At 40.8% G+C, this 120,088-nt stretch overlaps 4 protein-coding genes across 16 annotated transcripts; 3 read left to right on the top strand and 1 right to left on the bottom strand.

Annotated features, from left to right (window-relative positions):
• Window positions 1-3,109: 3,109 nt before the first annotated feature.
• On the top strand, window positions 3,110-8,085 carry LOC140545866 (uncharacterized). The gene is made up of 2 exons (XM_072668895.1): window positions 3,110-3,387; window positions 5,358-8,085. The coding sequence occupies exons 1-2, from the start codon at window positions 3,223-3,225 to the stop codon at window positions 6,504-6,506; spliced, it is 1,314 nt and encodes a 437-aa protein (XP_072524996.1). The 5' UTR covers window positions 3,110-3,222; the 3' UTR covers window positions 6,507-8,085.
• Window positions 8,086-19,330: 11,245 nt separating this feature from the next.
• Window positions 19,331-21,030, top strand: LOC140546215 (uncharacterized). The gene is made up of 2 exons (XM_072669447.1): window positions 19,331-19,538; window positions 20,795-21,030. The coding sequence occupies exons 1-2, from the start codon at window positions 19,331-19,333 to the stop codon at window positions 21,028-21,030; spliced, it is 444 nt and encodes a 147-aa protein (XP_072525548.1).
• Window positions 21,031-22,811: 1,781 nt separating this feature from the next.
• LOC140545966 (myomegalin-like) lies at window positions 22,812-109,131 on the top strand. 10 transcript variants are annotated; one of them, XM_072669058.1, is made up of 47 exons: window positions 22,812-23,068; window positions 29,560-29,615; window positions 30,272-30,339; window positions 36,738-36,848; window positions 51,106-51,182; window positions 55,349-55,472; window positions 55,585-55,739; window positions 57,752-57,905; window positions 59,061-59,114; window positions 69,317-69,454; window positions 70,494-70,613; window positions 70,893-70,985; window positions 71,091-71,312; window positions 71,935-72,093; window positions 72,302-72,406; window positions 73,075-73,212; window positions 73,321-73,500; window positions 74,254-74,448; window positions 75,116-75,316; window positions 75,406-75,466; window positions 75,555-75,640; window positions 75,730-75,798; window positions 75,885-75,991; window positions 76,906-77,048; window positions 82,478-82,629; window positions 84,558-84,724; window positions 85,321-85,690; window positions 86,115-86,358; window positions 87,169-87,285; window positions 87,393-87,643; window positions 87,840-88,051; window positions 90,227-90,462; window positions 91,097-91,151; window positions 91,263-91,501; window positions 91,664-91,741; window positions 92,756-92,977; window positions 93,067-93,198; window positions 94,205-94,321; window positions 95,013-95,202; window positions 95,320-95,444; window positions 96,354-96,599; window positions 98,081-98,182; window positions 99,162-99,367; window positions 99,993-100,136; window positions 100,302-100,440; window positions 101,972-102,018; window positions 102,242-104,522. In XM_072669058.1, the coding sequence occupies exons 1-47, from the start codon at window positions 23,019-23,021 to the stop codon at window positions 102,449-102,451; spliced, it is 6,867 nt and encodes a 2,288-aa protein (XP_072525159.1). In that variant the 5' UTR covers window positions 22,812-23,018; the 3' UTR covers window positions 102,452-104,522. The 10 variants fall into 10 exon arrangements, with proteins under 10 accessions (XP_072525159.1, XP_072525157.1, XP_072525155.1 ...); XM_072669056.1 differs by lacking the exons at window positions 22,812-23,068; window positions 29,560-29,615; window positions 30,272-30,339; ... (5 more) ...; window positions 59,061-59,114; window positions 102,242-104,522 and adding exons at window positions 64,157-66,602; window positions 104,534-109,131; XM_072669054.1 differs by lacking the exons at window positions 22,812-23,068; window positions 29,560-29,615; window positions 30,272-30,339; ... (4 more) ...; window positions 57,752-57,905; window positions 59,061-59,114 and adding an exon at window positions 64,157-66,602 and having other exon boundaries at window positions 75,561-75,640.
• A 2,774-nt stretch (window positions 109,132-111,905) lies between these two features.
• Window positions 111,906-118,354, bottom strand: prkab2 (protein kinase, AMP-activated, beta 2 non-catalytic subunit). Of its 4 annotated transcripts, none has more exons than XM_072668539.1 (8): window positions 118,266-118,354; window positions 115,903-116,109; window positions 115,468-115,625; window positions 115,230-115,323; window positions 114,980-115,094; window positions 114,371-114,504; window positions 113,176-113,244; window positions 111,906-113,057 (listed from the first exon to the last, which is right to left on the bottom strand). In XM_072668539.1, the coding sequence occupies exons 2-8, from the start codon at window positions 116,056-116,058 to the stop codon at window positions 112,980-112,982; spliced, it is 804 nt and encodes a 267-aa protein (XP_072524640.1). In that variant the 5' UTR covers window positions 116,059-116,109; window positions 118,266-118,354; the 3' UTR covers window positions 111,906-112,979. The 4 variants fall into 4 exon arrangements, with proteins under 4 accessions (XP_072524640.1, XP_072524639.1, XP_072524641.1 ...); XM_072668538.1 differs by having other exon boundaries at window positions 118,260-118,349; XM_072668540.1 differs by having other exon boundaries at window positions 115,903-116,081; window positions 118,266-118,336.
• Between the last annotated feature and the right edge of the window lie 1,734 nt (window positions 118,355-120,088).

Raw genomic sequence — 120,088 nt, 5'->3', positions numbered from 1 at the left:
GCACCTCGTAAGGTAGTCTATCGCGGTCCATTTTGAGGTGTGTTTAGGTTCATTATCCTTCTGTAGAAGCCATGCTCTTTTCACCCCTGTGCCACTGGGGTCCGACACATGATCGATCCTGCTTAACAGCTGGAGAGGAGTCCTACTCATAAAAGTCTACACCCTTTTTTTCTCCAGGAAGAATCATTGTATTTTTTATACATGAACAAAAATATAATTCTTACATGTAAAAGTGAACAAATATTATTAACAATTGTTCCCTGTATTAAAATAAACTGAGGAAATCCATGAATTATGTAAAGGAAGAGCTGAAACATACTTTTTACTGCTAAAAGCTGGCATAGTTATCATTTGATCCCATTTATAAACAGAATTGATCATTTCAGGGCACTCTGGATTAGAAGCTAAAATGAAGTTCTTATGTACTCAACTGAAGACTGTCGAATTATAAAAACCCATGTTGACCAAGTTTGGCACTACTATTATATTATATTATTACATGAAGGCATATTCTGTGTGAGTTTGCAATGTATCACAATGGAGTTCAATAAATATATGTTCAGTGAAACATATTACCAAAAAAAAACCCAGAACTGATCACAGACTGATCCTTTCAGTGCATTTCAGGTGCAGTATACTAACTGTATAATACAGCTGAGAACACACATATTCCTGGATCCCACTGTTTTTTTTTTTTTATTAAATGAGAAATCGATTGCTGAGAGCTTTTATGACAACATAATATTTTGGATGACAGTAATATCCCATCCTAAAATTACAGGTTGTTATGATGAAAGGAAAAGGACTAAAATGGAGAGGGAAAGAAAAAAGGGGGAGGGGGCAGCATTCACAGAGATGGAGATGGTGACTGGAGACTGCTTGGATATAGGACATTTTCATCCCCGCACATCAGAAATCCAGAGAGAATTCACAGTGCTTTCAGTGTGACAAAGTGTGAGAAAGCTTTTCCTCACTATCTGTTCAAATCCATCAAATAATACACTGTAGCACCATACCTGAGAAAGACGGTGGCACTCTTATCCTCTCAAACTAGGTGTCTTAAGTGGAAAACGGTTCCTTTTCATCTCCATGCCTTAAGTATAGAAAAACAGAGAGCAGCCAGTGCTAAAATGAGAGCATTAGGACTTCTTCTCTTAAAGAACTCGAGCGATGACTCTAGGCCAGGGTGTCTCTCACTTCAGAGGTGATTTTAGAATAAACAGTTCTTCACATCAGCTTCTCTCTTCTGTTCCATATGAAAGTAATAGTACATACACCAAACAGGTCTGAAACATCTGGAACACCAGATTATTCATAACAGACAAAAGTCTTTTCATTACAGATTCAGGTCTTTAGACATGAAATGACCAAATTAAAAGATATATTTGGATTTATAAGAGACAATTTATGATAAACACAATAAATATATTTATATTTATGAAAGCACAAGAAAATATTTTTCTTAAAAAAGAAAGAAAGAAAGAAAGAAATACACTTTAACACTCATTTAGCAACGAAACGGGATTTAGCTCAGCACAGCATCCAGCAGTCCGCTAATCATACAGCTGGTGATTTTTTTTACCTTCAAGCTTAGAGAATATTTACTGCTTATATGCATAATTTACACTGTAAAATGATACTACTTTACTTTTAAAAAATTACAGCACCCCATGGAAGGTAAGCTTAGGGTTCTACACCAGGGGGCGCTGGTACACTCAACCAGCTCTGTGTGAGTCCTTATCAATGAATAAAAAAGTCACGACCAGGGCCGGCCCAAGCCCCCCATACCACCACCTCAGCACCAGATGCTTCATCATTTCATAGGGAGAGAGATATTGTGCAATAGGCTGAAGCACCCGGGCCTTTATCGACCACCCAAGCGGGGCATATCTGCGCTTGCCCAACAGTAGCAGCAGCCGACAGCAGGAATTGATTAACCTAGTATTGGGGTGCCAACTATGAAAGTAAAATTCATATAAAATCACCTTTATCGGTGTAATATCATTCCGTTTCAAGTTTCATTGTAATATTTAAAAGATTCGTTTTGGTTTCGATACATTTTGGTGCTCTTGGGGGCCCACTGGTTGCTTTGGGGCCCTAAGCAGATGCATAATTCGAGTAATTCGAGGGCCTCACGACGAACACAATCCTGCAGGTAATCACTCTGTAGTCCACTGTAGTCCAATTTCTTACCTTTTCGCTGTTACTGTAACGGATTACAGTCAGCTTTTGGACACTGATTACGCACAGATCTAAGCTAAGACACTAGTAATGGCATCGTTTTGGACGCAGAGGACTTACTTATTGCCAAAAACCTCAAAGTACACCTCGAAGATGCAGTCCTATTAGTATTTTGCCATCTTGTGTTAGGTAAAGATAACCATTTTAAAACATTAGTGGTGCTATTTGTCTTCATTTCCCAGTTTTTCTTTAGCGATCAGGACAGTTTTTCATATCCACTGGAGGAGGTCTGATACGGGGCGGAGACTAAATATGGTGCGCAGCAGCGGGCAGACCCCTTTTTCCAACATGAGAGGACTGATCGCGGAGTGTAGTGAAAAACAGCAGGTAATTCAGGCTGTACGTACATTTCAGCCCCACGCACATTTATTGTGTTACTAAAAAAATACAGACCTTTCAGCAGACCTTTCCAGATCTCTCCAGCAGTCAGTGACCCAATAGGTCATGATATTAATAATACACTGTTTGTACTGAAGATAAAATGAATAAAATTAGGCAGATATCATTTATAGTAGATAGATTAAATTAGGAAAAAATATAAAAATGAATAAATTAATCTTGCTATTGTATGAAGCAAGTTTTGCATGATGTTTATTATTTAACCTACCATTGCCTTTAATGTGTGGGTCTTGCGCATGCGCACACTGTGTTGTGCAGCGCTAGTTAGAACTAGCTATTTGACAGAACAACAACTAGAGGAAAGTATTTTCTAAGAGTGACATTACATCCCTATAATTCAGTCTCTTTTAGTGCCAACAAGCACTTCATGGTGGCCTTATGCTACATTACTGTACTGAGGGCCAGTTGGTGGCGATATGAGCCTCTGTTGGGGCGCCATCGCTCCTTACTGCAGAAGAAGAAACGATTACTGGCCTCCAGGCCAGTCTGCAAACACAACACCAGTAAACCTATAAATCCTCTACATTGTTCTGATATCTGGACTTGTTTCCGTGAGTCCATGATCCGATAAACTCCCCCAAAATGGACAACGACGAAAAACTGAAGTCTCTGATGTTCACGGTTACTTACATGCTAATGAAGCGCCGGAGGGACTTAACTAACGCAGAAGCTCGGAGACGGAATGAGGCTCAGCAGAGAATCAGACAGAGGCAGTATTTCCTCCAGAGACAGAAGAGGATGCTCATGGTAATGCTTATGAACCTGGGGTTATAGCTAGCTAGCTCTACATTTCGCTGGACATGTAGCTATTTCTGCTAACAGGGTCCATTCTAGCACAGCAGCGCCTGTTAGCTGGCGCTCCCCCAACCTGGTTTCTGACAGCCTGGTCCACCTGAGATGGATCCACTGATTAATGCTGTGTAATAAAACCTCCTAATGCACATCTGGTTGCTAGTATTTTCCCTGGTCAGTAATGTTAAAATAAGAGAACACAGGAACCAAAGCCATGTCCTTTACTGTAAGGAACCCAGTCAGCTCTTTCTGACCCTCTCATCTGATGGGATCATAAATAAGGGGTCATGGGCTCCCTTTAGGTGAAGTGGTCATCTCAATAAACCAGCATTATTAAAAAAAACAATGGGTACTCATTAAACTTAGGACCTTACATTTGTTAAATTAGTAGCTGCATCATTTACATTTAGCGAGTAACTTAAAAAAATAGATTGAGGGGTATCAAATAGGTGCTGCAGTGTTAGTGAAAGACCAGCACGTCTTCCACGGTAGATCTAGGCATGTTCAAGTCATTACTGGTACTGGTATGAAGCACAGGCTGAGGTGTATGCAGTAGTACAGTTGGAGGTAAGCTGTAGTACTCGCTGTATTAGAGCCTGGGATTTATTGTTTGGGGTTGTTTGGCATGGATAAAAACGTACCTTCAGACAAATGATTATCATCTAGGAATTTATTGCACTAAACAATATTATTATGATTAAAATGTGATAGAGTCTTACCCTAAAGCGTTCGTTTTCCACATTTATCCCACCTGTTGTAGTGTACACCCACACTAAGTGTACTAGGGGCAGTGAGCGCACACACACACACACACACACACCCGGAGCTGTCATAGATAGATCGATCGATAGATACTGTATCGATCCCGAAATTTTGCAGCCAGTAGCAATTGCACAATGCTGCAATACAGCACAGTGATGCAATACAATAATTACCACAAATAACAATACATAGAATACATGTAAAAAATATGCGTTTGAAACCAACCGGAGATGAAAGGCAGTGCAGTTGTAAAGAATAAGGAATAAAGCAGACAGATGACAATACTGAAAAAAGATGTGCATATATTGTTATTAAAGTAAAGTGTCAGTAGTGTCCAGGCGTGCAGATGTACAGGATGTACAGTAAAGTGTTAATAGTGCAGATTAAACATGAGAGACTCCGTCCTCATCCTTTTCCCTCCCTCTTCCGGCCCCACTGGGAAGAGTAGAAGAGCCTGATGGCTTTCGAAACAAAGGATCTCCTGAGTCTGTCTGCAGAGCAGCTATTTGTGCGGTGTCCTCCTCTCTGCCACCTTAACTACTGTGGGCAGCAGTTGGAGTTGGATGCCTTGCTCGAACACTCTGCAACCTTCTGGTCTCAAGCCCACTCCTCTAACCATTTGGCCATGGCTTACTATGTAGTTATTACTGTATAATTACCAATATAACAATCATCTTGGCTTTTATTACTTAATAATTTACAGTGATAACTAAATTCTGCACAGAAAACATGTAACACTGTTAACCAGCCACTGTTTTTTTTTTGTATGTGTTTGATCGGAAATCAAAATGTGTCCCTTCTTCGGTAAAAGTCCATCCATTTGTCTTTCTACCAGGGACTGTAGAAACGGAGTAGTTAATTAAAACCTATGGCAAAGAACAAAAAAAGTATAATTTGCGTAATATCACTTATTTATACATACAATTATCAGCTAAAGTCTAGTTGGTTTAATGGACATTACATATCGTTGCTGTTCAATGAAAACCATGGTGACTTTACAGGAGACGGTAAAAATGCTTTTAACTTTGAATGGAAGTCAATATAAAATTAGAGTTTATTCTAAATAGTGTTCAGAGCAGCTACAGGGTTCAAACTATGGATAAAAATGAACAAAAATGGAGATGCATGTTTTTGGAAGTCAACTTGTGTTTTCGTATCTGCAGATGCTGATCGCTCAGAGCACCCGCTCAGTCAGTGTTGCACGCACTCGCGCTTGGACCAACATAGAGAGTACCGACTGGTGGGAGCGGGTGGTCATGACCGAGTTCCAGCCCTCTGATTGGCTGGAGCGCTTTCGAATGAGTAGAGAGACCTTCTTTCTCCTATGTGGGAAGCTGAAGCAGCGCCTCACCCGGCAAGACACCTGCCTGCGGCCGGCGCTGCCCCTGGAGAAGCGTGTGGCTGTGGCCCTGTGGCGCCTGGCTTCTAATGTAGAGTACCGCACTATCAGCACGCTGTTCGGCGTGGGGCGCTCCACTGTGTGCAAGTGCGTGCGTGAGGTGTGCCATGCTATCGCTGTCATGCTCCGCCCCCTTTACCTCCGCACTCCCAGCCAGCAGGAGCTGGAGGATGCCGCCCGTCTCTTCAGCACTCGCTGGGGCTTCCCGCACTGCGTGGGTGTGCTGGGAAGCCTCCATGTGCCAATTATTGCACCAACCAGCAACGCTGACTGCTACTGGAACAGCCGTGGCTGGCTCTCTGTGGTCACTCAAGGTGTGGTTGATGGTCTAGGTCAGTTCTGGGACGTATGCGCTGGCTTTCCCGGCGGCACAGAACATGCCGCCATCCTGCAGAACTCTACGCTGTGGGCCATGGGGTGTGAGGGCAGCCTCTCGCCCCATGACCCACCGCCTCGGAACTTCATGGGCAAGCCCTTGGGTTACCTGATGTTGGGGGACGCTGGGTATCCTTTACAAAGCTGGCTGCTCAAGGGCTACCCAGAATCGGAGGGGCTGACCCTTGGACAGCGGGCTTTCAACCGGCGTCTGGAGAGGGCCCGCAGCGTGGTGGACGATGCCTTCCTCAGGCTCAGGGCACGTTGGCAGTGCCTGCTAAAAAGGAATGACTGCCATATGGACGTGGTGCCGACCATGATTTTGGCCTGCTGCATCCTCCATAATGTGTGCGAAGTGCATGGGGACACCTTCGTGGACGAGTGGGTTGATGCTGTGAGGCAGGAGGACAACCCGCAGCCTGCTGACGAGGCGTCGGCTTCAGGCGACAACCCTGCCGGAGAGGAAGTGCGAGCACTGTACTGCGAGTACTTCCTGCAGCAGGAAAATCAGCAGCACCAGCAGGAGCAACAGAACTGAGTGCAACAATAGGATGGACAGTAATGCATGTTGCATTTCAGTTCTTATTGCAGTGAAGACATGCAAGTAGAGCTGGAGGATATGACGATATTTTTCACAGTCATGAAAAATTGACACTGTAATGCTATCTGAACATATCATGGATATCGTCAGTATTTATAGAACACCAACATCTTGTTTCAGTACAGTGAGAGTGTAGTTAATCCTGCAGGCCTTTTTATACAGCTTTAAACAAGCCCTCGTCCAGCTGGCCTTTGGGGAATCCCTGATGCCAACTTAGGGACTGAGGGATCAAATGAACACAAGTGTCAGCTTTGGCATCAGACCTTGAAATCTGGATTGTGACTGCAGATAGAGCTTTGTTACTCTGCTAACTCACTAGTTGGCAGGCTGAAGACTACACCTACACTCTTAGTAAGGGTTTCACTGACTTGTAACAATAGTAGAACCCTTTTTACTGCTATACAACAATTTTAAAGGGCCATCCTCAAAATATGTTCCTGTATATAACTATTTAATTAAGGAACCCTTTAAACTCTTTCAGAAGAGTTTTCATATTAAACTGGCCCCCATAACTGCCCACGTTTTTGCTCTATCCCTATGGATGAACTGATTTTAAGGGAAAATCTGAATTGTCCAGATTGCAGCTGAACTCTGTAGCACTCTCTGGTGGCCTGTTAAGTGAAATTCAAGCAGTCAAGTCAATCTTTATCATTTTTATAAATCTATTTAAACAAAACTATGAACTAAACAACATCAACTAAATAATATTTGAACATTTTAATATTACCTAGACATAAAACAGACAAAAACCATAAGCCTGAAAACAAAGAGAGGTTTTCAGATTTTATCTAAATGCATCAACTGTAGGTGACATCCTTATATAGGGTGATAGACAATTCCACATTTTATGGCAGCTACAGAAAAAAGCTCTGGCACCTTTAGATTTCAATTAAAACTGGCTTAAAAAACAAGACACGAGGAGATCTTAAGACATGTGAGGTTAAATATGGCCTCAAAAGGTCAGAGCTTTTAGGGCTTTTTTAAATGTTTTAATTTAGGGCTTTGAAAACCACCAATATGAAACCTTAAAATCAATTCTCGATTTTACCATTAACCAGTAAAAGCCTAGCTGCCACATTTTGGACCTACTGTAAGCATGGCAAAGCTGACTAAGTAATTCCCATATATAGAGAATTGCAATATGCCAAGCTATGATGTGAAGCATGGATGACTGTTACCAGGTCCTTAAATGATAGAATGGATTTTAACTTAACTTTAACTTGGGGACTGAGGGATCAAATGAACTCAAGTGTCAGCTTTGGCATTCGGACCTGCCCATATTTTTGCTCTTTCCCTAATGGGTTGGTTTATTTCAGGAAAAATCTTGATATAGTAAATTGCAATAGCCAAGGCAGGTGTGATAAATGCACGGATGGCTGTATCCAGGTCCTTAAATGATAGAACTGATTTTAACTTTGTAATTATTGTAAGATGATAAAAGCTGGAGCTGAATACCTCAGTATTGTTCCCAATTCTTCCCAATACCACTGTTTTCTTGCCTCTTTTTTCCCTTGTAAAGTTCTTTTATGTCCTTACAAGTGTTTGTATTAAAACAGAACTATGTATTTACAGTATATTAATGTAGCTCGTATTGTTTTTGACATTTGTACAGAACCTTTAATTCACCTTTAAAAAGTTTGACACAACCTGCAGACCTCTTATAGAGAAGACTCTTTGGGAAACCTAATGTGGTTCTTCCATGATATCACTCAGTACCCTTTGTAGCGCCTTTATTATTTTTCTATCAGACCGTACGCAATCTGTCAACCCACGTTTCTTAATTTTATTGAGGTGACCCAGAAGTCTTATGTACCCTTATGTACCCTTCCCAGAAACTCAACTGACACAGATCTCTCGCCAGACTAACACACTTTTCTTGTCTGTTGTGTGCGCCATGTTGTGTCGTGGCAGCGGCAGCTGTGCTCGTGGAGATTTAGATTAAGGATGGCTCTGAGGTATAGTCTGGGTTAAGATTATGTTGAGGATTATATTGTGTATATATAGACCTGTCCTGTTGTTGTTTCGAGGGGAACGCACTGGAATCTGAGCAGACAAACCCATTTGGTGTCAGAAGATTTTAGATGACACATCTTTGTGGTGTTTTTTTTAAGGGATGTTATGGGCTTTATAAGTCTAAAGAACCTTCATTTGATGTGAGGTGCCCTAACAAACTCAAACCTGGTTCTTTATGCAACCAAATGTAGCTCTTCTGGTTCACAAAATCATTTTATGTTATTATATATTTAAATACTTGACTTACTTAATCATATCTGACTCATTTCCGCCACCACAAAATACGTAAATGACACATTACGGTTCAATATTAGTGCCACGTTAGCTGGGTATGGAAAATCTGCAAAGGCTGGGCCATTGCTCTGGACTACCGGCCTCTTATGCTGGCTCACACAAATTGTGACATCCAAAATAGGCAGTGACTTGCCATTCAGGCGAGGACCCAGAGCAGTCTCAGTAGAACAAAGCCTCATCACTCATGCCTGCCATAAAGTACTGGTTCCTGCAGGTAGAGGGTGAATTGTTCTTGAGCTTTGATCCAAATCGTGTTTAGCCTTGACTTGCAAACAACATTTCAGGTGTACGAGAAGCTTAGGATGCCCTTCCTGAAGTAACAGTTGTAGAACAGTTGATTCTCTGGAAAACATGGAAAGTGCAAAGATTGCAGCTTGATTGCACACTTGATGACTACAGTTGGACTGCAGTGGATCTAAACTAGATAAAATCTGATCCTGGAATGCCTGGAGTTCCACTAACGAACTGGGAGAAGAAACTGTACAGGGGTCTGCCCCTCCAGGACCAGGGGGAATGTATTATCCCTATTCTAAGCCACCTTGCCTTGTTTGTTCCCTGACCTGCCCCCAAAGGACCTGAGTTTCTGGAAGGTTCAGCTGGCGCATGAAGCTCTTCAAAACTGCAATGTCAAAGATCTTTGAATCTCCCTGTTGACTAAGAATTTCATCCATTGAAAGATCATGATTAATTGATTAGTGCATTGTCACCAACTGGTGCTATCTGATGGACCTGTAGATCTTGTTCTAGGTGCCACAACATCTGTGGGAAAGTCAGGGAAAGGAAGGTCAAATAGCTTTAATTCTCACTGCTGTGGACATATTTGTGTCCACTCTACTTATCCTGATTTAAATTTGAGTGAACTCAGGAAAATGCTGTACACAGTCTTATCTGCCATATCACAAGCTTACACCCCATTAGCAGTAAAAACCGCAACCAAACACTTTTGGTAATTAGTTGTTAATAGCATCTCACAACACATCCCAGAACTGCACTTCCCAGATTTTAGTGACATTTATACATTTCAGGTTCAATAGGATTTAGGTTGGACCATTCAACAGTAAACATTTCTAAGTAAACTTTGTGCGGTAGACTTACCTGGGTTATTGTCTTGTTGCATGACCCAAGTGCACTCCAGCTTCAGCCTCTAAAATTGGTCCAGTGAGAAATCTTGGCTTTCTGGCATTCAGATCTTTTGCAATCCATGTCAAACACCAAATAACCAGAACAGTCTTTTATCGTCCTTACAATATAATTGAATCAAAACCTCATCTATGCTTTCATTTCCAAAAGGGTTGACTGGGCATCTTAACTGGACTTCTAATCAAGAGCATTAAATACTTCTCCAAGAGTTTAAAATTCACAATGAATGGTTTAGACCAGGAATACATCACTGATATGTTTAAATAACCCCAATATGGCTCTTAGATCCTTAGATACAGGTCAGTTAGTAGAGCCTAGAGTCTAAACTAAACACGGTGAAGCAGCCCCTTATGCTACATACAACTGGAACTGACTGCCAAAAAAAACTCAGGTGTCCTCCAAATGTAACAGTTTTTAAATCTAGAAAAATATTTATATTTATCCAAGCCTTTGGTTGTAGCACAGTGGCACTGTAGGTAGTGTGTATGTCACACAGTCCCAGAGGCCTAAGGGTTGTGGATCCTTGCACAAGTCACCACTTGTGAAGAGTTTGGTGAATTTTCTGTGTTCATGTGGGTTTCCTCACACTTCCCAGAAACACATGGCAGCTGAATTGGCTATGCCAATTTGCCCCTAGATATAAATGTGTGTAAGTGACCAGGTAGGTGTAGTACCCCATGAATTAAACGTGCTATATAAGTAAACTTCCCTTCCCTTTCCAATATGAGCTTTTGCTTCTGAGAGCATCTGGCAATCTAATGGTTACAGGCCTGACCTGTAGCACTGACCCTTCCACTGACCGTCATTCCAGTTATGATGCAGATAGTTGCCGGCTAGGCGGATTACCTTTCTGGAGCGAGGGAGAATTATAACAGCCAAGGAAATAAGAAGATGGGGGGGGGGGGGGGGGGGGTTAGGGTGGCCGGGATAGAGAGACTCACACACACGCACACATATACATACATACACACACAGGACTCTAACATTGGCATTCCTGCTCCAGCAGGCATCCAAAATGATCCATCCCTTAATGATCGGCATCGTCGTCGTCAACACGTCCATGTCCGTGCTCTTCTGGACGCTACTTCTGGCCAACTCCTTTTTCAAAGAATACGAGGACGAGCCCAGTAAACCCAAGTCCAACAAAGTGTCTTCTGCGTAGGACACAAGGCATCATGTAGCTTGATCTGGGTTCAATTTGGCAGTTTCTTTAGAGCTTCCTAGCGCTTGATTTTTTTTTTTTTTTTTTGTTCTTTCTTTTTTTGTTCTTTCGTTTTCCTCTGCAGTCATTTTTCACCTTTTAAAAAGTCATTTTTTGGGGGGGCATTCAAATTTCTTTTGAATCTACTATATCACATCTAAAGCCTTGGGGGATCTGGACTCAAGTACAGGTAATCGTTTTGATTTTGTTTATTAAAGCAACAGCAAAGCTGTTTTAATGTTAAGAGTTTACACCACTTATGATTTTACATTCTTATTACTTCAACAGTACTTTGTAGCTCGTATCTACAAAATAGCAACTTTGAATGATAAGCAAAATAACTTCATACCTGTTAATGTAAGTCAATGTAATCAGACATTTTTCCAAGTATTTTTGAACCATTTATGTTGGTCCATTGATCATTTAATTTAAACACAATGTAATGGACTGGAATTTGAATTGTGCCAAAAAATAGAAAATGCTGATGTAGTTGGTGCATCTTTAGCATTGAAACTATTCCGGATTTTAGAAAAGCTTCACCTCATTTCAGTACGTCTCTCATTTCACATTCACCATCTCTGCCATACGCAATCATCAGCCCATTGCCTCAAAAAGGATCATCCAGAAACAATCACACGCTCGTAATCCTGAACAGATTAAGATGGCATTCTACTTGTAGGTCTGAAGGTTCTCTTGGGTTTACGATGGGAAGCTTTGGGACACTACAAAATTTCACACAGCATCTTGTCAGAATCTTAGAACAGTTTGGCCTAAATATATCGAGTATTGAGTCTAAGGCTTGTTACTATGCACATAAATAAAGATCCCTTAATGCTTCTCGGCTTGGAGTTGTATAGTTCTAGGAAACAGTCTTTACCTTCTATGCAACATTATATGGCGATTCTTCAGACCCTCAGAAAGGTTCTTTACAGTCATTTTTACAGTCATCTCTTTCCCAAAAATGATACTTTCAATAACCGTCCATTAGAAGGTTCTTTAGTTCAGTTACAGCATGGCCTTTTAGGCTCAAGGGTGTATGAGCAACTTGTTTATGACACAGTTAATAAAGAGGTCAAGGCCTGTTTGTCATGAATTTGGTATTCAGAACTGCTATCGGTGCACTGTCAGCCCTTATGCAACGTAGATTAGTTGTCGAGTAGCTTATGACGAGGATGTTCAGGAGGCCCCCAGGATTATCGGCATAGATATATTGGAGAGTCCAAACAGAAATTCCTCACACATTGGACTTGGAAAGGTGTGAGAAACCTCTCTTGATTCCACCATTCTGCTACTCCAGCTCATCCGTCTACCAGGCAATCATGCTGCATCCGCTCATGATTGGCATTGTAACGGTCAACACTCTGATCACTGTGGTGGAGTGGACCTGGATGATGACCGAGGTTATGAAGGAAGAAGAATCTCCCGAGAATGCAGTTGCTCCGGCGTAATCGTGTGCTGCCAAGCAGCCTGTAATCAGAATGTGGAGGTGTTAGATCTCCTCATGGAGGAACATAGCTGTAGGAGAAATTCTCTTGTATCAACACTGCTGCTTGTAGATCAGCGCCATCTGCAAAATGAAGAAGCATGTAATGGCTTACGGTAAGAGCATTAACCGGACTGTTGCTATAACTATAATTCACTTTATGAATTTTGTGTCTTTTCTGGGGTAAGCAAGGTGTAGGCCAAAGCGGTAGGGGTGGGCGATATGGCAAAAGTATTGCGATAATTGGAGATTTCTTCATCAAGATATTAATCTTTAATAATCGTTATTATTTATTTGGTAGAACAAAAATGCACTGTGTCAGCAAATAATTCCTTTAAGAAGAATATCAACAGATACTTAGATTTGACTGATATTTCAAACTGATATTTCATGATTTCCAGTAGAGCAGAATGTCATTGGATTCGTATTTGCTTTTTATAAATATTATTATTTAATATTAATTTTTATAAATACCTTACAGAAATAGCTGTTATATTCCTCTGTAATGTTAATAAGGTAGATTTAATTTTAATATTACATATTTATGTATAGGCATCATCAGCTTTGTTTAATGAAAATTATAGATATCGGTATCAACTCACAATTCCAGTATTGGTGGATCCCTGTCCATTGTCATTCTACTAAGATGCTGAAAGAAACTATACAATGTGTAGCAATATTGTATTTAAAAACAGTGACTTTTATTTATATTAACTCCTTAAAAAGCCTATGGACCTCCAGCAGGTCGGAAGTGTTACTACAAACCTCTATTAGCAGAGAATAGCCCCACCAGTTTGTACAGAAGTCCCTGTAGTTCCTGAGTAATACACTGTAATGTGTAATAAGCCTGGAAGTGTTCAGGGGTTAAACACAATAATGCATGGCAAAAAAATCTAATAGTTGATAAAAAGACAATTATAGACTGGCATCATTGACAATAATGACATTATAGACTGGCATCCATTCAAGTAACTGTTACTGTGTTTTAATGTTATTGTGTAACAGCATAAGTTGTCGTTTGCGGGCTCTTTATACCTGTGTTCATTTTTATTCATTGTTTTAATATTTATCACATTAATGATACAATATTGTGCTATATATGATCTGATCATATCCATGCAGCCAAGCAAGCTGAACATACTGCAGTGTTTTGAAGGATGTCCCTTCCATCCACCATCCTTTCACCCATTTCTCCATTCTTCCTCGTTCCATAAGGACAAGCTGAGCATCTCCTCATGCTTATTCTTATCCATGAGAACATCCCGTCCTAGGAACCGTCTGCACCATTGGTTCTCCTATAGGGAGAATTAGGAAAGCAGGCAGAACAGGGATGAACTACATATAGTGAAATATGCAGGAGTTGATTAAAACAGGACTAAGCTTCTTTCCATGTTTCAATGTTTCACATATTTATCCTGCCTCTGTAATCCATCCTGAACTGAGGCCTATTTATCCATGTACCTCCAGCATTAGTGGAATTCTCTTGGTCTCAGTCTATCACCATCACCCCAGCTAATCACGCTTCAGAGGGCAGTTTGTTGGTCTTATTAGTGAATTGCAACCCAGAATTACAAACTGTATATGTTTATATAAATAAATGAATAAATAAATAATAAAACCATAATCTGTCACACTTATAGCATTCAATTACTATGGGTAATTTCTAGTAGACTGGTACAGGACAATTGTAGAGGTAACATTAAAAACCCATGGAGAAATTCACATATAATAATAAGCGTATTTCAGTCAATAATGCAACCATACACCATAATCATGCTGGACTTCTTTCTGTCCATACTAGCTCTGTGCATACCCACAAAGACAGCCAGAGTCCAGAACAATGGCTAGCAGTGGACAAGAGAGTGTGATATGGAATATCACAGGTCTGCACCCACCCGGCTCCCGAAACCTGCTTCAGGCCCAGAATGGAGACGCGGTTTACTTTGTGGACTACAAACCCCCAGCACGCGACACCATCATGCTGCCACGCAATGCTGTTTACGTGCTGGCTGGGGTGGCCTTGGTAGTGGTGGCCACCTACGCCATAGTGGGTCACCTCATTAATGACCTAATACACGACCTGGCAGGTAGCTTGGTGTCAAATGTGCCTGTGTTTTTGTGGAGTGGCATCCCCGTGTGACTTTTCCATGCCGTAAACCCAGTGTTTGAAGAAGAAACCTGTCCGTCTGCATCCGTCTGTGCTAATGACGCTGTCAAATAACACTGTTGAAGTCCAGATTTCCTTTTTTATGCTACGTGAGTTTCTCTGTTCTTTCTGAACGCCATTGTGTTGTGCCCCTTGGAAATAATTCCAAATGTTTTCATGCTAACTGACCTTCCCATGCTTTTTTTCATATCTAATGTAATGCGAGGCTGGATAATAGTAGTTGTAGTTGTCTTTGCTGGGTGATCAAGCTAATTAATTTGTTTCATTTCCAATGAGCTTGGTTTTGATTAGCTATAACACCATAATACAGTTCAGTAGCATAGCATTTGTAACATAAACGTAATGCTATGTGGCGATGTTACGCTAAATTTAGAAAGGTGGACCATGGCCAAAGCTACTGATACTTCTATTTCCTGTGACAAGGTTTTCAAATCCCTCCACCTGCCAATCTCCTTCTTTTTCCTTTGTTCATCTCTGTTCATCAGGCATTTAGAGGTTTGCTGGCCTTGTAGATTACCAGCCCAGGTTCTCAGAGTTCTCCTGCAGTCATACAGTCCCTGTACATAAAAGTTGTGGTCTTAACTCGCCAACAAAACCAAAGATTTCCACAATTCCTCTTTAGATTAAATTTGCTAACATTTTGTAAAGCTTGTCCGACGCCGCAACATTAGCCATGAAAGACCCGTGGATGTGTGGACATTGCTAATCGCTGCCTCTTTCTTCTTCTATGTTTCTACTTCTGTAATCCAGATTGGGTCCTTGGTCCTAAAGCTGAACTGGAGGATGCAGAAAGAGGCACTGGAGGAGGAGAAGATGATGAAGATGATGATAGTGACGATGACTGCGATGAGGAAGGGAGGAGGATGAGTGAAGTTTTGAAGACTCCAGGCCTCTCTCGGCAAGGAGCTGGGTTTCTGCCGGGGTTTAAGAGATGTTCTAGCATCTCCTACCCCTGCACTGACCATGCCGGCTGGGCTGGCTTCTCCAAACAACAGAGAGGGTCTTGTCCTTCTGAAATACCAATCTCTATACCACATGTTACTTCCCTATGAGTTTTAAACACTAAAGCCATTCTTTCTTTTTTATTTCTCATTTGAATACATTTCTATGTAAAAGGTACAATAAGCGGCATTTTCATAGTATTCTGTCGCTCCTGCTTAGATAGCTGGGCATTTTCTGACTGACCACTATATAAAAGAAAGGGATTTCTCAGTCAGCAGCCTGCCAGAGATTATTTGACTGTACGTTCTTGTACTACCATAATCCTAACCTAGAAAACCCTTCTTATTGTACCTTCACATTAATAGTCCTGCTCGACTTGTCGCTGTAGAAAAGCTAAGTATGTTTTCGGTGCTTGGGATTAGCATGAATAATAAGCTTTAACACAAGTACCAGTACATTTAAATCTTTCTGAATTATCTGTATTACACTGACATGTTGGTGTTAATATGCTACGTTCTGTGTCACGCGGCTCTATGGCTGTAGCTCTGCGTCACTCAGTGAAGTTTCAAAGATTTCCAGAGTTCTGTTTACAAAAGTACTTCTGCGGATGTTGGTTCTATGGTACAGAGTTCTAGAATTTCTTGGGTCAGAGTTCTAGCTCTTCATAGGCCAAAAGTCTGTGTAACTGAATCCACGTAACAAACGCGTTGTCCTGTGCAACAGTTCTGTGTAACAGGTGGTTGGTTAAGCTTCTCAATAAAGAAATACACTGACTTGTCTTGTTGTGTCTGAATCATCTCTTTATCCACAACTAATGCCTGGAACAGTACAGAAAGCTTAGAGTGTCAGGGTCAGGGTCAGGAAAACCAGGCAGAGGTAATTTGGGGTCATAACTAGCATGGATTCCATTGCTGTGCAAGATCTTATGAAGATGCATCATGTATAAGCATGCTAAGTAGGCTGAACATGTAAATCTTTTAATATTTAAAGGTGTACAATAACAACCTCCAAAATGTAGAAGGATACGATACTAGACTTATTTTCTTATATTGCTTATAAAATCAGAGCAACTACCTTAAATCTCCAAAGCTACAAAAGAAAAATCTCATATTAAATATGTTAATATTACATATATATATATTTTTTCGAAAAACTATATATATATATATACACACACACACACACACACACATATATATATATATATATATATATATATATATATATATATATATAATAGTAGACAAGATATAGAAAAAAACCCTTTGTGACACATTTTTATTTTGTATTCACATATTTTACAGTAAAGAACATATATTATATTGTATTATATTATATTATATAGGAGACTTCAGTTCAATATTTTGTCTGTTGCAACCATTTCTTACTATTATATGTGCTGTGAATGAAATACACACCCAATTCACATTACTTATTACTGCCCCCATCTCTATTTGTTGACTTTTTCATTTTCTACATCAATGGAACATGGAGTGTGAGCATTTCATGATGAATGAAATGAATAAAACTGCTCTAAAACAACTTAATTACAAATAAATTATTTATTTTATTTATTATTCATTCCTTCATTTTGAATGTTTTAGCCTTCGCCTTTAAGGTTGCAATTTTTTTTTTCTTTTTCTTTTTTTTTTTTCGTTTGTTTAACAGCGACAATATGTATTTTAAATGTGCACATTTTGTAAATTCTGGACAAAAAGTAACTAGTTGAGACAAAGATAATAAACCTAAATATATCAGAACTGTATGAAACATATGTTCTCCAAGGTTTTTGTTGCAATAGCAAATTACACTTGTGATGCAGATCATTAAAACTACAATTAACTACAATACATTTCCTTGTATTCCTAGACAATGTACAATCCACTAATATTTGTGCATATAATTCAATGACACACATTTAAACACAGAGACACATTTATCAGGCCAATTGCAAACATATTATATAACATTAGACATTTTGTTTTAAATTTAAAAAGTCCTTTTGGACAAATTCTAATGGACAATGTTAAAAAGACAATTATTCAGAAAAAAAATAGGTTTTGTCCTAACAGTGACGACAGTGGTATCAGAGCAAAATGTGATTTGAATATTTGATACTGCACAGAAGCAGGTTATGGAGAACTTAAAGGCTGAAAAAACAAGATGTCAACTGCTGTGAGGTCTTTACAATGGTACAACGGTTCAGTTTGCTAGTTGTGTCGGGTAATAGTCCTGGGTTGGCTAAGCCCCACCTGCTAAAGGATAATATCTGCAGCTAAGCCCTTTGACCTTGGGGTACTTAGCCAATCACAGCACCAGATCCATTGCCATGGTATAAGCAGTAAGCAAGGAGCACTGGACGATATCCGTCTCATTGATATACATAAAGATTACGCTAAATTAATGGAGAAAATGAGAAGAAAGCTGATCGGGAGGTTCTGAAGCTTGGGATTGTGCCACTTGTTGTAGAAGGATGGCAGACACGTTGTTACTGGAACCTTCATTCCATTCTTGAGGTATGTAACATACCAGTGGTTCTCTGAGCTATACTGTATATGCGCTATATATTGCAGTGGTACTACAGAACCAGGAGAACCACTGTTCTATACTAGTAGTTCCACTGTACTATACTATTATGATATGCACTATATGTCCAAAAGTTTGTAGACACCTGCTCATCCAATGTTTTTACAATTAATTCATTAAGTGAGTTTGTCCTCCCTTTGCTGTAGTAACAACCTCTACTGTGCTGGGAAGGCTTTACACTAACACTGTAACACTGCTGTAAGAATCTGATTGCAATCAGCCACGAGATAGGTTTGTTATGGCTCACAAACAACAATAAGATAAGATAAGATAAGATAAGATAGTCCTTTATTAGTCCCGCAGTGGGGAAATTCACAGTGTAACAGCAGAAATGGATAGCAGGACACTCAGTTACAAAAATTTGGATAAATAATTTACACTATATACACAATATAAATAAGAATTAAAAAAGCAATAAACAATATTATCGACAGCAAAAGACCCTTAATTGCACATGGGGGTGGGATATTGCACATAGTATTCCCTGAACATGAACATGTGTGTGTAGTTAAGTGTGTGTGTATGTGGTCCGCTGGGAGCAGTGTTGGTTGTGTAGTCTGACGGCAGCAGGAAGGAAGGACCTGTCTTGTCCTAAAGGTACTGGATTGAGCTCCATCACTCCAAAGAACTCAGTTCCACTGCTCCACAGCCCAATGCAGGGGCGCTTTATGCCCATCTAGCTAATGCTTGGGACTGGGCATGGTAATCTTAGGCTTGTGTGTCCAAAGGTTTGCAGACACCTGCTTCTCCAGCGTTTCTTCTGAAACTGAGGTTGTTAGCAATAAAGCTGTCCCTCTTTACTGCAATAACAACCTCTACTCTTCTGAGGTTCAATATCTCTGACAGGATACTGCAATGCTATAAAGGAGAACACTGTCCAGGTCAGTACAGGTCACCCTGACCTCCACCCCTCTCCTCACAGCTTGGCCATTACCATGGCAGGGCACAGTCCTCTCGAGCCTGCAGTTCTGCAGCCCCCAGTTGAAGATGAAGTGTTCTTTGAGAGCTACATCCCACCAGCTCGGGATGCCATTCACATGCCCATACATGTCCTCTACATGCTCCTCGCTACCATCGTCATTCTCATGACCCTCTACGCCATCATTGGTCACCTGATCAAAGACCTGATCCATGACCTAGCAGGTAACGTTATGAAGTTTATACACTTTTCTTAAAGAACAGTCTGTCAGATGGTATGAGTAGGCCTGTCATGATAATTACTTAATTGACTTATCGTTCAATAAATGGAGAAAAACTCAATAATTTTAGCTTGACGTTAGTGAGAAAAGGCCATTAACATGAATCAACCTGTGTTTTTTTTTTGTTTAATTATGATATTTATACACTTTTTCTTATTTCAACTCCAATTTCTGAATATTCTTAATAATTAGTTAATTGCTCTTTATAAGTTTTTCAAATGCTTATTATTAAGTATAATTACGTTATTATATTATTATGATTTCCTTGGCATATAGTAGTTATAAAATATTGTAAAAAAATAATTATATATATATATATATATATATATATATATATATATATATATATATATATATATATACATATTGTTTATCACAATATAAAAATTTAAAATTATTTCTGGGGCAATATATCATCTAAATAAATAATCCACTTTCACCCTTTTGTTTGTCAATGGTCAGGACTACCACAGAGCATGTATGATTTGGATGGTGAGTCATTCTCAGCACTGCAGACGTGGTGGTGGGGTGTTAGTGTGTTGTGCACTGGCACACAGCAGTGCTGCTGGAGGTTTTAAACACCTCAGTGTCACTGCTGTCCACCAACCGAAAATATCCAGCCAACAGTGTCCTGTGGGCAGCATCTGATTGAAAGACCAGAGGATGACCAACACAAACTGTGCAGCAACAGAGGAGCTTCTGTCTCTTCTGTGCCCGGGCAGCCATTGCTGCAGCGCCCAGGCACCCATCAGTGCCAGCTTGTCGAGCCCAGGTATCGAACCCACAATCCTGTTATCAAATGCCCGGTGCTCTAACCGCTGAGCCACCACTGCCCCACTACTAACTGCACTGCAGTGCTAAGAATGACCCACCACCCAAATAATACCTGCTCTGTGGTGATCATGTGAGGTCCTGACCATTGAAAACCAGGGTGAAAGGAGGCTAACTAAGTATGCAGAGAAACAGATGGACAACAGTCTGTAATTGTAGAACTACAGAGCTGATGTAAAGGACAATGAATGTAGAAACAAATGGTGCAAATGGTGACTCAGCACTTTTGCAGTATTATTGCACAGCACTGCATAGTAAGCTAATCTGACGGGAACATATTGTACCTGTTGTTGCCCTGTGATAGATTGTTTTCCACAACAAAGCCCAGCATGGCTGTGACAGTAACACCCCCCTCCCCATTTTTTCCAGATTTGATGTTTGGCGAGCAGCCGGAAGAGGTGCAGGTAAACTTTTTGGAGGCAAAGGATAAGTTCATGGCGGACTGGTGCCCGGAGACCACCCCGGAGCTAGAGGCTCTGGCCAGAGCTGAGGAGATCAAAGTGGTCATGGAGGGCAACACCCGGGGCCCAGCGATCTGGGTCATCTCAGATGAACCGCGGCCTCCTCGCACTGGACCACGCGTGGCATTCGGCAAAAACACATAAAAAGACATTGGCTGCTGTCAGTGCTTTCTTACTCTTTCAGTCTTTTAATACATATTCTAAGCCTCTGCCCACTCTTTTTTGTGAGCTTATTGGGATGTATTTTATTCCAGTTAAATTATGTGGATATGATAAAATATCAAACAAATATCTTTAATATTTCTTCCTTTTTGTATACTTAGTACACTGAATAGCACTGATAAAATTCTATCCAATGAAATACACTATATGTCCAAAAGTTTGTAGACACCTGCTTATCTAGTGTTTCTTCTGAAATCAAGGGTATTAAAAAGGCGTTTGAACTATACCATTATGATATGCACTATATGTCCAAAAGTTTGTAGACACCTGCTCATCCAATGTTTCTTCTGAAATGTAAGAGTATTAATTAGGAGTTTTCATCCCTTTGCTGTAGTAACAACCTCTACTCTGCTGGAAAGGCTTTACACTAACACACTGCTATAGGAATATGATTGCATTCAGCCACAAGATTACCAGGTACTGCTGTTACATGATTACATTTTCATTACATTTATTGCATTTAGCTGACACTCTTATCCAGAGCAACTTACAAGGTTACTCGTTTTTTACTGAAGTGGGCCAATGTAATATTAGGAGTCTTGCCCAAGGGCTCTTATTGGTGTAGAGCAGCATAGTCACCCAGACCAGGAATCGAACCCCAGTCTTCCACATGGTATGGTAGCTCACTGAGAGGTAGTGGTTTTATCTGTTGCGCCACACCAACCAGCCATGATGTTTGTCCTGGCTCACAAGCACCACTCCATCTCATCCTAAAGATACTAGATGGAAGAACCCAGTTCTACCGCGCCACAGCCCAATGCTTTATATCCATCTAGCTGATGCAGGATTCTGTGTCCAAAGGTTTTCAGACATCTGCTTCTCCGTGTTGCCCTTCTTTACTGCAATAACAGCTTCTACTTTTCCGAGAAGGTTGAGAAGATGTTGGAACATCACTGTGAGGATTTGGGGGTCAGGTACTGATGTTGGGGGATTAGTTCTGGATCACTAAGGCCACCGCATCCCAAAGATACTGTATGAAGCACCATCACTCCAGTTCTACCAAGGGACTCGTGAAGCAAGCCTTACAATCCAACACTGCTGATTCGGAATTGTATGGGCATGATGAAGATTATACAAGCTATGTGTGCACAGCTGATTGTCTATGTCAGCTGGGAACACCTGTATTTGAAGTCATTAATTAGATGGGGTCTTTTGGACATATTGTGTAGGTCAGGTACATCATTTTTAGACAATACTCAAATAAACAAATGAAACAATGGGTTGTGGATCCTTCCTTTGAATCTAAGTGTCTGAACAAACAGAGATAGAGGCAGGTGCGGCTCTCTTCACAGGACAATTGACCGATTCTATTGCTTCAGCTGTTTCCTATCATTAATAGATTTGTCCCATGAGCAGTGACTTAGCTAAAACTCATTAGAAATAAAGCTCATTAGGCATTATTTAAAGCAAGAAGAGGATAGGCCAGTTCAGTAAAAAGTCTCATTTAAAAAGCTAATGTAGTTTTGAAAAATATGGAAAAATATAATTCCCACTACTGCTGCCCAACTCTGTAGATAGACAACAGTCACTTGTCATAACTGGAGTATTAACCCTTCTTGTAAGCCTCGTGGACTTCCACTTTAGGGCCTACCGTACCGGATCTGATATGTTCTCTGTACGAGCCCCTGCAGAACCTAATTGAGGTCACATTTAACCCACATCCTCCGAGCAGAGAGCGCCACAGCTCGTCTCCATGTAGGACAAAGCGAGCCAGAGGGGGCGCGAGCAGCATCCGCGCGCACTCCCACTCTGCAGCGGCATCCCTCGAGCTCCTTCAGCTTAGACGGAGATGAGAAGAGGCACGAGCCGCGTCGCCCTCGCTGGTTTGAGTCTGAGGGGATAAGAGGACGCTTTTAGGCGGAGCGAGGATGTAGCAGAGCGGGGCACGACCACCCCGCGCTTTGGACAGAATGGAGTGGACGGACGATTCGGGAGAACCGAGCTGGCTGGAAACAGAGAGGTAGGAGAAGAGCTGACGAGGGAGGAGGAGGTTTGGGGTGGGGGTGGGGATGGGGGGTCTCTCTCTTAACCTCAGCAGGAGGGTTTAGGATGTGTGTGTAGGTTGAGGAGGGGTGTGAAGACAAAGGACTGGGTCAACAGCCTAGACTAACACGCGTGCTTCGTGTTCTAACGGGGTCCAGGACTAGGTCTAGTCCTCGTCTAGTCTTGCTGTAGGTCTCGGGTTTTCCCGTCATCATCAGACCGCTGGCTGTGAGAGACCTGAAGCAGGCCTCCAACCCGCTGCTTCTCTACAGCACACTGATCACCAGTCGTGAGAACTGGCCTGTCTGCCCCACATAATACAGGCCATCGTCCCGCATGATTGATCAATCGATTAACGTGATTGGTCTGTAGGACAGCTGCTCAACCGCGAGCGCACGTCACGTGAGTCGAGATGCGCGTGAAATATGGCGTCCTGCTGTGCTGGTGGTAAAGGCCCCATATACTTCATATTTTTATATATTCCATTTTTTTTATTGTGTTTTTGTTATATGTAAATGACCTCCACACTGATTGGCTGTCTCGATATGTCTAATTTTAAAAGCAGTATTTTTGTGATGGCCAGTTGTTACATTGAAATACATCAAAAACAAGTGGCAGGCAATAATTTAAAGGTCTATGACGGTCTATGATTTCCCTTTAAATTTACGTTTTAAATTTAAGGCATTTAGCAGACACTCTTATCCAGAGCGACTTTAAAGGTGCACGTATTTGTCACTGTACAGTGTACACTGTACAGCGAAATGTGTCCTCCGCATTTAACCCATCTGGTAGTGAACACACACTCACACACACACACACACATGTGTTAGGGGCAGTGAGTACACACACACACCCAGAGCGGTGGGCAGCCAACTCCAGCGCCCAGGGAGCAGAGAGGGTAAAGGGCCTTGCTCAAGGGCCCAACAGTGGCAGCTTGCCGAGGCCGGGAATCGAACCCACAACCCTGTTATCGATATCCCGGCGCTCTAACCGCTGAGCCACCACTGCCCCTCCAGCCACCACTGCCCCTCCAAAAGCACCTTACAAAAGTGGTTCACCGTTCACTCAGAAAATAGTCTTAGCTAGTTTGTAAAGGCTAGGATCCAACAGATCCTGTTCCCTCTAAGCTTAGATACTACTAAACCCAACAGTCAGTATGTAGCCCACAAAACTCAACACTACACTATGCCCAAGTGCTCTTGGAAGAGATGGGTCTAAAGTCTGGACGCTTGTCTTCTGTGGGTCTTAAGGGACGGCGGGTCAAGCTGAGCCATACCTGAGGCTCAAATGGCTCTTGTTACTGATTGGCTTTTGACCATTGCCATCAAGTGTGGAGGGGCCGATCCATTCTTGGCTTTGTAGGCCAGCGTCAGGGTTTTGAATCTGGTGCGGGCAGCTGCTACAGGAAGCCAGTGAAGAGAATGCAGCAGAGGAGTGACATGGCTAAAATAGAAGCGTTGGAAACCCGTGCCACTGCATTCTGGACCAATCGCAGGGGCCTGATGGTGTGCAAAGTGAGCTCAGCCAGAAGGGAGTTGCAGTAGTCAAGTCTTGAAGTGACAAGGAGACTGAACAAACACCTGGCTGGCCTCTCAAGAAAGGAAGGGTCAAATTCTCCGGGCTTTTGTAAATGGAGTGACCAGAGAGTTCTCTTTTGTGGCTCATGAAAAAATTGACCAGGGCTTCTCTGATTGGCTGGATTACTGTGAGCATGGTTTTCAGCATTATAGTGAGAACATGTATTATTGTTAAACACATATAGTCTTACCGGATAATGCTGAAAATATTGTCAGCCAGTTAGTCCGGCTAGCCGAATAGCCTCATCTGGACTGCTGTTAGGTTACGGTTAACTGTTAGCCTAAGCCCTTAAAAAAATAAAGGTGCTACAAATTCACCAATTTTTTATTTTTTATTTTGTGACAAACTTTGAATGGTCTTAAGAACCTTTAATTGTGGTTCTTTACACTCACACACATCTCTATTACAGACATTATTCTTTACAGAACCAAAATGGGGTTGAAGATGCAAGGAGGATCTTGCAGGATCTGATATCCTGTCTCCTGATCAAAAATTAAATATGTTTAGTTGTTCAAAGAAACATTGATCACTATTAACCAATGAAAACATTCAGGGAATGTATATGTATATAGGAGGCCTGGGCAATATGATGATATTTTATCATATTGTGATCAACCTTTCTAGGCATATCGAGGTTAATGTTAGTGCTTAATAAACACTGATCAGCTGCAGGTTTCATTACTAACAGTGCAATTAGACTGGTCTAACTAGATGAAGTTCAGCAGATGTTGTATTTAAAAAGCACTTATTAAGAATCTGTCACTACTGATGTATTTAGTCAAATCGTGAAAATATTTAAACTTTGTGATATAGTATTTTATAACCATATTGCCCAGTCCTGGTATGTAGTGTTTTAAATGGAATGTGGATAATGGTATAATAGTGGTAAATCTAAATAATAGGCTTTTTTAAAGGCTATTTTCCGTGCAACACACTGCATGTACCCCTACACTATGAATACTTACACTAAAATGACATTTTAGGCCGCTATCAAAACTGAAAACTATCCTAAAACAGTGTCTCAGGCGTCAGGCAGTGTTAAGTTTACCCATTTCATGTGATAGCTTGGAGCTTGAAGGCATTGATTCCTATCGCCAGCACTGTGAACCGTTCTGACTCAGTAAGTGTTCCTAGAATGCCGCAGTTCAAAAATCGTTTTTTGTGGAGGGGTGCTGGCTAACTCCGCTAGTTGTTTTTATATGAGTTACAAACAGTGTTCACTTCATCGTTGACTACTTCAGTAGGCTTCGTCAGACAGCTCACTGAAGCTTTATTGGAAGGGTGTGTCGTTTTAAAGTGACTGGCAAATGTGACCACTTGTTTCAACAGCTGTTAGGATGCAACTGTTTAAACATGTCAGGGTGTGTGAGCTTCACACGTAGAATCCCCACAAATATGGTCTGCGGCAGTGTTTCTCAACCCTGGTCCTCAAAGATCTACAGTCTAGCCCATTTTAGTGCTTTACCTGCTTTTTCACACCCACATGAACTCAATAATGGACTGTTAATCAGCTGTTAATCAGCTGATTAGTTGGTTGAGGTGAGTTGGGAGCAGGGGGATACTAAAAAGTGCAGGGCAGTGAGCCTCCAGGACCACAGTTGAGAAATATTGGTATATCTGTGAAATCGCCTTCAAATATATACACCAATTTAGAAAATGCTTGTTTTTGCTCGAGGATAACGCTGGCCGATGTCTGCCTAGTATCATAGACTAAGGACTCTCTATCTATGTCATGATCTCATCATTAAATGTAATTCTATTCAGGGTTGTACTTATATATGCATTCTTACTGAATAGGTTCCTAAATGTGGTTCATTGTCTTCCATCTGAGCTCTCAAACCAGTCCTGAATGGACTAGTGTGGTTGTTATTTCTATTTAGCTGAGGTGGAGAATGTCATTGGGTCATGCACTTCTGTTACGAACTTACAGACCAAGACCAGCACTGCAAATCATTTTGATAATAATGTAAATATAAAAGTTACACAGATATCAAAAACTGTAGCTGAAATGATCCTGGGGCTATGGGCTTCAGAAGAGCTAGAGAGCTAACACTGGCTTGTACAGTGCTGTATTTTATTGAGGACTACAACATGTTCGCTCTTTAGTGGATGGTGTTATTGTACAGTATAGTTAGTATAATATAGTAGAGAAATGGCTTTCATTGTCTCTGAACCCATTAATCAAACATCAGATAGACCAGCTAACATCTAGCGAACATCAGCTGGAGTGTTGGAGCTGGGACTGACGTAACACTCGAGTTAATGGCATTCCAGTTACACATTCCGATTTGGTTTGACAACAATCCTTTACCATTTCTTTATAGCAAAACTAACCACATTATGTCCCACTTTTTATGTCCCATTTTATCACTGTTAGCATTGTCCCACAGTAGTTTAGCATTATTAGTGATACTAGTCAATAATGACACATTAGACAGTATTTTGCATAAGTTCAGTTCGGCCTTATTGGATTTTAAACTCAGGAGCTACGTTCCAAAGGCCTTGGACTGTCCTAGGAAACCTTCTTTTTAGTAGCCTGTTGGCTACTAGGCTGCATGGTAGCATCACAGAATAGGTCCCACCTAAAATACATGCCTTTCATTTCGTTACTCTTTTAAATCCAGTGTCCAGTGGACATTTTCTCATTGGAACTCAGAAATTCAGAAACAGCCCAGTTTAAAAGGAATGCAGCATTCACATCAGCTAGCAAAGTTAACATCTAGCCAACATCAATTAGAATGGTCAATATCTAGCTAACTTTTGTAACTACTCTAGCTGATGTTAGCTAGATGTGAACTGTTCTTGTTGATGTTAGCTTGATATTAACTACTCTTAGTTAATGTTAGCCAGATGTTAACTGTTCTAGCTATTGTTAGCTAGGTGTTAACATCACCTACCTTCCTTTATTTATTTATACTCAAGTTAATCTAAAGTTAAGTCCAAACAATCTTGTTACCAAACTGATGAAATTTTTTAGGGTGTTTTTCTCTCTGTATTTTCATTCATGATGGTGTCACTTGAGTGTGGTCGATGAGACACTTACCTCCGCAAGAGTGTTCTTGACGTTTTTTGACTATTGACAATTTTTTCACCAGGAATAAATTCTGCATCTACATCCTCATCTGCTTGAGTTTCAAATGTATTAAACTGTTGGTTTGGCCACTCCTAAACGTTCAACTATCTGTCTGATAGGTTTTTTGTAGCCTAATAATGAGAATATGTGAAAATGTGTGAGAACATAATGAGAATTCCCATGAACAGCTACTAAATACAAAACGGACATTTGAACACTCCAGAACAATTACTTTTGAGCCTGTAATTGGAGGATCTTTAAAAAAATGGGTGTCATTTCTCAATGGTCAATGCTGATTTTTTGTTAAACCACATACATTACAACATATCTGCACTTATTTGTGTCACCACCAGTGCTGCATGTATCAGTTAAGTTCTGAGGAAGGACTGAGGACACTTCCCTGCATGATCTTAGTCACTTTTGTAAAAAGACTGTGAATATGTTTCTGTTGCAAATGGTTAATATGACATATAATATTTTTCAACAAACTGTACTTTCGAAATGAGTTAAAGGACAAAATCTGGCATTTTAAAATTAAGTGCTGACACCATGTCCCCAGTGCCTCCCAGAAGACGTTAGTCACAGTTAAGACAGTAAGAAGTGTTTCTAATGCAAATGCTGAGCTTAAGTTCTTTTCACATGGATGGGTCTATTATTCACAGTGGGTTGCTGAAATTACAGTCTATGGGTTTTAAGACCCCCTGATGTTGCAAGTCAACCCACCAAAGCATTTTTTGGTGTGCTTTCTAAAGTGGTCAAAGAGGGTGTCCAACTTATAGTGTCTGTCACAAGCCATTGTGGATTTTGAGTTGAGTTAATGGTCTTTATCCTGCTGTAGAAGCCATTCTCTTTTCATCCTAAGTTTTGTTTTACAGATGGTGAGATGTTTGCTTTCAGAATTTGCTGGTGTTTCATTGAATCCATTCTTCCATCTACCAGTGAAATGTTTCTCATGCCACTGGCTGCAAAGCCCAAAGCATGCTCGAACCACCCGCAACAGTAAATAAGTGTAAACAAACCAAAAGTTTTTCACTCCAAAATTGTACAAACGAAATCAAAATCACTAATCTTGCTTAAAACATCTGCCTAGTGCCTAGTGTGCATCTGTCAGATAAGTAAAAGCAAGTAAACAAGCCTAGTGTCCTCATAGCATTCCTTTTTTACCTTACAGCATGCATTTGCATGTGATTTTCCTGTTTACTCTGCTATTACATTGTTCTAACGCATGCAACAACAGACAGTGACTCCATATAAAAATGGAGATACATGGTTTTCATTGGACAGCAGCAAAATAAATATAATCTACAGCTGTGTCAGAAACTTTTGACTATTCACTATATAGTGCACTACTTTGGGGTGTCACTGTTTTGTAGTAGTGTCCAAAAACATGTGCAGAAATTTCAGTGCACTGTAACAAACCTACAGTGCATCATATTATATAGTGTACAAACGATGCAACCTATCAGACATAGGTCTAATCCACAGCATCGTTTCAGGCACAGCTTCTCTGAGGAAGGCCAACGTTCAAACCATTTTTAAGATTGTATGTTTTAAAAGGTTCTACTGTATATAAAACTATCCACAAAATATTTTCCATAACAATATCTGTCAAGCAACAATTCAAGCATTAATATATATATTTTTTGAGCTTTACTAAAGGACACCTTTCATTTATTAATGTACACTATATAGGACTTGATATAGGAAATGATTAATGGAACCTTTTTGTCTTGTTGCATATTTACTTGTATGCAACTTAATGCTTATGAGTGTTCGTTTTTTTATTTATGTATTTATGTATTGTTATTTCTTTACAGGACATGTGTTGTTGATCAAGAAGGCAACGTGTGCAGGAACACAGGTCACATGACTGGTAAGCCACACTTACTCATGTTGTCCTAAAGCAGCTATGAAGGACTATGCTTAGTAATACTACTAATCATTAGTAATAAGGCTTTTGCCTTCTTTGCTTGTGGATCATCCTTGTGTGTGTTGATTTTTTATAATAAAACAATGAGTATTTTTACTTTTAAAAAGCCAACTTAGAAACAAATAAATGTCACAATTTATGTCAATTTTAATATCTGCACCCTAATTATTAAGATCATATAATAATCAGTAATGCATTAATACGGGAATTGTGCGTTGATATTGTTAAAAATTATTTCAGATGTGTATTTCTGCCGATGCTGATGCATAAACACAGAGACCACTAGAAACAAGGAGTGGAGTGGAGTTACTGATATTAGAGTAATATTAAAGAGTGGCATGCGGATTTTCATTCCTGCTGGGAAACACTTGATACTACTTGTTTAACCAGTCTGTCTCAGTCTTCAGAAATCTGATTAACAGCTGTGTTTTTGGAATGAAAAATGTAGCCGCAACACTAAAGACCCCTGGTTTGATGGGAATGGTCATTGTAAGCCCTCTGTAGTTACAGCATTACAATGTGCTTTTATATTGCAGCAGCTTCTAATTGAGGTCTTAAAATGTTACCAGTTTATTTCATACCTATTTTTCTTTCTTCAGATTATTTGAGCAATGATGCAGATAAAGCACCACCACTTCAAGCTCACACGCTGAGGGAATTCGAACAGGTGAGATTCTCCAACTTACAAAAACAAATAAAATCCTATTTCATGTGTGCATTGCTCCAAATTCCTGTTTCTATAACCACTGTACTAGGAGGCAGTTTTCTGAAGACAGGTTACAGCTAGTCAAAACTGGAAAAAGTTACTGACAGTATAATTTAGTGTGAAGCTAGACCTAACAAACAGACTAAAAACTAGCTGATATTAAGCTGTTGCTTTGATACAGATGACATTTGAAAGCTGATGAAGTAGTAACATGCCATCTCTGTCACCACCCAGTGGAAGTTTGTGAGAAAGCGTTTACTTTTGTGCCTCAATAATGTATGGAACTTGTCCCCTTCATTTTAGTAGAGCTGACAGGTTAAAATTGTCCTAGACATATCCAAGGTCTGACCAACAGCTTCAGTTAATTGTACTGCTTTCATGGTCTGGAATATCAAAAACTTAATCTTAATCTTGATGGTGTTTCAACAATATGGAGTATTCAGCTTTCATACTACTAAACAGCTAAAAATGACTTGATCTACCAAAAAGACAATGCAAGACATCATGTGACATCACAACAACACAATTACCAGATTTGAAACCTATTGAGAATTTATGGGACTGTGTTGAGAAATGAGTAAAAATAAAAATACAACTACTGTAGGAGGTGTGAGGCAGTCAGGAAGGCCAGAAAAAGTACATACAGGATACTGACTGGCTTGAAAACAGCTTTCACACTCGAGCGAAACATTTAGAACTTTTAAGTAGTGCTGCCCAAGATGGACATAAAATGCTATGTTTGACAGGTCTATTTGATATCCCAATGACAGTATATTGCATATATATGTGTTTGATTATAATTATACAATTGTTTCTGATTGGATATGTGAAAAAATACAAAATAATAAGAGAAATATATATATATATATATATATATATATATATATATATATATATATATATTCAGTGTGTGCAGAAAGTTGTATTTGAGAGGATTTTTTTATTATTGAACAACAACTATGTTCTCAATCAACCCAAAAGACTCATAAATATCAAAGCTTAATATTTTTGGAAGTTGGAGTGGGTTTTTTTTTTAGATTTGGATCTTAGGAGGATATCTGTTTGTGCAGGTAACTATTACTGTGCAGAATTATTAGGCAACTTAATAAAAAACACATATATACCCATCTCACTTATTTATTTTCACCAGGTAAACCAATATAACAACACAAAATTTAGAAATAAACATTTCTGACATTCAAAAACAAAACCAAAACCAAATCAGTGACCGATAGAGCCACCTTTCTTTACGATGACACTCAAAAACCTTCCATCCATAGATTCTGTCAGTTGCTTGATCTGTTTACGATCAACATTGCGTGCAGCAGACACCACAGCCTCCCAGACACTGTTCAGAGAGGTGTACTGTTTTCCCTCCCTGTAGATCTCACATTTTATGAGAGACCACAGCTTCTCTATGGGGTTCAGATCAGGTGAACAAGGGGGCCATGTCATCATTTTTTCTTACTGATTTGGATGCATGTGATGGAGCATTGTCCTGCATGAAAATCATGTTTTTCTTGAACGATACCGACTTCTTTCTGTACCACTGCTTTAAGAAGGGGTCTTCCAGAAACTGGCAGTAGGTCTGGGAGTTGAGCTTCACTCCATCCTCAACCCGAAAAGGTCCCACAAGTTCATCTTTGATGATACCAGCCCATACCAGTACCCCACCTCCACCTTGCTGGCGTCTGAGTCGGAGTGGAGCTCTCTGCCCTTTACTGCCCTCGGGCCCATCCATCTGGCCCATCAAGAGTCACTCGCATTTCATTCAGTCCATAAACCTTAGAAAAATCAGTCTTAAGATATTTCTTGGCCCAGTCTTGTCGTTTTATCTTATGTTTCTTATGCTTCAAAAGTTTGGCAATTTCAAGACTGCTGCATCCCTCTGCAAGACATCTCACAATTTTTGACTTTTCAGAGTCCGTCAAATCTCTCTTCTGACCCATTTTGCCAAAGGAAAGGAAGTTGCCTAATAATTAAGCACACCTTATATAGGGTGTTGTCATTAGACTACACCCCTTCTCATTACAGAGATGCACATCACCTGATTTACTTGATTGGTAGTTGGCTTTCAAGCCTATAGAGCTTGGAGTAGGACATGTATAAAAAAGATGATGTGATCAAAATACTCATTTGCCTAATAATTCTGCACACAGTGTATATATATATATATATAATCCTAGCACTGAAAAGTCGAGGTGAGTGATATGATGGTTTCTTAGCATATTGGGGTTTTTTTTTATTACCAAATGACCAAACTCATTAGGCTCCCAGCTTTTTCGCTAATGTTAGCCAGCATCACACTGAAGTGATGTAGGGAGGGAGAGAGAGAGACATCTGCCCACCCGGAGAGAGCAAGGCCAATTGTGCTCTCTCTGGCTCTGACTGCTGATGGCAGGGCCAATGCATTTTTATTACATAAAAAATAATCAGCCCTGTTTAACTGGATTTTTGTACTAAGAGTTTCTGCTCTGACACTACTTATTTGTTTATGTTTTTCAGCAATTTGTATTAAAATATTGTTTTTTACATAATGTATCACAAAAATGCCTTTAAGTGCTATAAGTGCCATATTCACATGCTGCAATCCATTCCGTCACTCTTACCAATGTGTCTTTACGTATCACAGTAATCTGTAAAGTACAGTTTTGTTTCGCTCTAGCTTAAGTGCAAAAAAAGCCATTACTTTTACCTATTTTTTTTATTTGATTTTTGGGGTTTACAAAACCACATTGATTCTTTATACAAATAAACTTTCAGTATTGCAGTATCAGGATATCGATTAACAAGAGATATATTGTGCAACCCTTTTACAAGAGTTTGTAACTAAAAAACATTATCTGTACAGCTCAGATGACCCAGTCAGTCTGACAGGTGGCGCTCTGTTCCCTTCAGTTTTTAAAAAACCTTTCAGGGGTCTAGTTTTATATTTTAGAGGGGGGGGGGGGGTTTAAGTGCACACTAATGTTTCAGCAGATGCATGCTAGAGCAGATGATGTAATACTCCCTGGTGGTGGTTGGTGAGAGAGACCCGGTCTGGCCTTGATCAATTATTTAAACCTTGGAACATAAGAACAGAATGGATGATGTCAGATTGGAGAAAAGGTGGCCTCTTAGAGAGGAAGCTGAGAACAGAGAAGAGTAAATCACACTGATGTTGATAGGTTGCTAAGTTTACCAGATGCTTATTTCTGACCTTGCAATGGTGTGATTTCATGGTGGTTCTTTAGAGGCCAGTACAGTCCATCATGAAAACACACATTTTACCATCATTCAACCTGACTGCTTTAGTATGAAACTAAAGAAGATGGCCATGATTAAGATGGCAATTAAGACCTATGCTATTTTGCCTCAGAATAAAACTGATATTGCTACTTTTATTCCTTTTATGATAGGCTTGAGTAAAAATTATGAGCTTGGCTCAGATTATCTGTTTTATCTCACTGCAGTGGCTCAGAGGAGCCTAGCATAGGTTTGTTTTTACAACTGTACGAAGAACATTGTAATTATTTTTGCAGTTATTCACGAGTCCTCTTGCTATCTACTCTGTGTCGCCTTGGCATGGTGTACGGTTAGCTGAAGAGATTAGCTGAAGAGATTGTATATAGTCAGCTAGTGTTAGCTTTCAGCCTAGCACCCACCCTGCACCTGCTCACTTCCAAGTTCAGCTTCTTTGTATAGTTTGGCATGTTTGTCTTGCTTCTGTTGTGTGGTTAGCTCTAGTCTAGGTACTCAGGGGTAGTCCACTTTGTTTTTGAGCGAGCAAATGTTGGAGAAAAGAGATGGTAAAAGACAGTTGTCTAGGAGCACAGATACCTGCCCACTTTCCTAGTTTTAGCTTCCTCACTTGCCGAGTTTGAGCTACTCTTTAGCAGACACTGGCCCTGGAAACGCTGTGGTTATGAGGCAGGTTTGTGTGGCAACCTCTTTCCTTCTTAACTAACCCTAGTCTGTTCTCCTGAAGTGGTCATTACGGTTTACCCTGTTGCAGATTTAGTTGTTGAAAGTCCTTGTATGTAAATTAAAAAAAGAAATGTAAATATGAGTTAAAATTTTTATGTAACAGTTTTGGACTTTTAAAATTGGTCTATTTAATAGCTCAGTTTTGGTTATGAGAAAATGTTGTTTTCAGTTAAAAGACAACAGTGATGACAGTTCATGTTATGTCATTTCCATGTACCAAACCTTGCTTATCAATCTGGGCAAAAGTAAATAAAGCTTTCCATTCTAGCTTTAAAAGCAAGTCTGTGTCTTAAACTGGACATACCTGTGTGTTGAGTTACACAGAAATGAGACAAGATGTGTCGGACCATAAGTAGGCAGCAAAAAACACTGGTCAGGTCAAATACTGACGCCATAAAGACAGGGTAACCTCCTATGAACTGCATTCAGAATTGAAGGTTTAACGCAGTAAATGGTGTACACATCATAATGAGCTACAAGACCTGAGTGATGTACAGTGTGTACTGACCTGTTTCATGGAGGTTTGGGGGATTGACCTGTTTGGTGGAGGTTTGATCTGCTGAGGCCTCAGGTGCCAGGAGAAGCTTTTATCTCAATCGTAAGGGGGAGGTATGCTGGGGGAGTATCAGGTTACAGTACTGATGCTGTCTGAGAAAAGGGCTCCAGTAGTCTCTTAAAGGATGTTGGATACCATATACACATATACATACACACACACACACAAACACACACACACACAAGATACAAATGCTCCAGATATGAAGTATCAATGAAGATGAGGTGTTATGGATTGATCCAGCAGGATATTCTGGTTTTGCCATTCAGTCACAAGATGTAAAAAGAAACGCATACACACACACACACACACACACACACACACACACATGCGTAATGTTATTTCTGAATCCAGAGACCGGCTATTGTTGTATAGAGTTTCAGGTTCATTTGTAAGCTATGTGAATGTAGGGCCAGTGTCTATTTCTATGTAAAGTAATTAATAGTATCAGTCATCTGAAAGCCTGCATTCTGTCTATGTAAGCTTTACAAAATGGGCAGGGGTGACTCAGTGGTTAAAGCACTGGGTTATTGGTGTGTTGTGGGTTTGATACCTGGGTTTGCTAATACAAATTCTCACATGATGCTCATAAATATTAGTAACCAATAACAGTACACAATGGCCTTGTTAAGGCCAAGATACAGCCAATGTCAGGTGTGGTAATAAGTGAAGTCTGAAGATTGGTCCAAGATAGAAAAAATCATTTAATGTCTAGACACAAATCATACCCAAGATTACTTGTGTTTTAAGGAAGGATTTTCCCAAAGGTTAGTGATCCAACGTGTCATGATATTAACAATGCACTCTGTGTATCCAGTAGTCGAGTGTAGTAAATGCTTTTGGGCAGATAGAATAGATATAATTTGCCATTGCACATCCTGTGATGTGACTGTTGTGAACATTGGAATGGCTTTGCTGAAACAATATATTGTGCATCCCTAGCTGATATACATACCAATGCTAGCATGCAAGAGGGCCCAGGTTAAAATCCCGGACAAGCCCCCTCAACAATAAATTTCGGTTTTCACATTGCTTTACTTGGCCAAGATGTTTAAGTGGGCACTGGATGGTGCCAAAGCAAAGAAATAAACAAATCCACTCACCCACCTACCGGAACAAGAAATGTAATTCCATAAAACAGTGCTGGAATATTGCTGAATGGAATGATTAAGCTTGATCTCCTGAAGCACTGAAAGGAAGGTCAGGAGGAGGAGTGTAGTTTGGTGCTTTAGGACACTTTGGTTTGATGGGCTCTCAGCATGTATCCAACCCCCCATCCCCCATCTCTCTATTTCACTCTTTTTCACCATCTCTCTGTCTCTCTCTCTCTCTCTCTCTCTCTCTCTCTCTCTCTTTTTCTCTCTCTCTCTCTCTCTCCTGCTCTCTGGTGGGTGATCAGCTTACATATCGCTGGTGCCTGTGATGGCGTAGGCCATCTCCTGCCAGATACAGATTCCTGGGATACCTCCCTCAGAGTAAAAAAAGCCCCGGCCCTCTTCTCCCTGCCTCAGAGCACACCATGACCTTACAGTGGACGCAGCTCTGAGACCCCAGGGCCCACACCCTGGCCCTTTAGCAACCTTCGTTTGTGTGTGTTTGTGTTTGTGTGTGTGTTTTGTTAGAGTATGTGAGGGTGGATCCATTCACTATGGGGCTGTAAATACAGAAAGTAACGCTTTTTGGTTTTGTAAATAGCCAGTTCTTTTATTTTTATATATATTCTTTTATATCTGTGCTGCGATGTCGTCGAGCTGAGGGAGACAGAGGGGGTGCACAATGCCCCCCGAGGTGAACACACACTCCGGACATGTCTAACAGTTACCGCACTCTCTCGCAGCACCTCAACGACCTAAAGAAGGAGAACTTCAGCCTCAAGCTCCGCATCTACTTCCTGGAGGAGAGGATCCAGCAGAAGTACGAAGACAACAGCGACGATGTCTACAGAACGGTGAGTAGCCCCAGGGGGACATGGGAAATTAAGTTTTTTTGTGATTATCTGGATTGTCTGTGGTCACTGTGATGCTGACATTAGGCCTGCAGACTATTTGACTTTGTGTTGCACACAAAGACACATTAACACTTCTACACCCAGTTCTCGAACATCTCAACACGTTCCACAGATTTAAAAAGATTTAAAAACCAGTCACTAAGGATGCCTGCTCTGGTGTCGACTGGTAGACCAAAGTTCCTGTAGACCAAAGCGATTGTGTGGCAACAGCCAGCTACATTTAGTTTAAGCCAAGTCAGTAGACCAGCTGAAAGTGATTCAGAAGATGACCCTAGAGATTTTAAAAGAACATATGAATAATGGGCAATATTGAAGTGGTGTGATCTCTTTTTTTTGGCTAAGATACAGCCAATTGCAGTAATCATAAATGCTAAATTACCTTTTCCATGTCAGGTGTGGTAATAAGTAAAGTCTGGAGATTGTTCTAAGATAAAAACATTAATTTAATTTCTAGACACATCAACCCAAATGTTTTACATGTGTTTTAATGAAAGTTTTTTATTTTATGATTTCTAAACATAATTTGACCCAATATGTTGTTCTTGTGTTTTAAGGTTAGAAAGTTCAAATGTTTATTTTTTTTTATTTCTGGACAAAAAATAATTAAAAACGTTTTACTTGTGTTTAATGAAAACTAGTAGATTAAATTTTTGATTTCTAGACATAAATCAAGCCAAGATGTTTTACTGGTGTTTTAATGAGAGCTAGAATGATTTCATTTTAAATTTCTAGACAAAAATGACCTAAGATGTCACTGTGTTTTAATGAAAACACAAAAGTTTGGTTTTTAGTTTGTTTTGTTTTTTTACTTGTAAGAAAATGTTGGTCATCCAATTTGTAATTAGTTAATTTACTGTTTACTTGTGTTTTAATGAAGATAGAACATTTACTTAAAAGATACTAAAAGCTCCTGGAGGATTTGTTTTTTTAATTTCCAGACAAAAATAGACCAAGATGTGTTCGATAATAATTTCTGTTACATTTTTGTTTTTTGGTCATCCCATTTATAACATCTATGCATTATGTGTTTAGCTTTGTTTTTGCATGGTCATGTTCTGCTAGGAATTTGGAGTTGCAAAAAAAAATCAAGCTTTTGTATTGTTATCCTGTGGAAATTGTGAAAGTGAGTGATTATAGAATGCCTTATAGAATGCCTTTCATGGATAGTAGAGACACTTACTTCAACAAAAGCTGGATAAACTTTAGATAAAGTTTAGAATTAACTGAACTTTCAGCAGCCTTGATTTAAGAAGAAACAAAAAAATCCCAATACTTTTGTCCTTATAATGTATATCACTTATTTCAGGCTCTTGCCATGTGAGTTAAAGTGATTATATTGGTCAGTGCTGCATTGGACAATTCGTGTGAGTGCAGCTCTGACTCACATTCCAGAAATGACCATGTGTTTCTGGTGTCTCAGGTATTTCTCCAGCAACGCTGTTGGAATATTGTCCGCTATTTTAGGAATGCTATGGTTGTTGTTTACTAGTTCTCTGTTGTGAGGTTGGTTTACGTGAGTGTTTGTTGCTTTGTTTTTTCGTTGGTGAGTGGGAGATTTTCATTGTTTTGCTCATGTTATGTTTAAGTACAAAAATACAACAATAGGAAATTGGTTATATTCATACATGGCTCCTGTGTGTCTACTCTGATTGTAGTACTTCGCTACATGTTTAAGGTGCACCTATAATGTCCACAGAAATTGAACATTGCCAATAGAATAGGGTGCTCTGGAGGACCATGTCCAGTGCCAAGCATTGGCTAGAAGGGTACCATTTAAGCATTGAGCTGTGGAGCAGTGGAACTGCATTCTCTGGAGTGATGGAGCTCCATTCAGTACCTTTGGGATGTGTTGGAGTGGTGTTTGAGATCCAGAACTTAGAGTCTAACATCAGTACCCTCAAATCTTCCCCACGGAAACGTTTAATTACAGTTTTCTACTAGTCTTTTGTGCCTTAAGAGATTAGTGTATCCTTATTTTGATGATGACCTCCAACATTAAATGACATACAGTGGAGTTCACAACTTCATAAATACACATTTTACATATATAATTGTATACACACACACACACACACACACACACATATATATGTAAGAAAATAACATCGATTGTGTTATGCTGTATCAATTCTTACCTAAGTGTATGAATCTGTTTGTACCTAGTATATCTAAATTGGAATAAACTTTGTGCTGTGAGTCTCTGGGTTCTATTTAAAAGGACTTTACGATGCACGTGTGTGTGTGTGTGTGTGTGTGTGTGTGTGTGTGTGTGTGTGTGCGTGCAGGATGTACATTCTGTTTGTGCTCTTATGAACACTTTTTAAATGCTTCTGATATGTCAACCTCTGTGATATAGCAGTGTGCAGGGTGAGGTCAGAGGCTATTTAAACCAGCTGCACAGATTTAGCCTCCGTCCTAATGGCTTCACCGCCGGTCATTAAGCAGCAGTGACACCTCTCTCAGCCGCCTCACAGCTTTTTAACAGGCTTTGTTTGGTCGTTGTTCTTAAATAGTGAATTTGTGAGTAAACTGCAATAAAAAAGTATATACTATCTTGACAAATGGGGAATCTATTCAACGTACAGTGATATGAACAAATGTTGGCACTCCTGACCAAAATCTCTTAGTTAGGTGAGAGAATGATGACCTGATTTCCAAATGGCATCGAGTTTAAGATAAAGCATTTCTTTAATTTTATTTACATCAAAATGGAAAAAAGAGCCTGAATCAAAAGTTTCACATACTGTATTGTTAGGTAGTTAGTAACACCACCTTAGGTTGTGTTTTAAGTATCTCAGCTTGTAAACGTTTTTTTTTTTGTACCCAGCCTTTTCTACTTTTTTGCAGTACTCTTCTTTGCAGTTTTTGTTGCAGTTCTTCTTTGCTTCTAGTTCTGTGAGATTCTTGGGTCGCCTTGCATGCACTGCTCTTTTCAGGTCTATCCACAGATTTTTAATGAGATTTTTTTGTGAGATTCTTGGGTCGCCTTGCATGCACTGCTCTTTTCAGGTCTATCCACAGATTTTTAATGATGTTTAGGTCAGAGGATGTTAAGGGCCATGGCAAAATGTTTAGCTTGTGCCTCTTGAGGTAGTTGTGGATTTTGCCATTGTGGATTCTGAGGTGTGATTGGATCATTATCCTGCTGTAGAAGCTTTTCTGGCAGATGGTGTAATGTTTGCTTTCAGAATTTGCTTAATTTACCACTCTATCAGTGAAATGTTCCCGGTGCCACTGGCTGTAACACAAGCCCAAACCAAGATCAATCCACCCCTGTGTTTAACAGTTGGAAAGGGGTTCTTTTTATTACATTTTTATGACGTTCACTGGATTTACTTCCAAAGCACTATATTTACAAAAAGTATTGGGAGACCTGATCCTTTATTGTTTCTTCTGAAATCAAGGATATTAAAAAAGATTGTATGCTGATTTTGTTGGAGTAACTGTCTCTACTGTCCAGGGAAGGCTTTCCAGCAGCCTCAATAACAGCCTTAGTGAGGTCAGGATGATGTCCAGATGATCACCACCTCACCTCATCCCCAACTCCCCAACTCATTCCAGAAGTATTGGCTGGAGCACCACCATCATTCCAGAGAGTACAGTTCCACTGCTCCACAGCTCAGTACTGGGGGGCTTTATGCCCCTCTAGCCCACACCTGGCATTAGGCATGGTGCCAGGTGCCAGTTTCTTGTTTATCTGCTCCTATTCTATTCTATCCTTTTCTCTACAGGGACTAGATGAGCAGTGTGTGCATTTGCAACAGGTGCAACTTAAAGTAGCGGAATGCATTGTTAGAAGGGGATTCTACAAACATTTGAGCATACAGTTGAATGGCGAGGAGAATGGTCATGGTGAGGACATAGCAGAGGTCTCCTTCTGATGGTTCTTTCATGAAGGTCGTATTTTTCAGGTGTCGCCTGTAGTGCACTACACCTCTTTTTGTCTCTTGAAATCATTTTAGGATAGATGTTTTCTGATTGGGCTCTATTACCTCCGTCTGTCTGTTTATGTGTCCATTCAGTTGTCCATCAATCTAATTACTCAGTTTAATTAGTTCTCTGAAACCAATCAAATGATAACATATGAACCATTGGCACCATCACTGGCTGTAGCTTACAAACTTAATACTGCTCCAGGCAGAGCAAGGTGACACCAGTAAACAGCTGCTGTGTGTATGTCTGTGTGTCGTGTCATTTCTACATAAAAGGCCAACTCTGAGCTGCGTATCGATAGATGAGCCAGCTAACAGATAGAGCCAGCATGACAGGAATTGTCTCCACTCCACATCACCTCTAAGCCTCATCAAATCCCAGCACATCTCCCATAAGCCCACTTAAACGACACGGCCTGCTCTCAGCCATAAAGAGGCACGCTTGCTTTGCTTTGTCCTTTCAGGTGGAAGTTTCCTAATTACGAACTGGATGGAGATACTCATGGTTCTGTAGTTGTGCCATAACTAAGTGTATGATCTATATATATCTTCATATTTTAATAAATCTCTGATTTGCTCATTACCTTTACTGCAGAGCAGCTGTTTAAGGCCTAATCCCTGGACGCATGTACTGTCCTGACATGGGATCCATATGGGGTCTTTTTTACTTATTTAATTGATTGCAGTAGCTTTTAAAATCTGTATTAAATTCTGTATTAAATAACGAAAATTATTTCTGAATGAAACACGCTGTTGCGCTATTCAAATGAGGACTTGATTTGTCGATTTACAGTTTTAAAAAAATGTAGTTTAGTATAATTCAGTATAGAACCATTAAAAGGGTCAGTTTGCATTTATCTGTAAATAATCTGTAAATAATATAATTTTTTCTCAGAGTTTTTTTACTTACTATTATTGATATTGTGTATATTTATATATTGGTAATTTATCTACGTTTTGCACGTTTTGAGTGTCTTGCTATCCCTTTGCTGCTGTGACACTGTGAATTTCCCCACTGTGGGACTAATAAAGTATTAGCTTATCTTATCTTATCTCACCTTAACACTCAAAAGAGCCACCTGAATGCTTACATATTTCCTTGTCTGGTTAAATGTCGTGTACATAGTTCCATGATTTTCTAAGGTTTCAACTAATGTTGTGAAGTACTGTTGCCACTACTGTCAAAGTTCCCTTTTCAAGCCCTATATAAAAACCTTTTTATTAAAAGGGTGCAGGAAGTAAACATAAATATGGCATTTGCCTGCAAGTTTTCATTTTAAAATTACATAATTCCTAATTATTTGCTGCATTTAACAAACTGGACAAACGGAAACAGAACACATATACGTGCCATCATGTTGTTTAATGTTTTGCCAAAATGTTAAATTAAGCCCATAAACAGTAGTTGTGTATTACAGTGTGTAGAAATTGGCTCCACTATTATTAGTATGTGTGAAACACTTCTTCAGCACTGCATAGAGCACTTTTTACTGACAGTGCACAGGAGGCAAACCTAAGTACGGTATTTTTCTGCACAGATTACTGGAAAGCAAACATATAAAATATGCCATAACCTTTATACATTGTACCTTTGTTTTATTTTTTTTCCAAATATGTTAAATTACGCTATAACTTTAATTTACACCACATAGGTACACCATAAGATCTTTTCAGTTGTTTTCACTTTGTTCAACAAAACAGAAGGCTAGTTTTAGATCCTGTATAAATGTTTGATGGATTTATAACATAATATCGCATTCATGTGGTTTGTGTTTGGAAAGTCAGTTAAACACAGAGGCTGTTGAGTCTCTTTTATTTTTATGCAAAATGCATTGGTTGTAGATGTAAAAAATATGTTACTATAAAAATGAATGTGCAGCTTGTACATTAATGCTAGTTTATGTTAATAACAATTGCCTTTTCATCAGTTTGTGCTGAGTTGGAAATCTCTGACTTGTGTCCGACTTCAGCTTCCGATATGAGGGGTGTTCATGTGGTGCGTTTCTTGCCCTTGATCGGCTTACTGACAAAACCTGATGTTCTGCAGTTATCTAATTATGAAGTGCATAATCATTGTGAATGTGTCAGTTGTTCCTTATTATGTGTCAGAATTTCACAGTAAATGCTCCAAAATGACTTCAGTAAAATTCATAAATGAACAATATTATATAAATAAAATATATAAAATAGTTTTACATTGATTTCCAGTTAAAAATTAGGAAGGTTTGCCCTATAGAACTAGAAACAGCTTGGTGTTTCGTACAGTGTGAAGTTCTCAAGTAAGCTGGGGATGTGATGTGATGTGCTTCTCAGTACAGTGTGTGTGTGTGTGTGTGTGTGTGTGCGTGTGTTATGGAATACGTGTGGTACTGCTCCTGACCTCTCTTCCCCAGTGACCAATCCCAGAGTTTTGTTACTCTGTGCAGAACTGCCTGCTTAAAATGAGCTCTGTCTCCATGGGCAGTGGGACATAAACAGCAGGTGTGTGTGTGTGTGTGTGTGTGTGTGTGTTCTATAATAAGGTCTGCTGAAGAGACAGGGAAATACTGAACAGCATGAGGTTTGATGATTATGGTGTGGCAGGAAAAGCTGATGGGAGGGTTTGATTGGGGATCCTTGCACTTTCTTATTTTCCTGCTTTCAATTTCAATTTCAGGAACTGATGGTTCACTTGCTGCCCAATATGTAGATCCCATACCTTGACAGGTGCAACTGTAACCAGATAATCAATGTTATCCACTTCACCTGTTGATGGTTTTATTGTTATGGCTGATCAGTGTATTCATAAATGGTCTTACTGTATGTACAAGATTAAAATGTTATTCTCATAGCATTATACTGGATTACACTCACTAGACACTTTATCAGGTCTCCTGCTGTTGTTCTTTATTTACCTCAATGTTGGACTGTAGCCTTTCTGTGAGCTCCAACCAGTCTGACCATTCTTTGTTGACTTCTTTCATCAGCAAGCAAAGTGTTTCCAACTGCAGAACTGCAGCTCACTGGATGTGTTTCCCATTCTGAGCAAACTTCAGAGTGCTGACAATCCCAAGAGATCAGCAGTTCTTCCGGCACCACCAATTCTGATAGTTGAACAGTACCTGAAGCTGCTGACCTGTATCTGCATAATACTGCACACAACTGGCTGATTAGATAATTGCATGAAAGTGTAGGTGTACAGGTGTTACTGCTAATGTGCTCAGTGAGTGTAGATTGGACTGCTTTAAGAACAGTCTCTATATTGACATACTGTTTTTACAGTCATGTCACCCCATTGGCTGAATTCTACTTGGCTGATTTCTGATAGTTCTGAGATCTTTTTCCAGACTCATCTATATCTACAACCTACTTTCTGAAGGCCTTAGGCAGCTCTTTGGATCTCGTAATGGTGATACCACTCACTTCAACAATCAAGAGCAAACCATTCCTTTCCACAGGGAAAGTGCAGTGCACTAATCATGTGGTACTCTCCACTTATTTAAATTCTGAATTCCACGTCATCACGTAAAAGACAGCGAGTCATGTTAACAGCAATCCTGACCGCTCCTTTACTATCTAAAGTTACTAGTACTAATGAACTGCAGTAATGGATCATATTATGAGTGTAATATAGGGATATATGGGATTTTATGGACTTTTATGGACAGGTTTGTGTTGTGCTTACATTGTGTTGCGTTGCTTGTGATGCTCTCAGATAATGCACCAACTGTTTTAGCCTCTAAGACAAGCAGTGACTGATGGGTAAACTTTACTGTCAGCTTTCAGTGTACTGATTAACCAGTACTCAATGCTCCCTATGCTGTTAGGAGGTTCCTCAGGACAGAATGCTTTCGCTCCCTATGGTTTGTAATCTCAATTAAAATGACCACATTCCCTGTGTAGTCCGCTTTACAGGAAACTATTGGGGTGATTGGAATGCACCTAATATGAGGTTTAAATGAGACTCCTCCAAAATCCTCTCTAGCCATGTTCAAAGCATCTGTAGCTGCTGCTGATTGAAAACTGCATTTCTATTAAGTACATACATTTTACATTATTTGACAAATGATGTCAAAAAAACATATTTTTAATATTCTTAATACTGTTCAGATGCAGATCAGAAATCCATATGTGTAAATATGTCAAAAAAGACAAAGGTTTCCATGTTTTTCTTTTTTTACATGAGTGTGTATGTTAGACTTGGGGTCCCTGAGAAGGCAAAACATACTCATCTAGGGGGGTGTTGGAGATTATATGAATGAGTGTGTGTGTGTGTGCATATGTGTGCATATTAGGATGGACATGTGGCTAGGTGTATGGGTATAAGAGTGTATCTGTGAGTGCAGTGAGTGTGTGTGTGTGTGTGTGTGTGATATTCAAGGCTCAGTGCTGGCACTGTCAGTGTTCTTCTGAAGGTCAGCAGCAGTAAACAGCTCCATCTCAGTCTGCACTTCTGTCCACCGCACACACACACACACACACTTGCACAGATATAGATGCAGCTCTCATATTACTCTACAGTGTGTACCACAAGCCTGTCCACAGTAATATTCATAATTTAGCGCAGGTGCAGTCCAGGATCTCTCTGCACGTTGTTACTGGTTAGTAGTGATGTGGAGCTGCTGCTTTTGAATGTGTTGTGAAGCGCTGGTGGCAGAATAGAGCAGAGTATCAGATGATATATACACACCAATCAGCCATTACATTAGCACCACCGACAGGTGAAGTGAAAAACACCACCGCACAACTTGCAGGACTGCTGCTAACATCTTGATGCCAGAGACCACAGAACACCTATAGAGGTCTTGTGTAGTCCATGTCTAAAACGTTCAGATCTGTTTTAATGGCAACAGAGGGAACTACTCAATATTAGGCCGGCGGTGCTAATGTTATAGCTCATCAGTGTTTGTACTTACCTATCTGTGTGTGTGTGTGTGTGTGTGTGTGGATCTTCTTGTGCTTGCCTCTGTGCATGCGCACATGTGTGTGTGGTGTATTACAGCAGTTATGCAGACACCAGCTGTTGAAGTGCAGTCCAGTCCCAGCTCCAGATTCCTCTGTGCTAAATATAATCTGTGTGACAGCAATGAAAGATGCCCCATCTCCACGCGAACTTCACTCTGCTTAATCACAGGCGCAGAACACACACACACACACACACACACACAGAAATGATATAAACATTTAGTTTCGGACATAATACTGAATTTAAGAAACTATACACTGTGTAGTGTTTGCTGTATAGTGATACTTACACTGAAATGCTGTTGAATAGCAAAAGTATAAACCTGTGATCAGAAAAATCGGTTATTGTCATAAATGAAAAAACTTGCAATTAGGGTTGGGTAAAATACACATAATCACAGACTAAACACATCATTAGCAACGGATTCGTAATAACTGCTATTAACATACTCTCCTTTAGTGAGTACAGTGGTATTTTTCAACATCTGTTGCTCTTTATCCAATTAAACCAGCCTAATTTTACTGTTAGTAATGAAACCTGCAGCTGATCAGTGTTTTTATAAGCACTTACAGTATCTTCCATATGCCTAGAAAAGCAGATTGTGTATCACAATAACAAAATCTATCACAATACGATCAAATATCACCACATTGCCCAGCCCTACCTGCAACCACTCCGGCCCTTTGTGGATAAGACTGAACACCTCGATTTAGGGCAAAACTGTTTTTTATATGGTAAATATCTGGCTACCACAATTGTATCATAAAATGCAGACACAAATGTTACAGAAAAGGAGTTACAGCAACAACTCCTTTTTCACAGTAATGCTGTAAAAGCATACACGCCTTTCAGCTGTTTATATAACAGCACAAATCTGCAATTACTTTTGTCATTTTGTAAGTAAACAGCAGGTTTCCCCCTGTAACATATAAAGCTGTGGGGCAGTTTTATCACATTGCAGTACATGCTGTTACTGTATGTTTTACAGGGAAGGTCTAGCAACCTCAGCTGACAGTTTGTAACCATATATATGACCCTTTTTTTTATACTTTTTTTACAATGTACAAATTCAGGTCATTCTGATAGTCACAGTGTAATTTTGGATTTCCATGGTACATTTGGTATTTTATACTTCCAACAGTTTCAGTTAACCGTGCCATGCTGATTCATATGGTATGTGTCTATACTGAATGCCACTGTCACACTTCTAAACTCAAATAAGCATTTTGTTTATACAGTATGTATAATGTAATACATACGGTTTCTCATTGTTTATGTTATTTTAAACATGATTGTGTTCAGGTTCATCAGTACAGCCTGTACTCTATAGCCGTCCTATAGTTGAAGAGGGGTGCTTGTCGTGCTACTCATGGCACAATCCCTCAACGTTTGGCACAGCTATCTAAAGTTTCACTGCAATCAGATGTTTTCCATGGAGAGAGGAGAGGGCAATGGGGCGTCTTCTCACAGATATCCCCAGCATCTGAATAGTTTGTGATTTTTTGGTAGATCTATGATAATGGACGATATAATGGACAACATTAGGGCTGATCTATGAAATCAGATGCATGTGTTCCATTATTTCGTATTTTTAATTTCACTTTTCTTCAATCTGTTTAATTGTGAAAAAAAAAATTAAAGAAAATATTTTGAAGTAGTTTTGCCACTTAAGTACAAATACTCAAGTTTAAAAATACTTTGGTATAAAACATCTTTGTAATAAATAACCTAAAACATCAATCAATATAAATAATGTAAAACTAACATAATTATTTTAAAAACATAATACTAAATTTGGCAGTTTTGTGAAATGTTCTAATGTATTGCTTTCTCAGCTCTGGTATCCTGGACATGTGATTAGTACTAATAGTCTGTTACATCCTTACATGTAGGCCTCAAGTTTTTTTTCATATAAAAAAAAACAGTTTTCCTTTGTCCCTTTTGGCATCTCAGTTATATGAAATCAAATTCATTTTTTAACCTGCAGAATATAAAATAATGCTAGTCAACTCAACAACAAATCAAATTCAACACCCCCTCCTTTCCTGTTTAGCTTTTTAAGCTCAGAGCAGTCGTTTCCAGTTGTTTACTGGCTTTAAAAGACTGGTGGAAAAGATACAGTTTATCCAGAAAACCGGTGAAGTATTGACTTCTGTCAATGTCGTCAATCAGATTTGGAAAACTGCTTCTCAAACCACTGGACTAGCCATTACCTCAATTGAACTGAAGGAACTGATTAGCAAAATTAAGCAATAATAAACACTGTTAGTGTGCTAAGCAGATGTGTTTGACAAGTGTAGATAAGAATATGAATGAAAGTGGGGAACACAGAATATTGAACACTGGAGTTTTACCAGACTGTAAAATTCAGTAAAGCTCTTCGACTACACACCTCTGATGCACACCTCTGACACCTGTAATGGCAGTAATCTGGGCTACATAGAGGTAGAATGCTGAAGACCAGATTTGGCTGTTGATTTTGTTAAACATCATGATATGATACTGTAACTTAAGTAGATTTGATACTTCATTACTTGCCAACTCTGCTTGCTGGTAATGTAGTCTACATGTGCACTGCTGCACCTGCTGAGAGCTTGGCACATATGCATAGAAGCACCCTCTCACACATCCCACTTCTCATAGTATATCCCCTGCTCTTTTAGTCGTGCGGACAGCCCTCTCTCAGGCTCGGCACAGACTGAGGTTTCATTCGAGCAGAAAAGTGTGCACTCAGCGAGGCTTCCTCTTTCTCACATAGAGTGTGTAAATCTCTTGTGATGTGAGATGCAAATTCCTCAATCTGCTCTATAGCCCATCCCTTAGGGTTCTTGCCAAGTATCCCTCGTCTTTCTGCTCCTTGCAAAATGTCACACATCTTGTCAGATGCCTCATGTCTCTTCAGATCTCACACATCTCACTAAATATCAAATCCTACTAATTGTCTCATGGCTAATTGTTTCCCAGCAGACTAAGGGTATGAATTACAGAGTTGGTTATGAGGGCTTGTCCCTTCTAATCTTTCTATACTAAAGACTGGCCTCAGACTTGACCACCTCATTACATATTCATTCATTAAGAACAGAGGAAATAAATTAACATGAATTGTGAATTAACTAGCTAGCTTTGCCTGGTCACTTAAATATTGCATTCAGTTGCCATCCAAGTGACTCATTTAGCTCACCTGCTAAAATTAGCTGTTTAGTTTGCTAGCCGCACCTACCATGATTACTGACCCTGTCATTTCTACCTAAGCTGTCGTGGTGTCTATTTTATCTGTTGCTCCTTCTAGTAAAAAAATGACCCTCCCGAATATGCCTGTATAATTTACACTCTAAGCTCAATAAATGTGTAATTTCTTACTGTGTAAAATGATTGTTTATTGTTTTTTAAAGAGTTTCAAAAATTATTAGAAATCAAAAATTTCAATAGAAAAGTATTCAGACACTTCATTCAACACTCTGCATAAACCCTTTTGGCAGCAATTCCAGCTGCAAATATATTTGGAGACAGGGTTTGCACACCTGGATATTAATCCCATTCTTCATGATTGATTGTTTTCAGTCTCCCTGTCCCTGCTGCTGAGAACCACATTGATAGCATGATGCTGCCACCACCATGTTTCACTGTAGAAAGGCCATTAGTCAAGTCAAGTCAAGTCAAATTTATTTGTATAGCGTTTTTTTACAACTGTTGTCGTCACAAAGCAGCTTTACATAATTAGTCATTAGTAAAAGACAGAGAAAGAAATAGCGTAAGACATGATGGATCAAAGACCCCCAGTGAGCAAGCCAACGGCGACAGTGGCAAGTAAAAACTCCCTCAGAGCTGGAGGAAGAAACCTTGGGAGGAGCCAAGACTCACAAGGGGGACCCATCCTCCTCTGGTCACAACTATTTATAAATTATGGATAAAAATGACCAAACCAGATACAACAGATAGTTAATAGTGGTGATATTAATAGTGGCAGATAGTTACAAGCCCATTTAGGTTTTAACATGGTCATTAAATAGGTAGCAGTGGTAGGAGGGTGCGCCGCTGGTCTGGTATGGGTGGTGGTGGGTGGGGGGCCTGATGGTTGGACTGGAAGGTGGCAGTTGGTCTGACGCAGGTAGAGGGAACCTCAGCGGGCAATCTTCCAGCAGGTCGGGCTGGGTGGCCATTTACTCTGAGAAGGTATAAAGAGAGAGTTAGTTCTGAGATGATTTTATGTAGAGTAGAGAATGTTGAGCAGTATCCAGGGGATGTGCAGTATTGTTTTTTTTAACCAAGCATAAAGCTTGCTGTTTTGCCCAAAGAGTTAGATTTTCATCTCATCTTTCCCTGCATGTTGGCTCACTGACCCTTTGTGCCTGCATGCCCTATTTAGCCAGATGGCTCTAAGAACTAAGAAGATTCCAAAGTGTGGAAAAAGGCCACTTAATGAAGCCTGTGTGGTCCTGGGAAAACTCTTTAATATTGTTTTATACCCTTGCCTTAATCTATGCCTTATCACAATCTGATCACAAAGACTCACATACTATCACTTAGACTCCATGGCTTGGTTTTTGTCCTGACGATGAAATTTAAAAAGGGGTAAAAAGCCCCCAGCATTGAGCTGTGGAGCAGCTGGGGAATTAGGGAGTTGAGGATGATGTAGGATGGTGATCATCTAACATGTCTGGATTAACGACCTTCCACCATCTCAAATCTAGCTCACTTATAAATCACTGTTTGTTGCTCATAAGTTGTATTTTGATGAACCTGTTAAAAAGCCTATGGACCGCTAATGGGCCGAATGTGTTATTCCAAACTTCTATTACCAAAGAATAGCCCTACTAGGTTACTGAATAGTACATCAGTGTCAATGCATTAAGTGGTTAAGTGGCTTGATGATAGACCACCTACAATGAACCATTGGCATAAGGAAATTGTGAAACTTCTGCACATTGAGCGCTTATGTGCTAGAATTACAAGGTAACAAATGAGCTCAGGTCTGGTCGAGATGTGGTACTGGGCTATGTTATTATTAAGGTATCTGGCTAAGTGTGTTTGGATATTTGTGTATTTGGCTGCAGCATCTACACTGTTCACTATTACGCTTACAAGCTGTCTCTTGTCGGTGGTGGGATGCTGAAAGGGGGCAGTTTTTCGTAATCCACTCGTTTTTGTTTTTTTGTTTGTTCATTTTCCCATTTCTATGAAAGTTCATTAAAATTGTTGCAAAAAAGAAAGCCTTCTCTGAAAAGTCAAGACAGACATTTTTTAATAATCTTTTTGTCCATACAGTGTGTATCTTGCTGCCTGAGCCAGTGCTAATTTGTCTGATTTGTGTTGATTTCAGAACATCGAGCTGAAGGTGGAAGTGGAGAGCCTGAAGCAGGAGTTACAGGAGAAACAGCAGCTTCTTGATAAAGCTCTGTAAGTTTCTACCGATCTATTTTAACAAATGATGAAACAGGAGCATCAATGTGCCATCCGAGATTCAGACAACACTTTGAAAGGTTACAAGTGGTGTCCTGCATCTGTCTGTCTACGACTGTGTGGCAGCTGTGGATGTCTGGAATTTCTCAGCTAACAAGACAAGACAAATAATACATTTGTGATCAAAATCCCCAAGGCTGCTATACATTATATAAGCGTCCAGTAAGTGGCTCGTTTATCTCTGCTCCATCCCTGCTGTTTGGTTGCCCTTGGAGTGGCTCCTTCTTTGCCAGACGGTGTTAAACCAATTAAAGCGCATTTGACGAGAGAGGTTTGCACTCGTCTGCGGCTGTCGAGAGAGCGATAAGCAGAGAGATTTGGAGATAGAAATCTGCTCCGATGCTACAGAGACTTCAGACAGATGCTTTTCTGATGCTTTCTTTGTGGCTGATGAACCTGTGGTAAGATAAGGGACCTCTCGCTTGTTAAGGCTGCATAAACACGCTCCTGATCAATACTGATTAGTCTGAGAAGACCCGTACACAAACCTAGACTCAAATTTCAGACAACAGCTGGGACACAGAACACACGCACACACACATGCTTTGCACTTCACTCACGCGTCAACCACTCAACCTTATGGGAGAGTGCTGGCGGAAGCTAAAGGGCATTGCTGATACAGCGTGATGGAATGCTCCTCACCAGCTTCCAGAGGGTTGGCTCTGACCAGAGAGCCGAGATAGAGAGTGTTAGAGAGGGAGAACCAGGCAAGTAAGAACTTTGTACTATTATAGACTTTTTTATTATATATAAGATATAAGAGGGAGAGGTAGTCATGAAGAGGTAAAGGTAGTAATTAAGGTTTACTGATATTGATAACAACAAAACCTGTCTGGGTCCCAGTTGACTACAGTCCACCCTGATCTCACATGGGTCCCATCTAAGCCACACATGCAGTGTACAACCCAGATGGGGCCCATGCTTAACCCCTCATGCTTCCATCACTGCCCCTGGTAGGCATCCATAAGTTGGGCCAACTTTGAATCCATGGGCAAAACTTTTAATTAAATAGTTATCAATATTTGATAGTTTTATCTAGCTTGTAAGGTAGGTTGTTTTTTAAATATACTTTTAACTAGATCCTGCATTCAGGTGTAGTTTCACGTCAGCTAAAAGTGTGAATTGCAGAGGAGGAGCCAAGAGCCTCACATCTTGATAAATCAGGTGTGTAGCCACTCAGAAATCAGTGTGCTTGCTTCTGTACTTGGATTTCATCTTTAGCTTGTAAGGTAGGCTAGTTTTTAAATATACTTTTAACTAGATAGTATCTTTCAATACTATAATAGATATATTTGAATTTTTAGTCAGTTCAAACTAGCTGAGGTTATTCTTGAGTAAATAGCGAAGCACTTTTGTAATTCGCTCTGGATAAGAGCGTCTGCTAAATACCGTAAATGTAAATGTAAAATTCTGGCTTATTTAAAACAATGGAATGAAAGTTGCAGTATTTAATTGTTTGCCAAATTGCTGTATTGCTGAACCAGATGCAGGTGCAAAAGCAAAATATGCTATTAAAATATATTCTATAAGAAGTGTACTGTAAAATCACTTAGTGATAGTGATGAGATTGCACATAGTATTTTTTAAGCCCTGTAAGTTGTGAGATGAGGCCTCTATGGATCACATCAACGCTGTTGCCAGTTTACCTGTTGTATTTGTCAAAGTGGCTCAGATCCTTATGCTAGCCCATTGTTCCTGCTTTAACCACAGCACCTTCTAGCCCATCCCTTGCACCAGGTCAGCTTCATCAGGCAGGCAAGAGTTCTCTAACAATTAATGGGCTCTAGCTGGATTCACCCGTAGTAGAAGCTTTGAGCTCAGCTCAGCTAGGAGAACATCCTGAACAAATATTGCATATTCATAACTGGCCTTGGCTAAGTCTCTGATTATGCTCTTTATCTATTAATGTATGTAACATGATGTTGTGAAATCATACACCACCAGAAATAGTCATTACGTGCTTATGTAATTGGTCTGTGCTCATGTACAGTAAAGTGTAGTTGGTGGGCAAACCCTTGCCGTTTTGGATAGAGCTCGAGAGAAGAGATGGACAGGTAAGAAAGGAGAAACCTTCTCAAAATGGGTGATTGACAGTTCCAAGCCTAAAGTAAGGCACCGTTTAGACTCAGGGTTTAAATTAAACTGGTTATGTGAGCTCATCCCCGTTTAAAACAAGCAACACCCGGTCACAGACACGACGGCGTGGGCCATTCTGGGATGGCCATCAAAAATGAGCCCATCTCATTTTGTGTACACTAGTCATTGCTAATTTTAAGGCAACGTGTTGACAGATTGTTTGCCTTTTAAAAAATGGAGCTCCAAATGCCTCTAAATGCCATCCTTTTCTAGGGATGACATCCTGTCTGCCTCATCACCTCTTGTATGTGGCGTATATCAAATCAAACCAACAGTGCTTTTTACAACTGGTGTTGTCACAAAGCAGCTTTACACAATCAGTAAAAAGACATCATATAAGCGTCCAGTAAAGACAAAGAAATCAACAACATAAGAAGACATACAAACCAAAGTTAGCAGTGAGCATACCAAAGGCGACAGTGGCAAGGAAAAACTCCCTCAGAGCTGGAGGAAGAAACCTTGGGAGGAACCAAGACTCACAAGGGGGACCCGATCCGTCCTCCTCTGAAAAGAACTATTTATAAATTATTGATAAAAAGACAACCAAAACTGTTGTACTGCTCAGGTTGTGCAACTTATTCTTAATCATAATATAATAATCATGGTGTAGTATAACCTAATATAGTCATGGCCGTGATGGTCAGAGTAATGATAGTTAATAGTGGTAATATTAATATCGGCAGATAGTTAAGAGTCCATTTAGGTTTTAACATGGTCATTGGAAAGGTAGCAGTGGTAGGAGGGTATGCAGCTGGTCTGGCATGGTGGTTGGTTCTAGCAATACAGTCTAGCATTTTTAGCCAGTCTAGCTAGTGAGGAACCCTTAACTTAAAAAGTTAGAAGTTAATGCTAGTGGCTGGACAGAGGGAAGAAAACTGAATTTTCTTTAGTCAACACTTCATCACTTATACAAGTTATGAACTTACATTGCTTATGCTTACATTAGCAACGTAACTACAGATTGACTAAGCAAGCTCAAAGAAGAAAACTTTAGAACCAAACCTAACCTGACTTAACAGCTATATGTTACTGTACAATTAATGTTTATTTTATTATTAATATATATATATATATATATATATATATATATATATATATATATATTTTTTTTTTTTTTTACCTAGCTATTACTTTAAAATTTGTAGATATTTTGAGAATGTCCTCCAGTCTTACAAAGATTAATGGTATCTAACCCTGTTCCTGCGGATGTCCCATCTTGCAAATTAGTTTCAGCCATTTTGACCAAATTCATCCAATCAAGCTTTGAGAACATCTAAATATTAAGATTAGTCTTAATCTTAATATTTTAATTTTAAAAAAGATTGATGAAATCAGTAGATATTGTGTAGAAGTTCTCCCATCTTACAGGTTAGTCTCAGACTTTTTAACTGTATGCCCAATTGGGAACCAGAAGGTTTTCCAAGGGTTCCATATTGGCTTCACATGTGGATGCCCACCAGGGTCAGTGATGGGACCCGGAGGGGTTAAACATTTGTCTGACCTTTTGGTTTGTACACTGCACGTAGAGCCTAGATGGGACCCATGTGAGATCAGGGTGGTCTGGAACATTGAGGCCCATTTGGGACTTTGTACAACACTTTGTACAACACATGTACAAACCCACTCCCAGCCCCATCAAGCCCACATTGCATCAATGTGAGCCCTACATGAGCCTGTTGGCTGGGGACAGGATCATCTAAATGATATATACATCATGTATATCTAAATGAATATTTGAATGACACGTGGACCTCCAGGAACAGCATGCAGCAGTTGTTTCTTCAATGCACAAAACAGAAAAAGATGACCTCATTCTACAGGCCTACACTTGTAGTAGACATAAACAAGTTTGTGTATACATAGCTTTGGAAGTGGGAATGATGACACATGCTTTAGGTATGTTCCAACACCAAGTACCATATGGATTGAGATGCTCCAGCTAATCTGCCTCTTCTGTGCTTTAATAGGACAACAGCAGAGAGCCTGACCAATCACAATGAAGCAGAGCTGCAGCGTCGCTGTGAGGAGAGACAGCAAGAGATTGATCACATGCAGCAGGTCCTGCAGACCAAGATACAGCTACTGCAAGAGGTACAGGGGAACAGGAAAACACTGTGAAAATGAGATCTTCGCCAGCCTATGGATTTAATCTTGAACCATACCAAAATGCTGCTGATAATAAGAGTGATTGCTTGTTTGGCAGGAGGCGCAGTTAGCGCGCAGTGAGGCAGAGAGAATGGCCACTCTGGCCCAGCATCCCTCTGTCACCATGGAGAACATCACAGAGGAGATGTCTGCTACCAAGAGCTCAATGCCTTCCAACCTGCAGCCTGATGACAGCGAAGATGACAGAGAGAGGTGACAGAGAGTGGGGCACCAACACACTGCAATAGTCCTCCCTCAAAAATAACATGACCTTTAGCTCAAAGTTCATCCCTCTCAGCAAAACACAGCCTTCCTGCAGCCAGTAAAAACAGCCACAGTGCCCACAACACACTCATTTCCTCTGATATCACAGATCAAATACACCCAACCATACTGTTCACCCTCCTTACACACAGTACACACACAGCTGTGTATGTTTGTTCAGCTGGTACCGCTTCCTTGACCCTTTGACCTCTAGTACTATCCACATGGCCCTATCCACTGTAGCCAAAGGACCCTTACTGACGCATATTGACCCTTTACAACAATATTACTGTAGGTCTCTGGTGACTTGTACTAGTTTGTATTTTCACATATTTCAGCTAACATGTGCACACACACAATCAAAAAAATGACAGCAATGAGTTCAGAACTCATTTTTAATTAGACAGAAATCAAACAAATCTCTGCTTTAATCCAATAGAACAACCAAAAGGCAGAATTCAGTATTGTGATCATATTGTTGAATAAGTATCATGTTGGTCAAGCTGGTAATTAAGGATAGAGCAATTTCATAACTGTCTATTTAGCTGGATAATTCCAATGCTGTGTTTGGCAATGTAATTACATCACTTTGGTGCTGCATATTTAATGTCATTTAAACCATTCTGTCAACTTAGCCTGTGATGTATCTATGATGCACATAGTTTATATGATATAATCGTATTATAATACTATTATTGCCTATTATGGTACAAAGTTAATTGAGTAGAAAATGAAATGATCTCCAAAAGTTAAAGATGACTGATGTTAAAATGTAAGCAAGACTTATGCATTGTTTTTGTTTGAAGTACACTTTTAAGGAGGAAAAGGAAAAAGAGCACCTTGCAAAGGTTGAGGCACCCTAAAATGTCTCAGATCCTTAGTAGCTTCTTAGGTCGATGGTTTATTCGCAGTTATCATTACAAAAAGCCAAACTTCAAAGCCAAGTTTTTAAAATACTTAGCCCTTACACAAATTATCAACAGCCATGGGCCCCTCTAAGCAGCTGCACAGTGCTCTGAAAATTAAAATAATTGCTGCCCACAAAACACAAAAGAGGAAGGCTATAGGAAGACAGCAAAGTGTTTTCGGGCAGCTGTTTCCTCAGTATGTGATGTAATTAAGAGATGGCAGTTAACAGGAACAGTGGAGGTCAGGTTGAACCCTCAGACAGAACTGCTCGAAGCATTGCTGGAAAGGCAGATCAAAACTCCAGACTGACTGAAAGATCAGAAGTCTGGAGGTGTGGTGCGCTGTTCTAATGTGCAGTGGCACCTGCACAAATACGATCTTCAGGGAAGAGTCGTTCTTGCATCATCACCCCAAAATTCAGTGTCAGGATCTAAATCTAAATAAGGTGCATTTTTAAAATGATGTTGTGGGAATTTTTATAAAACCTTTTGGCTACAATGAGGAAAAATAATGTTTGGAGAGAAAAAAGAATGCAGAATATTATGGAAAGAACACTTCTCCAACTGTTAAAAATGAGGATGTTTTAATCATGCATTGGACTTGTGCTGCTGCCAGTGGCATGGGGACCTGTTCACTGGTAAAAGGTAGATTCACTTAAATACCTGCAAAATCTGAAAGCAAACATCACACTGTAAGAATGCAGGGTGAAATATGATGGCTTCTACAGCAGGATAATGATCCTAAACACACCTCAAAATCCAAAGCTCATGGTCCAGTGACCTAGACATCATTGAAATCTGTAAAAACACCAAAAGTCTCACAGCATGTGAAGTCGTTTTAAAGAAAGAAGGGATGTAATTCCCCTGAAAAATGACTGAACGACTCCTATCTGACTACAAAAAGCTGTGATACTTGCCAAACAGGGGTCTTTTGGTGATCAGATCATAATCGACTCACTTACCTATTCACAAAAACACATTTTGACCAGGGGTGCCCAAACTTTTGCATGCCACTGTATCTGATATCTACATATGTGCGTTGTTTTTGGGCAGGATTGAGGAGTTGACGGCAGCCGTGCGCTGCAAGGAGCGAGTGATCCGGGAGTTAACGGAGGAGAGGAGCTCTCTGAGAGATAGAGTGACCGAGATGGAAGAGCAACTCCAAGCCCTCTCCACCTCCCTACTGCAGAAAGAGAGAGATGCTGAGGTAAGTGAATGTGTGTGTGTGTTTGCATTTAGGCATAAGTGTAACCAAGGGGCTTCTTTGGGGGGAAAAATATATATTTGAAGTTTTCAGATTGATCACATATAAACTCTTTAGTTTCCAAATTTCTGGATTTTTAGATGTAATGCAAATCTTTCACTTCAAATGCTTTATGATTGTCACTGCCTTGTAAATCATATTTTCCAACTGTGTTGTGAGTGTGTGTGTGTATGTATGTGTGCTGACTCCTTAGTTAACCTGGGAGCAGACATCTTAGCTTTGTAGCCAGCAACCAAGTACCTGAAATCAGCAGTGTGGGAGCATTTCAGATGATCAGGCAGTAGAATCAGCAGTTTTCCTATCTGTAAAATCTGCTAAAAAGTGTCTGTGTAAGGTCTGCTTCAGCATCTCCATGCTCATCATCTAACCCTCTGAACACAAGTCAGCAGTGTGTTCATCTTTATATGGGAAGGTTCTTTAAAGCATGGGTCATGATGATGATTCGTCTGTAGCATTGCTTAAAGAACCTTTTGAAGCAACTTTTTTAAGAGTGTAGGTAAAACAGTGTCATTCATTAAAAATAGAATATATAATTTTTGTTTATTCATTTAGCTTTATTGAGACTTATTTTGAGCATGCCCCGAGATTCTGCTGACCTAAAAACACGTCCCCCCCACCTTTCTTACAGTCAAAACATCACAAGCTGAAGGCATGGTCTGACCTAGCACACATGTCTTAGTATGTTTCTACTGCTATAATTTTGTTAAACCAGTCCTGAAACTACAGAACTACAGAATTATGTTTTTGTATTATTTTTATTATTAAGTATCTAAGTAAGAAGAAGCACTGCAATAGTGAGCACTATAACATTCAGTCCGGTTAGAACTGTCCAAGCTTGAGACTTGAGAATGAGGTGTCGTGAGAGCGGAGATCATGTTCTTAGTTGTGTGATTTATACTGTAGGAGACGAGAAATGAGCGCTCATCTTTCTGCTGGCACATCAGCATCTGCTGAGTTACTTACTGACTATGTCACCCCCACCCCATGCTCTTTCTCACTCTCTCTGTCTCTTTCTCTTTAGAGAGAGAGAAAGATAGAGAGAGATGTATATCATGTGTATGTGTAACAAGAATGCTGTTCTTTCTCTAATCTCTGCAGTTTTATCAGGAGGAGCTGGGAAGAGAGAGGCTGCGTGTGCAACAGGAAATGCAGGTAGGGGTTAGTGTCTCTGTATGAATGAGCAAACACTGATTCACTGGTTCAGACCACACCTTCAGCATATGGCTGTGGTTGAAGAGATGTGTATATGCACCCACTTTTTTAATAATACCACTCACAATTGTGCATATACGGACCACAACCACGCATCAAAGTCTCAACACTCTTCTGACTCATTAACTGCAGAGTTCCAAACCTGCTGTTAGAGCTGCTAAGAGCGACCAACTCTATATTAATGCTTATGAATTTAGAATGGGATGTCATTAAAGCTCATGTAGGTGAAATGCGTAGGTGTCCCAATATTTTAGCCCATATTGTGTATGTTAAAAAATATTTGACAGAAATAATGACATTAAATTGAATCATTATATACAATTGTGATGTAATTTCCTAAAGAACAGTTAAATTGAAGGTCACTGTAAGGTCAGAGATTTACACCAATTAATTACCTTATACTTTAAAAACACTGTCTGAGGCTTTTCTTGGTCTTTCATGCCACAATTGTTGGTGTGAGAGTGTGTCTTTGTCTCTAGCACATCCTCGTACATTATGTTTGGCTCTGTAGGTCTATATTCATAATGGAAGCATGCCCTCTACTGGAGGAGAGAGGAGGTCACCTTGAGAGAGAGTGAGTGAGACAGAGATAGAGAGAGAGAGAGAGAGAAAGAGAGAGAGAGAGATTCTAATCATTGAGAGTAGGCTACATCTCATTTGAAAGCAAATACGTCTATTATTATCAGTGCTGCTGACCCAATCCAAACAAGTACATAACAAACAACAAACAACAATAATCTGAGGCTACCCCTCACACACCTATCATTAGTGTATGTACACACCCATTATTAGACAGTACTGCTACTGTAACAAATATAACAGCTTGTGTGCTCGTGGTCAACAGTCACGAGCCCCACCCACCCACTTACCCCCCTCCACTGTGTTTATGTAAACTGTGCAGCAGGTGCTGTTATGGTTTTAACTGGGCGGGCTGTCACACTGATAATAATAACACACTTAATCATGTTCACATGTAAAAATGTTCATGTTTTTTAAAAATTGTGTTATAAATGTTTTAGAAAAATCTCATTCGAATAGGACAGTTTTGGGGCAAATAATAATAATTCTCTGGGTATTCTGAAAGGTCCCTGATCAAGCTGTTCAAGCTGGTTAAGCTGATTGACCAGTTTGGCTCTTGACCAGCATAGAGTATGTTTTTGTTTGATGGTTTGGCTGGTCTACAAGGTTTGGCTGATTAGTCTGACCAAGCTAGACGACCAGCATGACCAGCATGGCCTTAATCAAATGCAGCATATACTGTGCTGGTCAGGAGCTGGTTAACCCGCTAGGTTACCAGCATAATGCATGTTTTGGCTTAGATGCCAAGGTTTTCAACCAACTTGATCATCACAGACCGTCAAGACCAGAGATAAGATTCCAAAAATAAGCTTGGTGTGTTGTTTTCTATGGTCTGCATTCCACTAGTAGTGTGAACAGTTCCCCCAGTCATGTGTATTGAGTGTTTTTTCTTTGAATGGTGATGAAGATTAGATTTCTGATAAGGCACTGAGTCATTTGCTAAAGAAATTAGCCCTAGTGTAGATGCAGTGGAGATGACTGTGATAAAAGATAAGACTCAAGATAAGCATAGATTCATCTGTCTAAAAATGCTAATCAGAGGGCTTGTTGCAGTCTAGATAGGACCCATGTGAGATTAGAGTGGGCTGTAATGATGAAGGCCATTTTGGAAGCCCAACTAGGTTCCAGTAACAACACATGTACAAACCCACTCAGAGTCCATGCCTACCTGGAACCCACCTAGCTCTTGTTGCACCCATGTGAGCCCTACATGAGCTTGGTTGGGAAGGGAGAAGCACTAATGGCTGTCGCATGAGGCATGAACAGGGATTGAACTCATGATCCAGTTTTGAGCCGCCATTGTCAACAATTCTACAACACAACTTCATGTATCCTAAATATTAAACATGGGCCCCATCCCTCACTACATGGGACCCATGGGACTACATGGGACCCATGTGCGATTAATACAGTCTTATCTTCTTCTGTTATCTGAGAACATTAGCAAAGATACGGACAGAGTCCAGGCTTCAATACAGCTGACACTACTGAGTTTAGTTACACAGCATACATTTGTCCATTTTTATGGATAACAACACAAGATACAAGCCTCATTAGCCTCACAACTCCAGTATAAATCATATCATATTTTGCACCTTGGCACAGTTTGGTGTATATTTGTGGTGTGTGAAGAAGTTTGGAGTTCAGGCAGGGAGATTTTTAGCTTATAGAGCTGCTGTAGTTCCAGGTGAATACTGTACAGTGAGTCTAGTGTTTTTCTGTAGAGTTCTTCTGAGAAGGCCTGATCACACCCAGCTTCCAGCTTCCAGCACACTTTAAATTGTAAATCAGCTTGGGGGAATATGCAAAGCCTTCATCTGCCAGGAATCAACCAGTTCCCATTCCTATAGCGGTTGCTTCACTCACTCACTCACTTCCATTTACTTACACACACTCCTTCACTTGCAATCACATTCACTTACACACTCGCATTTGCTGACACACACTCCCTTACCCACTCACAGTTACCTACACACACACACACACACACATTCCCTTACATACATTTAATGTAACTGAATTGTAATCCGTCTTCTTATCTGCTTTATCCAGATGAGGTTGTGGTAGGTCTGTAGGTCCAGAGCCAATCTAGAGTCATTGGGCACAAAGCAGGAATTCAAATTAATACATATTTACACATTTATACAACTTTCTGATTATGGAGATTATTACCTTGTACACTATGTTCTCATAGGTCTTGAAAGGTGCATTTACAGTTAAACTGACCGTGTCCAGGGGGTGTTCCTGCTTCACTCTGGGGTGTCGCTGGACCCACAGCGACCTTGACTAGGAAGATAAATGATTATAAATATTATACATGATTGCAAAATAAGAATATATGCTGTAAGCAAATGTGCTGTTCTAAGTGTGGATTTGGCCTATGGCTCAGTATTGCAAAGGAGCTTTTTTTGTTTGTTTGGGATCCACACACACACACACGTTGCTGCCTTCAGTAATACACATGACCTTTCATGAGCGGGTGACTCTCCCGTGGCCATCAGCATGAGGGAGATAAGATTCAGACTGTGTGTGTCTGTGTGTGTGTGTGTGTGTGTGCGCCAAGGCCCTGCTGATACAATGTTAATTACAGAACTCAGTGGAGAGAGCTTCTACAGCTGTGTGCCATCACAGCTTTTACATAACCTCGTTCAGATTGCATGAAACAGGAGCTCTCACTGAGTCCATATGTAGTCTGAGGAATTGCAGATGCAGATAGTTGAGCAGAGAAAGAGAAAGATAAGCCCTCTAGATGGAGGCACTAAAGTGTGTGTTTGTGTGTGTGTGTGTCATGTGTCTGCGCATTGACTACAGAACAACAACAGCAGAGTACGCAGCAGCGAGGTCAGATATCCAGCCCTGTCAAGCGGAAATTAGCTCAAGCCCTCAGGCCCTCAGAACCCACTGGAAACCATCTGACTACACACTGCCCAAAATGTGCTGGATCGCTGTGTATTTGTTCTGTACAGTGGAGATTATGATGTATTTCATTATTGTAATATGCTTCTACCCCAGTTTAGTCTTTGAACAACCCAACTTGCTAGCTAGAACCTCCCCGTTCATTCACTAAGCTGCCAGCGAAATGGGAAGCTCCGCAACATCTTTTTAAACTGCTGCCAACAAAACATCACAGGACATCTCAACACGCTTGGAGGAGATCACTAACTGCCAAATGTTGTTACATACGTTTACAGATTCCTCTGACTACCAACCCTACCCACCAACACAGATAACATGCCTATATGGGAGTATGTATGGTTAGCCCATGGGTTCCATGTTGACCCCACATATGGATCCACACCAGGGTCCCATCAGGGTTAGTGTTGGGCCCAGGAGAGGTTAAACAAGGGCCTGTGACTGACAGGGGCCCTTAAAATGTATTTATTGAGTATTTGGCAGAATTTGTAGAGTTGTTAGGTCAAGTGTAGTATATGTTCATGTAAATATATTTATGAAATCCCTGGCAGTTCCCCTGTGCCCACACTTACTTTAAGGTAACACTCCTTCTTTATTTGTGAAACAGGGACGCTTTGGCATCTAAGGCCAACACCATAGATATGGTGCTGTAATTTTTGCTTGTATAATTTCTATCATTATAATTAAATACAATTGCTTGTATAAATTACTCACATTATACAAATTGCACAGTAAGTGTTCTTATATGTAATACTGTCTTTAAAATGATAGCAAATTTTATTGCTATAGTTATTTTATGTTTTGTTCATCAGAAGTCAGAAGGACCAAATGCACTACAAAAATAGTACTAATTGCATTTGGGGGAAAAAATAAGTGCAATATTTTTAAAAACATTATGTCCAATAAACTCCTTATTACTGTGCAGTTTATGCAGAAAAGTTATTGTACTTTACAGCTTGCAGAGAAAACACACAGGCATCAAACAGTTAGCTGATAGCCCACAACACCTGCAAGATATAAGCGTATTATTGCAGTAAGCCACTTATGTGGCCTGTCAGATGGTGTGAGTAAAGTCTATCTTTAAATCCTGAGTGGTGCTTTGAGCTGACTGAGTCTTTGGCCGTTGTGCTGCAGTCTGCAGTCGTCGTCCCCGGGCAGAACGATGCTCCTCTAACGCAGCCACATTTCACCTGCTCGCTCAACTGAACACAGCCAGGCTTAGTGCGGGCAGTGTGGGGCAAACCACACAGAAAACCACGGGGGGGGGGGGGGGGGGGAGGTCGGTCTAACGAGGTGCTCATTTTGCCACTGGTTTCCAATCACTGTTTAAAGGCTTATTTTTCATCTTTAGTATCAGTGCAATCGTTACTTCACCAGGGTTGTCAACTCTCTAATATTACATGGTACAACCACAGCGCGCTGTTGTAACCGGCGCCCCCTTTCATTTCGAGAGTGGTACAGCCCCCTCGTCGGCAGCCTCGACGACCCGACCACGGGCAACATCACTGCTACCGCTCGGCTGTGGGGTGCTTTATTTGGCGTGAGAGCTAAAACTGGCGCTAAATCCTGGCGGCTGCTTTTAAACCGAGAAGGGGAGCTTCCTGCGATGTGGAGGAGCCAAACGAGGAGACAGCCGACCTGCGTGAGCGCGAACTGCCTCCTCTACACCTCCGTTCACCGTCAGCACCTGCCATGAACCTGCCAGGGCAGTCCGTCTACCGCATGTCGGAGGATGAAGCAGCCCTACGAGGTGAGGAGGCGGAAAAGACGGGTGTGTGTGGCGAGGAAACGAGGACTGGAGCTACCGGAACGACCTCATTGCCATTCAGCTCGCATCAGGGTTTTCATTAGGGAACCGAAACAGCCTCTTCACGCCTTTTCGTCACGAAGCCTCTCGCCAGCTGCCTTACGAGAAGGTGTTCTTCATTTCCTTTATTTTCTGGATCATTAAAGGCTGCTAATTCCTCATGGTGCCTGGCTCACATGCCTGGCTGACACAAGGAGCCCCCCCCCGTCCCGTCCCGTCCCCTCCCCTCCCCTCGCCTGCTGCTACCTTCAGCTCCCCCCCCTCCAAAGTCGTCCCTTGTGGAGATGTCACCGATCACGAAGAGGAAGCAATACACAGCTATATTTAGCACATGTACTCTATTAATGAGTACTGATTATTTTTTCTATCACGTGTAAAGATCTAGCTCTGAACCTGATCCATTTCATGAGAGACGATGAGAAGTTGATGGTGAATATAATTGCAAAATTATAAGCAAGATATTTTTTTATGCGGGAAGAAGTGGACGTAGGCTGGCACCTAGGCCTGGTCTGGATGTACCGTTCATCATTGAGCTTTGCAGCATCTAAATCCACCAATCCTAGAATCACTAGATAATCCTAGATATCTGACCTAGGCCTAAACCAATCTCAGCTGAGACACAAAGAATCTCTGATGGTGAAGATATTGTATTGAATTTTGGCTCTTAGACGAAGGTTTTAGCTGAGACTGAGTGATACTGGGCATGGACATGGGCCTGGTTTGAATTTGCCATTCATCATTCAGCTTTGGAGCCTCATTCAGCTTTAATTTCCAAGAGACAAGGAGGCTATGGTGATGAATATAAGCAGATAAGCAAAGTCTTGTTTTTCTTCAGAAGGAGGTTTTAACAGAGACTGAAAAAGACTGGACATGTTCAAGAACTGGGGCACAGGCCTGTCTTGAGTTTAAGAGTCATTCCCAGCTTAGGAACAAACCCCAAGATGAAGGACCTATGCCGGATCTGTGGACGCGAGCTGTGCGGCAACCAGCGCCGCTGGCTCTTCCACCCAGCCGCCAGACTGCAGGTGCTGCTGTCCCATGCCCTGGGGACCGAGCTGCGGCGGGACGGTCGCGGCGAGTTCGCCTGCGGAAAGTGTGCCTTCATGCTGGAGCGTATGTATCGTTTTGACACTGTCATCGCCCGTGTGGAGGCCCTGTCCGTTGAACGCCTGCAGAGGCTGCTGCTGGAGAAAGAGCGGCTGCGGCAGTGCATCGGCGGCATGTATCGGAAGCACAACAACGAGGTGGCCTCCGGGGGACCGGAAAAGAACTGTACAGTGGACATGTCAGGCCTTCACGATGCCAAATACTGCGCCCTCCTCCAGGAAGACCTGATGTATTCAGTGTATGAGTCGTGGGCGGAGGACGAGGAGCAGACCCTGGAGTGCAGTCACAGCCCCCAGTGCCAGGGCTTAGATGCCAGAAGAAGGTGCCGGGGCTGCAGCGCGCTGCGAGTGGCCGATTCCGACTATGAGGCCGTGTGCAAGGTTCCCAGAAAGTTGGCAAGGAGCATTTCTTGCGGCCCCTCAACTCGCTATTCGGCCAGCGTGGGGGGAAGCGTGTGCGAAGAAGAGCAAACCGCAACCACCACCCTCACCACGACGACCACAGCATCAGCAACCCTGGTGCCAGACAGCCAGCCCAGAGCTTCTTCGGACAGTGACAGGACATTAGAAGGGAAAGGGAGCTCTAGCAACTCAATAGAGTCTCTAACCATGACCTTGGACGTGGTGGCTCCAGCTAGAGAGGTGGAGAAAGACGGCAAAGATGAGCAAAATTCCGACACTCTCTCCGAGGAACGCTCGGGTCCCTTTCTGGGCTCCGCAGGCCCTGCTGGTAAACTGGCTCTGGCGCTGTGCTTGGTACAGAACTGCACTTACAAACCTGTTCGAATTGCTCGTGGCAGTAAACTTCCAGTTCTGGTTAGGCCTAGGTCTGCTGGAAATAAGCTAGGCAGCCCAGAGCAGGTTGTGAGGATCCCCTTTGATGGGGCAGACTGTGAACTAGAAGAACCAGAGCCCCCAAGGATCCAGCTAGACCTGGGCCTGGAGCTGGCCGAGTTGGAGGAGATGTGGGACGATGCATATGTGGAGTACATGCCCTTCAGATTTCAGAAGCTTCCGAAGAAGGTGAAGTGGACACTCAACTTGAGATGGTCCTGTTTTTCAGGGGGGTCGTCAGCTATAACAGACTTTGGAGCGAACTGGAGCGAACCCGACAGAAGCTTGACCAGATGGTCTGGAGTAATGAGTGTAATTTAAAGAGATCATGTGATAATTTAGGGTAGATTCAGTTTTAAGGCCACATATGGCCTCAATTTACTTATTATTATAATACAAGTCTTCTAGGAGCGATTCATAAAATCCAGATTCAGTTCTATAATATTCAAAACAGTGGCGTCTCAATTTGATAATTGTTTTGATAAAACTTTATGGTGTTCCAAAGCCAATATAATCAAAGTTATTTAGATCCCATTCATTCACTTTAAACACTAGCTGCTTGTTCTTTTGTGTAGGGAAGTTTGTGTGTGTGTGTGTGTGTGTGTGTGTGTGTGTGTGTGTGTGTGTGTTTGTGTATGTTGGGTGGTAAGTGTTTAGATCCATCTCCCTGTCATTAGAAGCAGCCTTTGCCTTCCCTGAGGGTAACTACGTCAATACTCCCATCAGTCAGGCTGCTACGTCTGTAGGGATCATTAACCATTAGCAGCAGATTAAAGCCTCTGCAGAGACCAAGGAGACACTGTACAGCGAATGAGCCTTTTTATGGGCTGTTGTCATTGAAGGACAGTGAATGGCCTACAACAGCATTTTTGCGAGCCCAATCTATTGTTTTACAGCAAAGAAATTGTGCAGGGCATTGGAGCCACAGTCTTCAGCTTTTGTAAAGGAATCAGGTTTGACAGTTTAATAGGTTTAGCTTTTACACTGTGGAATTTCATAAGGAGCGTAATGGAAATGATTATAGATATCATCGCTGTCCAATTAAAAACATGCATCCAAAATGGTGACTTTACAGAAAAAGGTCAAAAACATTCTTAACTTTGAATGGAAGTCAATGTAAAACAAGAGCTTATTCCAGGTAATCTAGAGTATTTCTATTGGCCCATTTATCCAGATTTATTTACACAGTTTACAGAAGCAGCTACAGGTTTCAAACCACAGAGATAAAGTAAATGGGCCGGAATGGATATACATGTTTTTCATTGGACAGCAGTGCTATACTCTGCTTTTATTTTCTACCTGTCATTTTTCTCTCTCGCGCTTTGTCTCATGCTTCCCCCATTCCTCTCTGTTGAGCTCCCGCTTGTCCTCCCATGTTAACCCAAAGCCAAGGATACAGCCACTTTCAGTTAAGTAGGTTAATGTAGGGAAAGTGGCACCACCACTGGCCTAGTTGTCTCACAGTCTCCTAGAGGCAAAACACACATACAGACATACTCATGCGCCTTAATGCACACACACACACTGAAGTGCTGCAGTGACAGTGAGGGAGGGTAGACAGTATAAGAATTTGTCATTGCTATTGTGAGAAGCACACATCACAGTGTGCTTTTCTGCGTATTTCAGTATCACCCGTCCTTCGAGAACAGTGAACATCTGCATGCTTGTTAAAAAGACTGAAATTATGAACAGACCAATTGTAGAGAGACTATAAACAAGAACAGCCAGTGTAGCTACAGAGTGTAACAAGTAACAAGTAGCTGATTGGATGTCAGCCCACTAAGCCATGCTCTTATATGGTTTGATATAGGTGTTTAATATAGATATTTTTTTGGAAAGGTTGCTTGCAGATGTCATATTATCATTAATTGGTTCGAGTGTCTGACTGGAGTCAGAAAATGCAGAATCGGAAGTCAGAGGAATGATTTTTATCCATTCTCATAAGAAATCCTACAACAGCACACCCTGCTTTTCTGTTTATTCATACTGTGTGGTCCAGAAAGTAAAAATCCTGGGGCAAATGGTTACTTTCTGAACCTAATTCTTTTCATATCTACCTCTGGGTGATATTATTAGTGTAGTATTTAACCCTTGTGTTGTCTTAAGGGTCAAAAATGACCCACCACCATGTTTAACAGCAGAGAAAAACACATAAATCAGTGGTGGGCAAGAGGGGCCGGAGGCCAGCACAGTTTGCTGATTTCCCTGCTTTAACAGAACTGCTAGACCTGGCCATTAACAGGTGAGTTGAATCAGGTTTGCTGGAGCAGGAAAAGCCCAAAACTGTACAAGAATCAGGCCTTCCAAGACCGGAATTGCCCACCCCTGCCCTAAAGGATCTTTTCTCAGCTTGAAATTGAATGTTTTTTACTAGACTGACCCCAGCATTAGAGGAAGTGAAACATCACAGCTGTATAGCACCAGGCTACATAGATTGTGTGTGTGTGTGTGTGTGTGTGTGTGTGTGTGTGTTTAAAGAACCTTTTAAAGACGTGCATGTAAGGTTCTTAACAGTTTAGAGGTTTGTCACACTCTCTTTCACCAAAATGGTTCTTAATGGATACAAAAAATGGTTCTTCTATGGCATCTCTTAAAGAACCCTTTGTAGCACTGTTCTTTAACAGTGTGCTAACTCTCACAGTACCCTACCCTGTATTCAGAGAATGAACCAAAGGATGTTGTTGTGGAGAAGAGTATAGCCTTACCTGTTATTACTGGGATTAAAGCAGGCCATTGTGCAGAAGGGCAGGGCTCTGTGTGAGAGTATATGTGTGTGTGTACGTCTCTTTGAGAGGGAAGCAGGTGTCTTAGCCATACTGGTATGTTTACTCTGCTTTGAAGTGTATGTGCATGTGTGTGTATTTGTAATGTAATGTTTATCTCTCTCTCTCTCTCTGATGCAGAGCCTGATAGAGGAGCAGCAGTCTCAGCTGAATCAATATGAATCTGCTGCAGGGCAGTGTGTGAGTGAACTGCAGAAGGCTCAGCTACAAGTGCAGTCTCTCCAAAACAAGATCCAGGACAGCGAAACCAGCAACGAAGTACCAGAATTACAGATAAACACAATACCTACATTACCCACAGTATTCATACACTGCCCACAAATACGTGGAGTGGAACTTACATTAACTGCACAGTTGAAACGTTACACTGACCGGACACACAAACTGGGTATCCAGGGGCAGTATCTGCTTTGCTTCTGCACTGTACGCTCAATAAAAGTAGTCTGAGACATGCTTGGTCCAGGAGAAGGGATGGGTCTACCAAATGATTAGGTATGCCTGGCTCTGCCTCCTCTTTACTGCACAGACTGCAAATCTGGATCTCTCTCAGCATCTGGAGAGAATTGCTTGTATGCTAGTAAGAAAGGCAAATTAAACCCCCCATATGACTGCCAAGAACCTGCAGAAAAAGTCAAGAGGGTGGTGCACTGTTTCACATTGCAGCATTGCTTGCCCAAAAAATAAAGAACTCTTCCATGAACCTTAACTGCTACCTTGTGTCACAGTACACAGCATTTGGCTGTCTACAGAAGCCAGATGAGTTCTGGAAGCAAGTGCTGTGGACTGATGAAGTGAAAGTAGAACTTCTTGGCCATAATCAGCAAATGTTTTGAAACTTCATGTATTTCATGTAAAGAATACATTACCAACTGTGAAACACGGTGGTGGATGCATCATGGGGTTGTGTTGCTGCCAGTAGCATTTGCCATATTGCACTGCTGGAGAGAAGAATGGATTCCACAAAATACCAGCACAACCTAGATGCACATATCAAACCATCTGTTAAAAGGCTGACTTCTACAGAAATATATTGATCCAAAATATACCACAAAAATACCATGGAGTACCTCAGACACACACTGAAGCTCACAATTTGTAAAGCTTGTATTTCAGTTCAGTGCACATGCACATTCAGTCACTAGCTACGAAGTACACTATAATATACAATTTTTGGGGAAAAAATACATAGAAGAAGGAGGCCCTGTTTAGTCACATGTGTGATAAATTGTGTTTTTCTAAACATCTATTTTGATTCAGAGCTGTTGTTGATTTGTGTGTTTGTGTGTGGGTGTTTCAGAAGCTGCAGGAGAGGCTGAGTGAAATGGAGACTGAGCTGTGTTCCATCAGACAAGCAGCACAGAATCAGGAGAGGAGCATTCAGAGCCTTACTGAAAGCCTTTCTACTAAAGAGACGGAGGTATACTCGCATGTGCACACACAGGCAGTGAAGAGTCATGACAGGGCAATGCAAAGCCTACACAGCACGCACAGAAACTCACACGTGTGTACACACATACAAGCACAAGCTTAAAAATGCTTTAAGCTCATTTCATTTCGAACTATATGTTGCACAAAATGTAGGTCAAACCAAGCTCGTTGGAGCAGATGTGATTGATGGCCTGAGGGTTGGAGTCAGCAGGCATGTATATGCAAAACACGGTCTAATAAATCTTACACAGTGTGCTCTGTGTTGCAGACGCAGGAGCTATATCAGGTCATAGAAGGACAGAACACCACAATGTGCAAACTCAGAGAAGTGGCCCATCGCACTCAGCTCCAACACACACAGGTGAGTGTGTTACACTCTCTCCTTCTCTATTTCTCTCACACACACGCTTAATGACTGAATCTGTATCATATACTTGTGTCTGCATGTGCTCTTCTCTCCCGGTAGTCTATAGACGGGGCTGAGGCAGACTCGGTAGCTCAGCTACAGGGGGAGATAGTGGGTCTGCAGAGTTCTCTGTTCTGCTCTCAGCTGCAGCTGGAGGCTAGCCAGCGTGCTCACAGGCAGATCCAGAGGACTGTGGAGGACCAGGAGCGTGCCCTCAGCCGCCTGCACAGTGACCTAGAGGCAGCACTGCAGCACAGAGAGACCACCGACAAACACAACCAGGTATTTTGGTCCATTTACAGAGGTGTGTTATACAAACAAGCAAGCAGTTGAGATTATTTAACAGCCGGTGTAATTTGAGGCAAGTGTGATGATTTGGATCTGTAGTTTCCACACACAGGTGCTTGTAAACTTATGTTCTCCTTAATCTGCAAAACCCTTGTAGCTACAGTGCAGAACTTAAGGAGCCAAACATGTCTTGTATGATAAAACATGGTTGAAGTACACATAGTAAACGTAAGTGTACTTTTAAAGTGCTTTAAATGATTATACCGTAGTAGAACCACTTTTGGTTCCATAAGGATCAAACAGAACCTAATAGAACCTAATTTCAGTCCATATTCACAAACCATATTCATGAAAGCAAATACATATTTATTCAGCTGCTAGCATTTTAGCTCTGCCTGCTAATACTGACATCATTCACACTATATGTCTAAATGTTTGAGGACACCCCTTCTAATGAATGCATTCAGCTATTTAAAGCCTGTGATACTCCTTAAAAGCATCAAACAGAGAAACACAGTAGGCTATGGGACGTCAATCTCATATTGCCACTGCTATCTTCACAGGGAATGGCTTAAAGCATTTTGTTTGTGTTTGTGTGTCTCTGTGTCTTTTACAGGATCTGCGTAGCATGGTGCAGCAGCTGCGATCCGAGCTGCAGATGAAGGAGGCACAGCTCAGGGAAAGCGAGAGTGACAGACACTCAGAGCTGGCGGCCCGCGACAATACCATTACTCAGCTCCAGCTTTCACTGAGAGAAAAGGAGAAACTGCTGAAGGTTAGAGACACACATACACAGACTTGATTTATGTGACTGGTTTCCAAGACCTATTTCACTTTATACAGAATGTTTAATGGGACAGCATTGGGTTGGTGACTTTCACCAAAACTGTATGTGATCCATGTTCAGGAAATCAGCCCATAAAAAACAAGCTTTTGATGTTTATTCTTGTTTGGTTTTCTGCCTGATTCATCACATATTACAGGAGTATTCTGTGCTGCTGGACCGACCATCTGATCCCAGCCGACCCCAGGATGCTCTGCTGGACAAATTGAAGAGTCGTATACGCGATCGAGACAAAGCCTTAGAGGTACCACACACACTGAAATATAATAACAGCACATTACTCTGCAAGAAACCCTGGGAATACGACAAAAAACCCAAAACAGACACACGCCGTACTGCAAAAGGACAATTTTATCAAAATCGAAACCCCAAATTAAACGATTGCAACTCTAACCAGGCTATAGTAATATTTAGGATCACAAAACAGTTTGTGTCACAGTTTTTGAGTCACAGATCGTTCACAGATCATTTTTTTGATCAGCTAAAAAAAAGAAGGCAGATCTTGCCTTCAGCTAAAACACCAGAGAGTGTCATTATGATTAATGTATTATGGTCTATTATTAACAATATAATAAGGCAGTTATAAAACTTATATATCCAAATGTTTGTGGACACCCCTTATAATGATTGCATATAGCTTCTTTATGTTTCACCCGTTGCTGACACAGATGTACAAATACACACACACAGCTCTCTGGAGCAGATAAACATGAACCTGTTGACGCCATGCCTAATGCCAGGTGTTTAGAAAAAACAATGAATTAGCAGGTGCCCCAATACGTTTGTCCATCTAGTGTACATAACTGATCTTGTCTTCCATCTCTAGTCATATGGCTGTTAACTGTTACACCACTAGTAATCATAAGTCGCAAGCTGTGAATGTAAGTGTGTGTGTTGTGTGTATGTTTTAAGCGAGCTATAGATGAGAAGTTTCACTGTCTGGAGGAAAAAGAGAGTGAAGTGCGCAGACTGCAGTTAGCACTCCGGGAGAAAGAGAGAGACTTGGAGAGACTGCGCTGCATTCTGTGTAACAACGAAGAGACAATAACAGTATGTTAAAGTTGACAGTACTTCATGATTAAAATACAAGCCACTGAATGTCTTGTCATATGTGTTTTTGATACTATGTTGATATATGTGTGTGTGTTGTGTGAACAGAGTCTAGATGTCCTGGTGCGGGGTAAGGAACTAGAGCTGGAGCAGACTCAGGAGGCGTGTCGGAAGCAGCAGTGGCTCAAACAGCAGTGTGACGAGAAATATACAGCTGCTCTCAGAGAGAGGGACAATATCATCACACAGCTGCACACTACACTGCACACACGCAGCAAAGAGACAGAGGTAAACACACACGCACACACACACACACACACACAACCTGGCTGACTTTTTCAGTCCATGCTGATTCATCATGTCATGAGTGTGGGAAATACAGTATTTCAGTTAGACCAGAAAAACCTGAATTATTGCTGACTTGCCCAACTTACCAGCCCAACCAGTAAATTACTGTAAAATACAGTACTGTGCTAAATCTTGTGCACCTGAGAAAATGATTTGTGGGCAGTACGTACTTTGTTTGCTCTGAGAAACAGTAGTATTAGAATATTAAATTAATTTTTAATGTCAGTTCATTAACACTTTTCAAACCTCCTTAACCTCTTGTGCACCGTGACTTTTTTTTATTACACTCTAAGGATTACAATTCAGTAACTACATGGAAAGCAATGTAAACTAGCTGGGTTGTTCCTAAGTTATACCAGTGAGAAAAAAAACACTGATGGTTCTGCACAGTTTAAGAGTTAAAGGAAACCCGGTATTATTTGTTTTATATATAATCCAACTAATTTGACTAATTAGGGCTTTATTAAATGTGTTAAAAGCAGGACAAATGGGCAAACTTAGAATCTGAGCCACTTTGACAAGAGCCAAATTGTGATTAGACATTAGACGACTGGATCTTCAAAACAGGCACTTTTTGCAGATGTACTGTATGTATGATGTTCTATATATGATGATCTGTTATATAATAAATAGTATGTAATCTGATCTAATAGCAATGAAAATCATTTTTATCTGTGTATGTGTATATTGAAGGACCTAACCGCAGCACTAATGGCTAAAATCTCCCCGGGACCTAATGAAGCGGTGGAGGAGCTGAGGTCACGTCTGGCTCTGAAAGAGCGGCTCTTCCAGGAGCTGCTCTCTGACCACAGCAGACAGAGCCAGGAGCACCACACACAGGTGCAGGACCTGCTCAACACCATCAGCTCCAGAGACCAGTACATTCAGGTAAAATGACCCCCACACCTGCATTTTTACACAGCAGTCACAAGGGGGCTCTGCTTTGCATGGAACATTACAGCTACTGCTCTGCACATCTTTCCTGCTTGTGTCGCTCTTTTTTTTTCTACATCCTGTCCTATTCTACCACGCCATCGCTACCACACTGTCACTTTCTGTTTCAGTCTCTGAACATCTCTCATCTTTCTCTCTCCTTCTATTTGATTCTGTTTTTCTCCTTCTGCCGCTGCAAATATTGAGCAGCCAAGACGTGTTTGGTGGACAAAAGCAATTGCGTTATTTATGCACCTGTGGAAATTACAGCAGAAATACAGTGGTCTTTATCTGGGCAGCAAGTGTTTTTTTGCCCAGTAAAAGAAATATAGCTAATATTAATACACCTTCAAATTCTCATGGGAGTCTGATGTTATTTATAGTTGATCTATAGTTAGGTAGACAAATCGGTGCTTAATGATGGTAAATCAGGTGAGCTGGTGATGGAATTGAACAAATAAACCTAATTGAACAAATAGTAAACCTAAAAATGAAGACTTTAGACTCCAGACATGTCTTGGCTGAGCTTAATTGTGTAAATAGATTTGTTTGGTCTAACACACTCTCTTCCATCCTTTCTCCCTTTCCTTCTTTCCCTTATTTTGTTTCCTCTCTTTTTTAGGAGAGTGGTGAGAGGCTGGGGCAGGTTATAGCAGAGCGGACTCGGCAGCTGCAGGAGTTGCGAAAGCAGGTGTCCTCACAGGAACGGGAGCTGAGTGAGCTGACACGAGAGAGAGAAAGGGAGAAAGAGAGAGGAGCACCACTGGCCACAGAGATGGAGAGACTTCAGACTTTACTGAGAGAGAAAGAGAGTCTTATACAGGTGAGAGACGTAGGCATACACTAAGAAAAGAAATCCAACTCTACCTTTAATATGAATGTCAAGGTGAATATGATGAACTTGTTTTTCAGGATCTGATGCAGGGTCAGGAAGAAGCGATGGCGACCTCTAGACCAGTGGGGGCATCCCAGGGTGCGTTTTTTTTTTTAACACACTCTGTAAGTCTTTGAAGTTACAAAAGTTAGGCATGAAGGATAAATGAATTGTGTGTTTTAAACAGGAGCAGGTGACAGCAACTCAGATTTGGAGATACAAGCTCTTAAAGAGGAGCTTCAGATTGCCCTGAGGAAGCAGAGAGAGACTGAGGTACACACACAAACACATGCTCACTCCTCCTCCTAAATGTGATCAGTTTTACTTACCTTCAGTTCGCTTTTCTTTCTGTATAATTACAGCGGGAGCTCTCCGAGTTAAGGTCTGCTCTGACCGAATCGCACGAAGCCTACGCTAGCACAGACTCTGAGGTATCCTCAACACCGTGTAAAGCAGTGGGGTTCACAAATAAAGTTTAAGTTGACTCTGTGGAAGTAATGTGACTCTGTCCCTACAGAATGCTTTGGTGCAGCTGGTTTTGGAGTACCAGCAGTTGAACCAGGCTCTGAGAGCCGAGAAGAAAGTCTACCAGAACCTGAGCCACATCCAGTCTAAAGGAGACAGGTCAGAAACCAACTAGGATCTGTAGTTGATATAACAGATATATAACATATCACTGTTACTCAAAATATTTGAGGTCAATAGAAATGCTCCAGCATGACTTGGAACGAAATCTTTTTATATTGACTTCCATTGTTAAGGTTTTCTTCTGTAAAGTTGCCGTTTTGGAGATGCAAGGTTTTTGTGTGACAGTGACAATATATAACATCAGCCCAGTATATAACACCACATCATTAGATTTACCCATGTACCCAGTGGTACCTACATTTAGAATGTTTTACACAGGTAGGCAAATGTAGTGTTAGTAGTCGTGACGTCACTGGCTGAGGAATCTTTAATCGAAATATATATTTAAAAAAACAGTCATTAATAATTGTTACTATATTATTATTATTATTTAATTATTTATGCTATTATTATTATTAGCTATATATTGTATTTTATTTTACCCAGGTAACCCAGCATCTCCCATATGCTGTACAATATATCAAATATGTGTAAAAATTGGTCAAATTCAATTACCTGTCCAATTACAATAAGCAAAGATGTGCTGATACCGATTTGAAATAATACTGAAATTTTTAAGAAGTTATTGGTGTACATGAAACCAGAAAGCCTGGGAAAAGGACATGTTAAGCAACAAGCAACTATTTTGAGCTTTCTCTGTCCTAAATTCTAAATTCAGATGTCTACAAATAGACTAGACCCACTCTTAGATGCAAGCACAGTCCATTGAGCATTAGTCTGAGAAGCACTAGGCTGACCTGCATTACCATTCAAAAGTGTGAAGTCAGTTAGTCAGGAAATGAAAGCTACATTGTACAGTTGACTGTTGAACAGTAGTGTAGTTTATATTAAAGAGTGATTAAAGAGTGATTAAATCCCACCATATGAGTGCTATTGTGTCATTGCTCCAGCAGCACGGAGAAGACTCTGGCGTTACACACAGAACTGGACACGGTTCAGGCTCTGCGGGGTCAGCTGGAAGAGGTCCTGAGCAGGACCCGCGACACAGCTCTGGCACTGGACAGGGCAGCTAAGGCCCAGGCTGACTATGGAGGTGGGCCACAGCAGAGTTTGGGCTGCACGTTACAAACGGCCTCTGGGCCAGCAGGGGGCTCTATTCCTAACACTGTATAAAGGGGTGTGTCTGATAAGCAAGTTCTCCAGAAAAGCACTTCAACTAACAGGACGAACAAGTGTACTAACAGCAGAAGGTGTGGATGATTTACGAAGTGGCAAAGCAAACAAATGTGACATGTTTTTTATTTATTTTTGTGTATTTATTCTGTGTGTATGCTTTTTTGGGGAGGGTTGCAAGTGTGCAAGTGTTCTTGTCTGTTTTGCCATTTCAGTGTATTGTGTTTTTTGTGTTGCCGTTACAGCATTTCTCTGTAAAGTGCTGGTATCTGTATGGTCTGACTCATTCATTTTCTTTCAGTTGAAACCATCGTCGTTTACACACATAAAAGCCCGAATATGCCTAACTTTATATTTCACGTAATATGAAAGCAGTGATCGCCTTAGGCTTGACTTACTAATCCACGCTTGCTTATAATCGGAAATGGGGTCAGAGCTAGTTTAAAGCTTTAGTAATGGTGTGGTTTTTCCTAATTGTCCACCCTGCTTCCTGCAGTGTTTCCTAATGATATGAGTCGTTCTATTAAACGAGTGCCATTTCCACGTTGCAATTTTCAAAACTGTTGAGAGCAAACACTGAAAGGTATGTTCGTCCTTATTAATATTATCCTTTTTATTCAGACATGGGAGCCATGTTTAAAAAAAGTGACGGGGTGGTACATTTAATTCTGAAAATGTCCACAGTACTTTATGTTGTTGAATTCCTGACCTAGCACACATGCCAATCAATTTCAAATATCATTTTATTTGTATTAATAGTGTAAAATAATGTTCTAAAAAAGTTGTACCTATCTATTTTGCGTGACGGGTGGTTGGGTTGAGTCTGACAGGCCCTTTTTATCTTGAAAAAGCAACAAGTAAACAATGCAAAAGAACGCCAGAACTTGCCTTTTTTATCTTGGTTGCTCCAAAGGGATAAATGATGTCACTTCCTCTTTGTGATGCCATTTAAAGCAACAGTGCATTATTTATAGACAAAACAAGTGCAATGGGGTGGTCATGTACTAATAAAACGTGACAAATACTGAGTTACTCTTTAAGAAATAGTATTTTGTCATATGTAATGTTAACAGGAACACTTGAAATAATGTTTTGGAAACACTTTGGCACATTTCTGTGGCAGATACCACTCGCTTCGTAGAAAGACTCATATGCAACTGTCAAATGCAGTAGCTGGTGTTTCAATAGTGGTGTAGATTAGCTGTTAGCCTTGACATCCTGCATGGTACGCATGCTACAGTAGAGTTACAATAGCTATATTTTCCTCACTCGCCCATAGCTGCGGAGTTAAGAAGCCTATCTCAGCCGACTCTTCACACTTCTCTGTACTGGACGGTCTGAAACACAGTGCCAAATGAGATTTTGGACTTTTGTAAAGCAGCTTTCTCATCGGGTCAGGTTTCTCTACCGATATTCCTTGCCGGAAAAACAAACGCAGGTCATTACATGTACTTCAAAACCAAGAGAAATAAATCTACACCAGCTTTCATGGTCAGAACTGTTTTTCTGTATTTGATTCTTTTTCTTTCCTTTTCATTTTGATAGCCATATGATTACATGTGTCTATGGTAAAAGGGTGTTAGATGTATTTTTATCAGACATACGGGACATATTTTGGAGCACAAAACACTGGTTTAATATCACATATTATCACACAAGGTAAGTGAATAAGAAACGTAGTACACTACACAAAAATACACAATTCTTCATATGTGTTCCATTATCAGTATTTAAAGGGGCACTCCAGCCAAAACAAAGAATGTAGCCTTCACTCCTCCTGTTGTACACAAGCATAGTCACCTCTCACAGCAGTGTCATAATAGTATCTAGAGCAAGATTTTCTGGTTTAAAGATCAGAAAATCATCAACGATGATGTATCTTGAAGGTAGGAGGAGCTTAAGGAAATACTACAATTAAATATATATATATTTTTTACTTCTACATTCTTAGCTATGCTAGCAACCAGGATTTCGATATCGATAAGGCTGAGATTCTTAGTGGAAGTATGACTTTTGCATAATGCATGCTGGGATTTGTAGTGAGATAAATGAAAACACAAAAAAGATACAAGATCATGAATTCTGTCAAACCAGTGAGGCTGAGAGATACAGTGCTGTACTACGGATTAATACACAACATCACACATAACGTGCTAACTGGTGTTTTTAGGCCGGAATGCCCCTTTAAGGTAATTCATTTGCTCTCAGTCGTTGAAAAGGTCCATAAACCTGAGCTTGAAATAGTCTATGTAATATTTGCTCCTGTACTGTTCATGGGCACATGCATGTTAGCTGTGCATGCGTTGTGATTGCATGTCTACTACATGTGGGAGGATAATTGAAATTCACAACTCTGAAAAGCCAAAAGCAGTTTAAAGCAGCCCCCCCCCCCAACACTAATGGCTGCATACGTCCCCCTGAGGGCAGTGCTGGCTTTCTGTGGCCCAGTGGTTTGAGTATAATGTGCTTCATGGTCGGATACCTAGCAAATCACCACCTCATGCCTCTACACATACATACACACATACCCTATATGGACAAAAGTATTGGGACACACCTTTTAATCATTGCATTTAGGTTTTTCATTCAGTCCCATTGCCACACGTGTATAAAATCCCAGCACCTAGCCATGCAGTCTGCCTTTACAAATAATGAGTTGCTCTTAAGAGCGCACTAAATTCCAGTGTAGTACAACAAGTCAGTAGGTGAAACTTTTAATAAGTGGTTCTTATTGGAAAGTGGAAGCGTTTAGGAACCGCACAGCGACCCTGCCGCTGAGGCCCGTAATTCATAAAAGTGGCCAACGCTCTGGATCAATAGTATATAATAGTAAATAGGAATAAAGAGTTCCAACTTCATCATAATGGCTATGGGTTTAGGTTAGGATGTCATAAAAGCGCTTGTAGGTCCAATGTTTATGTGTCCCAATACTTTTGTCCATATAGTGTATATAGTGGCATATTACAATGACCTGGAGCAATCGTCACACTGTAAAAATGTCAGATACTCTCCACCGTTCATGTTATGGAGGCCTACTCCATCATAAAGGCCCTGATATCATCACTTATGAGAGTGTAGCAGCATACATGCCTGCACAGAACTCCTAAGCGCCTAGTCGCCCTGCTTTGTGAAAACTGCTTGAGCTCTGACTGCATTGTATAACATGGTTGTTCTTGCCAAGGAACACTGAGTTCAGATATGTGAGAATAAGCCTCGTCCACCAGAATCCTCTAAAACCCTGCTTAGATATCAGCTCTGTCTGAGAGCGAGTCTGTGTGCCCACGTTCTAAACCCCATTACAGCCCAGTGAGTGGACGCATGGCTGCTTTGTCCATATAAGCTCAATATTGTTCATCTGTCAGACTGAGCCACATTTGACCTAATAGATCTGCCCCCCCCCTCTCTCTCTCATGCTCTTTATCTCTCTCTCTTTCAACCCCCCCTTTTTGGCCTTTCTCTATTTCTCTACTCTTTCTTTTTATTTATATTTTTATTATCTCTAATTCTCTCCCCCTCTTTCTGTCCTCCTCTTTCTTTCTCCTACTCTTCTTTCTCACTCTATCTCTCATCTATCTCCAGCTTTACATATTTTGACCACCTACCTAATAGTGGGATTAACCAACCTTGGCCTGGATGACACTAGCGAGACATTGTGGCTTGAACTGTATTAGGTGATGGAAGGTATTCATTATAGAGGTTAACTGGTATGGAGACGTCTTTGATCCCTGTCTGGCATCAGTGGCCCGTGGGGAATAGCTGTTATGCTGTTGGGAGGCACTCAATGTGTAAGAGGTCCATTCTCGGTACAGCTTCACTACAGCAGCTCTAGAACATCCCACAAAGTTAATGGTTTCCAAGATGCTGCCACCCTTCACTCACTGTCACAATGATATCTAAATACTTTGACCCTCTCTGGTTTTGAATGAACTTGGCCCAGAAAGTCACGAGACAGGGTTTGTTGCAGGTATACCAGCACACCAGTCAGCTGTAGCAGAGTGCAAAATGGTCGTCATGGTCAAAGGACGTCATTTGACTGATGTCCAAATGGTCATAATAATGGGCTCCCGGGTGAAGGATGGTAGTATCTCGGAAACCTCTAACTTTGTGGGATGTTTTAGTGCTGCCGTAGTGAAGGTGTAACAATGATGGACTTCTTGCATATTGAGTGCCTTCGAGGGCGGCTGATGAATGTTGTGTTGTCCCAATGTTCCAGATAGGAATTGTGTGTGTGTTTGATTGATCAGTTTCTCGAATTGGACTTGATCGGTGGACGTGGTTTGAGAGCGGTAGAGCTTTTAGATGGTAGCTGATATGTGAGTTGGCAGAGGGGGCTCTTTTTGGGATTCCTGGGCCTGAAGTGCATTAAACTAGACTATATTGGGGGAGGATGCTTTTAGATGCATCCAGAATTTAGTGCTTATTTTTGGAAATTTATTGCCAGTGGGAAACTGGCTAATTTAGCTCTACATTCGTGGGAGATGTTGAAGAGTGTTGGACTCAGGACACTGCAGCCACACTTCATACCACTACTCTGTCTGAAGTACTCAGTCCTTTTGTTCCCTTTCTTTCTTTCACTGTATATCTCTTCTCTCTCCCCCTTCTCCCCCTCTCTCACTCAGTCACACTATCTCTGCCAACGCTTCAGGCCTCAAATATGTGAACTGAGCTTATGTAACTCTTTAGCACAAGTCACTGTGCTGGAGTTTCATGCTCACCATGTGCACCATGTGTGTGAGGAATGAGGCACTTTATGGTTATTTTTGTAACTCATAATATATATATAAATATATATCATTATATATATTTTTTTATGTTTGTTGTATATCAGGATACTGACCTTATTCTACAGTCAGACATAATGAAGTATGGAGGCTTTATGATTTAGCACTATTTGTATAGAATATATGCTAAAGAACTTTTTTTACTGTGTGTGTGTGTGTGTGTGTATGTCTGTTTGTATTTGTGTGTGAGAGAGGAAAAGGGAGGGAGGAAGGGAGGACGAGAGGACGAGCGTGCCAGTGAGAGAGCAACAGAGAGAGAGAGAGATAGAGAGAGAGAGAGAGAGAGAGAGAGAGAGAGAGAGAGAGAGGAAGACATGGGCAGGGCTTCAGTTGGCTCAGGAGTGTCTCTACTAACTTTTCCACTTTAGCCTCATGACTGGCTCTGGATATTTCGGGAAAAGGGCGAGCGAAGGAGAGAAAGAGTGGAAAACACATTAAGAAATCAACAAAGGAATACTATAAAAGCAGGACCTTCGAGAGGAAAAAAAGGAACTATGGAAAGAAGGTCAAAAATAGCACCTGAAAGAAAATGAGTAGCTCCAGCTCCATGCTGTGTTTTTCCTTCTAGCCTACAGCTCGGATGAGACTGAGGACGACGAGGACGCCGAGGATGACGATGATGACGAAGAAGAAGACGGTGGCAGTAGCAGTGAGGAATTCACAGACAGCATAGAGGACGATGGTGTGAAACTGACCGCCCAGAGTCTGGCTAACACACAGGTAAACATACACCATTAAATAAGCCATATATTTTCAGCTTCATCAGTCATGATGGCCCTGTGCCTCAGAGAATCCTAGTGTATTGGCAGTGCTTTTCTGTGGAGACTAGATAAACTGTGTGCATTTGAACACCTGTCTCAGGAATGGGTGGACTGCAATGCAGCTTAATAGGAAGGGCTGACCCCAGACTTTAGAAGACCATCAAATATTACCTTACCTAACATTCTTTTTTAGGTCATTTTAAAAATTCAAGACATTTGTCTTACACATTAGTAACACACAGATCAGCCATTGCATTAACATCACCTGCCTTATATTGAGAAGGTCCCCCTTTGTGCCACCACAACCGATCTGAGCATTCGAGGATTCCACAAGACCTTTGAAAGTGTTCTGTGGTATCTGGCACCAAGACATTAGCAGAGTCCTGTACGTTGTGGAGAGGTGGGGCCTCCATGGATCGTATCAATGAGTCTTACATGCCCATGACCCTGTTGCCAGTTTACCAAGTGTCCTTTCTTTGACCATGTTTGGTAGATACTGACCACTGCATACAAGAAAAACCCCACAAGACCTGTCTGATGTTTTGGAGATGCATGGCCCTTGTGTCAGATTCGTACGCTTGCCTTTTTCTCACCTTCAAGACTGTTCACTTGCTGCCTAATATATATACACCTCTTGACAGATGCCACTGTGGATGAAGATAATCATGTTTTTCACTTCACCTGTTTATACGTTAATGTTCTGGCTGATGTATGGCTGGTGTATACGTATATACTTTTATATAGAGAGCTTTTTTGTTGATGCTATGTAGCTTTTATAGTCATTTTACAATCACCTATAGCTCAGTTTATCATTCTGGACAGACGAAAAACAGCCTCAGGTTTCCTAGCCTCAGAGTGTTTACAATATTTGCACAGAACCAGCATAGGAGATTGATTTTATACATTAATGTGCTGCCAAATTGGTTTTAATCGTATTATTATTATAAAATATTGAAAACAGTGATTCCTGACTGTATATACGCCAATTAGCCGTAACATTGAAGGTAAAGTGAATAACACTGGGCCTCATGCCCCAGACTCTTCCTAATAATGTTTTCTAAAATTGGTTAGTTCTTGAGACAAAATGTGAATTAAAAGCACATATCTACTGCTCCTATAATGATTGGTCCCATTAGTTTTTGTAAACTGAACAAATCCCAAATAAGAAAACATGTCAGAATCTTTCACAGTTGGTAAATGAGGCCCATTGAATATCAGGTTACAATGCCACCTGTCAAGGTATGGGATCTACATATTAGCCAGTGAGTGAACAGTCAATTCTTGTTGTCCTAAAAGCAAGAAAAAATGACAGAGACAGAGACAGAATCTGAGCCATTTGATAAGAACCAAATTTTGGTGGCTAGACGACATTGTCAGAACATCTTCAAAACATCAGACAGGTCTTGTGGGCTGTTCTCGGTATACTGGGGTCAGTATCTACCAAAAGTGCTTCAAGAAAGGGTAACTACTGAACTGACGACAGAAAACAGGAGGCCACAAAAATTTGATGCAGTTCATAGAGGCCCCACCTCACAACTTATAGGACCTAAAGGATCAGCTGCTAACTTCTTGGTGCCCGATACAATAGAACACCTTCAGAGGTCTTATGGAGTCCATGCCTAACTGGCCGTGTACCTCAAGATGTACACAGTTCGGCAGGTGGTTTTAATGTTATGGCTGATCAGTGTAGTTGCACTATGCTGTATGTAGACAACTGCTCATTCAGTGTTTCTGAAGTCAGTGGTATTAATTAAGGGAGTTTGGTTACAGCAATGTTTAGTGTAACATTTGTAAGAAGTTTGTGTTTATGTGCTAATGCTAAACCTCAGGTTATGATCGTTATTTAGTAGTTGATACCCTACACATATGTATTCTGTCTCATCCTAGCAGAATGCTGCAATGTCAGGAGGTCCAGTGAGCAGGGGTCTGTCCCAGGGGGCCATGGTGGGAGAATGGCAGAATGAGACGGAGCAAAAGAAGAAAGGAAAGAGAGAGATGGGAGAGGGGAAAAGCCAGCTCAGCCAGGCAGGCTCAACCACACTCTGTCAGAGCAGGTAATACACACACACACATGCATAGACACACACATACAAAAAAAAAAAGTACCTCATTACTCATCACTGATTTTATGCTTATTTTGTGGAAAACTGGGATTTCTTTACAGTTGGGATAGGAACTGGGGAAACTGGGGTCTCAGCGTTTGTAACACAAACCTGGCCACTTTATTTGCTGTATTTGAACCTATATGACCCCAAATCTATTGGAAAATATTTTGTCTCATGCATCAGAGAATGTATCTGATGCCTGAGACAGTAATGGGTCTGTATTTGAGTAGCTAGAAACCTAAGGACAGAATGGCTTGTACAGCAGGCTACAGCTGAGAGAGAGATAGAGAGTGTGTTCGTGTCTATGTGTGTTATGTGGGAGAACAAGCGAGGCAAACCAGATAGAGCGCAAGAGAGAGAGAGATGTGAACTCAAGGTGAAGTAAACGTTAGGTAGCTAGTGCAAACAGGGACAGATTAGAATTAGAATAGTCTTAAGAATTGGTGTAGCCGAGAGTACTGATGAAGAGAGGTGGAGAATCTGGCTGCTAATGTTGTTTTACTGCCTCTGTTGACAAGTGTTACTGTAAAACCTATGTTCTGCAGAAATGTTCTACCAAACCTGCAGAAGGCAAACGTTGAGCCACAGCAGAGTGAAAGTGGATCTGGGTGCGGATTGCAGTCTGCATCCGGATCCGGACTGAAAGCAGAGATGGTGGGATATGGGAGGTGCGGAAGGTGGGAGCAAAGTGACACAGACAGACTGAACCCCCATGACCAGGCCCGTCCACTTGGAGAGGAAGAAGAGGATAAGTACGAGGAGGAGGGCAAAGAGGGAGACGAAGAGGACTTCCGGGCCCCTCAGGGCAAGCGTGGACCCCCGACCGTAACCCTGAGAGAAGGACTGAGGAAGAGGAAGTGTACCAGACCTCACTCTCTTGACCTCGGAGCACTGCTGGCCCACAACAGACCTCAGGTGACCACTTCTCCATTACACAGGTCGGGGAACATCTCAGTACACTGAATATCCTGCATTTCAAAAAGTGAAATCGATAGTTGTTTGGTGTTGCTAAGGAACACCACACAGCCGAAAACAGAAGTAGCAGCCAATAGCAAGTCTGAGTTGTGTCCATATCAGGGGTATAACCATAGACTTAACCCACGTCTCAGGAGTGGGTTGATTGCACATCACTCCTACTTTGATGTTGGTCAGCACAGGGGTCTGTTAGCTGTTGTATCGGAGCTGGGGAGCCGTGCCTTCCTCCAAGCGTGCTGGCTTCCTAGCGATGCTGCATTAGAAAGAGGCGGTGTCTGGCCTGTGTTAATAGATGTTGTATATAATACATTAAGTGTATTCCTCTATACATCTGGGGTTAATTTGATTTTGTGTGCTGGCTCAGGACACAGCTATGGAGCGGGAGGTGGATGGTGAGAGTGGAGGTTCCAGTTCCGCAGGTGGTGGAGGAGGTTCTTCAGGGTTCTGGCAGCACATAGATGCAGGACTTCGGGAGCAGGCAGAGCGCCTCCGTAGCGACCTGGCCTTCAGCCGCCAGGAAAGCAGAGAGCTACGCGAAAGACTCATGGTATCTGAGGCTACTGTACACGCACAGGCTGAACAGCTGAAGGACTACAGAGAGCTGCTGAGTGAGTAAATGTACACACACAGTCAGAGAGACTGAAACAGTTTGAGTGTGCTGTATACACACATGCACATTAAAACACAATAAAAAATAAAAATTGGGTTATTGGTTGGTTTTGTTTAATTTGTTAACATTTTCAGTGAACCGCACAATAAATGTGTTCTCTAGTGTGACATCTTTGCCCTCTGGCGTGACAGTACAAGTATCACACCAGTGGACCTTTTTGCCACACCAAAGATCAAAAACATTTTAGCCTTTTGTGTCAGTTAATAACCATGCTGTTTATAGATAACCTGTCATTAGCAAGCCACATTTACATAATATTTCCATAGATACGTAGTGTGGTGTCACACTAAAGGACGACGAAATATAACACGTTAAGTGGACTGAAAAAACTAACACCATGTGCACAAGCCATTGACTTTAGGGGATTTCAGTAACATGACCTTGAGTGGGATCCTTCAACTAAATGAAAGATAAGGATATGGTGTCACACTGGAGGACATGGATTTCAGTCACAAAATGTACATTTCAGTACATTTATTTTTTAATTAATTTATTGAAACATACTTGAGACAGTCGCACCATAGGACAATTTTGTTTTAAGATTTGCCTCAAAATTGTTTCAAATCTAACTAAAAAATATGCTACATCATGTCAACAAACCATGGTTCTATATTTATATCTTCTTTTTCTATATTTCTGATATTAGATTTTTCACTCTTGATTTATTTGCTTTTGTTGTGCATCTGTAACAACTACATTTATTCATTGATCAAGGCTGAATAAAGTGTTTTCTATGCATGTGTCTCAGCGGAGAGTGCTGTGCAACAGGACAGTAAGCAGGTGCAGGTGGACCTGCAGGATCTGGGCTACGAGACCAGTGGGCGCAGTGAGAATGAAGCAGAGAGAGAGGATGCCAGCAGCCCTGGTACATACAAACTTAAACCCATACTAATTTACACGTCGCATTTAAAATGTTAAGCCACTTATATCATCTCACAATCATCATTGTGATTTATTTTTTTTCCTTTTCAGAGTTTGACGATCTGGAGATGTGCACTTCCCTCTCCCGGCAGCCCTACAGCAGTGGTGGGAAGTTCTGGGGTTGGCACGGTGACAGCAGTGGCCCCGAGCCAGACGACGCGTCCTCTCTGCGCTGCCTAGTGCAGGACCTGCGGGCGCAGCTCTCTCGCTGCCACAAAGTGATTAGAGGGCTGCAGCTCCGGGTCCGCTCGCTCTCCGCAACCTCAGATTACGCCTCCAGCCTGGAACGCACCCCACGCAAGGTACAACACATGCTTATGGCAACACTATTTCCCTAAAAAACTGTAATCCACACATGGATATGACACTCCTGGTGTGTCATAACTGTTTGATAATCTTCTGTGATTTCTGTTACTAATGGATAGTAATAGAGTAGTGTGTATGTAGTAGTATGTAGTATGTCACTCTATATCTAGTAGTGTGTTTTTTTTTTTTAAGGTGAATTGGGCATTCCAGGCATCCCCAGCCCACAGTGCGGTGGAAGAGGATGAGGGCTGGCAGTCCGATGGGCCGGCACTGGGTCCACTGCGATCGAGAAAGGAGCTGCAGGAACTGGTATTAAGGGTGGCCTCATTGGAGAACCAAATCCGCAGCACCAGAATGGACGAAAAAGGAGGAACAGAGGAGGGGAAGAGTGCGACCTGGCCCGGGTGAGGGAGAATGAGGGGGTCTGGCCTTTTTTCAAGGCCTTTTTTCTTCAAATTTGGCCCTTGCATTATACTTAAGGCATTATACTTATGTTTGATTAAGCTTCTATTAATTCATTTATTAGCACATTTAGGTTTCACACATTGCTGACACAGATCAACACACAGTCTAACCCCTGTAGAGAAGGAATTTCTGGAGCAGATACACATGAACCTAGTGGCATGTACTGAGACACCTGCTGAACATGAACCTGAAAGACATGAACATAATGGGCTGGAGGGGTATAAAGCCCCCCCAGCATTGAGCTGTGGAGCAGTGGAACTGTGTGGGATGGTGATTATCCAAAATGTTGATCTCTTGTGGCTGATTACAGTCAAATCCTGGACAGTAGAGACAGTTACTCCAACAAAACGTTTATTGATTTTGGAAGAAGCAATAAATGAGCAGGTGTCCCAATACTTTTGTCCATTTATTGTTCATTTATATATACAGATAAAGTAATATATACTCATATATTATACATACAGTGGGGAAAAAAAGTATTTAGTCAGTCACCAATTGTGCAAGTTCTCCCACTTAAAAAGATGAGAGAGGCCTGTAATTGACATCATAGGTAGACCTCAACTATGAGAGACAAAATGAGAAAAAAAAAATCACATTGTCTGATTTTTAAAGAATTTATTTGCAAATAATGGTGGAAAATAATTATTTGGTCAATAACAAAAGTTCATTTCAATACTTTGTTATATATAATTTGTTGGCAATGACAGAGGTCAAACGTTTTCTGTAAGTCTTCACAAGGTTGGCACACACTGTTGCTGGTATGTTGGCCCATTCCTCCATGCAGATCTCCTCTAGAGCAGTGATGTTTTGGGGCTGTCGGCGGGCAACACAGACTTTCAACTCCCTCCAAAGGTTTTCTATGGGGTTGAGATCTGGAGACTGGCTAGGCCACTCCAGGACCTTGAAATGCTTCTTACGAAGCCACTCCTTTGTTGCCCTGGCAGTGTGCTTGGGATCATTGTCATGCTGAAAGACCCAGCCACGTTTCATCTTCAATGCCCTTGCTGATGGAAGGAGGTTTGCACTCAAAATCTCACAATACATGGCCCCATTCATTCTTTCATGTACACGGACCAGTCGTCCTAGTCCCTTTGCAGAGAAACAGCCCCAAAGCATGATGTTGCCTCCCCCATGCGTCACAGTTGGTATGGTGTTCTTTCAACGAGTTGTGTTTGTACCAAACAGTTCTACTTTGGTTTCATCTGACCATAAGACATTCTCCCAATACTCTTCCGGAACATCCAAATGCTCTCTAGCAAACTTCAGACGCGCCCTGAAGTTTACTGGCTTAAGCAGGGGAACACGTCTGGCACTGCAAGATATGAGTCCTTGGCGGCGTAGTGTGTTACTGACGGTAGCCTTTGTAACTTTGGTCCCAGCTTTCTGCAGGTCATTCACTAGGTCCCCCCGCGTGGTTCTGGGATTTTTGCTCACCATTCTTGTGATCATTTTGACCCCACGGGCTGAGATCTTGCGTGGAGCCCCTGATCGAGGGAGATTAGCAGTGGTCTTGTAGGTGTCCCTTTTTCTGATTATTGTTCCCACAGTAGATTTCTTCACACCAAGCTGCTTGCCTATTGCAAATTCAGTCTTCCCAGCCTGGTGCAGGTCTACAATTTTGTTTCTGGTGTCCTTCGACAGCTCTTTGGAGTTTGGAGTGTGACTGTTTGAGGTTGTGGGCAGGTGTCTTTTATACTGTTAACGAGTTCAAACAGGTGCCATTAATACAGGTAATGAGTGGAGGACAGAGAAGCCTCTTAAAGAAGAAGTTACAGGTCTGTGACAGCCAGAAATCTTGCTTGTTTGTAGGTGACCAAATACTTATTTTTCACCATTATTTGCAAATAAATTCTTTAAAAATCAGACAATGTGATTTTCAGAATTGTTTTTCTCATTTTGTCTCTCATAGTTGAGGTCTACCTATGATGTCAATTACAGGCCTCTCTCATTTTTTAAGTGGGAGAACTTGCACAAATGGTGACTGACTAAATACTTTTTTCCCCACTGTATATATATATATATATTACATGAGGTTGCACGAAGATGCAAATATTTTATAGATCTTCACATCGCTGCAATTCTACACCTGACTCCTCCCTTTCCTGTCTTCCCAGCAAGTACAACACACTGATCCAGGCTCAAGCTAGGGAGCTGTCTCACCTGCGGCAAAGGATGCGTGAGGGGCGCGGCATCTGCCACATCCTTACCCAGCACCTGGGAGACACCACCAAAGGCTTCGAGGAGCTGCTCCGTGCCAACGACATTGATTACTACATGGGCCAGAGTTTCAGAGAACAGCTCTCTCAGAGTTCCTCTCTCGCACAGAGGATCAGCATTAAGATCAGCGGGCGTGAGTGCGCATGTACACACACAGATGCACATACATCTATCAGCCATCATATTAGAACCACCTGCCCAGTATTGTGTAGGTCCCGCTCGTAAGGGGTTATTCAGTGAGAGTAATGGTAAGACTGGTCTGAGGTACACTGTACGCTCAGAGTTTATCCCTGCCTATAGTCTTCTGTTAAGACATTACACTAGATATTTGAACATTTCTGTGAGGATTTGATTGTATTCAGCCACAAGAACCTTAGTAAAGTCATGTACTGATGTTCTGATGACTAGTTTTAACTTCTTCCAAAGGTACTGGCTTCATATATCCAGAAAACACACTTCCACTGTTCCACAGCTCAGTGCTTGACATTGGTCATGGTGACCTTAGGGTTATGTGTGGCTGCTCCAGAGCATCCTGTTCTATAAGGATTTCTGGACACCTTTGGACATATTACAGCATGAAGACATTGTGTTATTTAAAATGATGTGTCTCTAAGGATTGTACTGTCTCTGCAATGACTGCCTGTATAATTACATGTTCTTTCATTGCCGATTATTGTAATTTCAGAAGTGTATGTGAAAGATTTGAGTGTTAGTATGTTGATATTGCACTGCTTGACCAATGTCTCTACCTTTCTTTTAATTTGCAGGAGATCGATCAGAGCAGCAGGATGACAAAATGGGCCATGAGCTGTTAGCTTTACGGTAATTCTTCCTAATGTACTTTATTAACTCCCTTAAAAGCCTCATTAAATTAAATGCAGATTAGATCACAGTTAATATTGTTCATTTCTCTGTGTGTGTATGTGTGTTTAGATTAAGTAAGGAGCTCCAGCAGAAAGACAAAATCATTGAGTCCCTTCACACCAAACTGCAACAGCGTCCTGACACACCCTCCAGCAGCCATGCCCCCTCAGAGACAACGGACCAGTCAGATCACACTTCCTTCGTATCAGATGAGAGGGGCTCAACCAATGAAGATCTGGAGCTTTGTTCTGATGTGGATGCTGTCAGCGAGTATGCCCAGGAAACAGCTCCCATGTCTAATGATGCAGGCAAGCACAGCATGAATATATAATTAAGATCACATAAGGGTTGATTCCAAACTTTTGATTGATAGCATACACACAAACAAGAACCACACATAGACACCCATTTGCAGACACACACTCCTCAGCCCTCATTAAGTACATGTGTAAACTCTTATTTTCTTGCAGCTCGCCCTTTATTCATCCCTGGCTCTCATGGTATACAGTCCCCTATCTCCCCCTACAGGCCTAAGCAGAGTGAGACAGGTAGGCAGGGTCACTTCACATTCAGGTTTATGCCTGGATACATTGCGCAGTACCATTCTGTTATATACTGCACATGTCCTCACCCTCCTCCGTTCCATAGGTGTATATTGTGGGCCCTTATCAAGCTCATTGCCCCTGACTCAGACCCATCACTGGTCCAACTCCTCCAGTAATCTAACCTTTGACCCATTGCCCTTCTCTGGCCCTGACCCCAGGCTGGTGTCCCTGGCACAGCATCAGCAAGGCCTGCGCAGGCCCCCGGTCCGAAGTGAGCACACAGTTTGTGTGTGTTTGCCTGTGTTTTGCTGTTTTTAACACTGTGTGTGCTATCTAAGTCAGTGGTTCCCAACCCTTTTCCTGTAGGACCTACTGCCCTGTACTTTTTTGTGTTCACCCTGCTCCCAACACACCTGATCCAGCTAAAGTCCTTTACGAGTTGAAGGTGGTGTGTTAGAGCAGGAAAACTCTAATGTGGAGGGCAGGAGGTCCTCCGATACCAAGGTTAGGAACCACTGATTTAACTGATGCATATTTTTTCATACTGTCTCTGTGATTAATGATTAAACATATGGCTTGATGCTATGCCTCCCTGATGCTGATATTACAGAAGTCTATGATTTGCAAATAAGCCTTAATCCCAGTCAGTGGTCTTCAACCCTCCTTCCGAAAGGCTAAGCTTCCTGCGGGTTTCAGCTCCAACCCACACGTAACCCACCCCATTCAGCCGATCAGGGACTTCTAAAGGAAATAATTAGCTGGATCAGGTGGAGTAGATTAGGGTAGTTCTCCAAGAGCAGGGTTGAAAACCACTGCTCTAACCAATCTATTGCAGTGCATCCAACAATGAAGACAGTCTTGCGCTTTGTTTGTATTATGAGCTAAATTCGTTTCTTGAAAATGCCCTGGATGCTCTGGAATTACTGGGAACATCACCTCGTGGAAACATTGCCTTAGCAAGGCCAATAAAGAAGAACCATGTTTCACTGTTTTTCTTTCTGTATGTGTTTCGAACAGGTTTTAGTTTACCTCATTCGCTGAGCAGCTACCCTTTAATGGGCCCCTCAGCACTGGACTCCTCCAGCTACACCCAGCTATCTCATCATTCCCTTCACCAGCCTCAGAAAGCAGACAACAGCCTGGTGGGAAGCGGTACACTGTGGGGCACGGATAACATGATTCAGCCAACCAGAGGCTTTCCTGGAGCCTCTGGCTACCCATCAGGAACCGGCCATTCAGGTATGTGATATCTTTTTAGAATTGCTTATAAACATGCTCTATCACTACAGAGTAATGAGGAATTAAATAATGTGTATTTGTGTTACCAGGTGTGGACCTGATAGAGGAGCATCTCTGTGAGATCCGTACCCTGCGGCAGCGTCTGGAGGACTCCATCAGGACCAATGAAAGGCTAAGACAGCAGCTGGAGGGCCGTCTAGCCACAGCTGCCAGAGACACAGGTGAGACAGCCAAACCAGCCAAGTTGTTTCTTCCAAAATCAAGGGTATTAATAAAGAGAGGCTTTTACTAGATTTTGGAGCATTGCTGTGAGGATTTGATTGTATTCAGACACAACAACATAAGTGAGGTCAGGATGTTGGAAAATCACCATCCCACTTCGTGCCCAACTCTCCAACCCATCCCAAAAGTATTGGATGTAGGAGGCTGCACAGTTTCACTGCTCCACAGCTCAACGCTGATGGGCTTTATACCCCTCTATACCACATAGGTTCATGTTATTCTGCTCCAAAGAGTCCTATTCTATTGCCAGTTTATCTCTACAGTAGCCTAGACTTGCTGTGTGTTAAGGGTGCAATTTAAAGTAGCTAAATGCACTCATTAGAAGGGGTGTTGGCAAACATTTGGACATATAGTGTATCTGCGTTGGCGTAACAGCATAATGTTCTTTATGCCCAGACAAAAAGATGAGTTCACTAATTCATTCAGTCAACACAGACACACCTACATAGATTCTACCATACAATAAAATATGTAATTGGGAAGAGTTTACCCCTCATAGGGATTACTGTGATAGATTACTGAGTTTAAGAAGCTGGCTGGAGGAACAAAGGGCACTTTATTACATCTATTTTAATCAACATGAAAGTGATAGCTCAAACTCTTGTAGAAAGAAATGGCCTAATCTTCCCCTACTTACTGCACACAACACTATTAACAGTAACCTACCTGACAATATAATTGAATATAACAAACAATTCTCTTGAATTTTGTGTGTTGTAGTGTTTTGCTCTCATTGTAATGTTAAATATATATCTAGTGTAGTTTTACACTTTCTGTACTCCAGAGCTATAAAAACACTGTTACCATTACTTTAATTATAGTAAATTTAAATACAATTACATTCAATTTTCTAATCTCTATATTAGAGATGCATCAGCTCTGCAAGAAGCATTCTGCATTCTGTGTTTACTGACAATGCTAAATGTACTGATCTGTCTCCCACAGCAGCACCCACTAACATCTACATCCAGGGCCTGGACACAGTCACACAACTGTCCAATGAGATCCGGGTATTAAAGGAGGAGAATATGAGTCTACAGTCCAGACTGCAGGCCAGCAGGGGTAAGTCTACTCACTAGGTTCTCTCCTTACAGATGTTAGGCCTTTTAGGGAAATATGATACTACAACTGTTTACTCCCTCTCTTTCTCAGTGAGCTTTAAGGCCAGTTTCTGCTTCTGCATCAAGTCAACACAGAGACTACGGCATAGCGCACATTTTATACTTGGCTCTGCAGCCAAAGCACTAGTCTAGTGAGGGGGGAGTCTTAATGCAACTGCATTGATTCTCTGCCACGAAAGAGAGAGAAGACCACTGAAAAACATGGACGAGGAAAAGCAACCATTTCACTCACATCTGCGTACACACAATCCATGATCCACGTTCATCCAAATGAATTTAAAAGTGATGGCAAAGGCAGAAATACGATGCTGCCAAATGAAGCAATCACAATTACACTGCTTCGCTGTGATGCCTAGTTACATTTCTAGGGAAGGAACATGTCAGGCAATGGCGTAAATTTGACACAGAAGCATAAATTGGTCTTTAGGTAGTTAGGTTTACACACTTCACACCTGACACTAAAGGGATATCAAGTACTCTGTGCCGGCACATTGTTTTTTTAATGTCTAAATGTTAAAGAAAAGCAGAGATTAACAATTACTATGAACTGCAAATGAAAGAGAATTCCGGTGTTAATATTACTGTATGTATAATAATATAGCTTATTATTTTTATCATATTACAACCTCCAGACAGCAGCGAGGAGTTGGAGCAGCTGCGGGAAGCAGTGTTGTCTGGGCGAGCCCGTCTAAAGCAGGCAGAGTTAGAGGCAGAACAGTGGAAGGAGGAGCTGAGGAGGCTGCAGACACACAGCTGTGACCAGAGTCAGCAGATTCAGCAGCTTCGGCAGGAGAGACAGAGCAACCAGGAGCACAGTAACAGGTGACACTGTCTGCTCTCATAATCCATGAGTTACCATGGGATGAAACGTGTCTCTTTAAACCTGTGTTCATGCATGAATGTTTCTATGTATATAATTGTTTGTGTGTGTGTGTGCAGGCTGAAGCATGAGGTGAGTCTACTCCAGCAGCAGCTGTCAGAGAGCAGGCAGCTGTTGCACTCGCTGCAGTGTGAGCTCCAGCTGTATGACCGAGTGTGTGCCAGGAACAAGGGCAGCCCAGCAGGTAAGACACAATTCAAAAACATGAAGAAATACAGATTCTGAGTCATTCTCAGGAATGGGTGTCCTTTGTGAAGACACAAAAAAAGGCAAAGACAAAATGATCAATCAAGTCTGTAACAACCAGTCAAGCCCATCACATTCAAAAACGTTGCTGGGTTGAGTATGACAGGATTGCAAAGTTTTGGGCTGAAATGGCTAATACCTTTCTATAGTTGGAAACACTATTGTACATAGTGGCATTTTCCCATCAGATATTTGTGCACTTGGCACTATGACAAATATTTAAACATTATTTATAAAATCATTAAAAACATTGAAATATTGAGAACATAGAGAATATATATAGGGAGAGATGAGGGGAGATAATCTGACCTCGTGCAATTGTTTTGGGGGGAATTACAGTGTTAAAGGAATGAAGGAAAGACTGAGGGACACTAGAAAACCTCAATATTAAGAAATATATACATTATTTAAAGAAAAAAACAACGTAACCAATTATACTGTTAATAAACAAAAACAATGCAAGTCTACTTATTTTTAAGTCTGCTTAAATGTGATGAAATGTGATGGGAAATGGAAACACAAGCATCAGAGGAGCTGTCACAGAGTGGCTGACAGCTGGGCTTATCACTAAGAATGCGTTCAAGCTTGCTGTAAAAAGAGCAGGTTATTTGACCACTTCTTTCGTTTGCGTCTTTCTTTTCTTTAAACTTCGCTTTTAAGCTTTTGATTTTCCCTTGATTTTGCAGCAGTGTCCTCTTTTTTCTCTCCTGAAAGCCTTACAGACCTAAAGGGCACCAGATCCTGAGAATCGACCAGATGCAGAAATCATTACAATGTAAAACGTCTTCACTTCAGTTAAAGTTGAAACGACTCAGTATTTGATGTGTGGTCCCGTTCCTCTCGGCAGGTTATCTCTCTGAGATATCGTACCCCTCTGCTATTGCTGGGGGGGAGTTGGGGGAGTTGTTGGTGGAGGTTCGGGCTCTAAGGGCCCAGTTAGAACGTAGTGTGCAAGAGAACAGCGCTCTGAGGGCACAGCTGCAGAAACAGCTGGAGCAGCAGCTGTCCTCAGCCAGTCTGGAGAGCAGACCTTCATCTCTCATCCCGGCCAGCCCGCTGCGGGACGCTCTCTATAGACGGCAGTTACTACACGGTAAGGCATCACTGAGAATAGCAAGAATAACAGTGACTAGTTCTTACATTTAAGCCTTACATTGACCAAATGACCACAAAACCAGTTTCAAAAACTTCAGTACCAAAATTCAATACGTCATAAGGTCTCATCAGTATCAGGTAGTCCATGAGTATGCTTGTTCTGATATCCACACTTTAATTTATTACACTAAAATATAGACATCAAATTAGTTCTACTAAAATTTCAAACTTAGACATCTGTATGTATGTTTCTGGTGCGTGCACAGAGAATCCACCAGCAAACATTAAAAAACATTTCTGATTTGAGTTTCTTATTTATGTAATTAATTATTTATTATTTATTTTATTGGTTACATATTACTGTTATTATTTATATATTACAGATCTAATAATTATTTAAAACAATTTGATTTGAAGACATTATTTGATTATTACACTGATGTTTAAGAGGTCTCAAAACTAAAATACGTAAATACAGCCATAGCATAACATTAGCACCACTGACAGGTGAGGAGAAAAACATTGATTATCTTCATGCACATTTTCATCTATCAATGGATGGATATACAAGGCAGCAAGTGAGCATAGGGCAATGTGTTAAAAGCAGGAAAAGATGGCCAAGTGTAAGAATATGAGTCACTTTGACAAGAGCCAAACTGTGATGGCTAGACGATTGGGTCAGAACCAAGAAAGCACAACCAGTGAACCGGCGACAGGGTCATGGGCACCTAAGGCTCATTGATGCGATCCATAGGGACCCCACTTCACAACTTATATAACTTACAGATGACTAGGCCTGGAATGGTCAGATCTGTTAATGTTTTGTATGTGCATATTTCTGAATTTAAAATAATAATAAAATAATATAATTCTATTTATTACATTATATTAATTTACATTACATTAATATAACACTGTGGTTGGTGTGGCACAACAGATAAAACCACTAGCAGCCAGTGAGCTATTACACCATGTGGGAGACCAAGGTTCGATTCCCAGTCTGGGTGACCGTATGCTGCGCTACACCAATAAGAGTCCCTGGGCAAGACTCCTAACACTACATTGGCCCTCCTCTGTAATACGAGTTACCTTGTAAGTCGCTCTGGATAAGAGCGTCTGCTAAATGCTGTAAATGTAAATGTAAATGTACATCCAGCTCTGTATCAAACCCACACCCTTATGATCAATAAGCCAATGCTATAAAGGTCTAGATCTGTCAATACAGTGTTTTACGATTCATCTTCACAGATTATGATTTTGGGAAGAAAATATCCACATATATGGATACTCTAACAGCATGTGTGGTTTGTGTTGTGTGAAGTGGGTTTTCAATTTAAGGCAACACTAACCTGAGACTGTACTTGCAACAAGATACCCTGGGTGTGTGTACGTACACTCTATACTTGTCTGTAACAGTGAGGCAGCAGTCAGTGTGTTTGCACAGTGTGTTAACCTGCTTGCGGTGTTTGCCCCCTGCAGACCCCTCTCCCTCTCCTCCAGTGAGGGACATTGGTCCGTTCCCTGCCGGCCCCCCGTACTCTCCCTACTCTGAGCTCGAGGAGAGCTCTCTCACAGCCAACGGTGTGTGTGCATGCTAACTGCTAACAGCATTCAGTTTCTCTAAGTAAAGCATGATCTAGTGTGGTCAGAAATTTGCACAATGACATTGTATAGTTGATAAGAAAAATACTGCAGGTGTGTAGAATATTTCTAGCTGTAAAAAAAAAACCTCAAAGTAATGGTATTTTAATAATGATAATTATGATAGTTCTGAGATTAAGTTTTGGCCAGCTTAATTTGTTGAATTTACCACTATTTATCAAATATAAACTGGTCATTTCTGATGGCAGATTGATTAACTACAGTTGTGTAGGTAATTGCGACCTCAGGATCCTGTCACCATACCATGTCTAAGTTAAAACATGGTATGTGTGGGTTAAATTCCTGTACAATGCATAATTTCACATCAAAAATGACAAATTTGAACAATAACAATTATGCAGAAATTTTGAAAAGTGAGTGGAATTCCCCTTTTACATGCTTAATTTACATTTCATCTCAAAAGTCTTGTTTCTCCAGAATGGCACTTTTACAGGAAAATAAAAAAAACGTTTACTCCGGGGTCATGCTGAATGCCATCACCAGCCAGAGCCTGAGAGAGCACAATTGGCCTTGCTCTCTTTGGACGGGTAGATGGCTCTCTCTCCCTACATTGCTTTAGTGTGATGCTGGTCGGCACAGGCGTGTGCTAGCCGATGCATGAAAGCTGGGTACCTGGTGCTTCTTCTTGGCACATTGGTTGCCGGAATCGGCAGCAGTTTGAAAAGATGCGGTGGCCGGTTTTGCATGTGCCGGCATGTGTCAGTCCTCACCCTCCCAGTGTTCGGAGCATCACACCTAATTGGGGAGGGAAATTAAAACTCAATCATTTTTATTATTATTTTTACATTTAATTGTACACAGAATTACCATTAGAGAGCAGTATTTTAATGTGCAGTATTTTTTCAGTGTAAATTTATTTCATGTCTAATTATATAATCTTACCCCCCTTCTTTTTCAGAGTCTCTGGAGCCTCATGCAGAGTTGGAGGGAGAAGCTCCGGATGGCTCGTTTGCTAACCGCAACGGGCGTCACGCGATTGGTCATGTGGATGATTTCAGTGCTCTGCAGCAGCAGGTTCTGGAGGGAAAGGGCCTGGTGCAAAGGATGGAGGCCACTCTGCAAACCTGCCTCAACACCGCACTACTGGAGGTCAACGCTGGAAAGGTCAGCATGCTTGTTCTAGTTTAGCTCTCAGTGCAGTAGTCTGGAACTTGTTGTTTAAATGTGTTGAGTGTTCTCCCTAAGGCTGTTCAGTTAGCAACCAACCAAACAATTATTGTAGCCAAAAGGTTTTTACATTAATAGGTCCTCAAAAGTTGTTTCCAAAACCAGGATTGTTTAGATGCTCTTTTAAAAACGTCTGACACTGAATTTTGTGCAACAGGATCAGGTTGTCTGCTGATCAGGTTGTCTGCTGCTCTTTTATGAAGGTTATATTTGCATAAGTGTCGCTGCACAGTAGAACAGTGCACCGCCGCTCTAGAGTCTGCTTTGGGATTATTTATTCACATAGGTGACACAATGCTAACTGGTAGGATACTAGCTTCCATTACTTCTCTATAGTAGTATAGTATAGTAGTATAGTAGTTCTTATTTTGTGATATACTGGACAGAACAGCACTGAAACATGGGCTAGCACTGCGTCCTCAAAAACTAGGATTATGAGACAGGAACGGTAGTTGGGCAAAAGTTTTTGTTTGTTTCCAGTATGTTGTTGAGGTCAACCTGTACTACTCACTTACTAAAGAAGACTCTTCTTTTGCTGTCTCCTCTCTTTCTTTACGTCTAGGTTCTGGATTATACCAGCGTTAGGAATCTGTTAGCTAACACGAAGACACTGAGGCAGATTCTCGAGGAGGCAACCTCTTTGCTGAAGATGTTCTGGAGGGCAGCGTTGCCCAGCACTGATGGTCCTGCCCACCTCCTCCAGAAGGTCAGTGCTTTCTTCTGCCTTTCTAAATTCTTTTGACATAATTTGAATCTGGCAGTTGTTGTTTACACTGTGTACAGATTTCATAAAGGATAAAGTTGCTGTTTTAGAGATCTGTTAACTATTGTGACTGACAGTGCACATATGTGTGTGTGTATGGTTGTACAGGAGCAGTTGATGAGGGAGGAGATTCAGTCTCTGCGGTTAAGGATAGCGGAGCAGGAGGAGGTTCTGCAGAGCACTATCCAGAGGCTGAGGAGCACCAGTCGCACTAAAGAGAGCATGGAGACATTCATCGTCAACCAGCGTTAGTCACCACTGCACTGCACTCTGACCTTAACATGATTCCATTATGATTATGATTATTTTGATCTAAACAGAAAGTTCATAAAATTAACATGCTGCATTAATGTGAAACAAATAGGACACCCCATGATAACCCTTTGTCTTTTTGAATATATGTATCACACAAACATTTGTCTTAAAGAATCATTTGAAGAAATGTAATTTTCTTTTGTAAGGACAAAAGTAGGACACCCCCACATTTATTACTACTTAAAATGCCTAAAATTATGAGGCAGATGATTAGAACATGGTCAGAGAGGATTTTGGAGGAGCCAGCCAATGAACATTCTTTACTGTTGAAGTGAGTGGTATCACTATGGTGAGATCCAAAAAGCTATCTGAGGCTTTCAGAAAGCTGGTTGTAGTTGCCTAGGAGTCTGGGATGGGATTTATGAAGATTTCAGAAAGAACAATTATATCAGCCGTTCCACTGTCCGCAAAATAATTTACAAGTGAAACAACCTTGAGCAACATGGCCATCATAATCTTCATGGCAAACATCATTTAAAGATCAAGGTATTGATTCATGTGTACAGCTCTACTGAGATATTTCAAAACTGACAAACAGCAATTCTGGCCCCAGACACAGTAAATAATGTTGCTGGCACTGATAACACTTCTCTGAACAGCTTAATTTTAAAATTAGGAAGTGGGAAATACACATACACTCATGATATACATTAATATCATGGCAATACTGGGCTTGCAGTGATTTCTCTGAACTGTACTTTTACTGGGACAGATTGTACAACACACATCTTTAATAGATTTTAGGTGGTTTTCTCACATGGACCTTACAATTAAGTATATTTTTTATAGGGTCGAGGTGAGGACTTTGCAAAAGCTGTTCCAAAAAACAGGCCTTTTGTGTTTAACCATTTAGCTGACAGTTTGGGGTAGTCCATCTTCTTCATTACTTCTTCCATCCACTATGTGCAATGTACCCGGTCTACTGGCAGCAAAACAACCCCAAAGCATGGTGCTACCACCACCACACTTAACTGTTCGTACACTGTACTTGTGGTTGATTGTCTCACCTTTTGGAGCAGGGGGGTCCTTCTAGGACAGCAGCCTCTCAGTCCATGGCTTAACTGTAGACAGAGACACTGGTGTTCCACTACTTTCTAGTTTATAAATGACCTGTGTCTTGGTGGTTCTTGGGTTATTCCTGACGATCCAAACCAATTTCTTCTCAGTTGAGAGTGACAGTTTGTGTCTTCTTCCAAACTTCCCATAGAAACTCACATAGAGTTGTCAGACAAACTTTTTTTTTATGTGGAAACAGAAAAGCTACCAGCTGTAGTCAATCATGATCACTAACAGGAAGTTAAGAGGTCATGGTTTTGGAAAGACATTTAGAACTTTAAGAACCACTTAAGTAATAATCTAGGTGGGTGTATATATATTTTATACATATCCGTAGGAATAACAACTGTATGTGAGTGTGTGCTGTCCTCATGACTGACCAGTCATGTTGTATCTTTCCACATCAGTGTCCAGGACCCGAGACGTGCTGAAAAAAGCCAGAGCCAATCTAGAGGTGAGGATGCAGCTTCAGGCTTTTGGACCCTTTTAATTCAGCCTGTATATTCCCTTCTGTTCATTATCAGTGTTATGTGTCTAGATCCCTGTGTGCATGGAGGAGGTCCTGCTGTCGTTTGTCCCTTTGTCCTCACCTGTGTCTCTTGCTCCTCCTTTCTTTCTTTATTGGACTCTCTCTCTATCTCTCTCTCACACACTTTCCTCACTCTTAATGAAACCAGATGAACGAGCTCAGGATTTCCTCTTTAAGCTCCTCCTCTTCCTCTCCTTGCCATGGTAATGGTCTGGTTTGTGCCGTGCTGTGCCGTGTGCATTCCGCCGCCTGTGCTTGCGCTCTGTCTGACTCACTGCTTCCTCATGACTTCATTTCCTCTGCCCGTCAGCCCTGTCCCACACCCTTCATTACCTGGCTATTTGCCACATTGCCCTGACCCTTGGTCACATGACTTGAACATTTAGCCTGTTAAAGAAAAGGAAAGGTGAGAATCAAAGGGTTCGTGTGGTAAAAGAGCCCAGGACAGAGCCAAGTAGAGGTGCATTGAGTACACAAGTTTCATAAAATGATGTATTGTGGTTTTTGCATCATGACACTAATACAAATAAATCTACACACACACACACACATACACACTGAAGTGGTTTTACTTGCAGCACAGTTTTTTTTTCTTTGTATTAGCCCTTTTTAGGAGCATCATAACTATGTCTATCTGTAGAAAAGTGAAAAACATATCAGATATAATTATAATAGCCCAGCTGCTGCATTTGATTATCACATATGCTCAGCTCTCAAAAGAAAACGCACACACTATACGTTTCATAGACACTACAACCAAGCAGCATCCTAAACAGAAATGCTGAAGGGAAATCTAGCATTTCGATATTACGATTTTTATATTGATAATCTGGCATATTGCATTAGAAATAGTGGGAGCACTTCAGTACTGGTGGACTATAATGATCTTATAATACCTTTCTAAAGCCCTTATTAAGCTTAATTTACTGGCTTCTCAGCGCTACTTTAGAAAACAATAATTAAGGTGGTTTAACCCTATCTAGGTTGGTGACACCTCATGCATTTATTCAGTATTTTAGGTTGTTTGAGATATATAAATAGTAAATATGGGAGCAGAAAATGATGGACTCATGAAAAGAAGATGAGCTCTACTTTAATTGACTGGTGTACATCACCATGACACCATGAGCATAGCATAGTTTAGCTTTGTTTTTAACACTGTAACAAGAATATTGTCATCATTTTTTAATTAATTCAACTATTCCCGATTCCCTTATCAGATAGTGGTGCTGTCCTCTCAGCATGGTGTGCTGTCAGCTAGCTGAAGAGATTGTTTGTTGATTTTTAGTTTGAGTTGGATTTTCTTGCGCAGTACTTTTGAGTTCCCTCTGATATGTAGTTAGCTCTAGTCTAGGGTTGTTTTTTGAGTGAACGGACACTGGAGAGAAGAGATGGAAAAATCCAGTCGGCTAGTATTAGCTTTTAATCTAGCACAGATACCTGCTCGTATCCCAGCTTTAGCTTCCTCGCTCGTTGTGCACAGGAAAAGCCATTGTCACAAGGCCTGATTTACAAAGCAGCCCGTTTTTCCTCAACTAAGCCTAGTCTGGCGGTGATGCAGTGCCTCGTCCCAGAAAACAGACTAAAAGTATCAAAACACCATATTCTCACATTCTTTCACTTGTGGGCTGGGTGTATTTACATTTTGGAGGCGTTAATAAAAATACTTATTACTTAATAGGATTATGAATTATCTAGTATAGTCTTTTGCATGTGAGATGTCCATCATTGAGGATTATTAAGCCTCATCAGGCAAATCAATAACCGCTAATTAACTGGCTGTCCTGTTATACTTTATTAAAGATAATTCCAGTCAATTAGAGCACTTTCCACAGCACTCATTTTCTTTTGATTCATATGAAAGGTACTACTTAGCTTTGAATAAAGACAAACTGACCTCTTGTCAAAAGCTCATCCTATCAGAATGCCCCAGCAAATTACTGGTCTAATGTCCTCTAATGACCAAATATGATCATAGTAAAAAATATTATGATGTAAAATACACAAATAAAAGTGCTCTAGAAAATGATTAATTCACCCTGGCTGTTATTAGTAGCCAGTTAACTACCAGCTACTGCCTTAAAAAGTGCTTTTCAAGGAACTGGCAATGCTTCCCCTACTGAAGTGTCACCCGATTATTTCCTAAAGCATTTAATACCAGTATGTAACCGTATTAACTTAAAATAGTCCATCTACCGCCTGCATTCATTTCTAACTGCTATGTGCCTTCATAAAACATGAAACTAATCATTTCTGACTAACAGACTGTTGGTCGCACTCTGCACTCATTTCTTCAACCAAATACTTAAAACCAAATACTTAAACTTAACACGAGAAAGATCATGCAGTCTCTTCTTCTAACAGGGTGACTGTAAACGTCTTCACCTGGCTAATCTTCTGGCTTGAGCATCGTATTTCTCTCTGATTGCTTCCCATCCAGGTAAAGTCCTCAAAGGTGCCTACCCAGGGTCTTCTGATTGGGGTGGCGTGACCCCCAAGATTGCCATGGAAACAGCCAGTCCGCGGCTCCCTAAGAAGCGGGGCAGGGAGTGCCTTTTGCAAGCGGTCTGAACCAGCCAAGACAAACAACACCTCTCCAACACCCTGCCTTATCCTTCTCCCCTCTCCTTTTCTTCTCCTGCCTTGCCTCACTTCTTCACTTCTGTTGTTTGTGTACTTTTGTCCTTCTGATCTCTTCCTGTCTTCTTCTCTTCTTTTTTCTTAGTATCTTGTCTACTCATGTCTTCTGCTCTTCTCTTTCGGTTTCTTCTCCTTGTTCCTTTTCCTCGTCTTCTTTCCTTTCCTCTCCTCACGTTTTCCTTTCCTTTGATTATAAAAAAAAAGACTCTTGTCAAACTTGTACTTTTGCCTTTTGGAACGGAGTAAGCTTCTGAACGGATGTTGCAGTGTGCGTCCTGGTTGCCATAGAATGTGTTCCTCGCCATGGCAACCTGCGGGCGGTTCGAAAGTGTAGTTGCATGTTAGTTCGGCGTTTGTAAGAAGACACGTACACGTTACTAATACACACACGACACACACAAAACCAATGTCTTCTTAAAAAAACAACAACAAAACACTCAACTCTGCTGCCATAGGAGAGAAACTGACACTTCTTCTGGAGTGTGGCTGTTTGCTGTTGGTTTGATGTCTTTTATGCAGCTCAACAAACTGCCGGCGAATCCCCTGGAGAAGCTCAGGGATTTTAGGCAAAGAAACACTAAAAAGCCAAAACTCACACAAGAGTTCTTTGGCTCCTTAAGCACTGAACTAACCAGTGCCTACTTTAATGGCGTAATCAGCAGCTGGCCCACCCATGTTCTGCTCGAAAAATGCGTTCTTCAAAAGCTCTACAGAAGGTGGGCAGACGTATCATTTAAGCAGATGAATTTAGCTTGCTGTTTAGATTCACTGTTGAATCCGTTGTAGCTACTTAGCGAGGTGAACTTTCACTCGCATACCGAACAGAGCATCATTTCAACATTTCCACACTACAAATATGAACTTTCTGATTGGGCTAAACAGGATTTCCCTGACGTTCTGGAAATCTTCTTATCTAGCAACGGTTGCTATGAAAGAAGGCATTTGAGGGCGGAGCATGGATAGGTCAACTGATAAAAGGGTGCCACAGCTAGCTCTGAGTTTACTAACGAAGAGCATGGTGGGTGGGAAACAGGATGCAGTTTAGCGCAGTGGTTCCCAAAACCACTGGTTTAGTGCATTTAGTATTGGAGCAGTATTATGCGGAGCTTTGAAGCTCCTCTGGAGAGATTCCCACGAGCATGTGCAATAAAGACATTGGTCACTGAATGCAGTTGTGCCAGCTTTCACCCACACTGGAACTGAGTATTGTGTTTTCCGAAGCTAAAGGACCGTCAGTGCAATATTGCGACTAGTATTAATGAACTGTTATTATTATTATCATCCTTTAATACTACTGATGATATTCTCAGACAGTATTTTGCATGGTGGAGGTAGAGAAAAGGAAATATAGCACCTTTCGTGATGTGTTGTAAGGTGAGGTTCACCAATACTTGCCAAAGTTTGAACTCCTAGTTTCCCTTTCGATCCTTTTGACCTGTTCCGTGCCATTGAATGAGGAGTTTCAGGATAAATCCTCATATAGTGCCAGTTGAACCTTGGTTGGAATTCTTCAGTGGAGGTGACATTTTAGGCAAGTTTCGGAGAGTGCGAGTGATGTAATATTGGATATTTCTTTTCTTTTTAAATGCTGATTGGTAAGATGTATAGATTAGATGATTGGACCAAAATATAAGGTGGTTTCCGAGGCATTTTAGGCCAGAAGACTCCAGATGTAATGTTGGAAATGTTTGAGAATCGGGCATTGAACGGTTTGTCACGCAGCATTCTCCTCATGAGCTGAGAAAAAAATGTCATATCCATCTCCATGTCTGCTGGATTAGTGACGACAAACTTTGGCAAGGACCTGGTGGGACCAATATTAACCTACTGATGCCACAAATCAAGTAGCTAGGCACGGTTCAAGGTGCTCCTTAGCTGCTTGTATGGTAAGCTGTTCCTGAGCCTGCAATGCCACCAGCGCTAGAAGTGGTAACTTAGTTTTTGCTAGCAAAAACTCAAATTCAGGCTCTCTGTGATGCAGTTTATCCTAGCAGAATTTCTGAATTCTTATATCAATATTCAATATTTAATTTTTACTAGTAATGCTATTAGATCTACACCTAAAATAACATCAACGATACAAGTCATTTGTACTTTTAAAAACTCAAATTCAAGATCTTTGTAATGTAGTTTTTACTAGGGGTGGCATGATACCTCTTTTTCATGTCCAATACCACAACCTTGAGTATCTTTTGAAACCAATAGCAATCCAATGCCATCATGTTCACTCTCAAATCTTAGACCCTAGGCTAATTTCGTTTAATGCAATTTTATTGACCTAAAAATTACAAAATAATTCTAAAAGATATTCACACATCATGTAATGTTCAGAAGATTTAAGCCTAGTTTAATAAAGTGTGAAATTGAGAATTGTACAAATTTGATCATGTTTTGATCATAGTTTTACTTCACATTTATAGTTGGAGTTCTTGCTGGCATATTTGGCAAGTATCAGACAGATACCGATACTGAGTATCAGATCGAGACACCCCTAGTTTTTACTAGTATAGACTCATTTCAGAAATCTGCTATGAAATGTTTACTAGTTATGATATCAGATCTACAGATCTATGAAACCATTCTGACTGGTCACATTGCCAGAGCGACATTTCATCAATGTAGTTTTGACTAGTCATGATTTCACTCTCTTATCTTTAAAAACAGAGACCTGCAATTACTGTTTTACTGGTAGAAATGAAAATTCCAGATATCTACAGTTAATGTCTGACTAAACATATAACATCTACAATGATAGATATCTTAATAATAATATTATTGATATCTAAAACTGGAGTTTGACCTAGTCAGAATTACAGTGGAGATATCTGGAACTCTCTGATTTCTGATCTGGAGTTTTTGCTACTAATATGTAAATATAGAGATAAGAGAGTGAAATTCCATGTAAATCAATGGTGAAATATGACTAGTCAAATCTACATTATTGATATGTTGTCCTGGTAATGTGACTCATCAGAATGGCTTTATAGATCTGTAGATCTAATATTATTACTAGTAAATATTTCATAGCTGATTTCTGAAATGATAGTTTCTTCTAGTTACAGAGCTCTTGAATTTGAGTTTGAGTACTAGTAGTAGAGTGAGGACTCAGTATCGCTGGCATAATTTTACACTAAAGCGGGCTGTCTCTAATTTTACTAGTCATTTGAACTAATCAGTGTAGATATCTGTAATTACAATTTGTACTAGTAAAAATATTGTATATATGCTTAATTGAGCTTTTTACTACTAAAATGTAATTATAGATAAGAGAAATTAAATTCCATGTACTATTTCCAGGGTATAGGTTTAATGGTAATCGCCCTGACAATATGACTAGTTATAGAATGGCTTAGGACAGACTTGTAGATCTAATATCATTAGTAACAATTTCATAGTTGATATCTAAAATCAGAATGTCCACTAGAAACAACTCAGAAACAATTCAGAAATCTTGAATTTTGAGTTTTTATGAGTAAGAATGTAGTGAAGACTTGAATTGCTGGTGGTATTTTAGGCTATAACAGTTTACCATATGCTTGTATGTTTGCTTTTTTTTCAGTGCTGTATATATCTCGCTTTTTACTGCAGTATCATTGTGTGTTAAACATTTGCTATATATGCAAAGGTTCAGTATCAGTTCAGTTCAGGCTGTGCAATAGCAGACTTTTAATCACAGTGTAAGGCTAATCCTTCTTTTGGAACAATGTTGTGCTGCTTCCAGCTATCTGAGTCACAGATCCGAGTCTGTTATCTGTATGACAACTTGGCTAACTACAATGCTAGTAGGCTAGTTTATTCTAAATCAATATAGAGATGCCTTGCTCCAGGACCCTTAAAGAGGATTGTAATGTAGTGTTTTTCGTAGACCCCCAAGCTCCAGCCAATGTTGCTTTGCTTGCCTTTAAGCCAGAGAGCTGGTTTAGGTAGTTTTTTTGCAGCATAACAGAAATACAATCTTTGGGCTAGCCTGCTGCTCGTTGCATTATCTCTAGCTATTTGTCTGGCTTTGTTTGCACTCCACAATCTTTGGGCCATGAGTCATTTTGCCAAGAACCAAAACCAATCAGAATAGCGTTTCAGACGTAGAATAGGAATTGGGTCCTTCCCATTTAATCTTAACCTTTGGCTTAATGTATCTCACTGGGAGTTTGATAATGGGAAGATTCGAAAGAAAACCAAAGTAAAGCCATTTAAGTGGAATATGTGAGCGCTTAGGGAGTGTGAGGAACGCCCATGCTCGAAGCGAACAGGTGGACAAATGCTGTAAACCAGCCAAATAGAACTGTTACGTGATGGTTCTGAAAACTGTACGATGTGTATATAATGATGAAAGGCTGATTTGTTGCGATGGATACTGGTGTGTTTATGTGATGCAATAAAAAAAAAAAAAATCACTGATGCTGAGTCCTTGTCTGAGTTCATTATGCTGAAGCCTTTGGATTGAGTTTAAATGTGTTAAATCCTTTTAGCCTCGAAGGCCTGTACATACATATTAATTTCATAGACAATGCTGAATAATTAATACTATTTGAATAATGAGCAGACTGTAAAAAAGGGTACTTATGAAACAATTAGTGGGTACTAAATAAGTAATAACTATTTGAATGAGTAAATACTAAACCAGTAGTACTTACTGATTCATTAGTAGGTAGTGAGTAAGTAGTAGATACTAAAAAATACTGCCTATTGAACAATTAGTAGGTAATTAGTAGACACTTAAATAATACTTTTTGAATAAGTATGAACTAAGTAATACTAATAAGTAAAAACAAATAATGTTGAAGAATTAGTAGGTATAAATAAAACACTTGGAAAAATTAGTAGATACTGAATAAATAATATTTATTGAATAAAAAGTAGGCATTAAATAACTAGTAGAGACTGAATAAATTATATTTACTGGATAACTGAAAGATGCTGAATAATTAGTATGTACTGAAACGTAGGTGTTTTTTTTATATTATTCTTGAAAAAGTATACTGCTGTTACCCACCAGGAGCCTGATTTTTTATTTTATTTTTTTTCCAAAAGACATCTTCAAATCAGGAAGTGGTTTAAATTCAAGTAATTCTGTGTGAAAATGAATAGTGAACATGTCTACACGTGTCGTTTGAGGTCCTATGTGTAATGCTAATGATGAAGGTAAAATAGTAGTGAATCTGAAATAAGTATTAGAAGGGACTATTTTGCTATACGACCATGTATCTATCCATATTCTTACCCCTAACATATTCGTTCAAAACTATTATAAAACAAGTATCTCAGTCATGAGGCAACATATTCATAGTCATCTGATGCAAGAGCAGCTGTCTCTGAGGGAGTTTTTAGAAGCATAACACACCTCAGGCATCCACTTCCCATTAACACCACTGTGAATTGTGAGCAAATCTCAACCACTCAGCAGGATTTCTAATGTTGACATCTGAAAGATTTGTTTTTGTTGAATTTCCTTTCAGAAAACAGCAATTACTGGGTAAACCCCAGAGTTATAGATACTTAACTCTAAGAGGACAGCTAACTCACAAATCCTAGAATCCAGCAGGGCCTACAGATTATACTGCATTCATACTCACACACACACACACACACAAATCTGAATCAGACTGAATCCCTTTTTATTTGGAACAAAGAACAACACCATGAAATGCATGGCCTACCAAAGAAAATGCTGCATTGCTTTCAATAAGAGATACAGCAAAGCATTCAGCCTAAATTCAAGTGTTAGGATTTTTTTAGGACATTCTGTAAATCCCACACCTCAAATCCCACACTGCTGTGTTACCAAGATTGTTACAGCAAGATTTCAATTGTTCTCAACTGAGACAGAATGTCCATAAGAAATAGGCCATTCAGCTACATCTTTGGAGAGAAAGAAAAAAAATAAATAAAAAAAAAGCACACGCGCAAGCACAGCGTATACACTGAAAAGCATCAAACATATTGCCATTGAATATCAATGCGCATAAAACATAATAATAAAACAAATATGCACAACATTTGGTTTTTGAGTACCAAGAAATCTGACCTATTACTGCCCGTTAACCATGACCACACACACCTTTTACACTGAAGATCTTGTAGCCTCTGTTAAAACACCACAACCATCACCGCACTACACATCCAGTAAACCAGCATTTGGAATATATATATATATATATATATATATATATATATATATATATATATATATATATATATATATATATATATAAGCAAAAACAGCTAATATTACGGTACATTCCTGTTTTACAAATACAACACACATAAATACATAAAAACGTTTCAGAGCCCTAACTGGGCTATCATTACTGAAGAGAGTGAAGTCACTGTTCATCCGGGGAGACTACAGTACAAGATTTGTCCACTGCATAGTTGAAAAACTGAGAGTTCAAATCTAAGGACAACTGAGAACATCCAATTCCATTAAATTCAATTCTAAAAACTGAACGCTCTCTGTCTGAATCTCACAGTGAAAACATGGTTAAAGTGCTTACGATCGCAGTGGAAGGCAACGGCATGCAGGTGCTCACCACACACTCAGGCCATCAGTACAGTCAGCCCTACTCAAGTGTCTGCCAAACTGCTTCACTCTGGCATAAATAAACAGAAATAAATAAAATCTGACCTTTTCTTTTTTCAATTCACAGCTCTGCTTGTTCAGTCTTGACCTACGACTTCAAGAAACAGTTCACCAAATTTCACACAATTTTCTTCTTAACCCTTTATGTAGTTGCTTCTACTGTTTCTAGCTACTGTGGTGAACAGTGTGGAATACAGTGCAAGCAAGTTTAGTTTAGGATGCTTAGCAATAGATTAAGTGTGGAGTAGCGCGGTGGAGAACAACAGGCAAAGAGCCCCTGTCTCTGGGTCCTAACACTACATTCGCCTACCAGTGTAAAATGACTCAAAGGCACACTATATATCCCAACATTTGTGGACAATGCTTCTCATGAATGCATTCAGCTACTTTAAAAAGTTACACCTATTGCTGATGTAGATGTTTAAATACACACACATAGCTTGTCTAGTCCCTGTACATAAGTGCTGCCAATAGAAAAGGACTTTTTGACAACATTTTAGCACCATGCCTAATGTCAGCATTGCGCAAGAGCGATAGTAAGGTCAGGATGTTGGATGATTGCCACCCCAACTCATCCTAAAAGTAATGGACAGTTCGTTCATTACTTTTAGGATGAGTTGGGGTGGCGATCATCCAACATCCTGACCTTACTATCGCTCTTGTCACTGAATGCAATCAAACGCTCACAGTAACACTCCAAAATCTAGTAGAAGGCCTTCCCTGGACAGTAGAGACAGTTACCCCAACAAAAACAGGATAAACTCTTTTTGTGACTCTTGATTTTACAATAAACAATGAACAAGCAGGTGTCCCAATACTTTTGTCCAGATAGTGTAAGTGGCTCTAGATAAGAGCATTGGCCAAAATAAACTTCCATTGCATGTTAGCTACATTAGCCAGACTTGGCTTGGCTCAGACTTGGCCAGAATCTGACTACATTTGGGGTACGAGGAAAAATGTGTGAACTGATGACTGCCAAACAGCAGTTTCCTGCTTTGACAAAATCTCATTAGAGCTCCAAGAAAACTAAAAACTCAACTTCTTTCCATCTTAGAGCGTTCCTTTTTCAATTCACACAGATCAGTCCATAGCACAGACATCGAAACCCTCTGCCTGCTCTGCTTTTACCTACAACTTAATAACAAATACCTCAAGAAAGCCCTTAATTGTTAACCTGCAAGCAGACACTCCATCATGCAACAGCTCTGTTTTTAATAAATAAGACACAGAAACGCAAACTCTAAAAAGCAAATAAAATGGTTTTCAATGCAAACATACATCTCAAAAGTCTTAATTCTTGTCTGATGTGATGCTGATACTGGGGATGTAATTGTAAAAACTATGTAACCCCCCCTCCCCCATCAAGCTTCAGGCAAGCTAAAGTAAAACCCATGATTGCAATCACTTAATGCTGCACTCGAGTGGTTCAGTGCAGTTCTGTAGCCCTTGTTGTCACATACATGCTGGCAGACACACCGCACACACATACAGACGCCATACCTAACAACACCATACACACTCTTTCTTAGTGTGTGTAAGTGAGCAACAGCGGTTGTCAGAACAGTTGTAAGCGTGGTGTGTGGTGCAATCTCAGCTAGGTGGAGCAGTATAGAGAGAAAGAATACAGTACAGGCATGCTGCCCGGGCCCCGGCCTGGCGCCCAGCTTTATATAGGCTTGTACAGCAGAGAGGTGACATACTTCTTCTTGTATCTGTGAGTTGCACTGAGGACCATCACACCATCCTAGAAAGGGGAACAAACAGAGACAAAAAGATAGAAAAATAGATACATTATACATTTAGGCTGACATTTTAGCTTTCTAGTACAGATTAAGAACAGTGGTCTAACAGACGTACTGTACCTTTATCGACAGTGCATACAGATGGTTGAGCATCACATGGTTGGGTTCCGGCAGCAGAGCTGGATCACACTATAAACAGATCAGAAAAGACAGTTAGCCGTTTATTTTAATATCAGAGTGCAGTGCATTCTTGCACTTTAAGTTGCACCCATTGCTGACACAGATGTGCAAATGCACACAAATGAACTTGTCTAGTTCCTGCAGAGAAGTACTGTCAGTAGTATAGGATTCTCTGGAGCAGAAAAACATGAACCTATTGGCACAATGCTTAATGCCAGGTGTGGGCTAGAGGGGTATTGAGCATTGAGCTGTGAAGCTGTGGAACTGGGTTCTTGGAAACGATGAGGCTCAATCCGATACTATTAGGAGGAGTTGGGGAGTTGGAGATGAGGTCGGGTGATCATCATCAAACACCCTTGATTTCAGGAGAAACAATGAATCAATACTTTTGTCCATACAGTGCATCATGAACTTCACACACTGTTGAGAAGAGCTGCTAATAAGAGCTGTAAAACACCTGGCCAATAACATAACAGTCTTGACTAGATATATTTATAGCCCCAGACCGGAGACACCCAGGGCACTACTGAAAGCCATGCTAGCCCTTAATCAATGCTTGAGAAGCTGTATAACTGAGGATATGGGAGAATATGGTGTTGCTGACACTCATAGTCAGGTTTCTGAGACAAGTAGCACATCACCACCAGACTCTGCTAGATAAGGGGTTTCTAAGAGAGGGTTGCTAGGCTAAAAGCTAACAAACCTGAATACTGTGTCTTTAGCTGGCTAACCCCAAAAAGCACAGAGAGGACACAGAGAGGATAAACACCACTATCTTATAAGGGACTTGAGAATTACAAAAGTTAATTACATGTTCTTGTTACAGATAAGCTATGCTATACTATGTGGCTCCTGTGAGCAGTCAGGGTGCCATAGACCAGCCAATCAGAGTAGACCTCATCATTTTTTCACGAGCTCACCACAAAAGGAAAATCTGTGTGTTTCAATCTGAGGCGAAATAACATGCATTTCTTACCCCACCAAAGTCACATATGTACCCATTAAAGAACAACTTGCATGCTAAATAAACGCATGCCGTGGCACACTTACCTGAACCCATTAATTTAACAAATACCATAACCATCACTGTTCCTAGAAAGTGTTTCTTACATTCACAAATAAAAGAGGGACTCACTGATATGTTGGTGTCTTTGTTGAGGATGACTTGGAGGAGGTGGGGTGGCAGTATGGGTGGGGCTTTGAATCGCTCCTCTGGTCGGAACATATAGACTTCCTGTCCGTAAGGACCAGGTGGGGAGCTGGACAGATCTGAAAAGGAAATTACATCAGTCAGATCATAGCTTGCTTTTGGGTGTTGGGTGAAAATATGTTCAAGTGCTGTGTGTTGCATTTGTAGCAGAAGCGCTGCTGAGCCATCTTTACGTTTGAAATGTGTGTTTTTTTCATTAGCAGGAGCCAGAGGCCAGAGAGATAGCATTAGAAAAGAGATTGCAAACAACCAGTCCCAAAAATTCCAGAAGTGGGCTTTCCTAGTGTCCCTTTAACGTGATGTCTATTTTACTGTGGTACTGAGCAGAGTCAACCTAAATAATGTGTCCACTACAAAGAACATGGCCACAAGAAGCAAACCATCCTTTGTTACGCTTGTACGCTTTTATGGCTGCCTGACCAGCTCAAAGAAAATGATAGACTTGCATCTGAAACATGAATAAAGCACAAGGGGTCTGGTGGTGTAATCTTGTGATGTGTAACAAAAAACTTTTTACTGAAGAAACACCCTTACCAGAAGTGTCAGAGCACTCAAGTGAGTCCACCTGCAGCGCGTCAAACACCTCAAAGTCAGATTTCTTCACCTGGATCAGGTTATTGATGGTGCCCATCTGACTTGTTACCACCGGCTGCGGACCACAACATAAATGAGTTCATTTCAAAGCTGTTTATATTTTACAAATAAAAAAACTGAATAAAATGTATGTTATTCCCAGTGATTTCCCACAACCATGACTTAATAGTCAAATGTTCATGTCATTTACCTCAGAAGGGTCATGATGCCACTGCCCATCAACAAAGAACTTATACTGATGCTCCCCCTCAGGCAAGTCCAGGATTGCAACAAAGTCATTATGGCTTTTGTGTCAGAGGGAAAACAAACACAGAAGAAACAGATATACTCCATAAGTATCATCATTTTACTAACATGATTACATACTTTACCTTTCTTAAGTTACTTGATGTGTTTGTGGATATTTCAAGGTCAAGTAGAACCATTACCTTTTATTGAGAGGGATTTTGGTGCTCCAGTTGTTGAAGGAGCCTGCAATGTAGACCTCTTTTCCCCCTCCTCCCCACCGTATAACTGTAGGACGTGCCTGTGGGCTTGTTTTTACCAAGTCGTCTAAATCTGGTGGAAAATCCTTCTCGCCTGAAGCCTGGAAGAACACACACACTTTAGTCTAAAGCTGCAAAAGTTACACAGTAAATAATCATTAGTTACAGTCCTGTTTGCCAATTTCAGCACATGGACTAAAGCTAGTCCTTGTGAGTGTTATATGAACACTGGTTATCTTCAATCTTCACTCAGACACTGGGGGGCAGTTTTGTTTTCCACAGTCTGTTAAACTGCAGCTTGCAGGTTCCCTGCAGGTTCAATCTACGAACACTAATTTTAGCTGTTGTAGGTCCACCTGTAGGTCCTATTTTCCATACCTTTGTATCAGGCCCATGAGTGTTGAAGATATTAGGGTCATCTGTGCTGTCTACCATCTTGCTCGGTTCATGATCTTTGTGGCTGCCACCGCTGTCTGAGCGATGGCTCTTCGCCCCATGGCGCTCACTGGACATCCGGTCACTGGTGTTACCCATGGTTTACCGAAAGCGATCTCCTTCTGCACAGAGCAATGAAGAATTCGGAATCTACAGAAAACACAAAATGAGCACAACAGCAAGTAAGCCAGTGCTAAAGTAAGTAGCCCTGGTTCTCTACGCTGACCAGCAACTACTGAATATCTTAAGTAGGTCTGTTTCTTGCTATAAGCAGCGTAAGTGATAGATGTGAGGGTCCATGGCTATTTTGTTGTTTGAGTTACTTCTACTAAAAGAAATTGGTTTGGTTCCTGTGTCCCTCCAGCAAGAAGGAAATGTACCAGACAATTTCCACACTTACATGTAGGTAACACTGGACAGTTTTACTTAACATTAAACTACCCAGAATTACAGAGCCCTTAAATTAGAAAATATGCTATTTAAAGAAACTTAAATCATTTTATTAAAACTGAACAAACAGTTTATTAATCTGAAGGAACAGTTTATTAAAACTGAACAAACAGTTTATTAACATAAAGGAACAGTTTATTAAAACTGAACAAACAGTTTATTAACATAAAGGAACAGTTTATTAAAACTGAACAAACAGTTTATTAACATAAAGGAACAGTTTATTAAAACTGAAGGAGCAGTTTATTAAAACTGAAGGAACCGTGTATTCATCTGAAAAAAAACCCCAGTGTATTAAAACTGAAAGAGCAGTTTATTAAAACTGAAGGAACAGTTTATTAAAACTGAAAGATCAGTTTATTAAAACTGAGGGAACAGTTTATTAAAACTGAAGGAACAGTTTATTAAAACTGAAAGATCAGTTTATTAAAACTGAAGGAACAGTTTATTAAAACTGAAAGATCAGTTTATTAAAACTGAAGGAACAGTTTATTAAAACTGAAAGAGCAGTTTATTAAAACTGAAGGAACAGTTTATTAAAACTGAAAGATCAGTTTATTAAAACTGAAGGAACAGTTTATTAAAACTGAAAGAGCAGTTTATTAAAACTGAGGGAACAGTTTATTGATCTGAAAAAAAAAACAGTTTGTTAAAACTGTAGGAACAGTTTATTAAAACTGAAGGAACAGTGTATTAATCTGAAAGAAACTGTATTAAAGCTGAAAGAGCGGTTTATTAAAGCTGAAAGAGCGGTTTATTAAAACTGAAGGAACAGTTGATTAAAACTGAAAGAGCAGTTGATTAAAACTGAAAGATCAGTTGATTAAAACTGAAAGATCAGTTGATTAAAACTGAAAGATCAGTTGATTAAAACTGAAAGAGCAGTTGATTAAAACTGAAGGAACAGTTTATTAAACCGAGGGAACGGTTCATCACATCGAGGGAACGGTTCATCACATCGAGGGAACAGTTCATCACACCGAGGGAACAGTTCATCACACCGAGGGAACAGTTCATCACACCGAGGGAACAGTTCATCACACCGAGGGGTGTCTTATGTCTGTAAATATGATATTTTACCATGGTACTTTAGGAGCTCACTACAGAGAAATACAGAGACTCACGCTCACGGACTCCCTCAGTGACTTTACAAACGGTTTTTCGCTGCAGTCGAATATTAATATTTTAACATACAGACGAATAAAATGTCTCTTGTAAGTTAACAAAAACACAAACTGAGAGTCAGCGGCGACAGCCTGTCAGTAACGAGACCTGCTCAGTTCCGTTAGACTAGCGGAGGAGGAGGAGGAGGAGGAAGAGGAGGAGGAGGAGGGGGGGGGGGGTCAACAAACTGCTCACCAGCTGAACAACCACGACGCCCAAATACGAGCAGACAAACCTGCTGTCTGGTGGGTCACATTAAGCCTCCCTGTACTAAACAAACACACACTGCCCTAAACTTCATCACAACAAACAGCCTCTAGTCCTCAGTAAACAGAGCGGCCCTTCTTCTTCTTCCCCCTAACGGCACTAGCAACAAGTCGGGCTCATTACACTGTCATTAACGAGCTCAGAGAGCAGGTATGTGTCCAAACAGACATCAGGAGTCACGCTGTGACAAAACCACAGCTGTTATTTACTCGCTTTTTAGCGACACCAGTCGTCTACCCGAGTTCACTTTAGCTAGCAGGCTAACCGCTAACGGTAGATACAGCTATTCAGCTACAGTGTGAACGCTAGCTAGCCTGATCTCTCCGACGACTGGGCGGTGAACTGCAGCTACGCATCACCACGAATGCTGATTTCAACGGATTTACTTTCAACATAATCGAAATGTAATGAAATCTCACCAGTACCGCGAGAAGCAGCGCTTATTCCCGTCGGTGTGTCTTCTAACCCAACTTTGACAACATACTTGACATTGTACGGCAAGCCGAACAGCCAAAAGGCATCACTGTGAGAAACGCGTTTTGCCCCTTAAAGGAGAACTTAACACACTGTTCAGAAGCTCTGCACGATTCAATATATATATATGCCAATTTAAAAATACTAAAATCAAGTAAAAGAAAACAGAAATTAAACGATGTGGTGTGGACTGAAATGGAGTGAGACAGTAGTGGTGATTTTTTTTTATCTATTTATTGTGGAGAAGTCTGGGCAAGGTGAAGTATGGCAGAATAGTCTCCTAAAGATCACTCCTAAGTGTTAGATATTGAAGAAACAGGTTGGATTACTGGTCTTTTTGTATGAGAAATAAAATGTTTATATTATTATATATTATATATATTATATTTGCGTTGTAAACATCCTGATTCTGGTTTCAATCACCAATGTCAAGAATTAAAGAATTTGTTAATCCAAACAGTCTGAATGCCTTTGTTTATGCAACCATTGATTTATGCAGAAAACTTGATAAACCTATGAAATTGTCTTTAACTACCTACCATTCAATAAACAAACAGTTATATCGCTCAAATAAAGCTCATTACACATTTGTGGAATCAAAAAAAACATTTAAGACATAAAAACCTCATAAGCCATCACTACTGCTTTTTTTCTTACTTGCGGGAAGAAACATCAACAATATAACATCAAGAAATTAGTTGAGAGTTATTTTAAATTAATTATGGGGGGTCTCCTGATTTGCCATCACACAGGGTTTAAAATATACCACAATAACCACAAACAGTATAATTGATACATGAATAATGCTGTTTATTGACAAAAAAAACTGTATCAGTTTTGTTTCACTCTGAAACTGGATAAACAACAAGTATTGTCTTCTTTTATCTCACTAGGAATAAATGTGCTCTCTGTCTTCTGATTTCACAGCATGGACTCTTCTGTTGCTCTTCGGTGATTGAACAGTTAAAGACAGAAATATATAGAGTCATTTGGTGTTCAGTACTGGAGATTATGTCGGTTAGATTAAAAAAGATAGACAGAGAGAGAGAGAGATGTGGAAACGACTGAGTGCATAACTAACCAGTGTTCCACTCAGGGCTCTGCTGAGGGAGGGAAAACCTTTGGGGAACTTGAACCTTTTGTGGATCTTCCTGACACCTACATCTTCTGCATTCTCCTTGGTGAAGGATGAAGAGGATTTCAATGGTTTGTACTCAGAGCTGGGTTTTTTTACGTTGTCTTTCTTGTCCTTTGGACTGTGGGAAGCTGTGCTGCCATGTTCCATAGGGCATGACAAGTTGCTAGCAGAGGTCCTCCTTCCACTGGCCTTCCTGTACAACTGTGAAACACACTATGAATACTGACTATGTACTGCACTTAGTGCATGTCAAATGCTGTTTATTAAACATATGAAATATAACTGAGTACATGTCCCAGACATTATTAGTGTCTATCAAGTGTAATAATATAATATACCATGCAAAACACTGCACACACTACTCACATTCAAGCCCTTGACCTGCTCCTCCACAGACTTTAATTTCTTATAGAAGCTCTTCGCCACTTGTTTGCCTCCACAGTGTGATACCTGGTCTTTTTCCCCTTGAGGGACATTTGCAGCCTCAATATCCCCACTATCCTCATCATCGCTGCTCTCGAGGTTGACAGCTTCCATCTTAACTTGTGTGTTATACTACACCAAGAATGCACAGACAGGGGTGATGATGTGAATTCAATACTTTAACGCTACCAACCAAATTACTTTAATACCATG

The sequence above is a fragment of the Salminus brasiliensis genome, chromosome 23 (assembly GCF_030463535.1).
Source record: "Salminus brasiliensis chromosome 23, fSalBra1.hap2, whole genome shotgun sequence".
Lineage (NCBI taxonomy): Eukaryota > Metazoa > Chordata > Actinopteri > Characiformes > Bryconidae > Salminus > Salminus brasiliensis.
The sequence above is the reverse complement of the archived record's forward strand: the minus strand, read 5'-3'. Positions and strand labels throughout refer to the sequence as shown.

Bases quoted from the DNA above. Each gene is read 5' to 3' on its own strand.
- LOC140545866 (XM_072668895.1), top strand. From the start codon at position 3,223: ATGGACAACGACGAAAAACTGAAGTCTCTGATGTTCACGGTTACTTAC. The intron at 3,388-5,357 runs GTAATGCTTATG...TCGTATCTGCAG, and splicing joins GACAGAAGAGGATGCTCATG to ATGCTGATCGCTCAGAGCAC.
- LOC140546215 (XM_072669447.1), top strand. From the start codon at position 19,331: ATGGCAGGGCACAGTCCTCTCGAGCCTGCAGTTCTGCAGCCCCCAGTT. The intron at 19,539-20,794 runs GTAACGTTATGA...CATTTTTTCCAG, and splicing joins CCTGATCCATGACCTAGCAG to ATTTGATGTTTGGCGAGCAG.
- LOC140545966 (XM_072669050.1), top strand. From the start codon at position 65,415: ATGAAGGACCTATGCCGGATCTGTGGACGCGAGCTGTGCGGCAACCAG. The intron at 69,455-70,493 runs GTACCAGAATTA...TGGGTGTTTCAG, and splicing joins ACAGCGAAACCAGCAACGAA to AAGCTGCAGGAGAGGCTGAG. The intron at 73,213-73,320 runs GTATGTTAAAGT...TTGTGTGAACAG, and splicing joins ACAACGAAGAGACAATAACA to AGTCTAGATGTCCTGGTGCG.
- prkab2 (XM_072668539.1), bottom strand. From the start codon at position 116,058: ATGGGTAACACCAGTGACCGGATGTCCAGTGAGCGCCATGGGGCGAAG. The intron at 115,626-115,902 runs GTATGGAAAATA...GTGTTCTTCCAG, and splicing joins CTCATGGGCCTGATACAAAG to GCTTCAGGCGAGAAGGATTT. The intron at 114,505-114,979 runs GTAAGGGTGTTT...TTTCCTTTTCAG, and splicing joins TGAGTGCTCTGACACTTCTG to ATCTGTCCAGCTCCCCACCT.